Source organism: Sinohyriopsis cumingii, chromosome 5 (genome assembly GCF_028554795.1).
Source record: "Sinohyriopsis cumingii isolate HCF-2022 chromosome 5, ASM2855479v2, whole genome shotgun sequence".
NCBI classification, from domain to species: domain Eukaryota; kingdom Metazoa; phylum Mollusca; class Bivalvia; order Unionida; family Unionidae; genus Sinohyriopsis; species Sinohyriopsis cumingii.
Window position 1 is genome coordinate 116,334,600 of NC_142965.1, and position 119,327 is coordinate 116,453,926.

Sequence of the window (119,327 nt, forward strand, 5' to 3'; positions counted from 1 at the left end):
TTATTAACGATAACTCTCCATAACACGAAATGCAAAGCTTATTTGATAAGTTACCAAAATTAAGTGGGCCAGGAATTTCATTGGTCTCATAATACAGGGACCTTTATAGGTGCTTGACAGATCCACAAATCTTAAAATGCCTGAATTTCAATCACATTACTCTGAAAATAGACTCATACCCACTAAATTTGTCTGAACCGTAAACTACAAAATAGTGTTTTTTCTAACTATTATTGGGACATTTTTCTACTTGTCGACCTAGACTGGATTCTTTGCTCTGTACTTAATTTAGACAGTCTATTTTTATTTTATCAATTAAATATTCGCGTCATGCATAATGAAGATGGAGATAATGCCATACAAAGTCTGGGTAAAAAGATGCAATCGTTCTGAGAAAGATATCCATTGCTAAATATTATCCAAATAAAAAGAGGTTGGAGGTGATTGATAACTAACTGAAAAGTCATAACTACACCAACTAATTGACATAGCAGTGTTTTTAGAAATACATGTTTGTGTCTCTGAGAAGGTGTATACACTTAGGTGGTTTTCATCGGTTAGGTTTAAGTTCAATCATTCAATTGCGCTGGTTTCGTAAAAGATTGGTTGATTGAGGACATCGCTAAAAAGCAGCTATATACTATAATCTCAGTCTAAAGTGTGGTTCTGAGACAGAATTCGAAGTTCACCATATGAATATATGGGTTCTGAGCTAGGGTATTTAATGTCGTCTAATTAAATCTGTTTCTGATGTATAACATTGTTGGAGTTTAGCACGAGAAGCTTGTTATGTCTGTTCTGATGCTTGGTTCTCAGCAGGGACAAACTTGACAGTGGAGGGAGTCATACATATATCATGAGTAAATGAATCAAGTTCTGACAACAACGACACCCTGAAATCTTTCAATGAGCTTTGTTATGAAGGACGATTTGGATTATTTTATGGATATAATACATCTTTAGACGCTTAAGTCTATTTTGAACTTTGGTTCTGAGCAATGACATAATTGATTTTTTTAAATAAAAGACATAACTTATTTTGGGCTGCCATATAAATTTAAGACGTGTTAATACGTTCATTGTTAAGTCCAGACACTCTATCGCTCTGCATTGGAACGGCTTCAGTCTGATTGCCAATATAGCTGGATATACACTGTAACATATGGTTCCTAACGGGGACTAATTTCTCCATAGACATATATCGGTTCTGAGCTAGAATATAAAAAATCTATTTAATGTTGTGTTTTGTGAGAAATAACATTGTTGTAGATCAGCACAACAGGCTTATTCCCTCTGTTTTTTGGATCAGGGAAAGTAGGGAATGTGGGTCATACATATATAGTGTGTAAGTTAATCGAGTCCAAGAAGAAAGACAAATACATGTCTTTGTCTGTGCTAGGTTCTCATGGAGGAGATATGTATTTGGGGATATAACGCTAAGTCTACATTGAGCCTTGGTTCTTGACAAGGAAATATTTTGTTCTGGGCAAGGGCATAATTTGTTTTATGTGGTGACATCAACTTATGACGTTTTAAGTGTTCGAATGCAAGTCCAAATATCATATCGCCCTGTATGTTTAAAAGGATCAGTTATATCTGTTTGTAACCTTGATTCTGAACATAAGATGTGTGAACAGTGTAACCCCTTTCTTTTCCGTTGACAGGAAACTGATACATATTGGCCGGCGATAAAAGTTGGGATGTACATGCTTTAGTAGTATGCAGTTAACGGTTTGTCATTTATGTTACCGATTTGAGTTTACTTCTTCTATATCCCTTGACTTTATCCTTTTTTCACGAGCGAGTGTGTTTCTGTAGGTGGCTATGGTGGTGATCGCCTTTGGCAGATTAAAAACCCATTCGGATTCAGACGGATTCTGATGATAATGATACTGCATATGTGAAAAAAATAACATCGTCACTGGAGTTTAGCCCTATTGGTGAAGGATGACACTGGTAACCATTTATCACCAATGTCGTTTCGCACCAACAGACTCGAAATCGTACTAAGAGAGACAAGTGCAAGACAAATTAGTGCACCCTCATGATGTGAGATTACGGTTTATCAAATCCTTTCCCGACATCAATAGTAAGAAGTCTGCTGTTTGCTATTCATAATTTTCCCTCTCCTGCAGATAAATTAGAACACGTATTGGAGATACCAGAGCTGATATCATAAGCAAGGCATTGTCTTCCACGTAATGTTTGTTTAATAAATTCCACCGACACGTCGGAGCCTTTGATTTCCAGTAATCAGTGAGTTCAGCTATGGTTCTCATTTTACAAACGGCTTTGGTTCCTAATTAAGTCATATCCTTATTGGCGATGCCACATTGAGTCGACGTGATCAGGTGTATGTAAATGTCAAGTTATATTTCGTACATGTTTCAATCGCAGCTAGATTGTGCACATTAATAGAGCGACAAGATTTCCACATATTTTGTCGTCTGTTTTGTTTGCCACAGCATCGTTGAATAAAACAGCAGTTGATGACATATCATCGAGTGATTAAGTAGTTATTTAAATAATCAACGGCCTCACGTGGCGGTGCTGTCCGTACGAGTCAAAATACGAAAATGTTTTGGTGTTACCTCTTAGTGACCCAGTAAGTTCCACGTCTTGTTAGGAAATCCAAATCCATAATGCTGTTTTTTCCCATGCAGGGATCATCGAGGCATGTAGATGCATCAGAAGCTCTTGATTGATCTTGTCAGCATGATTAAATCAAAATTCGCCAATGAGCGCGATTCTGGAGGTGACGACCGTTTCCTTTTCTGGTAGATACTTCTTGCAGATGCATCTTTTGAGAGCCAGTGCTGGTACTGCCGCAAGAAATATTCCATCGCTCTTTTGCAGTTACCTAACCTTTGACCTCGGTTATTTTAATGTTACCGATGTTTCTTTTGTTTAGTTGATCAAGTTGAGCTTTGGTTAAGAACAGGGGGACATATCAGGTCATTTTGGCGAAGAAAGTTTCAGTGCGACCACCCACTAATGTCTTTCCGAATTCTTTATTTTCTCAAATTGATTTGGCTAAGCCCAACCTTAATATCATAATATGATATTAATTTTTAGTGTGCTGTTTAATTACAAGTTTGTGAAAACCACTATGAAAATTCCACATGCGCGACAGCTACCTGAGCCCTCGAACAATAGTCTTGTTGAAGAAAATCAATGCAGTGCATAGGTTACTATTGGCTGGGGCGACTATAAGATGTGCATTGAAGTGCATGTCGACAAAGGACTGTTTAATATAATACAACGTAGAAATGACATTTTGGCAAATTGCAGACCTGTGTCGATGGTTTGACCCTGGCCTATGTACTACCATGGCTTGTCAGATGCACGTGAGACTTGATTATTTTCAATGTCAAGCAAAGGTTTTCCTGACCGTTCCTTCTCCATTTAATAGCAGAGAAACGTTAGACATTCATAATCTATCAAATATCGTCACACCATGAACCTGTGCTCCATTCACGGTAACCATAGTGTGAAACGCTACAGACACGATGATCGTCCAATGTTAAGTATATATTCAGTTGAGATGCGTTGTGCTTGGGTTCGTCTCTGCGTATGCTGCTTTTAGTGCCTTTGCCGTCATCCAATGAAATTCGACGTCAAACCTCATCACTGATAGAGTCAACATTGTATGCGCCCGTGGGGAATCATGCAATGCCACTGGCCGATGATGTGGTCAGTGAACAGCCGCTGTCAAATCGATGCGGCCTCATTGACGACTTGCGTCGCGTTATTGCCGATGCGAATCGGCTTCACCAGGGCTTCCAGCCTGTTCACCAATTTGTGAACATGTTGCCTGTTACACGTGCGGAGAAAAAGTACAATAAAGCCCTTCTCCTGCATGTGCTTGTTCTTGCTTTCTATGCGTTTTTCTCCTTGCCAATATATCCATCTTCTTTCGTCCGCCTTTATTTTTCCAGTGACTGGTCTGGTTGCCCACTTGAGCCATTCTTCGTTTACGTATGCATAAGTGTTCTTAATTGGTAGCTTTGACAAGCGTTTTACCATTTAGTGCGGTATGTTGAAGGTGTACGGGCTTTTTCATGGATCCATACGCAAGCTTTTATAGTAAATATTGAGGATTGGTTTTCATCTTAGACCTGCCCCCAGTTGATAGTTGTTGTTGAATATAAGCCATTAGGTATTTGATGTCGCCTTCTCTTATATATGGGTCTTTTTGAAATATTTGCATCTTCGTTCGCAATCCTTCGTGGCTGGAGCACTTTGTCTTTGGCTTGATCAGTGGCACAAACGTTTATTGAAGCGCGCCCAAAGGTATTCCTATGTGAATTGTTGTAACTGTAGCTTCTCCTGGACGCATTCGCGAACTGATTTGCCGTCATAAAGACGTTCCAGTTCATCCTTGTCCGGCTTGCGGCGCGGGATAGAAACAACTGACATGGCATCGCTTGCAGATTTTGTCACCGTATGACATTTTCACGTTCGTCTAATTTTTTGTGCAAACCCACGTGATATTTTTCATCTGTGAAGCCGGAGGCTCGAGTCAGGTTAGTCATGAGTACACTATACGGGTCCGGGGTGAACTCCACGAAAATATTCTAAATTCATTTCAGGCAGCTTCTGAAGCACTCTAAGTACAAGACTTTGCTTGTAAGTAGAACCAACATAACATAATTACGTTACATCTGTCCTGGATCATTTAGGGTCCGTGTGCACATCGTTGCGTTACATAGATTGCATATACGTTCTTGTGCCGGTCTCTCTGGCTTGTCTTGTCGAACAAGTATAACATTATCGTATGGGACACAATTATTTACGCCTGGATCAAGGCCATATACGTTGAAGGATTCATAGAAAAACTGAATGGCTTCTGGTAATCGCGTTAGCGAAATGTCTGAGTGCATAATAACACTGTTGATTCCCTGCGAATGGTGCAATCAGGTATAGCAGATCCCACCACAATCATCGCATGATGAGATCCTGCAGCAGGAAGAAGGTTGCCGGATCTGATTGGGTCAATGACCAATGCGCTGACAGAGATAGGGCACATAAGTTGATCCATTAGAACTGTTTTTTGGGCAATTATGGGATCGATGACGCTGAGATGTAAATGACAAAGAAATGATTATTTGTTCTCAAAACGGTGCTTTTCAAGTCTTCTCTCGACGTCGCAAATGACATATTGAATACAAAGTGATGTATACTTATCATCTTGGCTTTATACTGTGTACAAGGTCACACAAAATCTCACACCGCAAATTAAGCACGTAATTGCCTAGCCAACGCTGAAGTAACTTTGTCTAGTGCGGAGCAAAGAAGTTAACTTTTATGAGAACCTCTGGCTCCGGACGTGGGTATAAAAATAGTAGGCAATATCATCTCTACGGTAACGAAACTGAGGCGGAATACCATGGATTAAATATGCAGGTGAAATAAATATCCCTGGTTCCAATATTTGCGGGCCTGAATCACGGTTGGATATACGAATGGATCTAATCAATCGACCAAAGCCTAAAGAATAACCTGTCGATGCTGTTTTAAACATGATCTCGCATATTAGGCATCAAACGATTTTCGTGGACCTTATTCGTTTCTTGAACATGAATGAGATAAGCTCTGCTTCCTCACATCCACTCGGAGAAAGAATCGTCAGAATGATCGTTAAAGGAGGCATGAATGTTAAGTTAGCTCTTGGAGGTAAAGTCTCGATATAACAAAGACAGACACAAAAGTGGCCGCGATATACAACAGTTCGTGGTGTTCTTGGAAGTTTGAAAACTAGCGAACGCGGCTAAGTTCCCCACTGGGTCGCGATAGTCTGGCTGGCCAAGCAAACTTCGCAGCAGGTTCATTGACCCGAACCGTGAAAAACTGCTCGTGCATATTTTGATGTGAGGACCTTCAAAGAAGTTCATCTGACGGATATGTCGTTTCTCCAACATGATATGGCTCTTGTTCGTATATACAGATACACGTAAGCAGTTGTAGATGTCGCAGCAGATGCAAAGAAACAGCCATTGACATCGAAGGTTCAAAGAGGGTCACAGAAGCATTTAATGGTATATAACCACTAAAGAATTTTTCGAACTGTTGCTGGCGGAACACCATGCGTGGGCTTGTCGTGGAAGTGCATAGCGATCAGGCCATTATTGAACTCTTCAAACGTACTTTCGGTCACCCGCATGCACAAAAGTTTTATTTAAGATCGGTCTCGAATGTGCGAGTATGATTGGTCATAGCAGAAGAAAACCGTTGCGTCACCGCTGCAGCCACCTGCTTTACATTTGGTTGTGGATCTGGATGTCTCGATGACAACGACGTGCTACTGTCCTGGTATGTTCCTCGATGAACTTTGATCTCGGATATAATTAATGTCCCGTGCCAACCACCACTCTGCCATTTGGACTCAAGCCATTGAGTGTTCATGCTACAGGAATTACAAGTGATTTCAACGTATACGGATTGATTGCCGAGGTCTTTTTTAGATCCACGCGTACCCTGACATCTAAGTGGTGGTTCCATGAAGAGGGAAGTTCACTTTGGTGCAATGATACACACCTATGCGATGTTTCTTCTTCCGGATAAGATATACCCTATGTTTAATTCACGTGAGTCTCGTATACACACCATGTACATTTCATGCCAAAGATACATTTTGACAATTATGCGGGAAACCCCTTTGGATTTGTTGACGCTTGTAACAGTCTTTATCGAGTACATTTTTGATGGAAGCCCCACAAACGAATGGAATTCAGGGTGACTTGACTTTTCAATTTCTCACGACTTTATCGTTGAAGTTGCTGAATGTCAGAGAGTCCATGGGGTACTCGCTTGCGTCAGACTCGTTGATGAGTAAACATCTTGACTACGTCGACGTAAACGTATTTGGTCTTAATATGAATCAGAAATGTGTCCATGTTTGTGTACAACATCAATACTGTATTGATCTTGGCATGGCTTAACTCGTACACGAATCGTTCCAAAAAAAAATCGAGCATAGATACGCCACTGTGGGAGGGTTTCGTTAACTTAGACAAAATTTCTTGCTGTGTTACTGCAGGAGTCTGTCAATAAAATATCTTACGTGACTAGAACGCCGGGACCGTAATGAGCCTGCAACGTTCGTTTTGTTCCATACTTTTCACGAAGATGGCATTGTTCATTGTTACCGAATTGTATAAATCCCTTTATTTATTAAATACATGTACACGGGTTTCTTTTTTTTTTTTTTTTTTGTTTTTTTGTATACGACGAGACCCGAGGCTGATTTATGCATATTGTACAATTTTTCGAAACAGTGAGTTCGGCTCATCCTATGTCGCACGTGCGAAGTTCTTTCAGTCGGAAAAACGAAATACTTCCAGCGCACAGACGATTTATGGCTGTATTGTCTGTATATAAATGCGTCACCGTGAGACTAAATCTTCACATTTCAGAGCGTCTTGTCAGTGAGTGGTCTACTTCAGGACTTGCACATCTTCAGCTGTAGAAGTATGTGAGTTATTTATTAATTTCTTGTGTATAAGATATAAATATTGTACTATCACGTTTACTTTTGTATAGTTTCTATGTAGCTTCGGCTTACTTGGTGTAATGCAAATATTTTCTATTCTTGTTTGTGACTTAGAGATTTATATTAGCAATATAAAGTTGCATTTTTAAGAAACATTTAGTACTGTAGGATTCTGAACCAGGTTATTGTTTTGTAATTATTGTGCTGAGAATGTAATCTGTATAGCTTACCGTATATAACGTCATTAAGTTTTATCTTATATGCCCGTGTCATGCATAATACACAGTGTTAGATGTATTTTCAGCTGATCGGAGTCGATGTGGTACCAGATGTAGAGCTCACCGTAGAAGTTGACCATAGCAACTGTAAAGCTGAACCATAGCAGCGGTAGAGATGAATGAACAGTGTTGCTGGTCGAGTAGCAGGTGAGCTACTCGACCGATTGGTGGACGCTGAGTAGTTGATTGACCAAAGAATTGAATGTTGGTCGGCGACTACCTGGCATACTGACTGTTTGTTTGACCAGTGTGACTGGTTGTCAAGTGTACTGGTGACGGAGTGTGTAACTCCATACATGTAATCTTTTAGCCGTAGGATAATTTGGGGATTTGTAATACCCAGTGTTTTAGGATTGTAAAGATATTTCGTATGATCTATGTCCCTTTGTTTTCATCATTTTACTATTTGAGTAAAATACCTCATTTTTCACTATTTGAGGGAATTCATTTTTACTATTTGAGTAAAATAAATCATTCTTTTCGTCGTTTGAAATTACTGTGGATCATTCACCTTTGTCCTCGTACTGTGTAAGTCATTTATTTGTATTTTCATTTGATGCATTATTAGGTTCGTGCGGATTATGTTACATTGTCCAATATTTGGATCTTGTACACGTACGTATTAATCGTAATTCTTTTTCTCATTCAAGTCATTCATCATTAAACATTGCATTTGTATCACCATCAAAAATTTTATGTTATAAATCAGAAAGCCGAACTGGTTATCTTTTTACATTCATCAGCTTGAAGTCCGTTTCAGACTCCTTCGTGATGGCCGTTGGCAGGTCCATATTCAGCTGAATATAAAGGGCCACCCAAGCGCATTGTCCAAACTATAGCACCGATGAACTTGAGACACGTACCCTAGACCGCATATAAACTGGACAACATAACTGAACATCTGACTCAGATTCGGAAATAGCCTGGTTCATTCAGTGAACATGCAACCGAAATAGTGCACGAGTGAACACTAGTTCGGAGATAACCACTGGCGGGAAACCGAATGCGCACCGCTAACAGCGAATAATCATTGTGTGCGTGGTGAAGCTAACCCGGATATTCCAAGTCTACTTCAAATAAGTACATGAGGTCGCTGTTGCTGTCATGCACGTGCGTGTGTATATCAGCGAAATCAATTCATTAAAATTCAGCTACAGGGATTGGTTCATTATCACTCATTGTGCAAGTTGTTTTTGTCCAATTACACGATGAACTTGATTGGGAACAGGTTTGTATCCATCCATGATCTGATCATTCGCACCAGCTCAGCGATAATTCACGAGGAAAGTCTTGTAACGAATACCATGTTCAACAAAGCTGGTCAGTTTTATTTGGCAGTTCCATCTCCACTCAGGGTTTCGACACCAACAAATCCCTGGCCATTATCTGTAATGTGAAGTAGTGTGCGCGGTCGATCATGTGCTCACGCATGGCGGGGTGAAAAAATGATTAAAAACGTTCGTGATCAACAATGATTTAGTGAGTAGGTCATGGTAGTGATTTCAACAACCAAGGGCAAAGTAGGCACTGATGTTGTTCGCGTAGTCATCGACGTAAATTCATTCGCGGTAGCAAGAATAATGGAAGGCCTGATTCGGTGGCATCAGAGTTTTACTTTCCGTCGTTGCTCATGTATTCGTAGGGGTATCAGTTTCATCTCCATTGGTGGAAGTGCTGTCATATCGATGACTGATTGTAAAGAGATTGATGCTTGTCTATCGCAAGCTTGTTAATACGGTCGTGCAGGCTGGAAATGAGAAACTGCAACGAGTCAGTGAAATGTTGGGTACCCAACCGGAAGATGATATCTTTTCCATGGTTTTGTGAATGACATATTCTGGTGCATTCGATGTCGTTGCGAGTCACTGCATTATTAATGAACCATCATACCTACGCAGAAGAACCAGCAGAATGGAAAGTTGTGTTTCATCGAAGCAACTTTGCAGCTGCAGGTTACATGGGCTATGTAAGGCTCCCGTGTATGCGGCAGTGATGTGGCAGTGATATCTCATTTAGAATGTTATAGAGTCAAATGAACCTTATAGATTCAGCAATAAATATCAGCGGAAACCTCGCAAATGTTATTGACAGTCATAAATCAAAAATATTTGTAAACTTGGGCGATTTATGGAACACATCAGCCGTGTTCTTACCGTAGTATATCATTGGATGCTCAGTTATTCCATGGCATCTTTGTATAATATAACAAAGCAGCAAATTTCATGGGAACATTCTTGCTTTCAATCTCCACTTAAATCAAAATGTTCTTGATAGGTTCCAATGTGATGGTACGCCGCGGATTCTTCTTGCCCCCCCCCTTAAGTAAATGCCATATCTGTTAAGCAGTTGTTGCGTGCTGAATATATATAGGCAACGTTGTCACCAAAACTTTCTCCACTTGTCCTCGCTGTGCTGGGAAAAATTGTATCTACACATCATGGTGCCACACCAGTTAACTTTCCATGCTGCTCAACAACAACAAATAAACATTTTTCTGCTCTTTCGTATTTGGATATAGATGAATCGCCTGAAGAATGTGGTTGGAAACAAATACATTAAACGGCGATGACATGATTGAGCCTATAAAACTTTATTATGTGCGAAACCTGTAATGGGAATTCGAAGTTGTCAAAGGTTAGTTCATCTGCGTGTTATCTGTACTTTCGAGGAGGCTGATTTCTTTTATTGCGAGCGGGATATAATTGCTTATGGGAAACACCGGTTGTCTGTGTTTTTTAAGTTTATCTTCCCGCGATGGAATACATTCTGGCGTTAAAACATAACTTGACCCACGTCCATATACATTTCGTACGATCATTAGATTTTATAAGTTTGGAGATTTTAAGCGCATGAATGTACATAACCTTATTGATGCTAACATTTTTGATACCCTTCTGGTCCATCAGCTATAGTATACAATGATAATATGTCCTACTGTAACAACCATATTCAACAATACATTCAGGTAGTTTGAACATATATAGGTGTCCTTATAATATGTCAAAGTGGTGTTTATTGATGCATCTATTAATTTTTTCTTCAGAAAATCAAAGTCCTTCAAACAAGGGTTCAGTGAAACAGTATTCCAATGTCTCAACAAATAACGTTTATTACATATGATACTGGTGAATATTTGTCTAACAGCCTAATGTATACGCGTTCCTCGTTGTGCTTCAAAATAGCATTGTATGTTGATACGATCGTTGACATGTACACAATAAGAGAAAATAAATGTATCCATGAATCGTCTCTAGCCCTTTTACTTTCCCTATCTGGTCTCCACACAATAAATGTAAAATTACCTTTCTCTTTCTATAATCTTCATACTTTTGGATGTTAACTATATGTTCTTGTAACACCATCTGTGCGAAATGATGTAAAGCGCAAGAGAAGAAATTTTAGGTTTGCTTACGAACATAGATAATTTAAGATCACCAAGTTCGGTCTATCCTATCTACAATTTATGGTTTCATTAGGTGAAACTTTGAGAAAAGTCAAGGATAGAAAGAGATGCAACCATCAGTTGAGGATCTCGAATGGGTAATGGCAAAAGCTGGACATTAGTCAACTAGTTTAATAAATTTAATATTAAATCATTGCCCATTTGAGATCATTTTCAATACATACTTTTATTTTATTTTAAATACTTCAGAGAGAACGATGAACAAGCACGCTCTCTCATTCTGACACAGATTATGCCATCTTCATTTGTTGGGCGAAATAAATATTCCCAGTCAAACTTCTATAACAATTAACAAATTTAAAAATAGATTTTTCTTATGCAAAGTATAAATCATGGTGCAACTATTCTTCTGAATAAAATGAACATGCGACACAGACATAATCATTTTTCAACACAGTTTGACGGATGTTGAGGTTGACGATAAATGTTCGCATCTAAAATAGTGTCAGTTTTCACCACTAAAGATTTCCAGATGTTGGGATATTCAAGTGAAAGGATGATTACAGGATGCAGAGATTCCAGACTTATTGTAATATATTTTTGATTGGATATTTATAGTATTTAAATTGGAACTGTAGACTACGGTATATGGTGGACTCGTCTGTTTTGACGCACGTATAGGTTGCCCAGAATTGCATCACATATATTACAGCGTAAAAATGATGTGGTTGGATAAATTGTTGTCAGCTGGGAGACCTAATTAAATCCACATTCTTCTCTGAACAGATGTGTTTTTATTTACTCTTCAAAGTTAACATTAAGGCCGCTCTTGCAAATAGCATGTATTCCATGTTACACCTATACAGCCCACATCTCTATCCACGCACGCTATAAACTGACCAATACCTTTAGTTTTATTTGTTCTTCTGTTTGGGGTTTAGTACCATTTTTAAGCCCATGTGGAGTATATTGGCCATATTTAAGCAGAGGTGATCATTACCCAAAATTTCTTTTTGTCAATCAAATAAAAATTATAGCAGTGAAAATGTTTATAGTAATAGAAAAAACAATTCCCAGAGGCGGGACAAGAAAAAAAAATGCCTAAAAGTAATGGTAATGCTGAGCAAATATCATGGGCTTATATGGACCACTAAGAATCACATAAATTGATATTTTAAAAAGTCATAAAAATATGAAACTGCACAAACTCATTATGTGAAGTGTAGTGACTATGTGATAAGCGACCATTGCAAACCATGTTTTCTTTAATACATATATAAAGGACTGTTATTCGCCAACTGATTATATTTTTTCTCTCTCTCGATATATATATATATATATATATATATATATATATATATATATAGCGAGAGAGAGAATATAAATCGGCTGATGAATAATAGTCCTTTCAAGTGCTTTGGATCCAGCAAGGGATTGCGTGCGTCAGGTTCGATTCAGAAAAATACAACAAACTGACAAGGAACAGTGCAGAGCTATAGTATAAGTCACATAACTCATATACGCGCTCTAAGTCACTGTTTGCAGCTACAGGTGTCAGTTCGGAGAATTTGACAACATATACCTTTAAATGGCGTTCATTCACTTTATTTCGCGCCTTGTCCACCAAAACTCCAATGAAGAGTATTATGTAAATTCCTCGAAACATGCTTAATGGCAAATTCTATGACATTGTACTTCTACATTTTTACAAACATAAACAGAGACGAGACATTGTCGTCATTAATAAACAAAGCCAGGGAAAACACCGACAGGAAGAAAACAAATCGGCACACAAGTCCAATGAGTAGGATGTAATTATGTAACTTCGCATATATCTTTTGTATGGTAGGTCATGTCATTTTTTTTTCCAGCTCGTGCATAATAATACCTATTTTTCAAATACCAATATGAGTAGTGAATAGGGATACCCTAGCTACAATGGGAATTAGCATTACAGACCCCCCCCCCGGGACTGTTTAGCGACTATGTAAATTTAACATGGAGAAAAATCGTGGGACTGTTTAGCGACAAGGGAAATTAACATGGGAAATAGATTTTGGGACTGTTGAGCGACAAGGGGAATTGAACATGGGAATATGGGACTGTATAGCGTCAAGGGAATTTAAACAGGGTGGGACTATATAGCGACAATGGGAAATGAACATGGGATTTTTTTTTTTTTTAATAAAAATAAAGAAAGGGTAGGCAATGGAAAGTCATTCTCTTTTCGAGACCTATGAGTGGCCCTGAAAAGGGCCTTTGGGTTTCTTCTTCTTCTTCTAATTTCTTCTATTTCTCCACCAACTTCTTATTTTCTCTCCTACACTCTTTCTCTTCTTTTCTTTCTTTTCTTCCTTTTTTCTCTCTTCTTTCTTCTTCTCCTCCTCTTCTTTCTTCCTCTTCTCATTTTCTTCTTCTTTTTCAATTTTTTCATTCCATGCTCTTATCCTTATCCTTTCCTCTTCATCCTCCTTCTCCTCCTTTATTTCTTTCATCACAGCACTTATCATTTCCTTTACTTTTCTTAAGTTGTTAATCTCCATCTTCACTCGATGGGGGCTATAAGAATAGTGATCATCGTTTAACCTCACTAACATTTGCTCCATCATACCCAAATTGTCCAGGACGTCTTGCAATGTTTTCATTTTATCAAGCTGGTTCGAAGCCATCTTCTTTTTTATTCTTTGTAGAATGGTTTGAACGACGAATACTGTGGGTTCTTATAGTGAAAGCGCGGACGTGATGGAAAACATCCCCCTAAAACGAAATTGATCTTACCTAGATCATGACCAAACAACGCGCGGACGTGAAGGAAAACATCCCCCTACTTTTCTCATTTCATATAATATACTATTCACATAAGTGAATCAGCAATAAACAAACCCCAAATCTACTATTTACACACGCAAAGCATTAAAATGAAACCCAAATCTACTATCCACACAATCCTACGTCAGCGCTTACAAACACAAACACAAACACTATAAAAAAAAGAGTCAGTGTTTATATTCACACTACTCTACCTACACACATTGGCAAACCGATTGTTATTTCTTTTCTAAAGGTTTGGGTAGCCCTGGAAAGGGCTGTTTGTTTTTGTTTTTTTTGAACTCCATGACACCTGGTTAATGATGGCACCTTCCAGGCCTGGCACCACACACATATCTTCTTCCCCAGTCTCTTTTCACTTTTTTGGGGGAAAGAGCAGAGGCGGTATAAGTGGCTTCAGAATCCCAATTTTCTGTCTCTGGGATTCTGAAATTTCCTCTCTCCTCTTCTTTGTTTCTTCTCTCCTGCTCTTCTTTGTTTCTTCTCTCCTCCTCTTTCATCCTTCCCTCTTCTACTAGGGCCTCTGCAGCCAGCTCATTCACTATACGCTTGGCATATTCCAGGTGTACATGAAGTTCAAGCAGTTTTGCTAGTCTGGTGTTCATTCTCTTGATCAATCAACAAGGGTAGCTAGACTGCCGAACGAGTTTCAATTTATACTAAAAGCGCGGACGTGATGGAAAACATCCCCCTAAAACAAAATTGATCTTACCTAGATCATAACCGAACAAACGCGCCGACCTAAAAGAAACACTCACTTTTTTATACTGCCCATTACTATTCTAAAAAAATTTATTAAACTAATTATATACTATTCACATACGCAAAGCAATCCAATCAAACCCCAAATCTACTCTCCCCACACGTCAAACGGCAAAAAAACATGATCTTAATCTCCTATCCACATCAACGTACGGGAGCACTTACAAACACACAATCCTATACACAAACACATAGCCTCACACTATAAAAAAGAGTTAGTGTTTATATTCACACTACTCTACATACAGACATGGGCAAATAGATTGTTATTTCTTTTCTAGAGTATTGGGTAGCCCTGAAAAGGGCTGTTTTTTTTTTGTTTGCTATGGCAATCTTTTAGTTTCTAAGAATGCGACGTCCTCTGAAGATAGACTTTCTGACGATAGGTCTGCTTCTTCGGAAAGAGAAGAAGAACTCTTTGGTGTCGATACGACAATCGACAAAGCCTCTCTCAGGTTCAGGTTCCTGCTGCTGCTGCTGTTGTTGTTGTTGCTGTTGCTGCTGCCTCCGAAGTCTGTACTTCTCTGTCCATTCTTCTTTCTCCCTGTTCACTTCTTCCCTGAAGAGCTCTTCTATCAGGTCTTCAGTGACTTTTAACATTCTCACATTCTCTATCTCTTCTGGCTTCGGTATCAGACTGTGTCTGACCCTATGCAAATTCACGTAGGCTTCGTTTAGCTTAGCTAGTTTGGAGCACATCTTCGTAGGAGGATGAGTCGACAATGGATGGTTAGACTGGAAACTGTCCCGGTTCTTAAAGTCAAAGCGCGGACGTGAAGGAAAACATCCCTGCACGGTTTTCGAGCCGGAACGATCAATGAGTGTCATGAGAGAGATAGAGAGAAGTCAAAGAGCATGAATCAACATTCTTATTGCCAAACAAAAGACAAAGGCATTTTTTCAAAACACAACATTTTTTATTCAAAATCACTTAACACTAACAAACAACTCTAACATTTTTAACAATAATCCAACAATATAACATCAAACATTTTTTCAAATGACAAACATTTTTTTCAATTCACACTCTACTTCAAACAGGGCTGACAACGTTGTGAATGAAATTGTGATTTCCACTGTTGGAAATCATTAGGTCATTGATGGACACTACGTTTCCTAGCTTGAGACAAAAGATAAGCATAATGGTCACAAAACCATCGATCTACTTTCACATCGTTTCTAGAAGAAGAACGAGGATCAAAATGAGTCACTAAATGTTCTAAGGAATAGCCCAGGCTGCGATGATGCAGAAAGTACACACAGTACTGTCAACACACCAAGGAATCTGTGCCTTGTAATTTCACATTATTGAATCGGGTGGTCTGAGCATTTCTTCTCATAAAGTCAATGATATCGTCTTCCAAAGGGGGCAATCCGTACGAATCGAAATATTCCACACATCCTTCTTGAGGAAAGTAAACGGCTACCCAGTGGGTTCCTGGGAGATGACTGTCGTCCGTGTTGATCACATAAGCTAGATGGTCTTCAGGTTTGTGATGAGGGAGTTCATCTTTAGCACAGACGACAGGATTCCAAGAAGCCGTATACGAACTGTGGGTTCAAAGGGTAATAAAGTTCCCAGGTATCCATGTTTTGTTTTTTTTCTTCTTCACAGGTAATAATAAGTCATCAATTCGATCCTGACTTTTTGCTTGAAAATGTCTGACAAATAACCGTTTCTTCGTTTCGTCTCCTCACTCTGATTCAGGAGAGCTTCGATACGATGGATCTCATGAGTGGTTAATGGTGGACAAGAATGTTCACGCAAGTCTTTATACCACTTATGCAACACGACTTCGTCCGAGATCAGACTCCAAGCTTCGTCCAGATACTCGTCCAATTTTTCTTCTTGACTCAGCATCAGGCATTTATCGTGTTGAATTTGACTGGGATGATCGTTTTGACATCCATAGCAATCTTTCTTGATCAATTCCGTCATTTTTTCCACCAAGTGTTTGGAAAAACAGGAGACTAAATGGGCTTCTTGTTCTGGCCATCTCGACTTCATCATGACAATTTCTTCGTCTTTGTCTTGGGATTCTCCTTCCACGGTCTCCTCACATTCCATGTCCAAAGTTTCTCCACTAGGTAAAGAGGGATAACAGTCTTCCATAGCTTCTAATAGTCTAGAATGACTTCTCTCAAAGTGTTGATTTCTATCGTATTATCGAATTCTGCATACAGGATGACGTTCACTGTCTCTTTCACTTCTTCTGCAAACTGAAGTTCCACACGAATCTGGCCGGATTTTATAGGGTGAAAATGTCCCTCGTCACTGCCTTGGTCTGGAGTGAAATCGAAAGCCCAGAAAGCATAGCCTCCTGCGTAATCTTCGTACGTAATACCGTGACTGGTGTTGGTCCCTAACTGTCCAGTGGCTTCGTACAGGGACAAGTACGATCTCAAGTAATTCATCTTTGTGGGATCAAAGTTAGGTTCGAAAGGTCGGGTACACAAGGTCTTGCCATCGCGACTGACTTCGATTTTCTTCACCTTAAAATGTTTAAACTTAAAAGGATTTTTAGTGAAGTCTCCGTTGAAGGCTGAATTCTTGACCATACCAAGGATTAAACGTTTGGGTAACTGTCCTTGGAACAGATGATCTTCGATCATGGAATGATGTCCAGTGGGAATGGTGAAGGTTTTCACTTCCACGCGTCGTATGGGATATTTGGCGGTCGTTCTGCTCAATGTCTGACTAATGTCGTTTCCCACTTTGGGTAACACTTCCACGCGTCGTACGTAGAGTTTGACGTCCTCGATTTTGCTTTTAGGTTTGCCAGCAGCAGTATCAGCCAACAAATGGAAAGCGGCACTGCTGCGATTCAGTCTCAAGCGAACATTTACCCCGTTCAGCAAATATTTATCTTGCAACCACATGTCCAAATGCAAACGATCCATCAGTTCTAAACTGTGTCCATCTTTGATTTTGTTTCGTCTTTCCTCAAAGCCATCATTGACTTTATTTAATGTGTCAAACTTGCCCGCTTCGTCAGGTTCCCATAGCACACAAGCATTGAGATGAGTATTCTTGGCATCTATTCAGTACGTCAAGAGATTTTCCAGGTAGACACGGTAAGGGTAAGTATCCATGCTGCTGCTGACCAGTTTGTTATTCAAGTACAAGTCCACTGAGCTGAACAAGGAATGCATGAAATTGTTGACGGGAGCTATATTCTCAGTGTCTTCTACTGCACCATCATCCTTATCTAGAACTTTGACTTTCAGGTACAAGTAACTGCTATTCAGATCGATGTAATCTTCGGGCTGTCCCTTGATTTCAAACTCGATGGGAGCGGAATCTGTCAAAGAGGAGACGGGGTGAAATTCCACCCATTGGGATTCTTGCATCGTGATCATGGTGGGGGGCATGGCAAACAGATCCAGTTCCGACTTGGAACAGGCGCATGACTCTCGGTGCATCATTTTTTTTGTTGCTGTTTCTCAATAATGGAAAACGTCTAAGTCTCGAACGGTTCTTCTTTTCTTTGCCTTTCTAGCTTTAGACGAGTGAAGTTTGGTGAAAGGGTGTTTTCTTCGTCGTCTCTTTCTGCCTTGTCCTTGCTGAATGCCTGACTCGGTAGCGTGCAGGGCATTTATAGGTGTGTCTCGTCGGCCCAAAAGGTCTTTACCCGTTTGCAGCACGACATTTTTGCCTGCCCTCACGAAGGCTTCTTTGGGGTTTTGTTTGTCGATAATGACATTTTGGAGAAATTCTTTGCCTTGCGTCAGTGCCGCATCGTTCAAGGCGTGCAATCCGCGTGTCACCATCGGTTTCAACACCGGGGCCACCGAACGAAAGGCCGATTTTAACATATCTCCTAAACCGTGTCCTCGCTGTCGAGCAACCCCTCGGTACACTGGATACATGACTTACGAATCGTGAGAGAACCGTTTTCGAAAATGGAGTTTCACCGTGACTTTTCCTTTGGTGAATGGAATATTTTGTCCCAAATCTCCTTTTATAGCAATGTTGACCGTGTCCAAATACGACTTCCTGACAGGCAAATAGTGAGGATGTACAAATTCGCGGTGGACGTGATAAGTGTTTCCACCTTCCTCGTCAGTGACCGTGGCAGAATTTACTTTGAAAGGAATGACACGCAGTAATGGCACGGAGGTGTGTCCCACCACGTTGTACTCCACCACATCGGAGTACACAAACATCAAATTCAGTCCCTGGTTCAGTTCTACCGGGAAACGAAAATACCTTGCAAAATGCCCCTTGTTGTCAATGTCTGCTTTCTCTATTATTTTGGAGTGCTTATCCGTGACCAAATTGAGGTCTCCACCCAAAATGTCATACAATTCAGGGCACAATTTAATACGTATACTTTTTTCCTCACTTTCAAATTTAATGAGTAGACGGTGAGACAGTTTGTGGTACTCAGTGGTGACACGTTTTTTTTTTAGTCCGGTCAGAACTTTGTCAAATGCTGCATAGAATTTGTCAGCGATGGCCTCCACCAGATGTTGACCACTAAAATAATGGCCTGAGTTAATTATAAAGCGATAAATGTAAAAAGGAGGAGAAGTGTCACTGCTGCTGCGGGGTATTGGGGTCTTGGGAAGTGATTTATGTTGAGAAGTGGTCGTCATGGTTTGCTGCACTGTTGGGTCCAGAATTTCGACGTCAAAAGTGTTTTGAGTTTCAGTGATGTTTTTGATTTGTGTTGGGTAAATCATTTCTACCAAAGCCACTTCCCAATGGGCTTAGTGATCTAATGGGATGGCCTGAGGTAATTTGGCCGTGTAACAGCACAACGTGTTGTGGGGAAACACCTCCATGGAACTGTCACTAGGTAAGGTTAAGTAAAATTGGTTTTGGTGACTCATAATTCCAGAGTTCTGTGGCTGTCCAAGGGTTACTGGACGTCAGAGGCGTGTCTCCGCCCAAAATGGGGTTCTGGTTGTGGTTGTTGTTGCAGTGGTGACTGGCACTGGCACTGGACACAAGGTTTCCGTGGTTCCCGTTCGAAGAGAATTTCAGGGAGGGATTGGGAAGCAGGTAACCGATGCAACTGCTCAATAAAATGGTCCACAATTGTTTGTCTCCTTGTTGCAAACTCAAATTGGCAATGGCTGCCCCGATGACACAATACACCACGAAGATTTGGCAGAAAAAGACGATTTGCGTTTTAGGCACACGTTCTCCACACCACACCCACAAGGGTTGCTTTTGTAAATCTTGCACAGAAGAACTGGGTGAAGGAGTGGTCGACGTAGCTGCGTCTGTGTGAAAGGGCATGATGGTCACTTCTTTTTATAGTCGATGACTTGCGAAGCGTCGATCCAAGAATCAAAACTGGGTGGATATCCTTTCCAACGTACTTTGACTTCTTTGACACGTCGTTTACCCACTTTACGGGTTCTGCGTTCGAGAATGCTTTCGATGTCGTACACGTCGTCTTCTTTTTTGGTGACACGTTGTAACTCGGGCAAATAAAACGTTCCTTTGAGCACTTCTCCGTTCATGTCTTCCAATTTATAGACGGCAGAATGACGGCCATGTACTCGTCCAGTGACACGAAACAATTCGGTCGTCCAGTTAGGTAAGTAACCTTTGTCGAAAGTGCGTTTGGTTTTGCCAGTGCGTACCCAATCTCCTACGGTCAACACTCCACTTTTCTTGGGGACAGCCCTTGTCGGGGACGTATCAAACAGGCGCTCAAACATCAACACTTCGTTGTCGGGAGTCACTTCTTGCGGGGCACGTCCGATGCTTCGATGGTAAGATTGGTTGTACGCTTGCACCAGGTGCGGTAAGATGTCGATGTACTTCAGAGTGTGGTGATGCGTAAAATATTTCCACATGCGTTCTTTCAAAGTGCGTTGAAAACGTTCCACGATGCTGGCTTTGGTTTCGGGATTCTCGGTGGTAAAAAAATGAATGTCACGTTTCTTTAATTCTTTTTGGAAAGCTTGGTTCAGAAATTCGGTGCCTTTGTCCGTTTGCCATCGAAGAGGGTGACGACCGCTTTGTTTCAACACTCGTTGCAGGGCTCGCACTAACTCGCTGCTCGATTTGGAAGTCAAGGGCACGACCCAGGCAAATTTGGAAAAGACGTCGATGACACAAAACAAATATTTGTAGCCACGATTGTAGCTGGCCAAATGAGAGACATCGGCTAAATCGGCTTGCCATTGATGATCGATGCCTTCCACTCGGGTGCGACTTCTGGAAAACTTGCGTCGAATGGGTTTGTGTAAAGTGTAGGTAGCTTGTTCTTGTAACCATCGTTGCACTTGAGGTAAACGGAGACTTTTCAGTCGCATTTTGTCAGCACGATACAATTTTTGAACTCCTGCGTAACCTGCAGGATGCGAGGGATTGTAGTAAATGCTGGCTAAGACTTTTTCCATTTTTTGTGTTTGTGTGTTAATAAGACACCCACTCTTGGAGGATGCTACTCTTTTTCTCTTGGGGTATTTTCTTGGATTGCAATGCTTTGCGTGTGCGACCGGCAATAGGTGTCGAGGAGGAGGATGTGTGAACAGGGGATATCGGTTCTTGTTTCACTTCTGTCTTCACTTCTGTCTTCACTTTCTTTTTCTCTTGTGATGAAGAAGGGGTGGCCATCATCTTTTTAATCCATCCAATTCTGGAGGTAGGTGGTGTTGTTAACTTGCGTACTTTTTCTGATGGAGTTTGAAACCCTTCTTCTTCTTCTTCTCCTTTTTCTGTCTTTTGGTCACTGGTAGTGGTGGTACTGGTACTGGTGATGGTGCTTTTCTTTTCATCAAGGTCTTAAAATCTTTCAGAGTGGGTAGAGCTGTTTCGTCTAAAGCTTTCTGGTGAAAGAGTTGCAGTCGTTGCAAGAGTTGACCGTACTTTTGCGATTTTTCTGTTTCGGACAAATCTTGGCGATCCATCAAGGACTGCAATTCGTGTTGTAACTGCGACATCTCGCTCAAATTGAGATTGGGAGGTAAATGCGGGGTGCGTTGTTCTTGCCAACGATGGTATTCCATCCATCGTTTGTAAGGCACTAAAGCTAGTTTTCGTCCTTCCATGGGGTTGTCAGGGGTCGATTCTGAGATCTTGGGACTTCCGAAGGCCTTTTTATCTTGCTCCCACCAGTCCTCCCAACATGGTTCCCAAGACTCCTTTCAGCAAGGGAACTAACAAGAGGGGTAAAATGCCTCCACGTTGGACCAACATCTTCTTCTTTTGACGAATGGGAATTTTCTTTTGAACCATTTGGCGAAGAACGTGACGATGTTTGCCTAAGCATTGTTTCTGGTGTTTGGACAAAGGGATCGTGCCTTTCAAGACGTTCAAACAACATTCGCACACGGTATCGATGACCTCTTTGGAGGCTGATTGAGTGAGTTTTTTTCGTAGAGGTGGAGAAGCTTTGGACAGGACAAATAACATGTCCCCATGTTTGACTAAACGAGGAGGCAGTCCTTTTCTTTTCTTTCCTTGGGGTTGTTTAGAAGAGGGGTGTTTTCTGGAGGGTGACATCTTTGAGTCTTCAGGAGCACCAAAAACACTGATACCCCGACTTGGTCACAGGCCTTTTTTATACTGGAACGCGTCGCCACTGATTGTCTTTACGTCGTATCAATTTGAGGACAGGCATGACACGTCGTGCAGGGGTACGCAACGGACTAAATCGAGCCAGTTCTTGCTTGGACAAATCCAGTAAACTTTGTAACATGCCCGATCTTTCTTGGACTTTGATTTTGGGAGAAGGTACTTTGTGAGCAGCAGCCACTGCCACTAAATTGGAGGGTCCTGCCACTGGGGAAGTTCTTGGGGTCATCATCTGAGAAGTTCTTGGTGTGATCAACGTCTCCAAGTACTCTTCAGTTCTTGGTGTCATCAAAGGAGAAGTGGATGAACGTGAGGCTGCCGGAGACGCGGTCACCGCCGTGGCAGGTCGTGGTTTGCGAGTGTAAGGTTGCGTCCTGGCCGAAGTGCCTCTCTTGCGACTAGTTTTCTTCTGTGCGCTTTTCTTTTTCTGGGGACTTTTTCTCTGTTTCTTTTTCTGGGGCTTCTTTTCTTTTTCCGGGGTGGTGACTCGTAAGAGGAGGGTCCCGCCACTGGAGAAGTTCTCCTTGGGGACCTGGTCTTTTTCTTCTTCTTGGAGCTTCGTTTGACTTTTTTCTTGGGGAGAAGTTTGGGGGCATTAGGATCCCATCTTAAGAGAGAGCGAATGATGACCCCTCCTAGAGTACCGCTCCCTCCAGGTTTCAAAATGATTTGTTTTTTGGTTTGAGTGTCGATGCGGGGATCGGCCAGTTGGGTCAAAGCGACTTTGTTTCGATCAAAAAAGCGTTTGGTTTGATGAGGAATCTGAATGATTCCTTGGAGTAATTGACGTGCCGTCACCGTGAACCATCGTAAGACTTGTTTGAGACTAGCTTCTAAGACACGAGCTCGTATTTGTGGATTTTTTTCTCGACTGATGCCATACAAGGCACGAATCAATTTGACGGGAAGATGCGACTGAAGGGACGTCATGTTCAAAATGTGTGTGAGACAGACGAAAAGGGTCTGAGGTTTTTATAGATTTCTTTTGTGGAGTGAAATTAAGTCGAGGACGGAGACGTGTACAGGACATTCGCTCCGTCTTGGCACCAGTGGTGAAACAAGTGGGTACGAAATCGCAAATCATCGGGAGTCGTAGGTTTCAAATCGACGAGTAAATAGCCGTGTGGAGTTTGAGTGGCATCGTCGTACGCCTGAGTCAGCCAAGGCGTTCCTAACTGTTTGGCTAAGACTTGCATTTGCGATTTATCTCGAGGGCTTTTAAACAAGACCACATAATGCGCATTGAGACTGATGGTGCGATGGGCTTTACTTTGTTGAAACAAATTTTGGGTGATGTAACCGACACTGGCATTACGGTGATGCCCTTTGCGCGTGAACCAAAGTTTAATTTCTTCTTCGTCTTCTCCTACCATGTCATCAAAAATGACCAAATGGGTTTGACGGGAGTCAGAGACGATGCCGTCGTCTTCTTTAGGAATGCCTTCCACAAACACGATGGAATCGCCTTGACTTTCTCGCAAGAGGCTGTACGCCGATTGCAACTCTTTGTAACACCACACGATCCGCTGAGGTGCCCGATCGATCAAATGATGTTTATGTTCGATCAAACGTTTGACGAATTCGGTTTTGCCTGAACCGCTAGGTCCAGCAATGAGCATGTTAAAGGGATGACGAAGATACAAAGCCTCCCAACTGGCACGATCTAAGTGTTCGTCGATGACTTTGACAGTAGAGGAAGATGGAGCAGAGACAGCAGAGGTAGCCATAGTGTTAGAAATGTCACTTGTGACACGAAAACAAACAAGACAAGAGTTTATATACTTTTTTTTTCAGAACACGTTTATTGAATGTTTTAAACATGAATACGAAAGACAAAATTACATAAAAGCCAAAGGCTTAAGTACAAGGATAAAAGGCACATGATAACCATTAACGTGGAATAAAAACAAGTGTCTGTACAACATGTTTTGGGTAATGATCTGACCAGTTCTATAGGGGGTAAGGTCACACAAGTGTCCTCCCGAAAGGGTCTTTCAGGCCTGTCCACGACAGTCCTGTCCTGGGTGACGGGTTCTTCTGGCACCGTCACTAACACAGGTTGAAAAGTAACTTTTTTCCTTGAACAACTCTCGTGCATACTGGGCCACTTCTTGGGTCCAAGCCTCAAAATCTCATTCTTTCCAGGCACGGACATCTGTCCAATGGGGGTGTAGGTCACAAGCTACACACACATCGTCATACACGTCTTGGGTAGCTGAAAGTTGACGAATCTTTTTTTCTCGTAGAGGTCGAGAAGTATCCAAATGAAACCGCAAGTCTTTGAGCAAAAGGAGTCTTTCGTGACCATTTAAAGGCACCACTTTCATGTTGAATGGGGTGGTAAGTACTGATATTAAAGAGTCCACAAGGAATCGGCTGGTAAACGAAATCCTAGAAAACAAGTCACTAAGACACACACCACTTGTCGACCCAAATTGAATGGATACAGTTCTTGTAATAATCGATGGTAATGATCCACGGTTTGAATATGGTCATTGAGTTCCTTCCACGGAATCTGTTGGATTACATGCGATAAAAGTCGTGGCATGGAAGCCTGTTTTTATAGTCTCTTTGTTTCGGAAACAATACACGAACGTTCTAGCCAGAGATCTTCGTTCTCCAGTGGGGAATTTAAATGTTGCATACTGTAACCGAAACGTCAGACTTCGTTTAGAAGTTTCCTCTTCCGCTAAGTAGATTCCACGTAAAATATGTCGGTAATCCTTTACCTTGTCTTTCTCAATCTGTTGTACTAGGTGAATCTCGAAGTAACCAAAATGATCAACACGTGGACCATCGGGTGCTTGGAAGTATTGAACAAGGTCTGACCACTGAAACAATTTCTAACGAATCAGTTCTCTTCTACCATTCAGGTACCAGTGGTTAAAGATCTGGTGACGTAACGGATGCAACTGTTCTTTACGTTTGACTTGTATTTTGACCAGCTCTCGGTAAATGCGTTCTCTCAACTCCACAGGCAAAGCACGAATGTTCTCTTGTAAAGTATCCATGAATAGGTCAGTCCGTACAATTCACAATCTTCTCCTAGAGCAAAAAGTAATCCACATAGTGAGTAATTTCTGACCACTACCATTCAGGGTAACGTCCAAGAATGTCACTGAACTCTTTTGATGTAAACGGTCTAGAGTAATACAATAGGATGAATGCACCCTTGACCCAAAAAAATCTAACACACTGGTTGACTTTTTTCACTTTCCTCTTATGAATTTCTCGACACAAAAGTTCTACAGTGACCCATTGAGATTTCACTCTGGCAAACCCCTGCCAAACTTCTTTGTAAATCTTCTCCTGCAGTTCTTTAGGTAATGATTCAATATCGTTTATGAAATGAAGTTTAAATACTGGTCTCGGTGATGTCCAACATTTGACTCCTAACCAATCTGGTTTCTTCTTCGTCAACGACATGGTAAGTTACTTCAATGTCTCGGTCCCACTAAGGGTAAGTAATGACAATTCGGTGGCCATCGAGCATGTTCTACGTAGGCCGAATCTTGTGGTTCCCAGTGGTGAAGTGACACACCGCAACTGAAGCACTTGACTTTATCTCCTTCGCCCAAGTAGAACAATCCGGCTCTGGCTAATTCTTCGGGGGTCGGTCCTCCTAGATACTTAGGCCATTTTGCTTTGAACGATTGAAGACGATTTTCAAAGTCGCAGTATTCCGACAAACGCACAGGAAACGAATATTCGTCTTTCACAGGTTCGTTTCGATGAGGGTTGGGTGACATGGACAGGAGTTTGCTCAGAGCTGGATGACATCCGTAGGGGGGTAGACGTGAAGGTGAACATCCACCTTTAAAACGAAGCCCAGTAAAATGTCCAAGAGGACGAGTGGCATCGCTTTCGCATCCCTCTGGTTTGACACGCACAGCATCACTTTCCATGATAGGAGTAGTGAGAACATAGTTCCCATGATGATTTACGGCATCGCTAAGGTCACAACGTTCAGCATCGTACCCATCGCAAGGCTCACAATCGCATTCCACTTCCGAAGCCCCACACTTGAATTGTGCCTGTCTAAACTTGTTTTGTGTTTCTTTGAAAGTATTCATCTTGTTCGCTTGGTCTTGGTAGTCCCAATGAACTATCGATCTTGACCATAGCCCCTTTTTATACTACTCGCAATGCAGTCTCAAGCTTGTGCATCGTTCCTTTTTTATGTTTTTTATGTCTTGTTTTGGAAGGTACCGTCTCTAAGGTACCGTCATCATTGTATCGTAATGTCATGGATGGAAAGGCCATAGAAAGGTAAGGGCAGTGCGGAGACCATCGAGTATGTTCTAGAATAGCTGAATCTTTATAGATACATAGATCCATTCGTAACTTCAGGCCACAAGCGAAACACTGTACTTCATATCCCAATCCTGACTCAGGTCCCAAGTAGACAAATCCTGTTCTAGCTAAAATATGCGAAGAAGGTAATCCTTTCCTATCCGTGGGCCATGCTTGAAACGTGTCCAATCGACGGGCACAATCACAATAGTCAGGCAAGAAAACCGGAAAATGGTAGGGTTTGAACTTCGAGTTCTCATCGGGTTTCTCACTCGATTCTTGCTGTGGCGAAGTCATCCTTCTGGTGGGTGGCTATCCTCTTACAACCAATGTTTTATACCAACGTGTCCATACGGCAAAGTAAAGTGGTTGGGGAGTCGCACTCGCTTCTGGTACACGATTTGATAGACTTTTTCCAAGGGTCGACTGACGATGTGGTGAGTGGGTAAACGTACAATCTTGTTGGGTTGATAGGTGGTCACTTTAAAGTGTTCATCCTCTCCGGATTGCAAGGCTTCTTTCAATACCCCAAAGTTGACCACTCGACTGGTACGATAATTCAGAGTCAGTCCTTTCACTTTGCACGTCGTGTGCACTTCTCCTTGTGGGTCCCGGTATTCGTAGCCGTAATTTGTGGGACCGCCACTGACGAAACTTAGAATCTTGTCGTCGGGATGCTCGTCTGTCCAGGCTCCTAAACGGTCTCCTTCGATGTCAGGGTGCTGTTGACTCGCGTGATGGATGTAAATGCAACTGTCCGTGTCAAAGTACAGGACGCGTTCCCCTAACAGTTCTAAAGCTTCGTACAATTTTAAGCGAGCATGGGCTGTCACGTAAGCCGCAATGATGACATTTCCAAAAGGGTCGTCTTGTACAAAGTCCAGATCTTCTTCGTAATTGACCAAGATCAAATCCTCACGAACGACGTCCACGTGTTTCATGTATTTGGTTTTGTCGTGAATCATCTGGAAGTAGCGGGAAGGTTCGGTCAAATATTCCGTCTTGGGTAAACACGGGCGTTGCGCCATTTTACCCCACAAGCAAGTTACCATCACTTTGGCAAACGATCTCCTGCCTTCGTTTTTCTCGATGTGATCTAAAGGGATGCCTTCTTGTTCATAGTATTTATCTTTGAATGTCATTTCGTCTTCGGGAGTGTGACACCAGGAAGGATAGCCGCTGGCCTCTTGCTTCAGTTTCAAAAAGGCATCCACGTAGTCGGCGAAAATGCCTTTCTGACTGGGGTCACCCTTGTGATATTGTTGTGTCTTGGGAAAGTGGCAAATTTCGTACACTTCTAACAGTTGGTATCCCATGTCCAGAGCTTTGAACAATTCTACGCTGACCCAGGTTCCCGTCAAGGCACGTTCTTCCTGGGTGTGCTGACAAGGCTGATCTTGGTTGCACGTTTCGGCACAAGTACGGCACAAAGGAAACATCAGTTTGCCTTGGCAATGGTGAGGTAACACGGGATGGTACAAGTCCGTGGGCGGCAAAACTTTACACTTGATCAGACCTTCGTATTGTCGAATGTTTTTCAGGTCGATGTGTTCCGTCAACAATTGTGGGTGCCCTACAGGAAAGCGACAATATTTGCACACGTAGGGATACAGCGAACACACGTCCAAGTATTTGATTTCTTCTCTTTCTCTTCGTCGGCTTGGTACAGCAAACAGGTGGCATTGGTCCTTCCTCCGTACAAACTATCCCTCGGGTTCAGCGGGTCCATGAACTGGTAACTTTCCACGAGGTGTTTAAACTCGAGATCGGTTTTCAAACGGTGATCGTATTCGTGTTCCCACATTTCCACCACTTGGTATCCTTCCTGTTCTAACTTTAGGCGTCGCTGACAAGTGTCCTGGTACAAATCTTCCATGGTTCGTTGTAAAAACTGATTTTTAGTGCCACGGTCAGGGTAACAGACGGGACATCCGTGAAATAAGCAACCGTTAAACTCGTACACAATCTTGGGGTTTTCTACGTCCCAGCAATCGACCGAATACGTTCCGATGGTCTTTTCGCCCCCTCCGTTGCGTGCATGCTGAATCCATTTGTCTTCCTTGTCGCACAAGTAATGTAACCAACGTAGGGCTTTGACCGAGTATTGACGTTTGACATAGTTGGTCGTTTGAGGACTGATGACAGCTACGGTGTTTTCAGGCATGAATCGTTGTCGATTCACTAAGGAACACGCTTTGGTAATGGTGCAAGCTTCTTTCAAAGGATCGACCCCTCCGTGTTCCATGAACAGTTCTCGAAATTTTCCACAGCAACGTCGTAAAATGTCCACGTCGGAACGACAATACTTTAACATTTCTTCCTGAAAGTCGAAAGGGTCGGAGGCGTGAGCCTGGTACCAAGCGTAGAAAGCGTCTCGTTGTTCGGTACGCATGTTGTCGGGGTCGTAATAGTGAGCCTCAGGTAAATGGGGTAGAACGGCGTGTTGATTGGCTTCCGTATTGAAAAAGTGTGGAAAGTACCCTTTAGCCATTTCTGTCATTCCAAACGTTTTAGGCATTCGGCTCAAAGGCATGGCCAAGTAACTCATCGAATCTTTAAACTGTACTTGTCCCACTTGCATGAAAATGATTTTGGCTCCGTTCAAAGTGACTTTAGGACGCTCGGTGCCTTGTTCCGTATAGTATCTCAAAAGAAACTGTCCATCGTATCCAGAGAAATTGTGAGCCATCACCGTGGCATGACGATGACAATCTCCGTAACGTTCGATGTCCTCTTGGCTCTACGTCTGGTCGATGGGGTCTAAGACCCATTGTGCAAAATCGGCTAACGTGTTCGGTCCTGGAAAGATTTTTTCACGCCCTCCGGGAATCTTGCTGCAGTGAGGGCAATGACTGAAGATAGGTTCCTGAATGCACTTCTCGCACGCTCGATGAGCCACGCAGAAATTAGGAATGTGAATGCCGGTCTCTTGCATGCATTCGAAATCAAAAAAGATGAAATTGCCTTTCTTCTTGTGACCGTCCTCTTTCTCTGGTGGGGGTTGGTATTTTTGCACGTAGCACTGGTGTTCCAAGTCCACGATGTGATGACAAATGTGACATTTTTTCTTTCCTCGACATACGTGTGCCTTGACAGTATTGGTACATAGGCCTTGTCCACAGGTAGGGCACAATCTCAGGAGTTGACAAGCACATTTCTGCTGTGAACCTTGCGTCTTCAGATGTTGTTGGTAACAGGCAGGGCTGACAAACGTGCGCAGACAAGCAGGACAATGTACTCTTTCTTGTCCTTCGCTCAGACAGAGTGAAGAGGCCAAACATCCTGAGCATTTCAATCCGCAATGTTTGTGTTGCTCTCGATTATTATAACCATGGTCACATTTCTCACAGTAATAACCGTATCCCAGGAATGCAGTGATACTGGTAATGGTATCGAAATGTTCATCGTGATAATAGACATGAATGTATTTTCCGTCCTTAAAGTCTTTCCCTCGAAACAACAGAGGCCCACGCACTTCTTGAGGGTGCACTTTCAAGGTGTAGCGTAGAGCTAGGACATCTTGCAATTTTTGCATTTCAGGAATGCCGCAGGGTGTGTCTTTGGATAGGTCAGCTTGTTGCAACAGGAGTTCTGCTTCGTTTCGTTGTTTGGCTCGGTCCGATCGTTGAATAGTTTTCCAGGCTCTTTTCCATTCTGTTGTGTCGTTCTTGTTGGCATAGGTTCGTCCCACCACGATGGCTCGGGCTAAACACATCTGGTCTTGAGAATTGTGAATTTGGACGAGACTCTTTTTGGTACTGCGAAGGTCGTTCACCAGTAACACCTTATTGCGTCCAGTCCCTTGAGTAGGAGAGACGTGGGTCATGTCCAGTGCGGCTTTTCCATCGGTGATATCAAACTGGTCATTAGATTGTTGCACGTGTTGAATCTTGTCCATGACTTTGGAAGCAGTTAGTTCTGTGGGTCTGCTAAACTCGATCCAAACAGGGGATTTCAAACCGTTGTGTTGTATGGAAAGTCTCAAGCGATCGTCTTCTTTGGGTTGACATTGTCGCTTGAGTGCGGTGAGCAAAGAATCCCACACCCCAGTGATGAACCCTTCTGCTTTCTCTAACGGTACGTCGGACTTGAAATCTTTAAACTTCACTGTGTATTTGTAAGCCGTGGTTCTAAATTTTCTAGAGGAGCGCTTTTCCGTCTCTCGAATGGAATAGTACTTTTCAGGGTTGACTAAGGGTGGTGAACTTTGTTTAGAGGGTTCGGATTCTGGTTCACTCATGTCCTCTTCAAAATCACTGGCATGAATTTGTGCCAAGACTTCAGCCCTGGTACGAGGCGATAGATCACGTTTCTGCCTCTTACTTTCTTCTTCTTTCTTCTCGAATGAATAGGATCGTTTCATCTTGAGTGAAAAACGTCAAATGACTCAAGTTTAAACACCATGGGCTAATTTATAGTCATAGCAAACCAACGTATATAAAAGGGGGTGTGTCTTGTCCTTTCACTATTCATTTCACTCTCTAACCGAGCGCAACGATGGAAGAGACTAGCCAAATCGAACGTTTCATCAGAGCTTTGCGAGGGGTCATTAGAAAATTCTCTTCAGACCAGCCGACGGACTACTCTCCTTCCTTTCGAGATAAAAGTCAAGATACTTGCTATATCTGTCAGAAAAAGGGCATTGGTCTTCAGAGTGTCCAGACCGTCAAAAAAGAAAAAAAGGGGTTAGAAAAGACAAAAGTCAAGATACCTGTTATTATTGTCAAGAAAAAGACATTGGTCTCCAGATTGTCCAAAAAAGAAACAAGAGGAGTCAGAAGAAAAGAGGGATTCTTCTTCAAAAGAGAGGGATTCTTCAGAGGAAGAAAGCAGCCAGGTAAAGAAAAAGAAACAGGAGAAGAAAAGAAGAAGGGAAGAAAGTGAAGAGAAAGAGGAAGAAAAGACAGTGAGGGTGAAGAAATTTAAAAAAAAACAGAGAGAGTAAACAATGAGACAGAAGAAGTCAATGAACTTTTTAAAGTGTTCTGTTGTGAATTGTGAATTGGATTGTAACTATTGAGAAAAGAATAAATTAATTATATAAGGTAAATGTCTTTGAGTTTTGATTTTAAAATAAGAACCTACACTCACACACTCATACACAGACACGTACTATAAGGGTAAAATGGTTAATTTTTTTTTTGAGTTATTGGCAATTGAAAGTGTATCTCTTTTCGAGAGACGTGAGTGGCCCTGAAAAGGGCCTTTTTTGGTGTAGGGGTGAGTTTAAGCAATCAACTTTAACTGCCTTAAGCCTTTGCCACGTCCAAGGCCTACTTCTGGACTGCGTACTGTTGATGATGTTGATTTGGTTGAAATCACTAAGGGTGGTACGGTAGGCTTAGTCACAGGGTTGACGTGTTTGGCTCGGGAAGGTCGTATTCTCTTCGGTCGTGATAAAGAAGTCTGATACATTTGTTTCAGACTTCTTAACTCCGCTAAAATGTCCAACAGTACCGTGACCGTTCGATTTTCACCCTCTTGTTTCTTTGCTCCTACTTCTTCTTGTTGTTGTTTTTTCTTACCTCTTCTTCTTGCTGCTGTTGCTGTAGGAGAAAAGCTTGTTCCGCTTCCTTTTGTCGTTGTATAAATTTCTCCAATTCTTCTTTCTGTCTCTGTCTAAAATTCTCCAATTGCGGTAATGAAGGTGACGAAGGTTCCGGAACAAATTCTTGCGAGGTAAAAAAATCCACAAAATCCCAATTTACCTCTTCTGAAAGTAAGTCCGGGTTCCCTTGGGCGGTCTCCACTGCTGGTGCACCCCAATGGATCGTTTTCTGAGTTTCCGTCATGTTGAATCACTGTCGCATAGATTAACTGCACACAGGCGCTAGCGAATCTATATAGACCACGTGACGTCACAGACTGCTCTCTTCGGATTGGATGCGGGCTGACTGAATTTTGTAACGCGTGTTTGGATTGGTCAACAAACTCAATCCGTTTCAATCCTACCTCTACCTATAAATAAGTGCAGTTCACTGCATTGATTCACCTGTTCTCGGTGCCTCAAGATGTGGACTTTGCTTGAATTTTGTAACGCGTGTTTGGATTGGTCAACAAACTCAATCCGTTTCAATCCTACCTCTACCTATAAATAAGTGCAGTTCACTGCATTGATTCACCTGTTCTCGGTGCCTCAAGATGTGGACCGATGTGCAATCTTCTACGCTTGTGTCTTCAATGATGTTCCGGACGGACATACCCATGTATGTCCGATCCAAGTGGACAGTTGTCCACAGGACAGACACCAGTCTGTGGATACGTAGGATCTACGTAGAAAGACAAGGATGCCTCAAAAGAGTCCTGATTTACGGTCCTACAGTGAGACGCAGCCTAAGGACAAGAAGAAGACCAATGCGGTGCCCTTTATGTTAATGGATACATTAACATAAACCCAAAGGCCCTTTTCAGGGCCACTCATAGGTCTCGAAAAGAGAATGACTTTCCATTGCCTACCCTTTTTTTATTTTTATTTTTTTTTTTTTTATAAAAAAAATCCCATGTTCATTTCCCATTGTCGCTATATAGTCCCACCCTGTTTAAATTCCCTTGACTCTATACAGTCCCATATTCCCATGTTCAATTCCCCTTGTCGCTCAACAGTCCCAAAATCTATTTCCCATGTTAATTTCCCTTGTCGCTAAACAGTCCCACGATTTTTCTCCATGTTAAATTTACATAGTCGCTAAACAGTCCCAGGAGGGGTCTGTAATGCTAATTCCCATTGTCGCTAGGGTATCCCTATTCACTACTAATATGTGCTTTCATACACGTAACAGACTAGAAACACGGCTGTCAATTCAGATTTAGTTTGGTTAAAGTTTACATAAAGCTAAGTCATCATTTTGAAGAAATGTCACATGTACAAGCTAAGAATGAAACTTACTGTATGCTACTCCTCTCTATCCCATTCTTAGTTGAACATCCATACAGATGAGTGAAGATGCGCGCAACTTCTTCTTCACGCGTTCGTACCTTGTAATACTTGCATCCAATATTCTTGACCCAGTGTAATGCCGAACTGCCGTTGCAAAAGTCCATACCGATCAATAATTTTCGTCTGGAAATTTTGTTAGGACAAGTAATGTAGATCACTCAAAAATCTCGATTGAATACGTTTTTTTAACAATTATATTATAACTATATTAAATTTTAAAATAAAACTATTTTTAAACTTATATCAGTGAACGCTCTTAAATGAACCGTGTGACTTGTACTATAGTTTATAACTAACCTAAAAGATGTCGATTCTCAGTGAGTCTTTCTCAAAGGCAAATACAAAACATAGACAAAACAAACAGAAAACAAAAAGGCGTCGAGGTTACAAAATTTTACATGACTATTTATACAGGAATAAAAGCTTGAAAGTTTTGAGTTTCAACTAGTTGGCTTCAATTTGAAGCTGATGCTGAAAAATATTTTATATTAACCTAGAAATCGATGAGTCATATCGCCATCTTTTTTTTAAATCCAAATTTGCGTAACCGCAAATTATATCCTGGATATATAATTGTTTTAGTAGTAATTATATGTTATTGGATGACTAATAAGCGAATAGAAAGAAAGTTTCAGATAAAAATGTGCCGGATGCAAAAAGGTTACGAGTTCATGCTTGCATTGAGATTGTAATTTACTTTGACGGTTTTCAGTTTATGAGAATTTAAGAGCCACATACAAAATAAAAGCCAATATTATATTTAATATCGGAAGGAGATCCACATCACAGATCATAATAAAATAATGCAGAAATTACATGCTAAATTACATACAGAGTAGGAGATATTTAAAATGGTGAGTCCTCTTACGATTGCCCGTGGTACAATTGGTACGGCACTTTTAGACAGGATGCTTATCACTTAGTGATAATTAAAGCAGAAGGAAAACATTAACCAAAGGTAGAGAAATGTTTGTGAAATGAAAGACATAGGTATAATTAATTTACTAAATAGGTGAAATTGTTAATCTGCTGGTCATTCTGAGAATCAAGATGGACATAAATAACTGGAGCTAAACTGTTTAACAGTTTCTTACTATAACGCCATGTTGTTTGACTTACGACATCCATAGCTGTTCCATGTGTCCGTACTGAAAAATAAAGAAAATAAATCCGATTTTTAAATTGGATGGAAAATTTCAATAGTTTTATAATATTTTCCGCATATGTTTAGAAATTGTGGTTATACGATAGGCAAAGTTCCAGTTGAGTAGCATGGTTTAATCAGGATAAATACGCAGTGTCTACTGTTCTAACGGTAAATTCCATTCAGTTATATTTAACGGGGCGAAACTGTCAAGTAATAATTTTTTCGACTCCTTCATTACTGACCTTCAATGTCTACAGTGAACAAGAGTTTCTATGAAATCGTGTGGACTCGTCATTGCCATGATTTAATGTATGCTCAAATACCGTCTACAATAATGAGGAAAATATATAATTCGTGTATTTTAAATATACGTACACATGAAAATGCATATTTTAAAGACATATTCAAAGATTGGATGTTTAATAATCTATTGAAAAACGATATTACCTAATTTGTTCTGAAATTGCTTAAAATGGCGATCTTGTGAATTATTTTTCCTTAGTGTCAAATTATACTTCAGATCAAGGTTTGAATGATATGCCCAATGGCATTTTACGATACACCCAGATGCCCTCTCCAGTGACATGCGTAAAGTGTTTCTAATGGGTTCTAATCCTAGGCTTACATTGATTCTCAGTTGATATGTCCATAGTGTAATATAGTTTTATACCTGGGTTTTATTGACTTGCTCAAAATGTATTTCAAATAGGATAACACTGTGTAACACAATTTTTGTTCCTTGATACTCATATTGATACAGTGAAGGAGAACATGGGAGCATAATCGGAAGAGCAAGGCGACCGCTTCCACCAGGATATACTGGACCTTTGAACGCCGCAAACAAGGACAGTCGAGAACATGACGGGAGACTAAATTTGCGGGCTGATTCGTGAAAGTGATTTACAGTATAATCGTAAATCTCGAAAAACTACTCACTTCTAAATCTTTTGTGCTCATTTCTGTATTGATTTCGTATAAATACATTTTAATTTTGATTCATATGTTGTTGCTTTTATTTTTTACTTTTCGTGAACGAAATGACATAAAAATGCGCGTTTTCTCATTGAAAATAGGCAAATTTCAAAAAGCAATTAGAAAATAACACTTACTATTCAGGAACAAAAATAAATGTTACACGGTGTAATTAAGGCGTTTAATATGGTGTGTGGTTTCTGATAACACAATAAAATGGAATAGATAGTTTTAAATTGCTACTCCTGATATGATAAAACGCATCAAAATGACATTAAAAAGGGACCGGATACTTTTCATATATATATATATATATATATATATATATATATATATATATATATATATATATATATATATATATATACCACATGCATAAAACGTACATGGTTTTTAAAGAGTTGGTATAAAACTACTTGATATCCCAATGCTATTCATATATATCAATACGCAGATACAAACAGTCTTTCAACGGCGCCCTTGGAAATGTGTGCTGTCCACTCATTAATCATTAGTGACATATGAAAATAGCGATAAAAGTATCAATAATCCCCGTTTTCTAAATGAATTTAATATGGTACACAATTTCATCGCAGTCCTTTCTGATTTCCGTTCTCCCTCCCCTCTCATGCATAATGGACAAAATACGCATACATCTGGATTGAGAGAGACAAAGAATTTGGGCTGGATGAAAACGTTGAAACTGAACTTACACCAAGTAGCCTAAAAGAATATGGTTCGTCGTAACGCAGTGTGTGAACTTTCATTGGGATATACCTACAGTGTTTATATAATCAATGATACAAAGTTGCATACCCTGTCTGCATTATACGGTAAATGTCTCGGTTAAGTGGTACAGATACTGTGTTCTGTTGTTGCTGTTTCTTAAACCTATTAAACATGCCCCCTCTGGCCCCCCACCCCACCCCCTCCCCCGTCTCTCTCTCTCTCTCTTTCTCTCTCTCTCTCTCTCTCTCTGGATCATCGTAGCAAGATAAGTGCGAAAATTTATGTAAAAAACCAGCGAAGTGGATTTTCGCTCGTGTTATCCCATGATGTCTCTGAATGTATTAATGATAGTAAAAGTTATGTCAAACCGACCAAAGGGTGTGTGTGTGTGTGTGTGTGTGTGTGTGTGTGTGTGAGAGAGAGAGAGAGAGAGAGAGAGAGAGATTTATGGCTGGTAGTACTGTTAATAAAGAATAATGACCTATATCAACTGTAAATATATTAAAATATTTTAATTACCTCTTGTTGGTTGGTCATTTCGCTTAGTTTCTATTCCACACAAACTTCCATGCGCCGGTACGTGATTGGCTGAGCGTTCATGTGAATGGCGTAGCTAACCATGTGTTTGTGGTGCTCTACTTTATTAAAACTATCTTTCATATTTAAATCATAAGTGTATCTTATATTGATTTAATCAACGTGAACAAAAATAGAAACTCTAAAAGAGAACAATCAACTTATCAATATGCAAAGGTGATTGTAAATAGCAACAAAAGGCATATAACTACATTTGTAGCGGACACACTCGGAAGAGATATGAGAAGTTTATTCACTCGGTCAATACACATTTGCCTGTGGTTAATATTAAACGCAATTCAAAGTCCAATTATATGTATTTATATGCGATATAAATAAAATATATGCACAGGATGTACGCTTCATCAATGATATACCACTCGTATATATATATATATATATATATATATATATATATATATATATATATATATATATATATATATATATAATCTAAAAAAAGAGGCAGCCAAAGCTAAACTGGTGCTAGTCAAAAATTTGTCAAAGCTTGGAAAACAGGCATCTAAATAGAAACCAAATCTTAAAAGTGCAAGAAGTGTATGAAACGAGCGCTTTAACATCCCCAAAATCTTTAGTTAAGTAAGTAGCCAAGGATGCATAAAGGTAAAAAAGAATTACCGGAATAATTACCCAAAGCTGAGAAACAGTCGGACAGAACATAAAAACGTGTTAGCGAAATAATTAGCAAAAGCTGAACTATAGCAACTTAAATGTCGACAAAACCTCCAGACATTGTTTAAAGAGCTCTTGAAAGGGCCAAACAGCTATTATTTAAACAAGCAGCCAAGGGATTTAGAGTAAGTGACTTTAAAGGAGCTTGAGAAGGTTACAAAACGACCAGAAAATGCCTGTACCGAACATAGCAAGAAAAGTAAATGGAACCATTGAAGCTAGGCCACTTATTGACCTAAGAGTGTGCGTGGGTGATTTGGATTTTTAACGTAGCTTTAACAATTTTTCAGTCCTATCGCTACGATGTCTGCATTGTGGCAGTTTATAGTGATGCCTAGAACTGGGGCATCATACCGCATCCATGTAGCATGATGTCCCACCAGTCACATTATCCTGACACCAGGTGACAAGTCCTAACAGTAACCTATTCTTTCTGAGCTCCTAGTGAGGCAACTGTTAGTACCATTTTTTACGAGTCTTTGGTATGACTCAACCGGGGTTTGAACCCCCGACCTCCCGCTTCCGATGCGGACGCTCTATCTACTAGGCCACCGGAACGGTTTACTAACCTAAGAAACAAATTGCAGAAGTCAATACCCACGCCAAGAACAAGTATACGTAAACCTCAATTATTAAGAAAAGAGACATGATTTTAGTGAAGACAAATATGGTAATGAATGAATAGCCAACCCAAAAGTATATGAAGAAGATCAACCAAGAATTGAAAAGGAAGAAATTAGAGACCAATATTCCGTTAACAAAAAAAAACAAAATCTGATATTATTTATGAGAAAAAGAAACCAGATGTTTCCGGAAACATTTTAGAAAATAATTTTAAAGGTACTTATCATCTATTTCGAAATCAATTCAAACTATGTGGCCTACTAAAACAATAACTAGTTCATAAAAGTAAATTTGAGTAAGTGAATGTTGAATCTGACACAAGTCATCAAAAATTACTTCTATTTTAAACTAAAGCGATATTAATTAAGCTTTTGCCGTCCAGTTATGGATCACTGCAGTGGAATATTTGTGAAGGCCAGCATATCACTGGCAAGTTTTAGTTAACTCATGCTAGAATGTTTATTCTTACCTCCCCTACCCCCCCCAAAAAAAAAAAATTAAAAAAAAAAAAAAAAAAAAAAATGGTATGTCCCTCAAAATGCCATATGAATTACTCTTTACAAGATTTACAAGTTCGTTCCATGGGTGGAATTTGCCATTTATAACAGTATGTTAAGTTATGATTTTTCTCAAGCATGTCTGCTCCCTTGGAGCTACATTACTTTGCAGAATGCATAACGGCATGTTATGAAATATTCATTAAAATATTAGTGCAGAGCTTGCCACAGACATAATCTTAAGTTAATGCATTATAATCCCAATCAGTTAAAGTCTCATACCTTGAAGGTTAAGCCCAGAACATCATAATCTGTCCTAATGCAAAATTGTTCTTAGAGATGCAAAATGCGGTTACTTCCCCTGCACTGTGTCTTTGATACACAAGAGAGTGGTATTGACAATGCATACAGACATACAGACAAAGAAAGAGAAAAGAATAGTAGATGTGGTTGACTGCACCAATTTATAAGATGTGGTTGATTGTACAAGTACATAATATGTGGTTGATTGCAGCAATACATACGATGTGGTTGATTGCACAAGTATATAAAAGAACGTTGTACTTGTGGACACAAAGGAGATTTCTATGCACCAAATTTACTCTGCATCAATCTTTGTAATATAAATATTCACAGAACAAAATACCCCAGTGAAGTCCAGAAGGGTCGTACATTGGATATATTTAATAAAACAGAACATAATACTATTGTTCACATGACCTGACAAGTCAATAGACGCTCATAGCAAGAGAAGATTATGCATTTGAGTCCCCGAAGTCACATATGCATTGCTATTTAGTGATGGTCATTATGGACACAAACTGACCCTCACAGTGCAAACGCATTCCTTGTTCTTATGTTATAACTTTGAAAAACACTGAGTACTAAACAACTTGACGCAATTCAAAACATATGTCATCCAGGCTGATTTTGAGATGGTATGTTTACCCTAAACCCTCGTGTCTTCTGTTATAGATGGCTAGCTCTGCTTCCTAGCTGACTTTTACTACCATATCTACTTGCCATATAGACGTACATATTTCACGTCATTTTCAAGAACAACTCAAGCCCGAAACGACTAATTCACAAATATATTCATATATTTCATTACTAAGCATTCATAGCTAAATTAAGTCACAGCATAACTATAAATTCAGAAATCGGACAGGGACCCATTTACGAAACAACTTCCCTGCTATCATAACAATTTTGTCCAATTTAGTTTGAGTCAAACATGAAATAAATGGCTACAGAAACTGACAATACATATATGCATACTCCATATACTTGAAGAGAGATGTTTTTCAGAATCAATTAATCAAAATAGTTTACTATGCAAATTTAGACCTGCAGAAAGAAAAGAAACAAATGATGTTTTTGCACTTGTAATACTTAGTGAAAACAACGATTTTAGAAGACAAACTGCATTATTCTCCCTAGAAAACTTTCTTTAATTAAAATATTTCAACCAAAATGAACGTGAACATACACGTCATAACCGAAAGAGAATACTTACCGACTATAAAATATTTAACTCAACCATTATGTCCAACACATGCTTCGCTTGCTTTTAAGATTTTACCTATTTGATAACTGACCCTAAGGTCAAGGTAGATGCATGACCTTCATTACATTTATTAGAATCTCTGATGGGAACTATACAGTGTGGGAATGAAGGTCCACTAAAATTGTAATTTCGTCTACCAGTACAAGGGAGTTTCAAGGCCTGATACGAACACGATGGGGGGGGGGGGGGGGGGGAGGTGGTTTTGTTATCAAGTATCCGAATACAGATGGTACTGATGATCCATCTTCTCTCATTTCTCCGTCTCCTGTCGTGTTTCTGTCGATCTTAATAAGGTAGACAACAACCCTGTCAACGACTCGATACACGATCCGATCAGAGACTTTGAATTTGATCCGGTCGACCACTCGTAGCTTGACAGTGTCGACGATCGGAGATACACATCCAGAGAACGAGTTGAATACGAGAAGTCCCACTGTGGCAATGATCTGTCACATTCTGGACTGCCAGACCGTAGACAGATATAGTGGAGTATACTAGCTGTTTATATATTTTGTCGTATCCACTCATTAGGTGTGGCACATATTATATTTCAAAATCCTTTGTGCTCAATATAGCCATGAGTAAATCTATATTTAAAAATAAAATAAAAAATACGTAAAGGAAGGAAGGAAGGAAGACAAAATGTAAACTCAGGGCCGGATGGGGTGGGTTTACAGATTCACCAGGCTTTAAAAAAAACAAACACACACACACACACAAGTACAGTCACTGGTGGCTTGAAATTTGACCATAGTTTTATTCTTACGCACGTTTATTGGATAATGTGCACTCTTTGAGTAAATAGACAAACAGATTTTGATTTGTGCCCATTCGAGATAAGTCAGGTCCTTTTCGAAATGTTATAAAAAAAATCTCCCCAAATGCTTTACTTTATATGGCCCTGAAACTTCTCCAGCGCCCGGCTAACCCGTGTGGACCTAACGACAATGTTCAGCTGCAGCGTTGGTGGATTCAGATTAAAATAACACGATTTCTCTGCTGAAGAACAGGAAGATATAGGAAACGAAATTAATGGAATGAATCAACAAAGAATAGGAGATAGTCATCCTTGGATCAAAATGGCTCAATTGAATGCTAACTTTTGATTTAGATCTTCTTATGAATAGATGCGGTTTGGGGATGGTAGGATTCAATAAATTTTACAGTCGATTATTTTTCTTTTTATAGTATAGTAGTAACAGCAGCAGTATTAGTAATAGTAATTGTAGTTCTTGCTGTTCTGGTTATTATTGTAATTGATGTTATTATTGTTGTTTTCTGGAGTTTAGAAGAAACCAGCAAAAGATTTCATATATCAAAACTGCATGAATGGATTTTATACTTGCATAGTATAATGTAAGCAAAAACATTAGCTTGGTCAAAGAAAGAAAATAAAATAACAATTCTGAACTTAAATGGGTGCTATGCTAGGAAATGTTTTATATGTTTATCTAAGTAAGAAAAGAAACAGCTTTAATACCTATCGTCAAAGCTTTTTAACATAACGTTTTGGAGTATTCTTTCATTTATATTTTCTCCAGCTAGTGCTGTTTCTGCAACAGGTAAATAAAACACTCTAAACATTGAGAAAAAACTACAACATTGTGTATATTTATGTATCTAGGAAAAGATCTCTGGAACTGCCGCACGCTTACCAGGATGCTCTCTAAACATACTGGAAAGATCACTATCTATGTAATACAGGAATCCGCCTAGAATAAGAAGGATAAACGGAAACTCGAGTTTTACACCTGTGCGTTTTCTTTTCCCAGGTAACAACATGGTTTAATCAAGAATGCAGGTTTGATACCCGCCCAAGTCAGCCCGGGACGGCTGCCTAGTGTCTTTGGAAAAGTACTTAGCTCATAATTCCTCGGTTAGATACAGCTAGCAATGTGGTAGATGTGCCATTAATACCAACCAACCAATCTAATCGCCCGTCCTTTTGACTATATATGCATCTTATCTCTAACAAGGACTGCTGGATTGAAGCCAGATGACATTCGACTTTATACTGATGCGACCTTGAATAAGTTTGTCATTCAGTTTTTCACGACATCATTTATAATAATTATGCCTAATGAATTCGTGTCCTAATGACATTGTTTTCGTCAGCATCACTTTACCAAAGCTTTGGATATCAGCCAAACTGTACGTGCAGGTTATATTGATGAGACCTTTAATGAATTTGATTTCTTGCTGTCCGTGAAGTCGTTAACAGAAGCTATGGTTCCTAGTTTTCCTGTTATTGACATTGGATTTACCTGCAATATTTTACCAACGATTGTTGGATTCATATTGGTGATATATTCAATGAATTTAGTATCGAAATGCCCACAATATCATTTTGTAGCTCTATATGCCTGATTAGCAATCATCCAAGTTTTGTTTTCTACAGAATAGCTTGGACTTAGACCGAATTATCATACGCCTTTATATTGACGAGACTTCTAGCAAACTGTGATGAGCAATGTAGCTATTCCTTACATATATAAATTGCTTCATTATACTTGATAATGTGTTATACCATGCTTCCTTTAGGTTGTGGTTGTCTTGTCCTTTTTTCTGTATAATTCGTTTTCTTCATAATTTTTCAAAGCAAAATTCTAAGCTTAAATATAAGCGCTGTCATGTATTTTCCCGTTTATGAATGGAATATTCAATATTCTTGCTTGACATTTAAAATAAAACTTGGTGTTCTGTACACATTAGGCACAATATGTGGAAATGAAAGCTTTACTAAGAAGATAACGAAAATCAAACAAACAGGCGAAACAAATTGCAAAGCTGATGAAGTACCATGCCGCATGCGTATAGGACACACACACACACACACACACACATGCATAACTCCTGATGGATGAATCTAGTCCAGACTGCATGCCTTGCCTGTACCCACTGACAGTAGAAAACACCTAATTTATGAGTTAAAACATGAGCTGATTTTATTATATACGAGCAAGAGTTACCGTATTGTCTTTAAGCAAATGACATTATCCAGCAAAAGAATGCTAGACTGTAATCAAACAATAATGATTTGTTAGTTCTTCGGCAAGGTTTCCTTCGGCTCAAGGAATGCAACTGCTACATCAGGTCTCTGTTCTTGAATAATCGTCTGTATATCAAGCAATGGCACCTAGGATATCCCTATGTGTATTCTCCAGGCACATACATTTATACGAGGTTTATCAGGTAAATAATTCATTGGAAGTTAGTTTACAGATTGTTATGATCGTCTTGAACCCCATACACATAGCTTTCCACTCAAGATGGTGGTGAGTCGAGATGGTCATAATATTCATTACACTCACTGGGATATTGTTTTGTATGCCTTTTAAAGAATTGCAATTTCTTTATTTTGTATCTATGATCTTGCTTGAACGGCATATTAATCTTTTTTGGAAATGCTCATCTTCCTCAAATTTTGTTCTTTTCAGTGTTATCTATACAAGTTCAGTATTTTCACTTTTAATTGGCACTAACCACCCAAGTATTGTGATAATGTGTCGGCAAACACCACATACATGCATGCATGCACGCACGCACACACACACACACACACACACACACACACACATACATACATCTGGTACATAGTAATTACGTTTAGATAACTGACCACTTGAATTAGTTATATGTTGTAGCATTTTGTTGCAGTTGTAGCTGTGTGTACTTCCTTCATTTTCCTATTGGGTCTAAAGGTAGTCTTAGTCTTTACAGAAATCTTTTGTAGGATATTCAAGAGTAATTATGTCGCACTTATCCGTATGCTACCCAAGAGTCACGACTGCCTCAATCATGAAATTAGAGAGAAGTAGTTGCATCGGCTTCAGTTTCTTCAAGAAGGCGCCACATCAGATTTTATGTTGAGTCCTTTTTCATCGAACGGTTATCAAAAAGTGTGAATATATCCAAATTAGTCGCTATCTTCTTGCTTTTCTTTTTGTAATCTCAGTTTCGAAGTCTGTGGAACTTAATGTTCTGTTTTTCTTCAGGACGTTTGTTACAATAGTTGCCAAGTCAGCTCTGTCTATATCCTGGAGACCTCTCACGAGTTGGCCTGCCTGGTCCGGATGCACGCGCCGCCCCCGCCACTCGTACAAGATGTAGAAATTGGCAAGGGAACCGGAATGTCGGTACATTTTGTAGATCTGGTTGATTCTCTCTGGTTTCATACCTAGAACAACTCCCAAAAGATGGCCTTCTTCCCCAGACATTTGTTTTGCAAGAAGGACAATGCTATTTCTGGCCAGTATCTTCAATGCGGCTAAAACGAAAGAACTAACATATTTGAGATAGACAATTTTACAGTATGGATGATGTGTCTAGGAACCTAAACCGCATGCTTAACCTTTACATCATTAAAGACTGTTCATACAATTACTAATGTATTAAAGTTATGACACCAGCAACATGTTCCACGTATCTTCCTCTTTCAACTTCTCATTCGTTCAGTGTAATTTTCATTCGTCCGTCAAAACCGAATTTTTAATTTTTCACCCATGCGACAGAGAAATCTAGCTGTTTTGCTAACCTTACTTTTCTTATCTCAGTCTAGTCATCTCAGACCGATCGTCTCAGTCAAGGTGTCCACTCACTCAGAAATACTTTAAAAAAGAAACCCTTGTTGTCTACAACTGTGCCTGACGTATTTGTACTAAAATCAAACAACAACAACACATATATATAACAAAAACATAGTTACTTAAGGTAAATCCATCTTTGAGAATACACATTAAAAAAAAACATTTCGAGAGAGAGAGACAAAGACACAAATGCATACGATGTCGAGCTTTTTTGGTATTATTCTAGTTCGTTCCACACAGCATGGCCAATTTTATCCTATATGCAGGCCTAGCTCAGTACATTTTCAGGTCAGCGTCATTAAATGTAGCTAGAGCTACCTAACTAGTTTTAAATTCTTCGTATGAAACAAATTATATATTGTTTGCTACATTTAATGACGCTGACCTGAAAAATGACTGTGCTAAAGATAGGATAAAATTCTCAATGCTGTGTGAAATGAACTATGACAGGAAACACTGATCCATGCACATAGACTATAGACCTATACACTTCATAGCCTCCCAACTCTCTTAACAACTTAAGAATGTGGACTAGTGAAGACAGTAATAATAAAACAGCAATATCTTGAATCGTATCAAATGGAAGTAACCAACGATTTTAACTGCATGTATAAAATTCATACTGGAATAATAATAATAATAATAATAATAATAACAATGAACAAACTTCATGCCTAGCGGAAGTTAGTTTCCTTCAATCAGAATCTCACGTGAGTGAAACATAAACGCTGACCGAGAGTCTGATAAAGGTGTGTACAATTTATTGTTACTTTCTGTACGGTAAAGTCCATCAGCAATTTTTGCAAATAAGAAATGCAAAAATATGTATAATATTCTTTAGAAGTGGTACAATGTGTGGTGTAAAAGCTAACAATGCATATCTCTTTTATGTACTAAGTGAGTCAGTACAACTTGACTTTCAAAATTTTCGTGCAAGAAACGAAAGCTTGTATTACTGATGCATATTTTACGTGGAGGATCCATAACAAAACACGAAAACTTCATTTATGTGTTCTAAGTCTTTATCGATAACACTGACTAGCTTGTTAGCCTAACAGCGATTTCACCATGTTTTGTGATAAGCCTAAGGCGACAGGATCAATTTGAGGTCTGATTGAACAAAACTACAGGAAAAGAAAACATCATTATTACTTGTAACGAAAGCTAGATATGATTGCTGCATTTCAACTGTAACATTGGCTTAATCGTTAGGTACGAATGGAAAATAAAAGCATTATGCCTGCATCAAGTTTCCATCCTTTGCAGAACTATTTTGTACCAGTTATCTGTATAAGCTTGTGCTGCTGTCATGTTCCCTACTGTTGATAACACTTTTTTGTATGGGCTGACCCTAAGTCTTGTATGACTTCAAACATTAGAATACCGAGATATTTATTTGTATCCTACCTTCATTTTCAAGGTCTCTTTGGTTTACCGACTGCCCCGAGGATTGCGATGCTGAAAAAAGAGTTTACATATGTAGAATACGTTGCAAAAATGCATATGAACCATTACTATCTCATTTACAGGGATGGACAACTAAATGTACATGAGAAAGGCTTTTGTTCAAGATTTCTGAAATAAGTCTGTATTTTTATGTCTAGTCCGAGATAAACTAAAATGTAAAAACAATAGTTGACTTCCGTGTGCCTTTCTGGGATACATATTTTATCCAGCTTGATTCCAGTGAATAGGACCACCAGAACCATTCCGAATTTCGTACATTTCTAACCAAAATACACCTGCAGCACGTGCATGGGACCACTATCTTAAGTTGATAGATACTCTATATGAATATCCTCAATTAGATATATTCATGAGTAAATATTAGATTGTAGAAATAAAGACACCAACATTCTGTCCACCATCTTGATTTCTTTCACATGTTACTCAGACTAACAAGTATATATATATATATATATATATATATATATATATATATATATATATATATATATATATATATATATATATATATATATAAGGAATTGGTTGGTATGAAAGAAGTAAATTTAGAAACAATAAATAAAAAGGGGCTGTACAAGCAGGCCATTTGATAATTTTAAAGTAGGAATATCCGTTTACTTGTTGAGAGGGTGTGACATTTTAGGACTACTTGCCATCAAGAGGAAAAGAAGTTAACCTAATGTTCATACTCTGTTGATCATAGTACACGCTACATGGTACGCGTTTTCGCTCAGGCTTGAAAAAGTAGTACTACAACAAGTTGCCTTCCTTACTATCAGACTGAATTAAATTTCGCCATTTGAATAACATTCATATGCATATTATATGAATTTAATTTAACTAAATTTCATGTTACATAAGATGTTTTGAAATTTCCAATTACATCTTTGTTAACATATATCGCTGCTCAAAGATTGCTCAAATTTTGCCAGAACAATAATTTACTCTTGCACCGGTTCGTCAGTTTCTCAGTTCGGCCGTTCAGGTGCAACTTTCTCATTTGCTACATTTACATAAACGTTTGTAGAAATACCTTGACCCGGAACAAATAAAACATTACCCTGTTTAACCACCTTGCTTCAGTAGAATCGAAAGCAGTCCTTGGGTACACTTTGGCAGGAAGAATGACATCACACGAATGCAACAAGGTCGCTATAAAGACTGATGAATTGTAATCGTGAAACGGATTCCTAGCAGGAACACAGACAAAACCAATACCCAAGTGAAGTTGTTATAAGTGAGCAAGACCGAAGCCTCGTGCAAGTTTGTTATGATATGCGTCTACATAGAGTAGTTTCACATATTACCTGATCATTTTCTACTAAAGATCTTCTCCTGCAAGATTTACAAGTAATTATGGACAGTGATGGTGACTGACAGGCGGGACTAGCAAGGCGTGACTGCTGTATCTAAAGAACTGCGTCTCAATCATCTAAACCACCACGTGTTTGATGTTTAGAGTCTGACTCCTTTTTAAATTAAATGGGAAAGTTTACGTTCGACTTATATTTTATTTTATTCCAAGGAAATAATTTACAATATCTTACGCTAATGACCCTACAGCTTAAAAAATAATCGTGTGCGCTATTTTGTGTAAGACCCTGAACTAAAATGACAATCTGTGAGAACACTTTGAATAAAAGTACTTCATGCATACAATCTTAGTTGAACTGTTTTACCACACTGAGTTACACTTACCAGATTCTGTGGAGGAGGAGATAGAAATCTCTGTTAGTGATCTTTGAAGCTCAGATTCATCTGAAATAAACAATGACCCTTCCGTATAAAGAATTAAGTCTGTTTGATTAATTTGTATTTTAAATAATAATGTTACTTCGTGGGTATCTTATAAACAAAAAAAAAAAAACAAAAGCGTTCTTGGAGATAAGTTGCATGTGTGAAGGTTTATTTCCATCTCTAAAATCACAAATGATAATCAACAGATCTACATATGATGATGTTATATCGTCTGGCAATTAAGTCGAATTCTGATATGACCTATGCAGAGTAACCTTAAAGACAAACATAGTCCGTGAGATTATAAAGTTCTTGAGACTAATGCTCTTAGTTCTGAGCTAACTATTATGGTCATTGTAAATACTTCCCTTGTTTTCTTCATACCGCCCAAAAATTTGCATATATTAAGAATACAGTATTTTCGAAAACGATTTTTGAGACTCTGCTTTTTGTGCTATTGTATCGTATTTTTCGAAAACAGGTAGCATTTTTACTGACATAATGTTTGTGATAAGTTTTGATAAGTAAATCATGACCTTTATAGTTACCAACCTAATAGATGATTTCGATGAGAAGACACGAAAGAAAGGACCACATAGATATTGGATTCGTAGTGCTTAAATCATCTGTAGTTCATGCCCTGCCCTCATCGCGTTTTGATTTCTTTGTACTAAAATTTTCTTTTATGTAGTAAACAGCATCATTTGGATTAAACGTACTTAAACGTACCACAATTCAGTCCTAAAAATGAGAGCATTTATTTATTTCAATATATGCAAATTATCTCTGCATTATGACGAAAAAATGTTGTGAATAAACCAAAATTTCTGACAGGCCATTTAATATATTTTATGTCTTCGCTTCATTTAAATATTTGACATTGAATTCTACTGAACATAATCGTATTAATTAATCGATTAATTAGTTTAATTATTTATTTCAATCATTATTCGTTTAATTTATTTCCGTGATTATATATTCATTTATGTGATATTTTGCAACAAATTTAAAGAATTAGTGAACTAAAATAGATGTGCAAAAATTATAACTGACGTGATAGATCGATACTTGTTATTGAAAAAATATTTTAAAGAGAATTTAAGGAAGTTAGTTAAATAATTCAAACCTTACAAACATGATATGACCAGTGAGGAAGAGAATAAATATCTATGAATGACTGCCACAAGATATCAAGAACTAATTACAATTTCAAAGAAGGCCCGAATCATAACAACAATCAAAATGTAAGGGACTGAATAATGTTTCACATACATATATTGCTGATTTAAATATTTGTGCAAATAATGACGTTTAAGTTAAATGTGTAGGAATACAAATTCTGTACTGGGCGCTAGGCGATGTAACTATCAGAAATGCCAGGTGATACGAAAATTAGCCGTTCCAGCTAAATCAGTAATGAATATGTCTAAGACAAAGTAATCTTGTCCCAGGGCATCATCTGTCATAATACTCCATTGATGACTATGAAAACACAAATATTGTCCACTATGAGACAACAATAATCGATTATGTGAATGAATGAGAACTAGCTTTTATATTTGAGAATAGACGACTTGACCCGGGGAAAAAAAAATACGGAGAAAACAATCAAACAAACAATCTATAGTGCTTGCTGAAAATAAAGGTAAGCTGTTCCATTACTTTTTTCATTCATGCATATAGAATTCGTTTCTATGTATAGCTATTTGGGGAAATTATGTTCTAGTCATCTAATTATGTTAAAGTCTCTTAGATTTCTGCATAACAATGCCTCTCAAAATATCTTGATTGTCTTAAACGGCAAATGATCAGATGTCGAATTAATAATTTAGAATCGTAGAAAGTATCATAACGAAAGATAAAAATGAAAATTCTAGCATAAATAAGACTACTTATAGCAAGCAAACAATCATGATGACAACGAAACAAATTAGATTTAGGAAAAAACAGAAAATTAGTAAGCAAAAAGAAAAAAATATTCGCTATTCTAGCTAAATTTGTTAATCATCGAATAGAACTTCACCCCTCGCGCAGGAAGCAGACTATAGTAGAGATTGATAGAAGGGCTATGTAGCGAATTGAATACATAAATATACACATATATTCAGTGGTGTGGCTATGAAACGTTACAGGTGCTATTAACTCGCAATATGAGTGAACAATGTAAAATATTTTGTACATTGATGGCAATATGGATGAGATAGATATACAATGTTGCAATTTTATAAAATTAAAGTGATTATATGTTTTGCATTTGTATTGTTTGTTTTTTTATTATATACTTAGAGCACATAGACGGGACTATATGAAATCATTAAAAAAAACAAAAAAAAAAAACACAATGACTACCATCATATGGGTCATACAGGGAACCGGGTTTCCACACCATCTTGCACTGCCCATGCCTATGGAGGATAATAGATTTTTCGAGAAAAACAAGCCATGAGAAAATAAGGTTGTCGAGTAAAAGAGATTCATGTTAAAATTAAGAGCCTAAAACAACGACAAGCACCCTATGGGTCATGAATGGGGTATAAACATGCTCAGTGTGACTTGGTGTTGTCTAGTGCTTCGCTCTTAAATCATATGGCGGTTGTCAGTGTTTTTCACTTCTGAAGAACTGCATAAGTCAATTCTGTATGGTATGTTATGTTACACATAAAACAAACAGAGTTCTGACGTAGATATTGTTGTTGTTGTTGTTGTTGTTGTTCTAGGGTTTAACGCCATTTTTCAGTGCAGGATAGGCTATACATGGCGGCCAGTATAACTGGTGGAGGAAGAACCCTGGAAAACCCAGGGAAGAACCACCGACCCACGAGAAGCTACTGGCAGGCTCTCCCTCGTACCCACGCTAGCCGAGCCTTGGACTCGAACCCACGCAGACAGAGGTGAAATGGCAGTGATCCGGAACGGTGAGCGCTTTAGACCACTCGGCCACTCGGGGCCCCCTGACGTAGATCTCTTTTGTTCGAAAACCTGATTTTCCCATGGCCATGAGCGGTGTGAGCTGGTTCGGGTCCTTGTAGTAGCCGTGGGTACTGGGCAGCCACTGCTGCTGCTGTTAGAAGCCACTGCGGACTGATAAATTCACGTACAGAGATCTCGACCAGCAGAATTATATTATGCTGAAATGGACTTTCGAAAGAGTGAAGCATACGGTAGACAACATTTAAACCAAACATATATCTTAGAAACGTTCTTCCAAGTTAAGATGTATCAGTATCTTAAATTGTGTCAAATCCGTTCTAGTGGCCTAAGTGGTTAGAGGGTCCGCCTCGGATGCGGGATGTCGCAGGTTCGAATCCCGGTCGAGTCACACCAAAGACTTATAAAAATGGTGCTAGCAGCTGCCTCACATGGCGCTAAGCATTAAGAGGTTAGTGTTCGGACGACTGGTAGGCCTAGTGTCAGGATAATGTGACTGGGTGGGACATAATGCTACATCTCTGCGGCATGATGCCCCAGCGCAAGACATCACAATACACCGCAGACATCGTAGCGATATGACTGAAAAATTGCTAAAAGTTATGCTACAAATCGAAATCACACACACACACACACACACACACACACAGAGTTTTTACCGTGCATGGTTTTGGCATTATGCTCCTTACGCTTGATTGATGAATGACAATGATAACCGCATATTGTCATTCCAGGAATGCATGTGGAAAGTTAAGGAAGAATTTTATACTATGTGATGAGTGAAATTATAATGATGGAAACATGCAAAAAGAAAAAATATGTATTTAGTGCGTGGACTGTGAACTACTTCAAACATGTCCTTGCTCGAAAATAGTCTGATTAAAATCGAGATCTCCAACATAACATACATATTACGGACACCGATACGATGCAATGTTCAGCCGAACCTCTGGTTTACAAATCAAATTGCAGCTTTCGCCTTTATATAATCTAAAACCAATAATCGGAACAAATCGTAACTAACGATAACTCCATAGCACTAAATGAAACACTTTATTTGATAGGTTACCAAAATTAAGTGGACAATGAATTATAAAGGTCTCCAGAACATGAATCTTTACGGCGCTTGTCAGATTTTATTATTAGTAGAACACGATTTTTTAAGCTCTGAAAACAAACTACTATCCAGTAAATTCAGCTGCACTGCAAATAACAGAATATTGCTGTTTAACTATTATGGATGAGTCTTTTACTTTTCGACCGAAAATGGATTTTTTATAGTGTGTTTAATATAAACAATCTTTACAACTTACTGTTTCCTATTTTTATTTTATCAAAGAAAATATTCACGTCATACGTAAAGAAAATGTAATAAAGAGACTTAAAATATATATTACGTAAACGTTTCGTTTAAAAAGCAATTCGAAGTCTTGAAAATGTTTGGGTCACAGCTGAAATATTTTTGTGCTAAACTTCTACAAGGAAAGCTTATAATATGTGCGCCTAATAAGATTAATAGAACAAATTCTGGTATACATGTGTATCACAAAATAAATATGAAATATACAAATACTACAACATACTGGAACTGACTGATTGAACCTCGTTATCATCTGTCCCTGAAATAAAACATGGTTAAAAAGGAAATTTTAACTTTCAGTCTATATTCTCCGCATATGACTACATATTAACCGTTATATATATATATATATATATATATATATATATATATATATATATATATATATATATATATATATATATATATATATATATATATATATATATATATTAAATTTCATAATTTATAATTTCCTAATGATATGTATTAAACTGTGTCATTGATGCTAAACTGAAAAAGAGTTACATTTGGACAAGAATACTACTTTTCTTAATACGAAACCTTTACGCCACGCCCTGATTGCGCAGGCAGATGTTCAAGCCGGACTTTAGCTCAAGTTTAGAACCAAGGATAAAATGTACGTCTGACTTGAGACTGACCAATCAAATGCCTTGTTCGAGACATTGACTGTAAAACTTGTTTAAGTTTTCACCAGATAAAATACCTAGAAAAGTTCCCTCCCCTCCCCTCTACTCCCCCATAACCATCACGCTTCCGTTGCAGGATCAGGGTTGTAGAATAGCCCATCATAATGTCGTGACAGGCGACTAATGGAAGCAAGAGCTGCATTGTCACAGTGATCTGTGTGCTTGACTTCGGACTTTCAATCGAAAGGATGCAGGTTCAATCCTTCCAGTCCTGGTCGATTGGTGTGACATATCTTTGGATAAGGTATTTTACTCCAATTGCCTGGAACTAAACGAACTACTTGTGTTGGTCTGCCATAAAACACGAAACTAAACTACATTTTTGTGCAGCCACACACTACCAACAAATCGAACTGAAAGCTTCATGAGGCCTCGAATGGTTCAGTGGTCTAAGAAGCTGTCCTTACAGATCACTGATATCTCACCTCCGTCAGCTTGGGTTCGAGTCTCGACTCGGTCAATGTGGGTATGTGAGAAAGTTTGTCAGTAGCTTTCAGTGGGCCGGTGTTTCTTTTCGGGGTTTTCCTGGATTATTCCTCCACCAAATACACTGGCCACTATGTATAGTGCTGACAGATGGTGATATCCCCCTCCAAAAAAAACAGAAAAAAACAACAGTTGCTAAGACATTGTAATGCGTACATAGGATCCATTATTTTAAAAGTATCATGACAAGGGTGCTATTCTTCAGTCTTGAATAAATATATCCCTAATAGTAACATATCCCTAGTACTAGAATATGCCTGAAAGTAACATATCCCCAGTACTAGCATATCCCCAGTATTAACATATCCCTAGACTAGCATGTCCCTAGTATTAACATATCCCTAGTACTAGTATATCTCTAGTAGTAATATGTCTCTAGTACTAACATATCCCTAGTAGTAGCATATAACATATCCCCAGTGCTAACATATCCCTAGTACTAGCATGTCCCTAGTATTAACATATCCCTAGTAGTATGTCCTTAGTACTAACATATCCCTAGCACTAACATATAACCTATCCCCGGTACTAACATTTCCCTATTAGTAAGATATAACATATTCGCAGCGCTAGCATATCCCTAGCTCGACTTCGGACGTGCGTTAGCTGCAAAAGACATATAACATATCCCTAGTACCAATATATCCCTAGTACTAGCATATCCCTCGTACTAGCATATCATTGGTACTAACTTCCTTAACGTAAGCACCTGCTTCTTGGGAGGTTATATGGTCTATTTACTGCTCTTTACTATTCGTAAGTCGAGGCATGCATGTGTTACATTTCGTGAATTATGTGGAGCATTGGAGACGGAAGGGGACAGGAGACATCTGTATAATTCGTATCATGAAATTTTAGAAAGATGTTACAAAAATACCTTCGTCAACCAAGAAAACCTCGTCATGCCCCTCGCTAGCCTCTGAATCTCGAGAGCTACTGGACCTTGGACGTGTGTTAGCTGCAAAAGACGTTCTAGTTCTAAAGGTGCACATACCATCGCAATGTGAGATTTGACTAAATTACGATAACAGCAAACTAGAAGCACAACAATTACGCATCATCTTTTGCACAGGTCTTGTGACTGATCTCCCATAAAGAGATTAAGATTTATCAGGTTATCTCAAAAATATCCGGGAAAATGTTACGCAATAGTATCGCAAAGTGGGATCTTTGGAAACTTAAATCAAAGAGGACTTATTACCATTTTTAACCAAACATAACCCACTCTGAGCTGTAAACAGAGTAGACTCGGATCAACCTGCGCATTGTTGCCGACAGATTCGAGTCAAAGCTATTCCTCTGAAGTAATAAGTAGAACAAACCTTATAGACTTGGATCGAAATGCATTATGCTCAGTCAGATTGGGGGCCACGCCGTTGTCTTGAAATAATAAGTTCTACAAAGCAGTGTAGAACCCGATTTTCCGATGCATTATGCGCAGGCAGATCTGGGTCAATCTTGTTAGCAGGTGGATGTGCGTTATATACGTGCAAATACGACGATTCAAAGTTAAGCGCAGTTTTAAAAAAAAAATCATTTATTGCTCAAAATGAGCAATAGGATAAAACGTTTTTTTTAAAAACATAAAAACAAGAAAGGCGAATAAACCATGCATAATGTCCATGCACAAAAGACGATGCATCTACTGACTCGTTATTCAAAAATTGTTACAGGTAATCCAAAAATGTACTTACTAGTCGCATAGGGAGCTATAACACCAGGAAAAAAACATGAAGACAGTAATATTATATATTATGCATGTAGTTTATCTGAAAACCTGAACAGAATATAGTTGGAATTTGACTGCATTTTGTGTGAATATTAACTACTTTATTCTGACAAAGTGTATCGGAAATTAATTAACTTAGGAATCATACATACTGACAAACACGAGAAGAAAACAAATCTGTACAAATGTACTATTCTACTATTCTTTACTGTATTCATATTGCTGCAAGCCAAAGGTCTTTATTTAACTGAGCGGTGTCAAACCCTGGCGAGATTCCCGCTAGAAGTCATAAGTTTACGCCGGAGTTCAAAATAATTCCATACAACTTCAGCTGTAAATTAGAAAGCCTGACGTGTCCGTTCTATACATAAATTTTACACTAACAAAGCAAGACCACAGATCTCACAACCTGCCAAATATCTATCAACTGCACATCTGCATGGTACTTCTTCGTGAGGTTTCCGTACCGCCAGCAGTTCACGCCGTAGAAACTAAACAACTATCCCATAACACGGGGAACTATTTTAACTACGCCACCTTAGGCCAGTCAATCCATGGTTTCCAGGAACATTTCGGCAGCACAACTGCATCACATTTGCCACCATGGCGACATAACGGCATCTGCCAAGTCCCTTCTTATTTGTTCCTTTGTGCAATTTACCGGATTCCTACCGTAAATACTGCCACTGCAGTCACACCACTAATGCACACCACTAGATTTTAATAGGGACTATGGTATTCCAGGGAAACTCATTCGGTTTTGACCAGAATTCACTACTAGTGAACCATGGTATCATGAAAACTCACTAACATTTCACTCCGTGACGTTTTCACCTAGTAATTGGCTAATTATTTGGGTCTAAGGAATATTTCCACTGCACCGAATTCCAATAATCACACAAGTATTCACACAAATCACAGAATTCCTTAAAACGGGGCGCTATAACTAAATGCGCATACTCCAAATATATTACAATACGTTACCTCACAAACCCTGTAAGAAGTTTTAATACGCTGTAAGAAGTTTTAATACGCTGTAAGAAGTTTTAATACCCTGTAAGAAGTTTTAATACGCTGTAAGAAGTTTTAAAACGCTGTACATACAATGAAAACTTTACCTCCAAGAAATATATCCTTATCGTAATTATTCGATGGTCATTAGCATGTATGAGAAACTGTTTTTTTGTTCAAAACGCAAGTTTTATAAATTGTAGCCTGAAGCAAATAAATTGGGTACAGAGTAAGTTATCAGCACCCAAGTTATGCTTTCATTTCTGGTCTCGATATTTATGTAATCTTTTTTTATTTTCATCAGGCTCTTTTGCAGTCGTCTTTAATTTATATTATGAAATTGTATCCTATAACTTTATGTGATGAGAACATATTCCATTTACATATAAAATATCGCCATGAAATAAGGTATGACATGATGGTAAGCTATATATAAAATATTACGTGATCATTTTCATTCTCCTAGGTGAATAGAATTTGTATAGAACAGCTGGATTCCACCTATTCACCAACAAATCTATCTATCTATATATATATATATATATATATATATATATATATATATATATATATATATATATATATATATATATATATATATATATTGTCTACCGTGTGTCCCTTTCTACCGTGTACATCGTTAGTACTTAAAACTACTGTCCATTAAGCATACATACTGAAACAAAAACATCCATGAAACATTAGATTCACTACACTTGATAAGATCTTTAAGACTAGATTGTACTCACACATTAATTCCAAAATAGTGGATATGGGGCAGAAAAACGTGTGCAGTATGGAGTCATCTTTCCCGTGGCGAAGAAGGAATGTGATACGTCCATTTCTGTCCAATAATTTCACTGGAAATCGTAGGTAATTGTCGGAACCCTCTAAATACGTTAAGGTGTAAGCTTCCATTGGAATGTCTTCATCCAATTGAATACTTCCCTTCATTTCCAGTTTAATATCATCGGCCTGCTTGAGTAAACGATCGGAAGACTGACTTTTTGGAACTTCCACTAAACCAGACTTTGATTTTTCCCTGATAACTTCATCTACTCTGTATTTTTCTGCACACGCTATTTGGAAGACGCAGTTGTCAAGGTCAAGCTTATTATGCTGAAGTTCCACGAATATCATCAGTTTGCATAGCTGTTTTTTTCCTAGGATTACTTCCATCTCTCTCCTGATATCACTGTCACTTGTATTTTGGCCGTACACATCTGGATCAACTGTAGCCAGCACTGTTCTGTATGTAAAATCGGAGAATGTGTCATTAACTAAGCAGTCTAGATTTATGTATAATTTGCAAAGCGTTATTTATTTTGGATGGATTGTTATACGTGGAAACGTCTTCTATTTTGCTGAAACCTAATACAAACAGTAGCTGCCAGGTTATTCCACAAGATCTGTAGTCGTGTCGGTCACCCAGCAGGATTATTCTTTGGGTTTTAACTTCAAATTCATGACACACGTTATTGTCTCAGATAAAAAGAAGGATAACACTGTGTTCTCTTTTCTTTATTCATACATTCAAACAGTTGATAAATTATATTTGCATATGTTAGATATTTACCAAGACACGGGCACCAATCCTTCTCATTCATTGCACGAGACAATGAAGACAAAACCAGGAAAGGCACCCTTCAGGTTATGCATAAGAAGGATTGCGAATGCAGACAACAAAGAGGATTTTCCCATCAAGAGTGACATTTTTCTTTGCACTTGTCCATTTTCAATAGTATGGTCATGTTACTATCTCGTTATATCGATATAGCTAGGTGGCCGTCCAATATTCGAAAAAGACAAACGCACAATTTATCAAACACGGGAAGTGCTTCTTACTAAAGAACACGAAGACATATTGAAGTGAAGAGATATAACAACAATCGGTAGTTACAAATGAGGAAATTATTTGAACATGAGTTGTATGTGTGGAAAGAGTTTGTATAATATTCATAGCGCAAGAACATATACACATATGATTGCTGGTCCACACCTGAGGTTAAAAAAAAAGAATAAATGAAAGACTGACCGGTTTATTCAATGAAAGTTATTCCCATGAAAAAATAAAGAATCTTTCCGAAGGGACCGTTTCATAAGGTAGATTTCTAAGAGTACGTTTTAATGAAAGAATGTCTTGTCTTAAAAGAAATGTCAAATGATTTAACCGGACTAGTTGAACTAAGTAGTGATCTACCAGGAGCATGGTGAAAAAACAATAGGTGGTGTGTTCCACGTGACAAACACATAATGTATATAACAATCTTATTATTACATGGTTTTTCACCCTTGGCATAATTGATGTAGCCATAAGAAAACAAGTGTATGCGCAGATATTTTGATTCACTCAAACAAATATATTTTTATTTAGACTTTTAAAAAATCCCAATTTTTTTTAATCAATGGCAATTTTGCGCAACGTTCAAAGCGCGGTGTATTTGTGTTCTACTGTCAGCAGGGGCTGTACAATGTGGTAATGCATTCTCGCCGTAACCATACTAAAACTGCGCGGCTTAAATGACAACTGTCAAATCATTAGTCCGTAACAAAAGATGAACTGAGGCGTAGCAATAATAAACAAAATAACACTGGCTTGACAAAATGTAGATGTAAACTTACCCTCCATTCCTAGAAGGAATGGTATAAAAGTTTCCATCGCCCTTCTCAAGATTGGAAGCATCTCTCACTTCAATGTGATCATTAGTGTATTTTAACACCAAGATTTTCGTCTGTGCATCCTTCAAGACATCGAATGGAATTTTTATGGCAATATCTCGTTCAGAAGAGGCTCCACTGATCTCCACTGCACTGGATGTGGACTTAATGCAATGAAAGACGTCAGGACATGATTCCCTGTACAGTTGTTCCCTAGGGCGATCAACTGGTTGAATCTGGTAAGTTAAATCAATGCATGATGCAAATGAACCACATTTAACATTTCATGTCAAGTAGAATTTTGAATTCCATTTCTGTTATCGCTGAAGAATCGGAAGTGATATTGTTTACATGGCAGATATGTTATTTTTCCCTGCATGCGATAATCAAATATGTTTTAAGATGACACTGATATTTTTTATTAGAACCTTTCAGGGTCAGTGAATAATTTCATATTACAGTGTAATGTTATCTAGTCGACAATAAAACAAGTACTGTCGAATTGATATTATGACAAAGAAACCGCCCTGATGAATTTCTATTCTAGCTGTTTATAAACACAAGTTATTGGGCCACATCTATCTGTATATAGCTATAATTCTTTCCTTAACCATAATCTGACAAAATTAGCAAACTTACAACACACAGGCAGTTATAAAGTAGGCCATCTCTATATACCTAGATAATGCATATTATTATTATTATTATTATTATTATTATTACAATATTCCTCATTATAATACTGTCAACGAGAACCATTGAAAATACCGTTTTGTAACGAAGAACATGGCACAAATTTTGCAGCCGCGTATTGAAATTGGATCCATGACATTGCTCGCCTTGTAACGGAACCGTGTTATAATGAAGTGGTTTATAGTGAATAGCTGGGATAAAGGTACAGCACCGAAACGCAAAGCATTTGAAAATTATTTTCCGAGCTCAAGAGTATGGAACCGCCACTTCCATTAGTATAAATGCCATTGAACAAGTACGACTCTGATTGATTCATACTGTTCTTCGTCTGCAGTATACTTCAACTGGTTCTTAAAGGTTGTAATTACTGAACATATAACTGATTAAAGCAAAAGTGTTTAGAACCTTGGGATAAGGGAAACAGTATGTAAGAGTTGATTTTGTTTGTGTGTTGAATTCAGAACTTTATTTTCCTTGCACATAGAATTCAACAGTTAATTTTTGAGCAGCCGTTTAATCCGACCAAGTCTCAATTAAATACTCTGGAATATGACCTAGTGATATGCGTTTCGTGATTTTGCGTACATTTGCAATTCCTCATTCTTACTATAATATCGTATAGCAATATTATGCATTCCTCCTCTAAATTTTGTTCAAAACATCAAGTGCCAGTGAAAACAGAATCGTTTGTTCCTTTAACAATTGATCAGTTTAACTTAATGAAAATATAAGCAATGAAAGAGTTTAGCATTTTCGGAGCTAGTGATGGTATCTGTAAACGTATTTGTTTTTTTTTTAAAGATTCTATTAATCATACCATCATTTGGACTTTAGAAATGTCTCTCTTGACTCCATTTGGGATTTCCGCTTCGATTCTTTTGTCGTATTCTGTGCTCAGACGTCCTCCTTTGGGACCAATTTCCTTTACAACCATGGGTATTTCTTCCACGGCCATGAAACCCTCTACAAATTCTTCTTCGAAGGTCAGGAACTGACCTTTGTCGTACAGTTGCTGTAAAATATCAGTTGATGGTTTTTTTTTTCTTTCTCAAAAGAACAACAGAACAAACAATGGTAGTAATGTGTACTCGCTTCTGTGCAGAATAATACATGATATATTAGGCACATGTAAGTGGCGTGTAGGCACAAGTTGAAATATCAGATTGTGAAAAACAAATATGCTTGAGGAGTAGCAAGAAGGGTGGGTTACAGTTATGACTGCAGAGAGAGAAAGAGAGAGAGAGAGAGAGAGAGAGAGAGAGAGAGAGAGAGAGAGAGAGAAAGACAGACAGACAGACAGAGAGAATACTTCTGGAAATATTTTCTGCTCATTCATCATGCAGATAATTCAAACATCGGGAGACAGAAAAGTGAAGGCATGTATCATATTGACTTTGATAACCATCATCAACCAAAGAAAATCATAAAAAATTTTAAATAATATTGGTAACAACAAATATATGCCTCTACTGCAGCAATTTAAGAAAAATTAGCTGTATGGTGCAAAGCTGAAAGAGCAACAATTTAATATTATATAATCTCCAAGGCTTTGTAGGACAGTGTTTACTTAGTATAATAACTGATGAAGTTACCAAACATCATCAGCTACAAATACGAAACGCAAACAAACAAAGATGATTCATTCGTAAAGTGTATATTATTAGATGTGTAAACGAATGAGGACGAGACAAAAACTAATGTTATTTCACAAATGTGTGATTGGTATTAAATGTATCTAATCAATACTTCGATACTGATGTAGGTATTGAAAATAAGTAAACATGTAAAGAAAAAGTAAGTAATAATTACCTCCCACTTGGTTTTTGCCGTTCTCCACACTTCTCCCTTCTTGACTTTGACAAATAATCTCAAAGAAAGGTCCTCATACTTTTTAATGAGAGGACAATGCAGCTTAATACCCTTACAGGAACTGTGTTGGGGACCTGTCGCTAGGTAGATATTGGATACCAACTTCTGGTTCTCTTTCAGACCTGCCTCCTCCAAACAGTGTTTTCGGAGCTCATTAGGACAGCAGACCATTCGTGCACGTGCAACTTTTAGCCAGTGGCTGGGCAAACACGTGGCTCGAACACGAGACGAGTGGTAAACCTTTAGTGGTCCCAGGCACATTTCCGCGTCAGAGTCACTTTTGGTCCTTAGACAAAGAGTAATGCAACGTAAAGAGGAAAATATGTATTTAGTATCCAGAGTTCTGCCTTCACAATGCATATGTCTGTCTCACCCATACACACAAGACAAGCACGTACACAAAAATTAAAATGAGTTTCTATGTATGTATGTGATGATCATTTTAGTAGGAAATCAGGAAGCAATGACACCACATAAAATATATATATATATAGTCTGATGAAGCAATAAAGCGAAACCGGTCACACATTGAACGTGTTGGTGTTGTTTATTTTATATATATATATAAGATCAATTATCATCAATGATGAGTAGTACTTATAGTAGTAGTAGTAGCAGCAGCAACATCAATATTTACTCACTTATGTTCCTCTGAATCACCCTGATCGTCCTGAGAGGATGCAGACCATGTCTTTGGTCGCTGACGTTCCTGATTATTATCGTTTGATTTTTCTTTCGACTCAGTCCGAGTCATACTGAAACCAGGTAACCTTAAAATCAGCATCTTGTAAACGTATTTTCATTGAACGTTTTACAAAAAGGATAGATCACTAAAGAGATGTTATTTAGATACAAATACTTTTCCCAAACTGTGCCATCCTAAAATTACAGATTCCATTTGAAGACGTTAGCAATTTTGTAAAACCATCAATTGCGGATGAAAACTTTTAAGCAGGAAAATTTATATCTTATTGTTAAAATATTATAAATAAAGATAAAAAGTAACAAAGAAATAGTCTAACAATAGAGGTAAAATATATATGATACTGACCGTGTCTTGACCCCATTTTGAAGGACCTCAAGGGCATACAGGACCCATTGTCGGAGGAAGGGTATCAAAATCGGCTCTAATTGATCCCTGTCCATAAACATGCAATAGCAACATAATTAAACAGCATCGCTTCTTAACAGAACAAAACGTCGGAATAATATATATTTTTAAAAAATAGCAACTTTTATCTGCAAGGCAGGATTGATACGCAATATTTGGATAAATTATAATTTAGAAAATACAACTGTGACCAATTTGTCGAGTTAGCAAAATGTAGAGTTGTAAAAGTGCAGAGTTGTGAAAGAAAACAGTAGCAATGTTCACAACTGTTAATCATTTGACAGACATTTAGACCTAATCTGAATGTTAACTTCTAGATTCACATCTAATGAGTTTGATATGAGAGAGAGAGAGAGAGAGAGAGGGACTCACGCTAATGTTAGGAACTCTCCTTGATCAACTAGAACTTTTGAAAGACGCAAACATGTCTCCATAAAGCAATCAAGGCCCCTTAAAGATAAAAAGAGAAATATTAAGTAATTAACCTTAAAAACTGATTGATTTTACGATAGATCAAGTAACATCTTAATCAACAGTATCTTATGAAAATGTCCGTAACTTCTAAAAGGTGAACAAAAAGTGTCATTATTAATTTCAGTATTAAATATTCTTCATTTCCTTCCTCGAAATTTGTATTATTTCTCATACTCGTAGTACTGTTTACTTCAGGATATCAACTGGATAACTATTACTCTGGCATAAAATACAGCACGTACTCATGGTAGAGCAAACGGCCAAGTGTCTGATCTCTTCAAACACATTTAAGGTTAAAATTAAAAAATTCGATACATAAAATATTGCAGTAAATGCATAGTTACAGTCACCAAGCCTTGATTTGTTTCTCTACGTGACCCCACACAGACCAATTTGTTTGGGTTTAATTAGATTCTTTTACACTTCTGGATATGGGGTCATGCATCTACGTGTATGTGCGTGCCTCTCTAAAACACCATTATAGCCAATGTGATTCACCGGATCCTTCATTAAAGTACAGTGGTTAACAGAAATGCGTAGCAGGGCATTCGTAGTAGAAAAACGTAAGGTAGGACAATCTTATTATATACACACTGCTTTCTTTCTTATAGCGGGCAAAAAAGCTAAGCAAGAGAGAATGTTAAAATTAAAATTGTATTTCATTGCATACTACCGCAGGACTGCATTACACAAGACGAACATAACGGCAGCAACGACATTGAATGTGTGTGTTTGAATAGTTGTGTTCATGTTCTCTTGCCTATCTAATAAAAGCACGCACACAACATGGCCTACTGTCTGGCATTTTGACTTACAAAATTGTTACTATATTCCTGGTGAAAAAGAGAAAAAAGACTGGTATAACAAATCATCAACAAAACCATTAAAGACAAATAATTTCGTCTTGTAACTATAGAACATTCTGATCAAATGTAACACGTTGCTGAATAATATATAAACGCAATGCGCATTCAGTAAAGGTTTCGTCTCTTTCCATGGTTTTTTCTGTTTCAGAAGAAACGCTTTGGACTCAAGTTCATATTTTAAAATAAAAACATATCCAGGTTGCTCAATAAGAAAGCATTTCCAAAGTGCAGAGATTGTTTTCATTAATGAAAACTACAGACGAAAAAGACAAAGAAGCAAGCATCAGCAACGGTACGTGATGACAATGTACAAATTGTGGTGTGAAAGTCTATACAACTTTTGGAACAATGAGCTGTTTTTAAAGTTAGAACATTTCTAACATATTAGAGCACATGTGCGATAAAAATTACTATTTAATAACATTTTTATATGACAAACCTAAATCTGGGTTCACTGGAGCAGTACAATCCAAGTCCTACTTGTATTGTTGTAGGTATCAGATCCATGAGAACGTACAGAAATGTAGGAACCTGATCTGATCGCAGAAATCTGGAAATGTATTCAAATAGTAGTATAAAAATATTAACAACTGGAAATGTATTTAAATAGTAGTATAAAACATTAACAACTGGAAATGTATTCAAATAGTAGTATAAAAACATTAACAACTGAAAATGTATTCAAATAGTACTATAAAAACATTAACAACTGAAAATGTATTCAAATAGTAGTATAAAATATTGACAACTGGAAATGTATTCAAATAGTAGTATAACAATATTGACAACTGGAAATGCATTCAAATAGTAGTATAAAATATTGACAACTGGAAATGTATTCAAATGGTAGTATAAAAATATTGAAACTGGAAATGTATTCAAATAGTAGTATAAAATATTGACAACTGGAAATGTATTCAAATGGTAGTATAAAATATTGACAACTGGAGATGTATTCAAATGGTAGTATAAAAATATTGACAACTGGAAATGTATTCAAATAGTAGTATAAAAATATTGACAACTGGAAATGTATCCAAATAGTAGTATAAAAACATCAACAACTTAAAAATTCAATTCCTTATCTTAAAATAATATTTTCTTCACATAAGCAATTCACGCTGAAGAACCTGCAAGTGTTATATGTGTGAGTATATCTGGGTTTCGTTCCTATCTCTTGAAGAATGATGTCAAGTACTGACGTTAATACAATTATGTTTCTTGTCACATAGAGTGATATATACCTATTATGGTCATATTGCTGGTAGGGTTACAAATCAAAAACATCTTTAACAACGCAACATTATGACAACAGCAATAACAATGGCAAAAACAAAGATTATTCCTTAGAGTATCTTTAATGACTAATTTAATAATATTAAAAGTATTTGCTCACGAGCATTTCTTCTCCTCGAATATGAACAGAAACGGAGTACAGTCTTTCCAGAATAACTCAATTTGAGATCTGTAAGAGAATATAAAAATAGTTCATAATTTGATTTACAGGAGGAAACCTGTGAAAAGTGACAAAATATCCAAAAAAGTCAAAACCAACAAGATTTCAGAGTTGAATTATAATAAGATACACACAAATGATGCGTCAAATTTTCCAGTAGCAAGTGAAAGCAAGTTTTAAAATAGTTTTAGTTTTAGATATTAAATACAAAAGAAAAAGAAAAATTAAAATAGCATTAATGCATACTCGATTTCTAAAGTTATTTCCCCACCAAAAAATAATACGGATATAGATGGTATATTTGCTGGTGCGTTATTGCATCCGAAAATGCGATCGCTTTCAAAATTATCTGATTCTGGTTGGAGGTTTAGATGAATGAAAGGCAATTGTACCGAAAATTAAATTATTTGTGATAAGATAAAAACATCTGAAATAGAACGTACTACAGCAACAAAATATAGATGTCAATAAAATAATGCCGTACATATACGTGTGAAAAACCCTCGCTCAATAGCAAACATAATAAATCCAAGTCTACCATCGCGAAATCAAGATATATGCCATATTAAATTTCTCTATTTCCCGAAACCAGCAATGAATTTGATGTAGTGTTACATTATGCGACAGCAGATCTGGGTCTGTGTTGAAGAAAGCTGGGTACACGTGATACAAAGATATATACCATGTGTACCGTATCAATCTACTAACTGTTTCACTGAGAGTTTTTCCTCCGGATGCTGCAGTAGAATGTCTCGAGCAATACTCAGGGTATCCGATATGTCATAAAGAATCCCGACAAACGTCGTCAGTGGAAAATTGGTCTGGATTCTTGTAAGTAGAAAAGAAGGGAAAAATGAAAAACAAACAACTGAAAGACTGTTACACGCGAATACGATTAAAAGGACATATATCCATTATTAATTCTTGTGCGACTCAAACGCTTTACCTTAGACTTAGCATATCTCATTTACAATTTTTAACTGTGCACAGCTAGTCCCCTCCCCTGACTCCTCTGTCTCTGTTTCTATGAAGTTTTATAGATGGAGTCTTATCCAGGACAAAACAAAAAAAAAAAAACACTTAAAATACAATTTATTTCATTTTTTCCTTTTCGGTATCGGGTTAGGTGGGTGGTGTTTGTAAATAAAGGGAGGGGAAAATTAACTTACTAAAATAAGAAATATTTTCCTTTAGTTCCCCTAAAAGATTTTATGTTCTGCTCTCTAATAAACAAAATCAGAAATAAGTTGTCTCTATCGTACATACTTTCAATCTATTTATTGTCGTTTCATCGGGAAGTCTGCTTGTAAAATCAATATCTAAATGAATTAGTGTTGAATGAGCGGGTTTTAAGAGAAAGGTAACTTGGTCTCATTTTCAGTAAGTGTCTTGTTTATTTATCATGTTATATATCCCTACCTCACCTTCTCTCTCTCTCTCTCTCTCTCTCTCTCTCTCTCTCTCTCTCTCTCTGGCACATGCACACACAGACCTCGCACACACGTTCTATGCCTAAAGTAAATGTGCAAACGTAAGTTATTTTAACATACTTTTGTTTCTTGAAGAGTAGGTACGAGCTCAAGTGATTGCAGATTTTGCCAACCCCAAATAGAACATCATCGATAAACTCTGCTGGTTTGCTGAGAAACCTGCAAGGAAATAAAATTAACCTTAGACTAGTGACTTCTATCAATTCGCTGTCTGATTATTTTGTTCATTTAACGTTGCATTTTATTTTATTATTGAAAGTTAAAAGCATTTTATTCGAAATACAGATTTCTCTAAATTGTTTAAATTTAAGAAGAAAGTTTGTTCGAGTGATTACAGATTAAAATGAATATTTTACTATATCAGCAAATCAAAGCAATCACATGCAACCGGTGCAATAAATATTGCTAACGGAATAAATTTGCGTTTTCTGAAGAAAATATAGTATTTTGACCCCATAATAATGTCGATGAGAACAGTAGTAGTAGTAGTAGTAGTAGTAGTAAGATAAATAGTATAAGCAACAGCAATGTCGTCCGCAGCAGCAGTTGCAGCAGCAACAACGACAACAACAACAAAAACCACGGATCTTAAATAACATGATGTAGAAGTGAAATAATCGATATCAAGACCACTTTATTAGCTTCCTAACAGGCCATGCATGCACATACGTTTACATACGTATGCAAATACATCAGCTTACATGCGTATGCCAATACATCAGTTTACATACGTATGCAAATACATCAGTTTACATGCGTATGCGAATACATCAGCTTGCATACGTATGCAAATGCATCAATTTACATACGTATGCAAATACATCAGTTTACATGCGTATGCAAATACATCAGTTTACATGCGTATGCAAATACTTCAGCTTACGTACGTATGCAAATACATCAGTTTACATACGTATGCAAATACATCAGTTTACTTACGTATGCAAATACATCAGTTTACATGCGTATGCAAATACATCAGTTTACATACGTATGCAAATACATCAGTTTACATGCGTATGCGAATACATCAGCTTACATACGTATGCAAATACTTCAGCTTACATACGTATGCAAATACATCAGTTTACATGCGTATGCAAATACTTCAGCTTACATACGTATGCAAATACATCAGTTTACATACGTATGCAAATACATCAGTTTACATGCGTATGCGAATACATCAGCTTACATACGTATGCAAATGCATCAATTTACATACGTATGCAAATACATCAGCTTACATACGTATGCAAATACATCAGCTTACATACGTATGAAAATGCATCAGCTTACATACGTATGCAAATACATCAATTTACATACGTATGCAAATACATCAGTTTACATACGTATGCAAATACATCAGCTTACACGAGTATGCAAATACATCAGCTTACATGCGAACGCAAATGCATCAGTTAACATACGTATGCAGATACACAAAAGTCAAGTATTTCAACTTCATAATGCGAACGGATCTGCACACGCATATAAATTGTATCATCTCTACAGGAAAAGCAGAAGAAAACTTGCACATGTCTAAATTTAAACGCTATGCAAAGTACAGCTTGTGAATACACAGGGTGGCAAAAGAGAAGACAAAACACGCTAGACATGTCCGAAGTTTACTAATCTATAACAGTTATGAAACATTATCATTTAATATATTAAAATGTAAAATGGTATAACGTTTAAATATATGCAAACACAAACTAATATCTTTTATGAGTTTTCGGGTGAAACATACTACGGATTTCCCACATTTTGTTGCAGTTAGTATTACAATTTCACATCAATACCCGCTTTCTTATCTAAGACAATGTGAAGGCCATTATAAAATTCTGGGTAGCTTTGAGATAGATCTTATCCCTATGTTCATAAGTCCCAAACCCTGGGAGGGATCACTCTCGTGTAAGGTCTGATGAATCAGTAAGTCCCAAACCCTGGGAGGGATCACTCTCGTGTAAGGTCTGATGAATCAGTAAGTCCCAAACCCTGGGAGGGATCACTCTCTTGTAAGGTCAGATGAGTTAGTAAGTCCCAAACCCTGGGAGGGATCACTCTCGTGTAAGGTCTGATGAATTAGTAAGTCACAAACCCTGGTAGGGATCAGTCTCTTGTAAGGTCTGATGAATAAGTAAGTCCCAAACCTTGGGAGGGATCACTCTCGTGTAAGGTCTGATGAATCAGTAAGTCCCAAACCCTAGGAGGGATCACTCTCGTGTAAGGTCTGATGAATCAGTAAGTCCCAAACCCTGGTAGGGATCACCCTCGTGTAAGGTCTGATGAATCAGTAAGTCCCAAACCCTGGTAGGGATCACCCTCGTGTAAGGTCTGATGAATCAGTAAGTCCCAAACCCTGGGAGGGATCACTCTCGTGTAAGGTCTGATGAATCAGTAAGTCCCAAACTCTGGTAGGGATCACCCTCGTGTAAGGTCTGATGAATCAGTAAGTCCCAAACCCTGGGAGGGATCACTCTCGTGTAAGGTCTGATGAATCAGTAAGTCCCAAACCCTGGGAGGAATCACTCTCTTGTAAGGTCAGATGAGTTATTGAGTCCCAAACCTGGGAGGGATCACTCTCGTGTAAGGTCTGATGAATCAGTAAGTCCCAAACCCTGGGAGGGATCACTCTCGTGCAAGGTCTGACGAATAAGTCCCAAACCCTGGGAGGGATTACTCTCGTGTAAGGTCTGATGAATCAGTAAGTCCCAAACTCTGGGAAGGATTGCCGTTGTATATGGACTGATAAATCTACCACTGCTCTTGCATATTTATACATCCTATTCTCACTCTGACCCTCAGACATGGTCAAGGTCATTTAAAGTCCTGGTTACGTTTTGGCTCAATACTCAGTGTTGATTGCTATGTAATTTGCTATTCATGCGCACCCATCTTCTCGTCTTCCAGCAAGGTCAGAACCATTTGAAAAAGAAAACATGTTTCCATCAGGCAGGAAGGCAGACGAGACATACTTCCTTGGAATTTCTTGTTGGATACAAAACACGCATTCTTAGATGCTAAAAGGTCTATCCTGCAGAGGTTTGTGTCAAGTAGGTCGTTTATAGATGGATGGGTTTGTGGATAGCTCATGTGCTATTTGAGAAATTAAAATAAACAGAGTTTGATGCTAATCTTGATATGAAATTCAGGTGTCTAAGGAGGACATTTCATATTTGTTGACTGGGAAAAAGAAACTTTTTGTAATGTGTGTTCAGTTATTTTGCTTCATTGGTAGAGTTATAAACTAATACAACAAACAATAAATACTTTCAGAGGACGCTGATGCCTCTTCAAAAACATGGCCATGTCACCGTCACATTTCTCAAACTTGCCCGTGGTTGTACTGATATCAAGCCCAACATCGATTATAGTTTTAATCGATGATGTCAAAGTTATGTACAGTTATTCCGTCACTCATCATTTAACTTCCAACTTGATGCTATCTTTATTATTCGAATCATCATCATCTTCTTCTTCTGTTTTCTTCTTCTTCTTCTTCATTATCATCTGTGTAACTTTACTGTTGTTATCAATGGTACTGCATTAAACGTCCGGTCCCTTGACGATGACGTAAGTTGCTTGAGCTCTATTACTGTTCATTTTGTTTTCTTTGATGGATTGTTTAATTTGTTTTTTGTTTTTTTTTAAAGTATGTCTGCATGTTTTTGGTTTAGGTTTTGCAGGATTACTATTTTAAATGAAGAAATATCAATCAATTTTACTGGCTATCCGAATCTTTCTGCCGAGAGCCTTACATTTAGCATGAACCTAGGCGCTCAGCATTAAGAGGTTAGAGTAAGGACTTATGGGGCTGGTATCAGAATATTGTGACTGGGTGGGACGTCATGCTACATGTCTGCGGCATGATACCCCAGTCCTAGGCATCACTAAATTTGTTAAATCTACGTTAAAAATACAACACACACACACACACACACACACACACACACACACTTATCATTTTACTAGATGGCCGAGTTTTTCAAAGTCTATTATTTTAATTTACTGGTTAAAGCCCTATTTCTAGTAAGTAATAAAGTCTAGTTTGCTGAGATGTGTTTCACAGTAATGTGTGAAAATCTCAGTTTTACAAATGTCTATGTTATTTTAAAAGCAGAACGAGTAAACTAAATATATAACGCTTTTAATGATACTAATCCCCAACTCCGAAAAAACAAATAAAATTTTAATTTTATAGCATTGTATTTATCATCTAAGTTAACAGAATATATGTGATATGTATCGAGTAAATCAGATCTTTCAATGAAGTAAGACCGACTTCTGATTGGTTTATCGTATGGATTATGTGGTCGATACAGCCATGTACATGGTATCATATCAAAGCGGTCTGATTTAATTCAAGCTCTCTGATATAACAAAGATCTGACTGGCACATTTCTAATTTCCAGTCAAACAATGCTTAGTAACCTATCAAATAAAGCATTGCATTGCTTCTTAGGAAGACTTCTCGTCATATGTTTCGCATGACATTTTCCACTTTCATGAATATGAAAACATATTTGACCGGTTAATCAAACAAATCTTAATAATGATCAAATTTACAAAACGGTACTGTAATCTAGTCGACAATAAAACAAGTACCGTCGGATTGATATTTTAACAAAGAAACTGCCCTGAAGAATGTATATTCCAGCTGTACATCCACATAATTATGGGGTCATATCTGTCTGTATCTAGCTGAAATATTTTATTAAGTCTTAATCTGACAAAATTAGTAAACTTACATCCATTTTCTATAACACACACACACACACACACACACACAGAGGGAATTAAAAAAATAGGCCATCTTTATATACCTAGATTAGTATTAGTATTATTAGCATTATTAGCACACAACGAGCCAGCAAGGATGAAGCGACTGAAGCTTCCGATTAGTTAGCCTTATACGGTGTCATTGGAAAATTACTGAGCGGAACCAAATTTTCATTATAACTTCAAATAGCAGCCATAACGCATGTTGAAGCGGAAAAGGGAAAATCAGAAAGCTCTTGAGAATGATATTGATAAGAAAAGTATTCTTTTAGGTGACAAATGCATTGGTCAGGCTTTACCAAATATGAAGAGGTACTTTTTGAAATGATATAATTCAAAGTCGATCATGTTGAAAGTAGTTAATTGTAAGGAACACTGACACACAGAGCTAGAAAATATTTACTTATGGAATCATTTCAAAGTAGTATATTCAGGTGGAAGTTTAAACAAGAGGCCCAAGTGGTTCAAAGACCTTGAACCAAACAGACATCGGCCTAACTTACAACCGTATTAAACTTACAACCATATTAAACTTACAACCATATTAAACTTACAACCGTATTAAACTTACAACCGTATTAAACTTACAACCGTATTAAATGCATTTTGCAGGAAATCTGGGTCAATAATAACCTTTCTGCAAGAATTGCACCTAATTCTATTGATTGATTATAAAAAGTATTTATTTAATGTTTCGTGTTTTATGACAATTTCAGCCGCTTTTGATGGCAGTTAAACATCATGCCAAATGAAATTCCCTACTGCCAGCATTCTTTCGATTAAGAAGAACGATGCACGTCAAAATGTTGGTGTGCTATGCCTTGGATATTTCTCCTTTCATCTGTATGAGTAGTGAATCTAATGAAACTGAGTACTAAAAAGGAGAAATGTTTTTAGCAAAGCACACCGAAATGTAAACGTGCATCATTCTACTAAGACACATACCTTTTTCTACGTAGTCAATCAAAAAGCGTCGTTAAATGCATGTTTGCTGTTGCAAAATGCAACAGAATCTCAGTATCAGCACCTTTACAATGATACTTAATATATGGTTTGAATGGAGGTTATTTTAGGCAGCAAATTAATGACTGGACATTTCCTTAGCATATAAATTCACTAACAGCTACGTAACACATTATGTGTTCTTGATATTGGCTTGCCAATTTTGGTCCGGTACATGCCAAAATAAATACTATTCGGACCAACATGTGATACAGTGATATACAAATTTATTTCGGACGAACGTTGGCGTGGTAATTTGCAAAAACATCATAAATTATTTTCGCTGGAAATTTCTAAGACACATATAAAAAGCGATCGCAGTATATTCGTATCACTTTGGTTATCTCTGATATTTTGTTGAAAGTAGGATTGACAGAAAAAGTTGCGAAAGAAAAATTAATTCGATGCATATGTGATTTCTCAATCACTTTTTTTGTGTGCAATTATCCAATTAGTCTGAGTGGCATCTGTTTCATACACTGAAGGCTTAGAGCAGGTCTCGAAGTTTCGAATATCCACATAATTATGGGGCCATATCTGTCTGTATCTAGCTGAAAATCTTTCTTAAGTCTTAATCTGACAAAAGGAGTAAACTTACATCCATTTTCTATAACACAGGGTGAAATACGCTACAGTCGTAGCATCTTAGGTCATTTCGATAAATTCTAGGAAGAAATCTCGGATGGAGCCAAAGTCATTATCGGATCACTGACAGTCTTTCAGTTGCAACAAAGGTCATGCACTCCCTGAAGGCGAATCGCCCAAACCATCAAATTTATGTGCATTCCTACAACCACATTCGTCGTTATTTCTCGATCCGACGACAATAGGCAATACAGATATTTCAATTGATATGCTGTATCTACATTATCTTCCTTTGCACTGTTATTTCTCTTGTAGATTACTGCATCTTTAGTTAGTAAGTTTAGTTTTACTTGTTATTGATGAGCAGTGGTTATTCATAACATCTAAAGCGACTTTGGTTCTTCTTCCTAACTCAACAAAACTGAACCAAATGTCATCAACAAACCAAGCAAATAAAATACGGCAGCTTCTTAGCCATATCATATTAAAATATTTCCTTTTCTGCTTCAGCTTGAAAGCTGTTGGCATAAAGTTGAGAAAGCCTATTTCCAGCAGCTATACCTTTCTTTTGGAGATACATTTTCAAAATAAATATAAAATTCTTTCAAAGACAAAGTTTCAGTAAATGTAAGCTATCCTCATTCTGCCTCGCTATCAAGCAATTCTTTTATAACTAAACCGTGACAATGGTCGATATTCGCAGAAATTTAACAATATATGTTGAAGCTAAAATACAGTTTTAACAGTTTTACTTACTCCAGATAACAAGATTGATGAATGAATCGACAAATTTAAAGAAAAACCTAGCCTGTCCTGAGACCACGAAACATTTAGCCCAAGTTTCTAGTATGTTCCCTCTCTATCAAACAAAATGAGATTACAAAAGTAATGTCTTTTGCAATTTTCTGCGTACATAATCTCCTGCTCAAAACTCATACTCGTTTTCCAGGTCTGAAGGCAGCGTCCATTAATATTTACCCTATAGAAATATGTACTTGCATATAAATAAGTGTTTCTAGAAAGAGATAATTAATAATAAATAATTAATACAATATTAATAATTATTCTTTTACCAGAGATTTTGTTTAAACCACACAGCACCCTGGCCATCTCCAATCTCAACCGCCAAGTCCTGTAGACGTTGACCGAGATATTCCAAACGACGCTGACAGATCAGCAAATCATTTCCCTTCATGCTCTCAAGTTGTGTGCTAGCCCGACTTTAGCCTATACATAAAAGAAAAACAGTGTAATTTTTTTAATAATAAAAATTAATTTGATAGAAGAAAAATCAGCAAAGGCTCTGCCGTAGTTCAGCTCATCACGATGGAAGGAATCGGAACATCTTTTACTATTTCCGTCAAGTAAAGATAGAAACCTGGAATGTAGTTCTCCCGCATTTAGAACTATATTCGGATCTATGTTTTGTTCACATGACACAAAATGGTGGCGAAAGGAGTAAAAGTCTCAATCAAAACATTTTGGCCTTTTCCGTTGAAACCTATGTTGTGCATTCCGTTTGAGGCGAATCACCAAACACTTTAAATTTACGTATGTTACTGTAAATACATCCGAAGTAATTTGTAAACCTGACGAAAATGGAGGTGGTGATCCGAATGACATTTGAAATTAATTTATTTATACAAGAGCAAATAACTCTACCATACATATGCATTCGAATAATGTTCTTTATATCGTCTTCTTTTATTTGTCTTTATGTATATATGTTCCTTGCATAATTATAAATTTTATTTTATCTACATGGGAAGTCATTTTAATTCGTAGGAAGCGTCACATATACATGCTTTTTTTCACACCGTTTAGAAGATTAAATCCATACACCCGGTGAGAAAAGATTTACAAGTTGGTTACATTCATCCAGCAAACTGTATCTCTTAGAAATGCAGAGTGAGTACACCAGTGCGAACAGATTAAGATATTGTCGTGAAAGGTCGACCAAACAGACATTTTCACAAAGATATTTCCGTTTATGCAGTAAATCACTGGCGAAGATTTATTGGGGTTCTTTTCTTCTTTCTATGGGGGGGGGACAAGATAATGTATTGTTGACTGTCCTTTATGCCTGGTGAAAAACCACCGGGCTATAATCGATGGTTATATATGTTTCTTCATTATATTTACACTGGCATGTCACACGTACACTAAGAAAAATTAATGAGTCCTATAATAGGATAATCTATAAATTGATTGTTTCTTCTGCAATAATGACTCAGTAGTCATAGTAATACCCCGTAGTCTTATGCCTGGTGTTTGCTCTTTTTACATTGAGTTTCGAAGGCTGATACATTGACATCTACTTCATATAAAAAAGCCAACTTAAAACGACAGAATGAAGAATTCTCGACCATTAAACGTTTGACCTACAATCCTTGTGAATTTCATAGTTTCGTTCGAACTTCAAAAAAATATATATATCCAAAAACAGCAGTATGTAACGTCATTACCAAAACGTTTTGCCAATGAACCCTTGGTGATCTTGAAGCTTTAGCCACGTGACCATGAATTTTATTGAAATATTTCATGCCCCTTGTGACCTTGTGGTCATCAAATCTACTGAATATTTCACGTCCCTTGATAAGCTACATTGCAAAGTTCAATAATAAATCGTTCACAGAAGTTGAGATATATTGCCATGCAACATCTTTTTCAAAAGCTGACCTTGGCCGGAGAGACTGGTGGACATTTTGACCTTTCCATCCTGTTTTGCAGGATGTTCTTCACATGCGAAACGAACGTTCAATGACAACCCTTATATGGGCATCTAAATAAAACTTAATACACACGAACATGATGATATAAAACTATTAGTCATGTGACTTGGACATTAGCTTTTTTCCATCCATTAACCTCTAAGATGTTAAACATACCATCATAAACTTCTGTGCGAAGTCTGATATAACATACTCATAAAAACAAGCCATTATGGTCAATGCCTAAGCTAATGGATCATTCAGACCTTGACCATGGTCTTATGACACTCAGGTCCCATGTGAAATTTCAGTTTCCACGATAAATTTGTGTGCTATTTCCGATAATAATCAGTTTACTCTAACAGATGATAATCGCTAGATGCTAAACTTTGACCATAGCAACAAAACATCGACCCCAAACTGCAACAAAAAAAAAAAAAATGCCAATTGACATTTAACTTTTTAGAGACTTTATTTCCAGGGATGTTCGTTGCCATTCGCAATTGTGGGCAAACCTGACCGTTCGATGTTTATGGTCTTTATTCCAGCAATGCTCTTTGCCATTTGCAGTTGCGGACAAAACAAAATGTACTTAAAATCTACTTAAAATCAATCATTATAATTGTAAGAACAAAGTCGCGGCACGTGCTTTTTTATATCACGTCGACTGAAAAAGATTCACCTTAATCCAAACTATTTTACCAATGAATTCGAATTCAAATTGTTTTCTACCATTATAGAACTAATTGGACTCATACATGCAATTTGTCCTGCACATCAGCAGCCAATAAAAGACTACCATTTTACATATGTATTAATATTGACTACACACTTTTTGTGACGCATTAGGTCTTGATGTCAGAAAAATATAAAATATTGGTTTCTTGTTCATTAGATCTCTAATAACATAATATCTACCACTCAAAGTCTCATTTGGTATGGTTTACTCCTGCCGAAAGAGCTAGACAACTGATTCATATCATTCATGATAAAGTATTGTAAAATATGTTATATTATTCCAGAGTTTACTCTGAATTACATTTTAAAAGCACTATCAGCAAAGATTTATATAAATCTTGTTGGTAATTTAGATGAATCGTGTGTGCCTGAATGTTAAAACTAATTTACAATTACGTCTGTTCTTACCTTGGTCACTAATTGACTTTACCATTCATTATCAGAAATGTTATACAACTTTATGGTACTGTGTTCAAACTTTGATCACGGTACGGTGAAAACGTTTTATAGCACACATCAACATAGCTAACACATTGTCATAAAGGTCATTTTTATAAAACACCCAAAGTTAATTAGCATAATTGCCGTTTTTAATAGGGCACATGTGTGTGTGTGTGTGTGTGTGTGTGTGTGTGTGTGTGTGTGTTTCTTTGTAACTTATAACTATGACCGCAAGAACATTTTATTTCATCTTGCATCCATTATTTTGAAATCCGGTGAGGATAGACATTGATCTTCAGGTGCTATGTTTAATTGTTGCTTACTGTATCATGCTACAACATTTTGTAATAATGAAGGTTGAATGTGCCATAGAGAAGGTTGAAATTCTAATGTGCCAAAACGAATGTTGAATGTGCCATAGAGATAGAAGGTTGAAATTCAATTGTGCCATAGAGACGATTGAATGTACCATATAGAATGTTGAAATTAAATTGTGCCAAAACGGATGTTGAATGTGCCATAGAGAATGTTGAAATTAAAATGTGCCAAAACGAATGTTGAATGTGCCATAGAGAAGGTTTAAATTCAAATGTGCTATAGAGAATGTTGAAATTCAAATGTGCCAAAACGACTGTTAGAATTTAAATGTGCTAAAACGAATGTTGGAATCTAATTGTGCGCAAACGAATGTTACAATTTAAATGCACCTAACCGAATGTGGGAACTTAAATGTGCCAAAAGGAATGTCGGAATTTAAATGTGCCAGAGAGAAGGACAGTATTAAAAGATATAGACCATCTGATCACCAATACGTCTGTTAATGCATTTGTTGCATACTCCACAAATTGGTAATAACTTAACACATTGAAGGTCTGTACCTAATTATATCAATAAGTCAGCCATTTAAGTCTATTCCCTTCAAGTACTACGTAACCACATATATATTAGTGGAGTGTACGATTACAAAGTTGAATCAGAACTCGATTTATATATATATATATATATATATATATATATATATATATATATATATATATATATATATATATATATATATATATATATATATATATATACACGGTGTTTAGTACCTGCACATGGTGTATGGACATAAAGGTAATTAATGTAAGCAGACAGTCTTTGATGATTGGTTCAGTGTATGCTGATAGTCTTTGATGATTGGTTCAATGTATGCTGATAGTGTTTGATGACTGGTTCAATGTATGCTGATAGTGTTTGATGATTGGTTCAATGTATGCTGAGAGTCTTTGATGACTGGTTCAATGTATGCTGATAGTCTTTGATGAAAAGGTTTAATTGCTGGTAATATACAGTAATGAAATAAAAGATCGATACCAAGATACCAAGGTCATCTTGAATAACGCACAAATGGGTATATAAAGGATGGGGAAGTACTCAAGTTTTCATAATGCCTGCAATGGTGACTTCATAATAAGGCACGTTGCCAAGACATTTGTTGGGGCTCTTTATTTTAAAAGATAGTCTAAATTAGCAGCTCAAAAATAATATAAGTGCCGGAATATGGGTATAAATGTGTTTCCTATCATGTCATTGGTTAACATCATGTTCGTTTAATCTTGGCACAAAACTGATTTGAACTTGGGACAATGTATACCTTTATGTATTTTCTTGATTACAAGTTACGCATCCGTAGAGACCTGTTGCCTACTTCCGATTGTAAAATTTCATCTGTAGATGTTATAAATACTTAAACCTTCTTTGATCGACTATTTATACCTGACTGACATGTTGATTCAGTTGCGAAACATGAAAGTTGTCCGTTTTGTGTTACTGCATTACAATTAATAAAAAAAGAATGTCACCGCATCATTCAAACTCGACACAGCATATACCAAAACATATATCTGTGAAATGTCCTTTTGAAAACGTCTGAATAGGTAATTAATTACACACAAAGGATAAGGTGTTGTTAATATATTGTAAAACTATACAGATAGACCAAGGCGCTATCAAGTTATAAATTGAATGGTTAAAAATGACATAAGTATCATATATTGAAAAGTTATATGTTCATATGAAAGAAATACGAGCATGTACTATTTGCGGACGGAGTACGACAACAAGTACAAAATTCCGCGGATCACCAACAGTCAGGGTGTCCACCACGGTTGCACCACCAACGGTCAGGGTGTCCACCACGTTTACAATTTTGTAATTTATAGGACCTACTGGAGAATTTGTCCCATGACCCACATATCATGTCCGCTGCCTTGACTCTGTACGATGCAAAATGATAATCAGTCCAATAAATGTACAGATGTCTGAAATTCTTTTGGGGGTGGGATGGGGTGGGGGTAAATACGTCTACCATTGGGACACGTGGAAGAGATTGCATGTTTCCTCTATAGCTGCAAATACCAGCCACTTCTATTTCTTATTTTACTGTTGCTAGAAATTACTTTATTTCATACGTGTTATTAAATTCATGCTTTTTGAATGTCAGTCTACCATTGTTTAACTAAAAGAACTTTCCAGACTTTAAATCATAATGTTGATGAAAAATCTATCCTATGTTTCACCGTATATGAAAATGTATGAGTCACCCAACTACGAACATCATATACCCTGGTGTACCGTATCATAAGATACCTATCGATAGTGGTCTACCTGCTCGCTCAACTTGTAACAGTAAGCAAGTATCGTAGATTGCGATCTATTGACGCAATAATCCACATCGTATCTGGGTTTACGGTGTTTATGGTTGGGTGAGTACTGACAAGGGTACAGACTGTAGATAAAAGCCGCAACAAGTAAATCAAATAGCTGTGTCACATTTCAGGATCAAAATTATGTTAACAGCATTGTTAGCCAATAGTAATATCTGAATAATATTTGGAAAGTAGAGGCAGTAAAATGATTATGCATATTTGATTCTGCATACATTTCACATAATCCAAGCCTTCTCGTGTTTGTTCGATACAATATAACAGACAATAACGGTTTTGAGAAACTAGTCTTGACTAGAGAAGGGTTTTACATGAACGTTGTAATAAAAGCATAAGTAAATATTTTATATGTTGATAAAGCCAGGTCTAATCGGGGGGGGGGGGGGGGATATGGCTCCGACCTCAACCCCTAGGGCACCCCGAGAAGCTTTTGTAAAAGAAATAATTCTGAAAATAAGTCATTGAGTACTTAGTTGTCTTTTAAATCTTTATATAGTTAATTATATGGTGGTCTAGTTGTTAGAACTTCCGCCTAATATGAGGGAGGTCGCGGGTTCACGAATTGTAGTTGAACTAAATTCATGTAATATGCATTGGAGGGAATTTTATTCAAATGGCGAAATTTAATTCAGTCAGATAGTGTAAGGACGGCAACTTGTGGTGGTACTACTTCGACTAGCCTGAGCAAAACGCATACTATGTAACGTGTATTATCATCAGCAGAGCAGGCAAATTAGGTTACCTTCTTTTCCTACGGGAGTCGCGGGTTCGAACCCCGGTTCAGTCATAAAAAAGGCTTACAAAAATGGTTCAAATGTCTGCCTCACTAGGCGATCGGCATTAAGAAGTTAGTGTTAGTACTCGTCGACGTGGTGTCAAGATAAATGTGACTGGGTAAGACATTATGATACATGTATGCGGACCGAACGCACGACCTCCCGCATCCGAGGCGGACGCTCTAATGATGATGATGATGATAATGATAATGATGATTACGACACATTTTATAAGTGTATAATTTTATTTTCTGCATTTTATTTCTCAAAATGAGTGTGTGTGTGTGTGTGTGTGTGATTTCATAAATGTGTTCCTCTATATTCCTCGCCGGAAAATAAGCATGTGTGCACACCAGAAACTTTGTTTGCCTGCTGTTAAGACAAGCTACGACAATCAAAATTCTATAATTGAAATTGAATTTTTTGTTTAAATGCGTTTATAGAAATGTTTAAAAAACTGACATTGTACGATACTACATACATTCCTCATTCGGCCCACTAAAGCTAGCTTTTATCAGCATCACTTCAGTGTATTAGCTGAAACGTACACACAGTAACCCAACCCCCCAGCCTAGCTACACAATGAACCCAGACTTGATCTTCATCCTGAGTTGAAATGTTTATTCAAAATAACTCCCCGTCGACGCTATGCCACACTTGCATTGTCTGTCTAAATAATGCGATATTCGCGCAGAATAAAGGGGCTATAAAGATGACAAAGACAAATTATTGATTGGAAATGTTAGCACGAGCTTTTGTAAATTCTACCCCACTACTCTGTTGCTGGGCAGATTTGCATCAATGGCGACATTAAAGAAAAAATTAGTAAATCTAAGATATATTGCGACATGAATGGAATGAGCAAGGCTTTCAACTGATAGTGGAAATATATATTCAATCCATCAACCCTTGTACCCACCGTTCACCACAATGTTAGTACTGAGAATCAGCTAACGAGCATCAATAACACTGAAAAAGGAAGACGTTGCTTGACACCCCATTAGACCTAGTGTTAACAGATAAAAAAAAATTTAAAAATCTAAGATAAAATTGTGTATGCGAGTTCATTGTCTCACCTGCGTAACCTCCTGTCGTGGTAGCTCAATTAGTAGAGCACATGAGTTGTAATCTAAGGTTGGCGGGTTCGATACCCGCCCAGGCCAACCCAGTTAGGCTGCCTTTGTGCGCCTCTGCGAAAGTTACTTAACTCCATTTACATCGGCACGATAAATTCACCAGTGTGTTAAAAGTGCCGTTAAAACGTAACAAATTAAATTGTCTGCGTCGACATAAAGCGAAACAATGTTACCACAGTTAGAAACAGTGACTGCTTCTTGGAGACAAAAATATGACTTCGATGTATATCGATTCAGTAATTTACGGACAGAAAATGAATCATACATTTTTGAAAGAAATATTTTTGCAAAAAATAAATCGCAATTTATCGAACTTCCTTGGATGGACCGTAGGACTGACCGAGAAGTTGGATGTGAAAAAAGTAGTACGATGCTTTTGCAAATTCAGTTATTCACTTGTTTTGCAAATGACCGAGGTGATCAGAATGCATCTAAAGGCATACAACTGAGGTTTGATCTGTATGATTTACCTCGAAGATGCGAATCAGTTACCAAAGCTGGAGTGGCCCCTGGCAGCAACAGCAATAATATTAATGTAAATTGTGTGAAACAAGTGTGTTCGTTTGCGTGTGTGTGTTCGTTTGCGTGTGTGTGTTTGAGAGAGAGAGAGAGAGAGAGAGAGAGAGAGAGAGACGGACAGACAGAGACAGACAGAGAAAGAGAGAGAGACTTGGATTTTTAACGAAGCATAAACAATTGTTCAATCATATCGCTACGATGTCTGCAGTGTGGCAGTTTATAGTTATTTTTAGTACTGGGGCATCATGCCGCATATACGAAGCATCATGTCCCACCCAGTCACATTATCCTGACATCAACCCGACCAGTCCTAAACCTAACCTCTTAATTCTGAGCTCCTAGCGAGGCAGCTGTTCGTACCATTTTCATAAGTCTTTGGTATGACTCGGCCGGTATTTGAATCCGCGACCTAACGCATCCGAGGCTGACGTTCCAACCACTTAGGCCACCAGAGCGGTCTGTGTGAAACATAAGGTATGTATGTATGTATGTATGTATGTATGTATGTATGTATATATATATATATATATATATATATATATATATATATATATATATATATATATATATATATATATATATATATATATATATATATATATATATATATTGAAATACGGGTTTTGTTTTGTTTAATTACTGCATATTTTCTTAGCATAAATACGAAGTTTGCTCATCGTTAAATGCTTCTTGTTTCTCAATTAGGTACATGTTTGATGTAATATTCCAAACTAAAAACGTGTCCATCGTCATCTGCGTAAATGATAGTTAGCTTGGGAGGGGGAACGCAAACTTCATTAATAGTATTATGATATTTCATTAATATACAATTAAGACAGATGATGACATGTTGATTTCACTATATCCAGATGTATTCCTACTGTTAAAAGCACAATGAAAACAAACTCAACAGAAACCAAAATAATAATATTTATTTTTAAAAAAATGCAAAAAAGTATAAAAATTTTTAAAAAAATAAACAAGACAAAACACACCGAATAAACGTAACAGTTATGTACTTTATGTTCGGTAGGTTCGGTATCCCAGCATACTATTTTACAAAGCCTTATATCTCTGTTTTGTAATTGTTGACACATCATGAATAAACAAAGCTATATTTGGAGTAATGGAAATGCTCCACGACTGTCGATACAACTACTGAGATACATTACCATTCCTAGTTGTATGGTTCAATGTACATACTACCATTGATAGCTGTACGGCAGTATCGTACTAACGAGGGTATGGGCCAAACCAGGCAGTTGACCGTAATGCCAGAATGCTTGGGTCGACAAAACAATCCGATCTATAACAACAACTGAGTCAGTGACATTTCTCAGATGATATTTAGAAGTTAGATGCCAGCAAAAGCCACTGAGTGACGTTAAATTGCAGGAATTGTTGGTGGCCAGGGCTCCGCTGGAGGAGCGCTAAGCGTTGCCACAAAACCCCTATCTGGTGGGAGGGGCGCCATTTACGTAACTGGTCCATTTTTACCATTAAAATGCCACGGCTGTAGGGTATATGTACATAGTACGACTCATTGCTGTACGGATAAATGTACATACTACTATTCATAGCTGTACAGTAAAAGTACATACTACCTTTCATAACAATAGGGGTAAATGTACATATTACCATTCATAGCTGTACGGGTAATGTGCATACTACCACTCATAACTGTACGGATAACGTGCATACTACTACTCATAGCTGTACGGGTAATGTACATAGAGTAATACCATTTATATCTGCAAATTCTATCATTCCCATCTGTACGTATTAATGTACATACTACCATTCACAGCTGTACCGGTAAATGTGCATACTACTATTCACTGCTGTACGGGTATATGTACAATTCCTTTTCTTTCAAGCAAGCGAATACAGAGCATTTAGAGACATCAAATTAATCTATTCAACATGAGCTAGATGTCTCTGTTGTACGTAATCATTTGTGTATTTTAGCTTTGCACGAACTTTCAACATAAACATCTGACAACACACAGACGCAAAGGGAGATGGGGACGGACACCTTTACATTTAATATTATCAAATCTTTAGTGAAACACAAAATACATTTTCCTCGGTGCTGTACATACTTCATAAAATATTACACAAACTGGCCTGTAGGTGAACGTGACTGCGTGCAGCAAACATGCTTTCACGTCATATAGGCATGGGGGCACGCACATGGGGCAAAGGGTGCACACCCAAATATTATTTGGCCTCCATCCGCAAAACGTAATAGCTGACCAGAACATGTTTGCACGCCTCCCTCCCCCCCCCACCCCCCGCAAAAAAATCTGCGGGCGCACCTGATCACAGGGGGTAGCCCCACATTGATTACTTTTTACTTGTGACAAGATGAAGTACGGAGTATTGGATAGACTACGAAAATGATATACAGCAAATCTAATACTTCGCCAATCTTTGAGTGACAATTTTATGACCCTCAATGATCGTTTGTGCTGACAAAGCAAACACTGTGGTGTTCAGTATTGATTCATTGTCGGTGGAGTAATCTAATTAAATAATGTTTTTAAAATATACTTGCATGAACAGTGCAACTTGTATAGTTCTTAAAGATGGTAACAGAAGACAACTTTAAATCCATTATTCAATAGTTATTAGTCACTCCTTTATTTTATTTAGAGACAAAACAAGTTCTAGACGGGTATTAAAACTAGCATGAATAATGATATTTGCACATATTTACTGCATGGGTATCATTCGAGGGTACACTAGACGACACTAAGAATGGGTTATACATTATCAACCAGCTAGTATACGTGTATCCTCTCTGTCTCTCGATCTCCATCTCGAACGTTTTGTGTGGTTTCCAGCGACATCAGTAACAAGACGCTCTAGGATAGGTTTCGCGCGTTCTTATTTCAAATTTAAAAACTAATTCAACTTGCTGTCTGAAAATGTAAATCAAAGTCATAAATTCATTTGTAATTTAGCTGATATAATATATGAACCTCTAAGAATGTATACTGTATTGTTAGAGACGATAACGTATTGAGTGAAATACTAGTGTGAATAAGTTATCATTCTAAATGTATCATTCTGTAATAAACTAATGAATTGTAACATACACAGCTTTATGTATGTAAGTACGCACGTACACACCATTATGTATGTAACTGATGGATGGATGGATTAACGGACGAACGGATGGATGGAAGTACGTCTGTAAATGTTCTGTTCAACATATCTGAAAGAGCAATAACAATCCGATCTATAACAACCTTGACAGTTACATGCTCATTAGATTACTATTAAAAACTACTCGACCTTGATTACCAGAAGTACCAATGTTTCTCAGATGGTATTTAAAACAACAGCACATGACGTACATAAACATACTGACATACCTGAGTTCATAGGTGTTCAAGTTGATGTGCACATCCCAAAATTGAATTACTTAATTTGCTACTCCACACATGAATAAACTGTACATATGTTATCATACTACACCATGTTGGGTACAGTAGATAGACTTAGGATTTTGGTCAAAACAATGTCCTGAAGTATATTTCAATAGCCGTGTTTCTAAACACCTTGCCAATAATACAGGTAAGCACGCATTATGCTAAGACTGGGGTAATCAGAATGCGATTTTAGTCCCTATGTCATACAAAGAGCTGTCTTGTATACTTGCAGAGACACGTATTTGACAAACGATCAATGCATAAATGCTCCGTCCTGATACCTGTGTATTCAAATGCAGCTGTGAATAAAGTATTTGAAATAACGCAGAAGGGATGATTAAAGTTGCTCGATAGCTCCAATTACGCCTTTTCTTCCAACTAAATTGGTCGTACTCAATAGTAAACGAGAAGGTTTTCGGGGGTGCCTGTCATTGCAACAAAGGAATTGTCATCTTTGTTCTTTTCATATTGTCAACTTGATCTGTCAAATGTTCAAATTTAGGCAAATACGAGGGGGACAATCATCCTGTAATCATTTGAAATTACTATCCACTGTCGTAGGTGAAACATTTACCTATCATCTCCAGTGTGGATTGACAGATGAACAGATATTATATCGGGATAGAAAGATATCAAGATAGAATGATAAATAATTATAACCGTTGTTTAATATCGTGGTTCTTAAAGTTAACGATCGGGGGATAAGTAAATAAATATAGGCCTACTGGCCTTCATGACATGATATAGGTCCATTTGTTGGCTGGGGGGGGGGGGGCTCTGTATTAAAATGTATTTAATTTCCCGTTTAAATCAGATGATTGCGGGAAACGATCGATAAACCTTCGCCATGTAGATTCCATGTTATGCAAGGGGGGTTACTCTGATGTCACAGTAGTGGGGGGGGGGGGCGGTAATATATTTACGAAGGCATATACTTGTCCTAATGTTGAGAACTTGATGCCTATGTTACACACAATGTACATCAGCTTGAAATATGGATGATACTTCCATGGCCCTCATTATGTGACATGTTGCCTCCAAACTACAAAAACTTGTCAGAGAAGATTAAATAATGCATTTGTAACCACCTGTGACGGGGAGTGGCGCCTGGATTGTGACTGAGACTGAGCCCAAAAATTGAGCATGAAAGTACATGCCGACCACATAACAATAATTCAATTACATTTTTTTTAAAGTCAACGCCTCTTAATTCTGAAAGACACCAGAAACAAGCTTATTAACATGCTTCGCATTTTGGACTCCTACATACTAACATACATTCTCGTGATATCCGATTCTTACATACTACCAAACATTCGATCTCTTGGTTCTTGATAAATACGGGTTTCGTGATATCTGACTCTTACATAACATCTTTGAAATTATCAGGCGACAAACGTGTTAAACGATTAGTTACAATGATATCAATATTCTATTTGAAAACTTGGGGGACGGCCATTTTTGCAAGTAGTGATATTTATGGCTGAATTTTTTTAATAGTATTCTCGCTAGCAATACCACTTGGTGATGCAGAACTTGTAAAGTATGGTCTTGTAGGGTATATAGAATAAGGGCACAATAGGTGACGCTATGCAGAAAAATACTGAAAACATCTGAGTACCGCGATACTATAGATCCCGCGATATGACAGGTTGCTATTATAAATCTACGTGTTGGTGGAAATGATATAGCTTCACCCTTTCATTTTACAAAAACTGATCCTAAAAGATGGTCAAACCCAAGATTTGCCCAGAATCAAGCTTAACTAAATGAAATTCGTGGATGCGTAAAGTTTGAATCCATTTTAGATAAAGGGGTAAAACGAAATGCATGATGCGCTATCACTAAAAGTATAATGCATACATATGACAAACCTAACCAAAAAGCCGGCAAAACTTTTGGTTAGCTGCGCAGTAACTATCCTATATGTTAGACAACTGTCTTGAATAACTGTAAAGCGCATTTGCAATGAGAAGATGCGTACACCTTAACATTCCATGCAGTTAACTGTAATCACATGCTGTCATACAAGTTTATATTTTTTTTATTTAAAACAGATTAATAAAAAAAATATTTTCGTGCACCATTTTTCAGAGTTTTCCTACTTACATAAAATTGCTCCCAGGTACATACGATATATTTTGCCCCTTTGAAATGGTCCACCGTCGAAACTAATTAAACATGCACCAGATGTGCCTTTTTTCACACCTTACTTGGAAAAATTTAGTCATTAGTTTAATCCAATAGTTTTATGGAGTAAACGTCTTTTTATACTTAAAAAAATAAGATTATTAATAATAAAAATAAAAGCACGAAGTGCGTGCATCACGATAGGCTTTGCGGGAAATTATGAAGCAAAACAAAACAAGCAATAAACACACTAGGGACTATTTTCAGTCAAGCACACTGTGAACCGCACGAAAACCTAAGTACTTCAGCTGCATGATCTAATTAGTAAATAGCATTTTGCGAAAGTGAAGCATTTTTATATAAAAAAAATTTAATTAATGATGAATGATTTGTATTTGTGCATTAGTCAGCGTCGACGAAATTGTTCAATCATGGTCTGCGAATATTTCTTTCAAAAGTCGAATGCCAGATGATTTTTACATGAACTGCAAACAGAATATTCGTTGAATGGTTTTAAACTCGTAAAAGGATGGCCTTTAAGTATATAATGCTCTCCCTTTCCACCAACTATCTGCTCCTCGCTTTCAAAATACATACAACTATTAGGTTGAGCTCTATAGACTTGACAGCTTCAACATGAAAGTAACATAAGTGGCCGGTTACATGCCACAAACGCTGTAGGCCTACCCATTGCGACAATAACGGCGAACATCCTATTTCGGAAAGATTAATGGCTCGTTTACTCTTTAGCCCGAACTACAATATAAAATATCGGATAGTATAATCACAGTTCTCAAGATATTCCAATATGTGAGAATTCTGAATTTTACGCCCAGACCAAGGACGACACAAGTTATTCCCAACACTTGATTATGAAGAAGTTTGCTATTTGCCAAAAGGTGGAAACATACATGTGTAGAGTTATCAATTACCTGGAATCTTTTGAAGACATGCATACTATCATGAGAAGAAGAAATAAAGCAAGAATCTCTTGAAGGTCCAATGGCAGCGCGAGGGATATCAGGCTTCAAGCGATTGCAGGAGGATGGCGTGTATTGTTTTTATTTTTATAGTTGAAATGTTAGTGCAACGGGGGCAATTCTTTCGCAATACGTATTTGTGGGCTGGGGGGAAATGACTTAAAAACTGTTCTATGTAATAATAGAAATTCGCCCTCGGGCGCCAAGATCCCTTGCGCAGCTACTTGGAAGGAATGATGCCGTACGAACCAAACGAAATTTCTTGCAAACAAAGATAAGCTCTTTTCTTCTTTTTAAAAGCAGAGTACAGACACCGTCTCTGACATTCTCCCCAGTATTCCAAACTTGGTAACAAAAGCATTTTATTAATATTTGAGTTCACATGTTGATCATCGACGATATTAATATTTGAGTTCACATGTTCATCATCGACGATATTAATATTTGAGTTCGCATGTTCATCATCGACGAAATTGTTCATCATTTTTATCATGACCTTTAACCTTGAGTGTTATCATGGACCAAGAATCGCTGAACCCACGTTCTCAGACATTAAGATCTACTGACATTCTAAATCTGGGTCAATCTACAATTCATAGTTGTCCGAAAATAGAAGTTCAAGTTATGTTTCAGATACATCTACAAGAAACAAGTTTTAAAAAATAATAATATCCACTGAAACTTGTTATCTTATCATGCTCACATGCATATACAGCTAAAAACCTGATTTCGGAACGTTGACCTTTTAAAATTAATGCCAGAGTGCTGAGCTTCAGTTTGTTTAATGAAATGCAAATAAATACAAATTCTGGCCAGTGATATAGTTGGTTGATATTGGGCTTACGAGGAGTTAAAATTAGTTCATGTTAAACCTGTATAAATTTTCAAAAGGATCGATATGGAGCATAAGTGAAATTTAACATTACACCTCTATGTTTAACATTATATGGGGCATAATGGGAAGTCAACACGGGTTAGATGATATGGAGACCAACGGAAATTAGAGTTAAGCCGTAGGTTTAACGTTTGGGGAACTATATGGCGACTAAAAGAGATTTACTATTACACCTTTAGTACATTTGTTTGATATGTGTATGACGATATGGCGACTGATGTGAATTGACATTACGCTTGTGAATTGACATTACCCTTGTGAATTGATGTTGTTGTTGTTGTTGTTCTAGGGTTTAACGCCATTTTTCAGCACAATATAGGCTATACATGGCGGCCAGTATTAATGGTGGAGGAAGAACCCAGGAAATCCCCGGAAAGAACCACCGACCCTCGAGAAGCTACTGGCAAGCTTTCTCACATACCCACATTGGCCGAATCCGAGACTCCAACCTACGCAGACAGAGGTGAGATGGCAGTGATCCGTAACGGAGAGCGCTTTAGACCACTCGGCCACTCGGGGCCCCTGCTTGTGAATTGACATTACACTTATTGTCCATAGGTTTAACATATGAGGGACTGCAAGCTGACTAACAAAACCTTAACATTGCACCGTTAGTCCATAGGTTTAGATTTGTGGATCTGTATGACATAAACTGGTTATTTAACGCCGAGGCTATGAAGCTATACCACTTTATATTCACCTTTTGGTATGATATTCACAAACTGGAAAACTACATTTTCATGCACATCATGATATGGTGGCTTTAACGTTTTCTACCCCACATCAAAACGTTAATAACGGAGTTCATCCAAAAATCATTTTGAGCTAACTCAGGCCTGTATAGATGATATGGCAAAACATTCAACCTTGTGCTCCTTGAAGAGTCTGTTTAGATGGCAGATTTATGTACCAGTATGAGTAAACTGTATGGATATGGCAAGACATTCAGCGTTGTGCTCCTTGAAGAGTCTGTTTAGATGGCAGATTTATGTACCAGTATGAGTAAACTGTATGGATATGGCAAGACATTCAGCGTTGTGCTCCTTGAAGAGTCTGTTTAGATGGCAGATTTATGTACCAGTATGAGTAAATTGTATGGATATGGCAAGACATTCAGCGTTGTGCTCCTTGAAGAGTCTGTTTAGATGGCAGATTTATGTACCAGTATGAGTAAACTGTATGGATATGGCAAGGCATTCAGCGTTGTGCTCCTTGAAGAGTCTGTTTAGATGGCAGATTTATGTACCAGTATGAGTAAACTGTATGGATATGACATGACAGTCAGCGTTGTGCTCCTTGAAGAGTCTGTTTAGATGGCAGATTTATGTACCAGTATGAGTAAATTGTATGGATATGGCAAGACATTCAGCGTTGTGCTCCTTGAAGAGTCTGTTTAGATGGCAGATTTATGTACCAGTATGAGTAAACTGTATGGATATGGCAAGACATTCAGCGTTGTGCTCCTTGAAGAGTCTGTTTAGATGGCAGATTTATGTACCAGTATGAGTAAACTGTATGGATATGGCAAGACATTCAGCGTTGTGCTCCTTGAAGAGTCTGTTTAGATGGCAGACTTATGCACCAGTATGAGTAAACTGATGGACACTTAATGCACTGGTGAAAGGACAGGTGTTTCATAAGTGTTTTACAACGTTTGGTAGCACTTTGGAGGCATAAAAATGCCCAGTGACAATAACATGGCAGTATAGTCAGACACTAACCTTTCTTGAACTTCAATTGATTCTTCACAATTTTAACAACAGCTGATGAATTAATGCCCTATGATAATACAAATATCTTCCATCGAGTATTAGGTATCTTCATCAGTTACATATTTCACTGTAGCAACTTACCACTCACCAATTGTAGACAACAGTCTTCAAGAATGTGCGTCATCTTCTATCTTTCATTGAGATCTATGAAACCCTTTAAAAATTGTAAGATACAATAAATAATGACATCCCTTAATTTTATCCAAGTTAGCCTTGCTATCAGTCCAAGAGTACACTTAAAGTGCCCAGACTCAACAGTATGCTTCTAGATAGGGAGCATAAACATTTCTCTTCCTCCAATATTTTTACATCACTGTCATTTATCTATGTTACATCACATTTATATATCTGCAGACGTCTGGTGTAACAGGATGATTCCAGGTTGGGATTAGGTTTAGTGAAGGCATCAAAAGAAATATTGTTAATGAGATATTTATTATGCAGTTGAACAATGAGAGTGCATAAAGTCCAACAGTGGATTTAATAGAATAATCCTGAATGAGAAAAACAACTGATATAAGGAAATGATACTGTTCCTGACTGGAACTAATAAAAATATGTTACTTCAATGACCAATTAAACAAAAATAAATGTATTGAACTTACAATCTAATATGACTGATATATGGATCTATGAACAGGTATGATTCAATCACCAAGGGTGATTCAAATTTATTTATTGTACAAAACTAAAATGAATAATGTATGTTTCATCCTCAATTAGATGTAAGTATTATTAATTTTCACCAATGTAGCATTACTGAATTATTGATTTCACGCATATAGTTATTACTGAATTATTGATTTCCCTCATATAGTGATAATGAATTATTGATTTCACTCATATAGCGATAGTGAACTATTAAATTTCACTCATATAGTGATACTGAACAATAATAATGATTTAAACATAGAAGAAAGTCATTTGTGGCATCTAGTTACAATCACAGTGTATTTCTGGTTCCACAGTTGTCAAATGGTCATGGAGCCACCATACACGGCCCATCCCTCCCAGTCAACTGAACGATCCCTTGAGAGCATCCTTACTCCTTGCAGAAATTTTGGTCCCCGAGCTTGGTTACCTCACTGTGAGCACACCAATATCTCTACATAAAACTGATTGCAAAAGCTGTGTTTAAAGCTTCATGTTGAGTAAGATTACAGGCTTTGTTCAGCACAGAATCAATTATATGTTTAGGATAATTTCCATTTTGGAAATATGTTTGTAATTTATTCAACGAATTTTGTAATCGACAAGCATCTGAAATAACGCATCAGTATCTTTTGGTCTGCCTATATGGTATACCGTTTTTACATGTCATGGGATGACATGAAGAATATTCCACATATGGGAGGATCTTAGTTTGATGTTAGGTAATGATGTAATTGTTATTTTAAAATAAAAGACGTCATCCGTTTTCTTTCAAAACATTTCATGCCTGAAGAAGCACAAATGCAAAACTAGTTGCACAGAAGTTTTGGTGTTTTTTTTTTTTTAAATCCCAATTCTAAATATTTCTCCTCAAATTGTCAGTGCTCATGTGATGAGTGACAGTGCAGTTATGACAGCATCAGTATTTGATCTTGTAAAAGTATAACAAATTTAGAAAGCTGTTATTTATATTTTATTTTAAATACATGCATTTAATTAAGAATTAGCTAACCCTACCAAAAATGATATCCTGTGACATGAATAAATACAGTTGTTCCACTTAGAAATATTGTTCTCGTCACAAGAAACATCTGATATGAGATACATTACTTTTATAATTTAATACAAGTCCAGTGGAATAATGAATAATACTCCACAATGTTTAATACTAAATATATTTTGTATGTCATAACACTACCTGGTGGCTCTGAACATACGTTCTCCTTGTTTCACATATCAGACCACTACCTGTTAACAGTGTGTGTCTGTTATTTGGATTTTTAACATTGCTTTAAAAAATGTTCAATCATATTGCTATGGTGTCTGCAGTGTGGCAGTTTATGGTGATGTCTAGCACTCAGGCATCATGCCGCAGACATGTAGCATCATGTCCCACCCAGACACATTATCCTGACACCAGGCTGGTGAGTCCTAACTCTAACCTCTTAATGTTGAGTGCCTAGCAAGGCAGCTGTTAGTAGCATTTTTATAAGTCTTTGGTATGACTCGGCTGGGGATCAAACCCATGACCTCCTGCATCTAAGGTTACTGCTATAACCACTAGGCCACTGGAGCAGTCCATTAACAGTAATTAATCTATTTCAGTATGTGTCAGGAATTTAGTAGCTTAATATACTGCCAAGTTTCATATGATTTTCAGTTTTATGGGGTATTTTTATGCATAAAATTGAATCTTGCAATCAGAATTTGTTTCAGCATTCAGAGTTGCGAGGTTTCAATTGACTGGGGAAGAAAATGATGATATTAAAGAAAGAAAAATTAGGGACTTAACAAAAAAAGAAAAATCAATCTTGAGGGGATTCCAGTACTCTGAGGTTTCGATTTTTGAGGAGTTTCAGTTTGTGAAAAGGACCAGTTTCCATAGTAAAAATTAAACAGTTTAAGAAGGAAATAATAAACAGTCACTGCATGCATCATATTCTTTATTCATAGTGCTTGTTAAATTGTTGCGTACATTCAAATGAAAACAATTTTATGCAGCATATATATATATATATATATATATACATCATAAAGCATTCACATTTCTATTTGAAGAAGTACATGTATTAGCATATGACTAGGGGAATATTTAGCCTGTCTGCATATTAAATTCACTTCTTTCAATTACATTATTTCTTTTGCAATAACTGCTGTAGTGGTTTTAATTAGACTTTGGATAAATGTGGAGTGTGTGTGTGTGTGTGTGTGTGTGTGTGTGTGTAAATGAATGAAATCAAAAGATCATTCAGACACAGAATAAATGCATTTAGAGACAACAGCCAAAGGCTTAATTTACTGACAACATAAATGGATTAACTCTACCAAAAAAAGGTGTATATAGATGCACTATGGTAACAGACGACAGCAAGGTAAGTGGGCTGTAATCACTGTAACATTAAAAAAAATGCAACAAACAACAAGACCCTTGCACAATGACAATGAAATCTGGAAAACAAGTACTAGTATTAGGGACAATGATCTCATTCACCCCAGACATTGCATATTAACTCCAACAACAAGCAGTATATTAAACTGCTAAATGTAAATTTCATATGACATTATCACTGTTACAATAAGAATATAATATAATATAATAACAAATAATACAAACCTGTAAACTGACAATGTACATGCATGCCTATTCTCTTATAAAGAATGAACGGTTAATCGCAATGGTTTTCACATGACTTTGGCACTCCAACAGCAGTGACCATCTTTAAGACTGTAAAATTTAAGAAACTCGTAGCCACCCAAATATTTTTATAGTTTTAGAACAGTCTTTACTTTCTGGATAGTCATGGTTACAAAGGATTAAAAAAAGGCCAGTGGTGTTTGTTTCCAATAAGGTCAATCACAGCAGCTTATTTAGAACATGCTGGAGACCCTCCAAAGGGGTCATGTTAACAGAGAATTAAATCAAGCCAGTGATGTTTATGTTTCTGTGAATCAGTCACTCACTGCACTGTTGAAACATATTTTGCTTCAAATCATGGTTACTGGTTTTGTTCTGCAAGTGGTTGCTCCTAACAGTACATTTAAATAATAAAATCAATCTGTGTGATACAATGTTGGTCATAAATAACAAATGGTCACTCCAAGCATAGATCACTCAAAGCAGGGTTTACTATACTAATAACAATATACTTTTAAAGATATAAAGTTAAAGTATTCATACTTATGAGTACATGAAATCAGTTTCCATAGCAACATTTTATATGTAGTTGATATTTGCAATACATACTGATACATTTTGTTCCCAAAAGTCCATTCTGTAATCATAGTTTAATTACATTAAATGGCAATATTTATTATTCAGATAAACATGAATCCTTTGATTTTTACACGTATTGGTGTAATTCAGTTCTTTAGAACTTCTTGTAAATAGCAATTCCTAAGTGTGATTAAGTTCATGATGACTTCCTGGAAACAGCAATTCCAAGTGTGATATACTTCATGAGGACTTGATGGAAAAACCAACTCCTAGTATGATTCATCACATGGACTTCTTCCAGAAAATAATTTTTAGTATGATCTAGGTTACATAGACTTTTTGGAAACAGTAATTCCAAGAATGATTTAGATCATGAGGACTTTTGACAACGGAAATTTCTAGCATGATTTAGTTCACGAGGACCTCATGAAAGGGCATATCATTATGATTAAGTTAATGTGGACATCTTGGAAAGGGCAATTCCATGTGTGATTCAGTTAATGTGGACATCTTGGAAAGGGCAATTCCATGTGTGATTCAGTTAATGTGGACATCTTGGAAAAGGCAAATCCATGTGTGACTCAGTTCATGGGGACTTCCTGGTAAGGGCAATTCCTAGTCCAACCAAACCACCTACTACTGCAAGTGTGGCCCCTCCCACTATGGCCATTCCAAGCAATCCCTCTGTAATGAAATAAAATGTGATGTATGCAACTGCAAGTATATTACTGGTATAAGCTGATTCTGATTTGGTGTCCTATGTTAAACAGTTTCTCAATACTCCAATGAAATAATGTAGATCTTTTCTTAAACAGCTTATTCTTTAATCTTCATTTTTATTTTTCAGATATGAATCTTTCTAATATTCAAACTCAGTTTCTGAAAATTTTGTCTTAAACCTTTGTTTTACTTTAAGTACATTTGTATTACCTAAAATCATATCTAAGGTTGGAAATTAATGCAATTTTATTTCTGGGGCTTTTAAAACCTACCCATCCACACAAGGGGTTCTGTCAGTGGATATTAAGATTTTCAGGTTGTGTCAATTTTGTATAGTGGACATTGCTATTGAATTCCTGACAGGAAGGCTGAATACCAAGAAAATCATTAAAGAATATCCTAATCCAAATGTATCAAAGCTAAATCTTTTATGACAAATTAACAAGATATCCTTAAAGATTTTGCAAGTGTCTGTTTCTTTGTGTGAATAATTATGGCAAAGATGACCTCTTCTGTTGGTCTCTAATAATGTTTGATCAGGATTTTATCTGGTAAAATTTTTTAACAATAAACAGTTTTAACCTTCTTTAACACTGCAATAAAAGTGTCTGTGTGTATGTATGTCTTCATTATATACTTGAAAAATATATCTTTATAATTTCACATGTGAAAAATAAATCCTTATATTTTCACATATGAAATTATAAGATTTCCCATCATGCCATGTGATGCTTGATTCTGTGTGCCTAAAACTGTTGCACTGTTGCACCAGCAGCTATAAAAATGAGTACTTTTTGGGCTAGAACAAATAAATAGAAACTGCCTTACATTTCAGAATGGAAATTAATCTCTGATAAAGTAATCTGACCCAATGCTATTCATGTACCTATGAAGTTATTTTCCATTGCTTCCTTGACAACAATAAACCTGCTGTGATTCATTGCTGAATCAGACTTGCATTGTACAAAGCTTTTTATCCATGAAGTACTGATTTCACTTAGTTGCCTTGCCATCTTTCATCACATTTCGAATGAGTAGGCTAATTTAAGTTATCAACTGAAATGAGCTGACCTGACATACAGCTGTGACATCTTGCTCTCAAGCAGGTTTGATTTGCATGCCATCTTTTATTTTATTCCACTTGATTTATTCTATTTCGTGTGATCTGATACAAAAGCCATAATTAAAAAAGCTGGTCTGCTTTTAATTGTGTGTAAGTTGGAGACAAAAAAATGGTTGGCACTTTGGTTGTCATGGAAGCCCTCACAGATATATTTATGTACATGATGACATATTGCATTTATGATGATTACACTGAAACTGGATCAAGGATTGAACTTAAAAACAAATTTCATTGACAACTTACTTAATTGGTATTTACTTACTAAAGTTTAGTCACCAGTAGGCATTAGTGACATTTTCATTCTTCAAAATTTTCATTGTTATTTACCAGGGTTCGAAACTAATGTTTTTATTAATTAGTCAAGCGGACTAACAGGACAAAAGACACACTAGTCAGCAGCAAAATCCATTAGTCCTCAAAATACATGTATGCAACACATCAATAAAGATTATATACATTATAATTTATACTGACTTGCCGTCAGTTTGTCCCAAATCATAATCTTCTCCATCCAATTCTGAATAGTCCTCAATATACAGTGGTATTTTTTGTCTCAGTCCACAAGAGTTCCATAAATATATAGCTGGCACTGGAATATAATCAGCAATGTCTTCACTTAAAAAGTGAATTGTTAACAACTCATTCAATACACTGCTGAACAATCTGCATCTCCAATCAGATTTTGTCATTTTCAATTCACTGAATCTGCATGCTGCATCTGCAGACGAGGCTGGAAGGGTCAACACAATATCCGCTAGTGCATGAATGTTAGTATGACCTTCCTGAAATATCATGTTAACATCACATCATTGTAAGTTCTCTAGCTGACATCTACACACATAGATTAAACTTTTCAATAGTTGCCACTCCTCTTCAACCATGTCTGGAGAGAAGCCTGCCATTGTCATTACTGGGGAAAAATGTTCCAGCAGATTAGTAACATCCTCATCACCAAATCCAATATGATTCGAGTCTCTTGGCCATGAAGGAAAATCTGCAAAATGTGAGGCTTTCAATACATCACATGTCTGTTTGTCAAATCGGGCATCCAAGTGTTCTGCTAAACTGCTGATTATGTCCTCTCTAGCATGAACTGATAACTGCGCTGATGTTGGGGAACTTTGTTCCTTTAGTACAAAACTATGAAATTATTTTATAGGTTCATTACCAATATCCTCAAGAAAGGTTTTTAACCAAGGTCCATCTCTTAATTTCAACTGTTCCAAGACACCAATAGTTGCAAGAACTCTCAGGTACACTTCAGACACCAAACAAAACTCATTTTGAAGAAACAATGACAACTTGGACAGTAAATTTATGACATCTGTCAAGAAATGGGCATAATTAACAAGATGCAAATCTAGCAACATTTTCAGATAGCCAGCTGCTTCAGGTCTTCTAGGTGAAGGCTGATCAGTTTTTAGTCAACATCTGGAGGTGGCTGACTATTGCTGGATATGATTTCCACAAACTGTCTAAACAGCCTTCTCATTTTTACAAAGGCATGTACAGTGGAACCCCGCTATAACGCGATGATTTGGGTCCATAAAATAGGGTCGCGTTAATGCGGGGTTTTACAATATTTAACTTTTTTCCGAGAAGATATATGTGTATACATGTACAATGATCAAAAGTCGGCTTATCATCAGATGAATATTAACTGGAATGCATTAATTAAGACATATTCAAAATAATCGATGGCTAATATATTTATAGGTTATTACTGTGCATTAAAAACATTTACTAATTTTTATTTGTTTGAACGATAATACAGATTGACCGATAATACCAGACTATCGCTATATCATGAAAAGTGTATCAACACCGTATGCTACCGTGCCGTCGTGGCATGCAGTTCATCCATAATGGATGTAATTTCATTGAAAATCGTACAGATTTAAAATATTCAATAATTTTGTAATAGTCTGAATTCGTCGTGTAAAATATAGGATGAACAAAATATTGAAACCATTTATTTGCCGTCTGATATCGTACGGTCATTGCATGCAGCTATTCCCGGGTCTACATACGGTGTCTGTACAAATTTCATACCGCTAAAATTTTATCATATGCGACAACTGCAAGAATAATTAACAATCAACGCATGATTTCAGTGTGCAAATAACTTTTATTTCAGATTTTGTGAACATCAAAAGAAACATGTGAAAACTGCTAAATTAATCGTTGCGCAAAGTGCAAAGTCAGTGTGGTTCCAAATTTAAATTTCATCATTTCTTGAAAAATATATCCAATGATGTTTGCTTCTTTGCTGCGAACTGTTGGGTTCTAGCAAAGTCAAGAATGTTTCTTAATTGAAGGACTTTGACGCTGTCAACATCTTGTGTTTCCAGCCACCTTAAACTTGCTTCTAAATGTACTACTGCTTCAGACACTTTTGGTGGGGGGAGTAATGAAGGCCTGCAATGGTTACGAATCACTTTTTATATAAAACAAAATTAAGCTGAACGGATGTACAATTTCATACCCTTTTAATTTACAGATAATAAAGTGGATATTATTTACTTTCAACTGTTTGTTGTTTGATCACACCGCCAAGCACAGCATACATGTTGGCGGCTTTCGTCCTTTGATGTTTATTAAATTGTGCGACTCTTGTATCAACCACAGCTTTGTCTGCTGCTTGGCTGTGATTGCAGTTAAATAAGAAGCCCATGTCGGCTATTGTTTGAGCAACGACTGTATACAGAATTCATGGAAGACAATCACAAAGACGATTTACTGGCTTTACTCATGGATCCGTAATAAGTAACACTTCCGATAATGTTTACTTCGGCTTAACAATTCAAAAACCTAATGAAACCAGTTTTCTCTTCTAGAGTAGAATACGGAGCTTCACCACAACCTGTTCAAATTGATAAATTTCAGAAGCCAAGCGTTGTACACACTATTTCTCGTACGTTATATATATCGTATTATTTTAGAATTCATACACGATCACTTCTCCAAAATCACTTAAAGAACCTGGATAAAATGTTAAGTTCCGATCGTTTATTATTAAAAGTCATACGCGAATTTTTCCACCAAATTATAATAAACGTTTTACACACTATTTCTCATATGTTAAACAAATATTTTCACGGTCCGATAAAAATACACGTAAATGAATTTAAAATTTCAGGAACCATGCCATGATCATATCATTTTAAAAGTCACAACTAATCTCATGCCCAAAATGAAGTTAATTTCTTGTTTTGTTTTTTTTACTTTTCTCCAAATTTTTTTTCTCCATGTGTGAATGAATATACGAAATTTCGGGAGCCATGCTACGACCGCGTTATATCCGAATTCGCGTTATGGCGGGGCGCGTTATAGCGGGGTTCCACTGTACATTCATAAACAAAACTGACATTCCCCCAACAACGTTTTCATTTAGCGTCATGACGATTTTACTTGCAGATGACTGTCCTTTGGGTTTCGATAATTCTCGACTAGTGATCATGCATTTCTGATGGATTTGTGATTTGGTTTCATGGTATACTATTGTTTCCAACTGTAAATTGGAATATCCAACTACGAATGAGCTTTTTTTGTTCACCCTCCATTTTTGAATGCTCTCTGCAGCTGCTGCAAAACATGGTATTTATTTTGGGGTCAAAGTTAAGCCACGGCCGACTGCATTTCCACTTCTCTAGAAATGTTTGGTTCCTACTTTCTTTATCATACTGTTTATTGTGTTCCTTTTTGTCCTCGTCACTGTCAGTCTTTGGCCTTTTGGCAGGATTTTCCACACCTTGTACAAAGTGCCAAATTGTTCTTTTTGCTTTTTTGTCAGTGTGACAATAACGCTTTGCACACCATTTGTAATGATTAATATAAAGCACCTAGGTGATCTGGATTTACATATGGGAGTTACAAGTTCAGTAACTAAAACAAACAAGTTATTTGTCCACATTTCTGTTATGGAATTCATTAAAAAATACGGGAAAAGCAAACTTTAAAATAATTACATACATTCATTTTTTATTAGCCAGACAGACTTGTATTGAAACATATTTATTAGTCCATGAGGAAAACTATTAGTTGCGGACTAACAGATGGACATTAGTTTTGAACCCTTTTTACAATGTACTGAGAATGTTGTTTGGAAAGAAACTTAACAATATATAAGACATCATATAATTAGTTGAGAATTTCAAGATGTCAAATTTCCATAACTAAACAGAATTTCTGATAAGATGAGTGATATATAGAGGTTTCATTTACCAATTTTGATCACAATTTTTTTTCCTGTTCATCAAATATAGACTAATTTTGGGTGTATTTTCTAGTGAAAAAGGGAACTAAGCCTGACCCCATGTTATAAGCAGCTCTGCAAGTTATCTGGGTGTGAGTTATCAAGGGAGTGGTCTATACAGAGTGACAGAAGAGCACTTTTATAATTTCAACTAAATGGGGGGGGGGGAATATTTCTAGAAGAAAACATGGTTTTTCAATGAAAAAAATGGCAACATTCTCAACAGAATATCCATTCATTAAAAGAGATACACTGGTCAACCCCAAATCAGCACTCAGCTGATCAAGCAAGTGATTGGAAAGTTCATTAAATAACTGAATATTTAGTTGCCAATTTAAGTAAATTTTCAAACACTGATGAGTTAGTTTTACTGTAACAAGTAGCTGACTTTAGAGAATTTGTTTTCTTGTCAAACAAAATTTAAAAATCTAACCAACACAACTAAATGTAATAGATACCAGAATTAGATCTTATGGATCCTGGGGGCAACAGAAGGGCTGGGACTGAGATGGCACAGCTCTACAGTCCTGGTTTTCCCCCCCCCAGGATCATATAATTTTGCATGAGTAAGTGGCTTCCCATCCAAGATTGATGCCTATTCAACATATCTGATATTATTCAATTACAAAGACTATGTGTATGCTATTGATTCAAAAAGAGTAAACCTACCCTTTTTCATCTTATCCTTGGTAAGTTTCTGTAGTTCTTTAGCCTGATGATTATCAGGTTCAATTTTTAACAAGGCTTTAATATACATCAAAGCTGTCTCATATTCCTGAAAAAAAAAAAAAACGAAATATATTAGAACAATTCCAGCCAATATCTATAGCCTTCCTCTCAGTGGTAAGCAGGTAATTCAGAACTGTAATGAATTTTTTTAATATTCAGTTTCACCAAAGAAGTCATGGTGGCTCAGTGGTTTGTATTACAGACTTGCAGCTGAAATAATGCATGTTCAAATCCTACCACCAGACCACCATGGTGTATCAATGGGCAAGGCACTCTGCTCCCATTTCCTCTGTACTAAATAACGTACTTGTGTTGCTGTGTTGCAAAACTCCAAACCAAACTAAAACTAACCAACTTCACAATTAAACTCATTATGCAGATGATAGCCAAAGAAATATTTTTATTTAACATATTGTAAAATTTAAATAGTATGAATGTATGTATGTATAGGGTTTTGTGTAACAAAACATAATCCTGGAAATATGATGCAAAATTTTGTGACTGGATGCCTGGACAATAACATTTGGATGACCTGTCTCTCCAGCCAGAATTGGGTGAAATGCTGAAACTATGGACAAGAGTGTATAAAGTTCAATTTAAAAATTATTCAAAATAGTAATCTGAAACTTAACGTTTCATATTTTTCTGCTATGCTATGAATTTAACGTCAGATGAAATCTTATTAAAAGTTGTATAAATACGATTAACAACTTTTTTTTTTTTAGCTCAACCACCTCAATAACAGGTTACCGAGGTTGCGGTTGAAAATCAGACCTGTTTCCAAAGTACAAAATTGTCTTTTCATATGTATATTGGATAAAATATTGTATATACAGTTAATTATTATATTAGTAATGGAGTTGGATACATCCAGTAAAAGCATAATTAGGTTCCAACTGGTATTTTCAAGGGTAAAATGTAGACTTTAGCAGGAAATAATTACATATCAATTAATTTCTGGAACTGATGATCATCAGAATTAACAGCAGAGCATAAAGCATCTTACTTTTCACAAATTACCTTTAAAGTAAACTTAAACAAAAGTCACATTTTGACTTCAATTAGTAATGCACTGTACTGAAACAAAAGGGCATGGGGAACTATGACATGAAATCAAGGTAAAGTGAAGTGAACTGAAATTCTGAGGTGAGTTGAGGCAAAATGAGGGTGCAGTGTTTTATCTACAAATGCAATCATGTAAGTCATTTGACTCATCAAGGCAAAAAACAGTGTCAAAATTCAAACCTATGAGTTATATTTAAGCTAATTATCAGTTTTAAGTAGATTTTAAAAAATGATATTGTTTAAGCACACAACAAAAATATTAGTTATATAATGTGACTAAAGCCAATAAGGCAATTCCCTTGCCAGAAGCCTCTGAACATTCTGTATTTGTTACAAATCTTGTTGATGGTTTCATGTCATCAGAAATAATCTGAGTATATATGACAAGACATTTACTGTTGGCTATGTCAGTGCTTTCATCTGCCATTGCTGTCACAAATGATGAATTTTGCAGGTCACATATAAGACTATCTCAACATTTGATAGGCTCTCCAGTAACTCTGAACAGGTAGTAGCCAAGTGATACTGATTCGCAGAATTCTTCAAAATGACCATGGCATCAATTTCTTCAGCCATTGAGTCGTATATTCAATTAAGAGATTTGTATTTAAAAAAAGGATGTCTTCTACACTCGGACAATGTACATGCTTAAATAGCACTTTCACTACTGTCTTGTTTAGAAGAATGTCTTTGAAAACCTGCATTCAAATCTGCCTGGTGTTGTGGACCTTAAATCAGCAGTTTGTGTTCTGGCAACCCAGCATGCTTTGCCATGTACTGTTCTGAAAGCTATTGTTTTTTGTGCATTTGTCATGGAGTTTTTTTTAGCCTCTGTACATATATGGCAAAACAAAAAGGTGTCTTCACTGTCGCATTCTTTACCTGACATAACTTCTTTCTGAAAACATAGCCACTGTGTTTTCAACCATTGCTGCACAAATTAAGTTTCATCTTACAAGTAACTGTTACCTTATCTTTGGATGATGAAGGCTGTACTGATTCAATAACAATGCTATTATCATCATTGGTCATAAACACGTTCCAAAAGATAATTTCTTTAGTTTTGTATCTATTTTAATACTTTTGCCTTGGATGCCATTTTCAGTCGAACGCTGACAGATCTTGGAGCAACGCAAGGCATAAAACTGAGTGAATGGAAATTGTTGCTTCAATGCATGACAAAGGTGTGCAAAAAATAATAGTTTCTTGTGAGAATCACTTTAAAATTGTGTTTATTTTTCGCCTCTTTCTTGGGTGGGGTGATTAGATGTTTCAAACATCCTGTTGCTATAAATGATGTGACAGTTACAGGACACATAAGGTCAGCTATAAGCCCCACACTCAGTTGTAACCCTATGTATTATGATAACATTAGCGTAAGAAACTGATGTGCGCATACTTTCCCTGTTTGGGAGAATTGTAATCAAGTAGTTAGACAAAACCTTAATTTTGTGTTAATCAGCAAAATGTAATATTGAGGTGCATCTATTTACACACTGGTGACAATTTTTAGACCGAACCTTTGTTTTTTGTTAATAGGCAAAACATAACATGGGGGGGGGGGGGCAATTTACATACAAACGATGATTTTTGTGCATCAAATCAGAAATGTCTGCAGATTTGTTGCATGATGCATGGGTAGATAAAACACTGGGTATTATTTTGCCTGAACTGCTCACTACCATTGACCCTACAATGCCAAGCAAAAGCTAGTAAGCAGAAAGTGCAAATAACTTCCCAAAATCTATATAAAAACAGATTACTTTAATCAAAAAAATCTATTACACTGGGAGACATATGACACTTGCCAATTTTGTTGTATTATGTACCAATAAATGGATCCCTGCCAAAAAATTAAATATTCATTAACTACTTCTTGTTTAATATGCATCAAATAGGTAACCATCCCTTAAGTCCATAGTCATGCACCCACCCACCCCACCTTCTTGTACACCTATAAGAGGATGTGCATTCAAATATTTTTTTTGTTAACTGACTTGACTGGATATTGCATGACACTACACAATATTATAACACTCTCTGAAGCCTAACCATCATGTTATAAAAGGGTTTCACTGTAGTTTAGGACTAAATTATAAACGATGAAAAGTGGATGCTAACTGAATTCTGATTTTATTTTGTAATGGATTTAAAAGATAGAAACTCTTTATCCTGATGCCGACATTGACAGCTGTAAGGGTTATAGTGTTACCCTTGTCTTGTCCATCCATCAATCATAATGTTACCCTTCTGTCCAGCCTTCCATCAATCATACCTTGGTAAAAGTTTAGGCCATTTTGGGCATTGTGGAGTGGCACACATTTTCCATGAACATGAAAGTTTAAATTTATGTCTCTGTCATTTCTTATGTGTAAAGGTATCGTGCAATGATATCTGAAAATGTTAAGGCTACCAGATTGTTATTTTTGGTAAGCATATTAAATTCTTTAAAAATAATCCTAAAAAACACCAAAAAACAGGTATTTTATTTACCTTTTTTAAATTTGAATTTCCATTCAGTTTCTATGACTTGCATGACAAGATAGCTTAATCTCAATAGTACAACTTTGATTACCATTATCACACACAGTTATACCCATCTGCCCACATCCATTGGACCATAAACCAACTTTGTTGTCCCATAAAAAAAGAACACAATTTTGATTACCAGCATCACACACACATACACCCATCCACCCACCACCATGACAACTCCTAGTCTGAAAAATAAGGGAAAATTTGATAATCAGTGTCACAAACACTTACACCCATCCATGCACCTCCATTAGACCATTAGAAAAAACTTGTGGAGTCTCAGAAACAAGTGAACAACTTTGATCACTGGTGTCACACGCATTTACACCTGTCCATCCACTGCCACTGGACCTTCAAACCAATTTTTGGCATCTCAAAAAAGTGGATAACTTTGATTACTAGTGTCACATGCACTTACGCATGTCCACCCACCTCCACTGGAAAATAACACCAGCTTCTGAAGTCTCAAAAAAGTGGACAACATTGATTACTAGTGTCTCACATCTGCATGTCTATCCACGGTCACTGGACCACAAAACCAACTTTTGGAGTCTCATAAAAAGTGGACAACTTTGACTACTAGAGTCACATGCACTTACACCCATCCACCAACCTCCATGACAACTTCTAGAGTCTCATAAAAAAGTGGACAACTTTTGAAAAGGTAAGCAGGTTATGAAAACAACAAAATAAATAATAACATTTGGCATCCATACATAAGAAACCTTCATCACTATTCAGTCTGATAATCCATGTTGGAAAATTAAAAATGTATATAAGTTACTTGTTTTCATAACCACACTTTAATGTTTAGAAATTATAGTTCCTCTAATGCTAAAAACTGAACATTTCCAAGAATCCAAAATAAAATAATTAATGACAAAATGTGCTTTATAATTCGCTAAAATTTTCTCTCTCTGCTCACTCTCAAATTATTTGTACCATACCTTTAATTTTGTATACCCTATTGCAAGGTAAAACAAGTAATCACGACGAGAACTATCATCAGGTCTTGATTTCTGGAATAAATCTGAAAAAGAGGTACAATAACTTATGATGGGACATACAGACTCCTAATTATTGTGCCTTACTATAACAGTCAAATGGCATCATACATGTATATGTGCCTTATATACTTGCTTATAAGTGTGATCCAACTGCGAACAACTTAGCACCATATTTGCCACCAAATAATGTGCCGACAGATCAGGATCTGTCATGTTTAATCTAGTGATTATTCCAAACAGATCTCCTCACAAAGTATGCAATGGCAGATCTGGATTTGTACATTATGCAACTAGATTTGACTTGTAAGCAAGTATATATGGTATGTTCAGAGAGAAGCAAATTTGTTACATTGTGACAATAGCAAATCTTGCATATTAGTTGTTGTTTTAGGTTTTAATGCCATTTTTCAGCACAAGATAGGTTATACATGGCAGCCAGTATCAATGGTGGAGGAAGAACCCGGGAAAACTCCAGAAAACACCACCAACCCATGAGAAGCTAATGGCAAGCTTTCTCACATACCAACATAGGCTGAACCTGCGACTGCGTATTAGTAAAAATCTGGTTGCCATAGAAACAAATCAGGTTTGGAATGAATTGTACAAGGTGACAAAATGTTTTAGTTACAGCAAAGAAAACCAACTGTTATTTTTAACAGTATATCCAGATTTTTCAGACAGAATTGTCAGCAGACATTATCTGCTTCAACTTCATGCCAGCCACTGATGTTCAATATATAGGTTACACAAAGTCATCTCTGTACACAGTCTGGCCTCAAATTCATGAATAATGGGCATTTATCATCATTTTTTCCAGATCATATTTAATATTAATAAAGCTTTAGCTAGTATTCCAGTTGCAGTGCAAATAATTTGGGTACCTTATCTATCCAAATGCCTGTCCCTTTGCACCCTTCTGCCTTCTTAAACTGCAAAATCATCATTTTTTAAAAAATATAAGTCATTTTTTGAAATCCTTGTTAGATAATAGTTGTTGTAATTATTTATCAAACCTGAACTGCATGTTTATCTAAACACAAACCGTATTCTGATCAGATTAACCCAAATGGCAGGAGCCTGTTCTCACACAGACTTAGGTGTACACTCAAAGGCCCTACTGTAATCGGTCCAGCACCTATCTTAACATTGTTCACTAATCCCAGTAATGATTTTGATTGTTCTTTAAGCCACATAAATAATAAGTACAAAAACCTAAAATTTTAGAGTATAATCTAGACTTTTCATAAAAATCAGCAAGCAGTGTTTAACCTTCTCACTTCACAATGGTTGTCCTATGGATTAATAATGAGTGTAAAATGTTGAATTTTTAAGTTGGAAAATCATAGCATAGCGTTACCGTTGCATAATGTCCTCTTTGGCAGGCAGCAGCTTATCATTAAATATCCAATTTATTTTGAGATGACAGCCATTCACAAGCTTTTTAATCCTTAAGCTAATCATCTTAATCCAAGAACAGATAATGGTTCAATATACACTATTCCAATTAAGACGGTTTAAACAAATCAAGTAATGATACAAATATGCCTAATGTACATTTGATAAACATGGTGGGAATGGTGTCAACAGTACACGCATCTTACAGGGTGTCATAACTCTATAAACAGGCACAATCCACAACACACTGTGTCGACACTTTGTATATAGGGCCAACCACTGTATCAGGAGGTCTGTTACTTCAGCCATAATGTACATGTAGTACTGGAACGAGTAGCCTTGTCTTTTGTATATTTACACATACTACCGGTAGCTTGTATTGCTGACTCATGATTTAAATGAATTCACTCAAACATTTTGGATTAATTGTTTTAATCGACCGAGTAAAAGCAAATGGTACATGGCAATTTTGAAATTCAGTTGATTACAACTGCTAAGAAGTGTAGGTCTATTTGCAGTTTCTTTTCACTTTGGGAATCTGTAATGATCAAAGCCTCTGTAACGTATTTATTTGTTATCCCATGGTACGACATTATGTCTTCAATGGCAATACAGTATTACTCAGAAAGGTGAAAAATGTTTCTCCAGTTGTCTTCACATGCATATCTACCTCTTACATGTAAGTATATTATGTGGATCTATCCCATATGTACATCCATCTTATAGGTACATTATGTGGATTTTTGTCTTATGTGAATTTTGTGGCTCTGTCTTTGTATGTATCATGTGTTGATCTATCTCTTATGTACATTATATGGATCTTTCTCTTATATACATTATATGGATCTATGTCATGTGCATTATGGGGATCTATCTCGAAAGAATATTACTTGCATGTTATCATTTAATGCCAATGTGTGAAACTTAGTCCATTATACGGTAAAGAAATTGTAAATTTCCTCTTTTTTTATCTTGATTCCTTAATTTTTTAAAATGTGTTCACATTGTTGATCTTTTTTTCTTCATAAATTCTACCTGATAGACAATTTAAAAATGTAATAATAATGTATGTTTTGTCTCGAAATCAGAAATATCATTATAATCTCACAACTAGGAACACATTGGTCAGATGAGCAAACATTTTGCAACTGTTTTCCTTTAGCAAATGAGGCAGGGGATGGACAAATTTAAACAAATTTTATGAAATATATCATATAGGTCTTTCCTCCTAGATGTTTAGAAGAAAAGAAATGCAAAAATGACTCTATAATCAAACAAACCGATTAGCTATTGACAAAACTTAGGTGTATAACTTGTAGAACTTTCTGCCTGAGAATTCATCATTACCAATCAAGAATTAAAGTTTGCAGATGCCGGACATAGATTTCCTTATTTCTTTAACAGACAAATGAACATGGAATGGTTCTCCTCTCAAATGTTCTACCTTAATATAAAGAGGCCACACCCTCATCCTGCACTTCCTATCCCACATATTATGAACCAAATCCCTATTTTCAAATATTAAAAAACTGAGCCAAATTTGTGAATATCTGTCAGTGCTGTGACATTACAATGTTGAAGTATACTTCAATCTAAAAGATAATTTGACAATTTTTCAGTCAATGTTCATTCCAGAAATTTGGGACAAAACATTTTGAGGAAAAAAATGTGGCTCTCTTAGACCACAAGAGGCTCATGAGGGGATGATTCCATTCATTTTCGAAACTGACAAATGCTAACTTGTGAAAGCAAATACATACATGTAGTAGAAATGTGGACTGGAAAGAAAACATTGCAGCACTTAGATGCTACACTGTCATTTAGGCATAACAAAATATGAGTTTCCTGTTCCATGTAAAAAAAGAAGAAAAAAAACATAACCCTTTACCTCATAGAGCATAATTACAAAGTGTAGCGCACTATAAATATAACACCTGTTACCTAGTCGACCGCATATGCATAGGCCTTTCTGTGAACTGTTAAGCAATGTAGTGTATGTTATGTTTAATGGCAATTTGAACCATTTTACATTTTTGGTACATATCTATTATATGCGGACTAATTTAAGAGTAAAGTCTAATTGTTATAGCTGTGTAATTATTTTTCACGGAAGAATTTGTTGTGCTTTAAAATCTTGAGAGAACTTGTTCACCATAATGTCAGTGAGGCCATGTGACTAACCAAAGATGCCATTTCTCATACTCGAAATTTACATGTTTTTGTCTGCGTCTACATCACTAAGTCATCTGAATTTGATAATTTATAAAAACTAATTCATTGTTGTGATTCTAATTGTGAAAATTTGTAAGTACTGAATGTAATCAAAGACCGTCATTTTGGAGATTGGAGATTATGACCCAGTTACTTTAAATAGCAGATATCGACCAGTGCATAAACAGCGACCACATGATCTGACGTAATTGTCATTCACAGAAAAGAATGTAGTATCTAATAGGGGGGTTTTCTCCAAAGGTGGTGCTATGAAAACCAGCTCAAAATGGGTGATGTTTACAGCAGGCGTCAAAAGGCGCTTCCATGAGAATGGAGTAGAGGCATCAAAAGGCGCATCCAAGCGAATGGAGTAGAGGCGTCCAAAGACGCTTGCATGAGATAAAGGGTTAACTAGACTGGTGATCAGAATTTGATTTTTAAAAACTCATTTATCCTCCTCCATTTTATTGAAAGTGGACCATAGTTGCACTGCCCAGTTTAAGTCCTCTGAGAAAAGATTTAATCTCAACAAAAACACATTTTTAAATAAGCAGATATACACTGTCTATATATTTACTTAAATTTTTATGGCTAGAAAATTTCTAAGTTTGATGCCAGGAAAATTGGATGAGTATACCTGGGTTCATGATGGTGATTAAATTAAGATGTGGTTCAGGGAACAATTATACTAGGTTAATGTAGATTTTACTTTTTAGTAAAAGCTAAATATACCAAATATAAATCTAAATTATTGTGTTATTAATAACATTCAATATATGATCAGTCAAAACAAATATACATGAGGTAACATAAAAATAACACATAAAGCTTGCATTTTAATGTACCAATATCATTTTAAGGTGTTAATGAGGTTAATATTGTGCATCAGAAATCCATAAACAATACCAGCTGGTTTCTAATGTCACCAAAGCAAATTCATGCCCAACATTATTGATAAAATATTATTTATTAAAAACCATTCTATTTTAGCATTTTTAGTTTTATTTTTTTATTTTCTTCAACTTCAATTTACACATTATTATATTTAGTTTCATTATTAGCTTGTTAATATATTATGTTTTATTGAACTGTATGTGCTATATTGTAAAAATTCTATTCATTTTTTGCTTATAAAGGGAAACAACTCATTTCAAAAACACAAGAGCCGTGGTTATTGATAGACCTAATCACAGGTTATTTCCCTTGATTTAATGGAACCAAAGATGCAGCTTTTGTACTGAAAAATATGGGTTGCTAGCACTAAAATGCATACTAAAATGAACATTTTTTTTTTGTTTTCCACAAATTTGAGAAAATGTCTTTCATCCATACTGAGTCAATATGGTTTTGAAATACTTATAAGAATTCACATGATCAGTCATGTGACCAAATTGTATGGTGTGAAAGAGCTAACATGTTCAAGAGTAGCAAAGTGAGGAATACATAGAAATGTACAGGTAGAAATTTTTAAAAATATTAAAATAAGGAAAAATAAATTCCAAAAGATAAAATGTGCTATTCAAACTCACCTTCTAACAAAGCCACTCCTTTCTTCATATCATCATGGTATCTGCTACGAACCAGACACCATGCATATTCAAACTGTGTCTTCTCACTTACTGGTCCATGTCGTTGTTGATCTAAGTATATCAACTCAAACTTCTAAATAAACAGAAAAAAATACATCACAAGATGGTACGAAGACAAGTGTTGCATTTTATATGTTTCATGTGCCAGTCTAGAAAATGGCACAAGCACATATGGACCCTAATCCTTTATAGAACTTCCCAAAAATGAATAAGGGCAAGGTACTGACAAAATAGCGCATGATTGCCAATCTGATGTTCAGGGCATTCAAATTTTTAAGAGGTTATTGTTATTTCAAGGGTCATGTTTAGTGCCCAGTGATTGTCACATACTCATGGTGCTTGTGAAAATAAATTGGTCTAAACAACAATAATAGGGCAATTTAAATGAACTAAATAACAAGGGAAGGGTCTGCAAGTAAAGTCCATTATCAAGCATCAGCATAAAATCAGTGTCCTTGACTCCAAGGTCAAAAGACTGAGTGACAATTCATCCAGTATGAAAACAATCTACCAAGGGAAATTAGGAAAATATTGAAACTATTAAACAAATTTTCTATTTCTGTAACCTTGAAATCTAGATCAAAGATTTTAAGTACATCATACATGTCACAAAATTAATTCTCACAGCATTATTATGACTCATTCCAATGATGAAGAAATATATCCAGTTAACTTTGAAATGTACGTATATAAATAAAAAAACTTTCAACTCATATTCTCTATAATTGACTTTGAATCCATGGTCACAGGAAGTAATGAGCATGTCAAGGAACCTTTGCCTCATTGTCACCAAATTGTATATATCGTTTATTTATTATTTGGATTAAATACATGTACTTGGGTTTCATTTCTGTGTACAGCATTACCCAAAGGTGGCTTATGTGTATCATATATTATTTCGAAATGGAGAGGTGGTTTCATCCCATACTGCACGAGCGAAGTGCTTATGATGGGGAAAACCAATATACCTTGAGTGCACAGACAGTGTATGGCTAAATGGCCTATGTATAAATTACCTCATCATAGATCTAAACATCACATTACAAAGTCTTGTCAGTGAGCAGTCCACTTTATGACATGCAATCTCCAGCTGTGGTGGTATGTGAGTTAAACATTATTTTCCTATTCATATTATAGGATATGATTGTTTTACTATCACATTTATCCTGTACTTTAGGTGATTCTGACTTGTGTCATATAATGCAATGTTATAGTCTGTTTTCTTGCTTACCTGGATGTATCTTAACAGAACGATTATAGTCGCAATAATGTTGTATTTATTAGGTAAGAGAAGGTGTTAGGTAAAGAACTGAGATTCTTGTCAGACTCAGGATCACTTCTGAACCTGATTATCACCTTGTATAGTAATCCCAATAATATAATTTGTATAAAATAACTAAAGTTTACAGTATATAATGTTATTATGTGCTGTTATATATTACCTTGTCATTTGTAGTACACGGATTTGGCTATTATATTTTCAGCTGACTAATTGGTGATTGGCTGATTGCCAGTGAATGCTGAGTGAGGTGGTGAAGAAGGGATCGAGTAATAGTTACGATGTATCCCCGTATGTGCTAATTTGGGTTGTGTTATACCCAGTGTGCTGCTGTTGGGAGTGACGCTAGCCAGGAAAAAGATAAATATCATCACACGGTGCAGAACCAAGGCTTCTGGACCAACAGGATTTTATTGATCTTCAGGCAGACCATTTTTGGTGACTCCTCAACAATTCAACAGAGCATTGGGGCTCAGAAGACCTTTCGGATTTGTTTGACTCCACAAGAAATATGTCCCAATATTTCATACCATATTTCACTAGTTGAGTGAAAACTTGTCATATTTTACTATTTGATTGAAAAGTCGTCATATTTCACTATTTGAGTGAAAACCTCATTATTTCACCATCTGAGTGCTCTGGTGATCTAGTGGTTAAAGCATCCACCTCAGATGCGGGAGGTTGTGGGTTCGATCCCCAGGCCAAGTCATAACAAAGACTTATAAAAATGGTGTGTGTGTGTGTGATTTGGATTTTTAACATAGCTTTAACAATTTTTCAGTCATATCGCTATGATGTCTGCAGTGTGAGAGATTTTTTGTGATGTCTAGCACTGGGGCATCATTCCGTAGACATGTAGCATGATGTCCCACCCAGTCACATTATCTGAAACCAGGCCGACCAGTCCTGACACGAACCTCTTAATGCTGAGTGCCAAGCGAAGTAGCACATTCTACCAGTTTCTACCCTGCAGTAAATATGCATTAGGGTCTAATAATTGTACCGAACACGGTGCAGAATCTGTATTATCTTTGAATATTAGGGTAATTTATGACAGTTGATGATGTCATCAACTGTTATATTTAAATAAAATAATAAAATGATACAATCTGAAATACAAAGCAAGATAAACATTTTATCTTGTGAAATTACTTTCATCATGTTATTAAGCATATTTACTACAGGGTAGAATGTGCTACTTCTGTCTAGCCGATTTTGCTAGAAATGGATTTTGACCGTAGTGGTGAAAATAAAGGTTAATTCGTCAGATTTGATTCAGGACATGGTCATTTAAGAGATATGCATTGGTACGTTACTGTCTTTTGAATGCATATGTGTAGTTTTTCATTCTTCTTGCGATTCTGAAGCGATAAAAACGCATGAGAAAAAGTCGAATCAAGCAAAGGGTTGTGGTCACGCTTGCTCTCCTTGTGTTTATTTATATTACCAATAAGGGGATTTCATATTGTCAGAGATTTCGCCGTACTTTATTGATAAAACGTCAGACTCCTGTGATTATATGTTGTCTGACGAAGAAAAAATTAGACTCGCCCACGCAAATGGCGATCGTGTTAATAAAGAAACTCCGTATGGTTTGAAACGAAAACTTCAGTGCTATTGACCTCGTCGCGACAATTTGATTAGAAATAATAAAATGACCAATTAAATGAAACGGTTTTGTGCATTTTATATCCGTGACGTTCTTCGTTTTCGAAATTCATAGCGAATAATACAATGCATCGAGGAGCGTCCACGGAAATGTGATTAACAGAAACACGTTCGTAAAAATAACTGATGTGATTAGTTGTGATCTGATACCCATAACTGTTACAGGGCCATCTAACCTTCCTGGATAGAGTTTTCATCCACAGCCAGAAATATAATGAAAACTTTTTAAGAAGCAGAGAAAAACTTAAAGATACACCCTTAGCGTTATCACTGGTTGTTTTGCTGATATGTTGCATACTTGAATGGTTCATGTAACCCAGCTGACGGTGGGCATACTATAATCAAATTTAAAAACAATATCTCGATGTCTCTAACTTGGAACAGAACACACTCTGGTACAAACTAACCTTTATATCACGAGGATCTACAACGTCGTTGATTATTGTTTCCATTTCCGTAATGAATGTCACGTAATAAAACGCTTGTCATGTTTGCATAACTAATAAAAGCGTTTGATGACTTATTTTACTCTTCTTTCTAACACTAAGAGTTGTTTGGGCCCTTGATTTACCGGAATAAAGAGAATTGCCGGAACAAAAACGATGAAATTATCGTGACTGGATATCTCAGCCCTTAAAAAACACTCGACCATTCCGGAGTCAGCCTAGTACAGATCTGGTTCATACAAATTTTAATTTTAATTAGCTGTCATGTTTAGCCCATCCAATAATGTCGGTTTCGCTTTAGGAATTTTTATTATATATGATTATCTTTGCTTTTGTATGGCTTCATAAAACTCAATATATAACAGTGTCGTTTCTTTTTGTACTATACACATAAGGTATTAATGCATATATCAGCATCAATGGGTACTGACCACTGTGTCGAGTGTTCCAGAGTTATAATTGCAAAGCAGCATACACATGCTTGTGATGCATGTAGCTTATGACAACAATAAGTTTGTAATACAGGTATGCTACAATAATATTTGGGTTCCAAATTTCGTTCAGAATAACAGTCACGATATATTTTGCTCAATGATGATTTTTAGGTGTTGAATATGTAGACAATGCTCTTTATAAAGCTTACTTGAAATTCAGCGTTTGATCAAATAGAATTCACTTTAAAACAATCTTTTTAAAGGTATATCGTTTTTGCTAATGATTCTCAAGATTATTCGGTTATTTTTATAACTTTTAGAAGGAAAATTGAATGACCTTCTTCTCACAATTTCCGTATTCTTCTCAGTGTCCATTATTGCTTATTCTTAGCGGTGTTTAAACGTGCCTTTGTAAATCCTCAAAGCAGTTCATATTTAGTATAGGGATTTCTCAGACATATTACGGTCAACATGATTAAAGAAGGCACTGATATTGCCTTTGTATGTACGAGGAAAATGAGAACTATGTAAACGATATTCTAAATGAGCAGATTGTTAATTGTATCCACTGTATGGAATTTTCTATGTAGGGAGGTGGTTGATCCATGCAGAAACAATCTTTGTGATTTGTTGTACAAGCAATCAACATTTTGCATACAAAATATAAAACCATATATTTCTTTGAATAATATAATTGTCATATTGTTCTTGTCGTACGTTTCTGTCCTTGCTATTACCAGGACTGCATTAAGCATTTACATTACTAAATTACTAAAATAGAAAGCTTTAAGTAAAGAAATCCTTACGGTAGAATATAAATATACATGTCAATGACATTTTTGGGAGGCCCCCCCCCCCCCCCAGTGTGTGAGCAGAATCTACACATATCGATCAATATGCAGACCATCCAAGAGCAGTGTTTATGGTACATTCAGTATCTCTGTTGTCACAAGAGATTCAGTCCAGACTAGAGAGACAACAGTCATAGACATATCAGCTGACAAACCAACAAATGATGATGTCATGGAATCAACAGCAGTACTAAGCTAGAACTGCTGCAAGAAATATAAGTATTCCACTGGATTTTCGCATTTGCGTCACTTTCGTCTTTGATAAATTAAACGTCTGTGAGGTGTTCTTTTCTTTGGCCGCGCTGAGCTGAATTAGTTTCATTTAGGTTAGCAACACATGGACAATTCCAGTTAACTTTGTCGGAGATAGTTTAAGTTTGACCCCATAATTATTTCGTATATTGCTTATTAGTTTTCGTAAGCTGCTTCTCGATACAATACTACCAGCCTTAGCGTCGTTATTTGATTACTGATTTTAATAATGCTGGTCAATTATGAATTTGAAAATAACACTGCAAGTTTTCCACTGGCACGTCAATCATCCTCATTCGACCAATCGAACCATACAACAACAGTCTTATTAGAAAGATCACTGGAGCACAAGGTCCTCCTACTATTCGTGTTTTGATTTACATGTCGACCACCAACTGCGTAACGAGATGCTCGAGAGAAAGGATTAACCGGGTTTAAAATAATGAAGTCATGGGAGGAAGTATGCAAGCCTGTTTCGACGTTTTGGCCTCTATCCAGGTGTTTCAAAAGCGTGCTACACACTCACGTGTGTTTCAGAAGTGTTATACATACACGCACAGGTGTTTCAAAAGTTCTATACATACACGCACATGTGTTTCAAAAGCGAGCTACACTCACATGTGTTTCAAAAGTGCTATACATACACGCACAGGTGTTTCAAAAGCGAGATACAAACACGGACGTGTTTTACAAGCGTGATACACACACGTACAGGTGTTTTAAAAGATTGACACACACACACGCACAGGTGTTACAAAAGCTTTATAAAAACACTCACGGGTGTTTCAAAAGGTTGATACACACACGCAAATTGATTCTTGTCAAAGTAAACCGCTGGACACTTCTTGAGTATTTATTTGCCATGTAAATTCTCACCGGACCCGGTTTTGGTGTAATTCTGTTGACATCGCTAGAAATCAAATCAAAGAAAGCAAATCAAAGAGATTTCACCAGAGTCCATAAATGATGTGAAACATTCTTACGTGGCCACTTATGTGTGTAAATATACGGTATTAACATTATGTTGCTACAAATGATATCACAGTTACATTTGATGTCAATTTGTTTTCTTCTGTTGTGACCAGAAATTAACTTTTGAGTTACAAGTTCATTTTTCTCCAGATTATTTGAACTCTAAAAGATTAATTTGTTTCTCTGGAAATATTATTGTATTCATACATAATTCTTGAACAATGACATTTATTTATACTTAATGTTACAACATACATATGCATTAGATTGACCTTAGCTGTAGTAATATTTAAATAAAGTATGTTACATTATTTGAAATAGACTATGTATTCATATACCGTATATGTATGCTCAAAAATTCTATATCGAAATGCGGTTTTTGTCAGTAGTGAGAATAAAGTAATCGAAACAACAGGTCTTTGTTAGGTGTTATCATTTAAGATTCAACCAGAAGACAATGAACAAATATTACGTGGTACGAAATGTGGAATTTGCCGTTTTAATAATTGTATACTTCCTTATACTTGTGAGAATGATTTAATTGATATTCCATGGCCAGTCATGGACTGTGAAACTTTAAATCTCCCGGAGCAAAGAAAACAATTCCAACTACACGTGAAGATGATATTCAGTGAACCTCTGAAGGTTTAGTAAATGCCGAGACATTGTCGTAAGTTGTATTTTGGGTTGGCGAAAAGGGACATGGAGTGAAATTGCAGAGGAAGTTTCTAAGAAATTTGTGAAATATTTTGATAGGTTTAAGGCCAATGCCTAAACGGAATCCAATATTCGCAAGATACCGTTTTCCAACGAGGTTCAAGGATCTGAATCAATAGACTCGTACGTCACGCATCTTCGTCTGAAAGGAAAAGACTGCAATTTCAACGATGTTGACGATTGTTTTAGGAACGAAAAATCAGAGACTGAAAGAAAAACTCATGTATGTATGGGACAAGATGACTTTTGACATGACGAATCAACAGAGCAAGATTTTTAATATTGCCAGAGGCAAACGATGTCACTCTATCTCTTCGGTAATAAGACGGTTGTAGATAGTAGTATATAAATTGGGATTATGGACTACATTTTATGCAGAACAAATGTGTGTGTGTGTGTGTGTGTGTGTGTGTGTGTGTGTGTGGGCGTGTGTGTGTGTGTGTGTGTGTGTGTGTGTGTGTGTGTGATATTTGGATTTGTTTACGTATCATTATAAAAAATGTAGTCATATCGCTTCGATACCTGCAATATAACAGTTTATAATGATGTCTAGCACTGAGGCATCATGCCGCAGACATGTAGCATGATGTCCCATCCAGTCACATTATCCTGACACCAGGCCGACCAGTGTTAACACAAACCTCTTAATG

General features: G+C 37.1%; 2 protein-coding genes across 7 annotated transcripts; both read right to left on the reverse strand.

The window, feature by feature from the left end:
* Window positions 1-43,059: 43,059 nt before the first annotated feature.
* LOC149800037 (uncharacterized) lies at window positions 43,060-86,195 on the reverse strand. Of its 6 annotated transcripts, XM_089959560.1 has the most exons (19): window positions 85,731-86,195; window positions 74,395-74,548; window positions 67,010-67,108; window positions 66,168-66,287; window positions 65,400-65,468; window positions 64,443-64,553; window positions 63,036-63,113; window positions 62,604-62,690; window positions 62,194-62,307; window positions 61,493-61,838; window positions 60,501-60,695; window positions 58,955-59,226; window positions 57,082-57,581; window positions 55,287-55,301; window positions 54,470-54,550; window positions 52,641-52,676; window positions 48,091-48,150; window positions 46,333-46,383; window positions 43,060-44,606 (listed from the first exon to the last, which is right to left on the reverse strand). In XM_089959560.1, exons 2-19 carry the CDS (start codon window positions 74,514-74,516, stop codon window positions 44,263-44,265), a joined length of 2,700 nt encoding a protein of 899 aa, XP_089815686.1. In that variant the 5' UTR covers window positions 74,517-74,548; window positions 85,731-86,195; the 3' UTR covers window positions 43,060-44,262. The 6 variants fall into 6 exon arrangements, with proteins under 6 accessions (XP_089815686.1, XP_089815690.1, XP_089815687.1 ...); XM_089959564.1 differs by lacking the exon at window positions 54,470-54,550; XM_089959561.1 differs by lacking the exon at window positions 55,287-55,301 and having other exon boundaries at window positions 85,731-86,194.
* Window positions 86,196-93,175: 6,980 nt separating this feature from the next.
* LOC149800038 (mitochondrial fission 1 protein-like) lies at window positions 93,176-115,505 on the reverse strand. The gene is made up of 5 exons (XM_089959566.1): window positions 115,413-115,505; window positions 111,999-112,131; window positions 106,804-106,886; window positions 102,197-102,302; window positions 93,176-96,113 (listed from the first exon to the last, which is right to left on the reverse strand). The coding sequence occupies exons 1-5, from the start codon at window positions 115,455-115,457 to the stop codon at window positions 96,016-96,018; spliced, it is 465 nt and encodes a 154-aa protein (XP_089815692.1). The 5' UTR covers window positions 115,458-115,505; the 3' UTR covers window positions 93,176-96,015.
* Between the last annotated feature and the right edge of the window lie 3,822 nt (window positions 115,506-119,327).

What these genes read in the sequence shown, in the direction of transcription:
- LOC149800037 (XM_089959560.1), bottom strand. Translation starts at nt 74,516, where the DNA reads ATGAAGGGAAATGATTTGCTGATCTGTCAGCGTCGTTTGGAATATCTC. An exon ending in CAAAATGGGGTCAAGACACG is followed by an intron (nt 62,308 to 62,603) that starts GTCAGTATCATA and finishes ACCTGGTTTCAG; the next exon opens with TATGACTCGGACTGAGTCGA. An exon ending in CGGCAAAAACCAAGTGGGAG is followed by an intron (nt 60,696 to 61,492) that starts GTAATTATTACT and finishes GATATTTTACAG; the next exon opens with CAACTGTACGACAAAGGTCA.
- LOC149800038 (XM_089959566.1), bottom strand. Translation starts at nt 115,457, where the DNA reads ATGGAAACAATAATCAACGACGTTGTAGATCCTCGTGATATAAAG. An exon ending in TAGGGTATACAAAATTAAAG is followed by an intron (nt 102,303 to 106,803) that starts GTATGGTACAAA and finishes TTTTTTTTTCAG; the next exon opens with GAATATGAGACAGCTTTGAT. An exon ending in CAAGGATAAGATGAAAAAGG is followed by an intron (nt 96,114 to 102,196) that starts GTAGGTTTACTC and finishes ATTTCATTACAG; the next exon opens with AGGGATTGCTTGGAATGGCC.